The sequence below is a fragment of the Amphiura filiformis genome, chromosome 13, assembly GCF_039555335.1.
Source record: "Amphiura filiformis chromosome 13, Afil_fr2py, whole genome shotgun sequence".
Classification (NCBI taxonomy): Eukaryota; Metazoa; Echinodermata; class Ophiuroidea; order Amphilepidida; family Amphiuridae; genus Amphiura; species Amphiura filiformis.
Window position 1 is genome coordinate 55500205 of NC_092640.1, and position 124081 is coordinate 55624285.

Below are 124081 nucleotides of genomic sequence, written 5' to 3' on the forward strand. Positions count from 1 at the left end.
AGTTGCAAGACTACCCATGACTCAAGGTAAAATTTACTCTTCTACCATTTTCCTGGGAAACAGTAAATTGCAATATGTTGCTTTAAGTAGCCCTACCCCAGGGGCTTTTTACAAAACACTATACTCCACGACACGCTATACTCCGAGAACTGTTAAAACCCAGTGACCGATCCAACCCAGAAAAAAGACGATTTGTTGCCAGGGAGAGAGGGAGCACTGGCTTAGCATTCTCTGGATATTATAACACATTTTTTTTGGATTATTACCAAAGACAAAAGGCCCTATAGTAGTCCGATTCGGACACCACATCGTGGCCGCAATGAAATCTGGGCTAGGTTTTTACGAGCTCGGCGGTGAAAATTCTCATCACGAAGTGAAATTATCAACGATAACAGTTAAATTTTGTTCAACTTTTTCACTCTCCTGCGATGTCGCGGCCATGCACGCTTGTGATTGGCTGCTGGAATATCAAGGTCGGCATTCGCTATGGAAGAATGAAAACAGGACAGCAACACTTTCACCGCGATATAAAGTTGCACGATACTGTGGTGTTAGAAGCATGGCAGCATCGCAAGCAACGTGGCGATGTGATGTGGAGTCTGAAGTGGACTTTATTAACCCCATGAGAACTACCTGCCAATTGGCCAAAAAGAAGTTTTCATTATCAATTGGACCAATCAGCAACATTGTTAGAATAATTTTACCACGCCAAAAAATTGGGGTGAATTATTTGCAAAGCTCCATTCTGATTGGTGATTTAAGTGAAGATATCATGTTATTGACCAATCAGAGGCAATGTTAGATCAGCAGGTAGTGCTCAGTTGGTTAAAGTACTACATCAATCCAGACAGATTATAGCCAGTAGCCTGTCTGCTGATTTGGACCCTTGGGAATAGTAGCATACCTGACCCCTGATACAATATAGGTCAGGGCCAGCCTGCCAGCCACTTAGCCAGGCCAGCACTTATCATACTTTCAGCAAGCTAGCATTGGTATTTTTATCACACTGACTTCTTGGTTCCATAACCAAAATATTTTAATCGCTGATCAGTGGTGTGCAATTACTACAGTTGCACTTTGCATGGTATCCCACTATGGGCGACAATGACCTCATCCCAATAGCATCGTTCAATGATCCCTTAAATAAGCAAAGCTCAAATTTTAACCTCAAGTTGGCGAGTATGAGTTTTTGTACCCAACTCATGAAGAGGTCATTCATTGAGTGTATAAGCCTATTGGGGTTAATGAACTGTGCCCTAGAGATTGTCATGTTTTGAGCTGGCTGGCAAAGTTTGTAAACTGTGTAATGCATCACTTATTTCTCTCACCAAAATTGAAACCAATGCCCAGTGGCACAGTTCAATGACTTTCATTAAACGATCATAGCTCAAACTCTGACCTCAAGTATGAGTTTTTGTACCCAACACATCCAAAGTTCATTGTATGAAGGTATCAAATATTAGGCTTAGAGAACTGTGTCTCACAGATGAGCATGTTTGAGCCGTTTATTCTTTGTTATGGAAAATTGTATGGAAACCACAAGTCTGTAGATAGTAGTAAATAATGCTGGCTGGGAAAAAAAATTTCCCAAGAGAAATTTTGTCATTCTTGGGTGTGGTATCCTAGGATTGCATACACTTTCAATATTCACTTTTAGCTTATTAGCTATAGCAAATTGTATGCAATCAGTACGGTCTGCCCACTTGTCAGAGTTGGTCCAGTTGGATTAGTCAAAATCTCCCCACTTGTTAGAGTTGGTCTAATAGCCTGCCAGGAGGGGTTCACGAGCACCTCCCTTATAACTAAATTCTAACATGAGTTTTAGCACCTGTAGGACATCACAATTAGGAATTTTGATGTTACCAGTGAAAAAAAATGTCCCACAGGGGTCAAATGGGGGTCAAATTTCAAAATTGCTCAGATTTTGTTAAAATGCACATCAAATTATTCCTCTGGTCATAACGATTCAGAAAAAGTATATTTTAATCTATCTGCGACATTCCGTTCTTGAGTTATAGGCCAAAACGTGAAACCAAGGGACGGTCACTATTTTTTTTGCTCCATTGGGGTCAAAAATTAAAAATGCTCCGATTTTGACGAAAGTGGTCTCAAAATTGCTCGTCATGCAATAAAAAGCCAAATCAGAAATTGTTTGCAGTGTCTAGAATGCTTTGTTACCCCAGTAAAATTGGAAAATATGTCACCGTTAATACTTCACAATAGGATTCAATGGGGATCAACCTTTATTGCCAGATTTTGGTACTAAACTATTTCTAATTTGGCTTTATATTGCATGACGAGCAATTTGAGAAAATTTGAGAAAATTTTCATCAAAATCTGAGCATTTTTAATTTTGGCTCCTATGGAGACAAAAAAGTAGTGACCATCCCTTGCTTTCACGTTTTGGCCTATAACTCAAGAACGGTATGTCGCAGATAGGTTAAACTATACTTCTTCTGAATCGTTATGACCAGAGGAATAATTTGATGTGCATTTTACCAAAATCTGAGCAATTTTGAATTTTGACCCCCTTACTTTAAACATCTCCCCACTTGTCAGAGTTGGTCTGGTCAGTTGCACTAGACACTCCCCACTTGTCAGAGTTGGTCCAGTTGGATTAGTCAGAATCTCCCCACTTGTCAGAGTTGGTCCAGTTGGACTAGTCAGAATCTCCCCACTTGTCAGAGTTGGTCCAGTTGGACTAGTCAGAATCTCCCCACTTGTCAGACTTGTCCAGTTAGACTCGTCAGAATCTCCCCACTTGTCAGAGTTGGTCCAGTTGCACTAGTCAGTCTCCCCACTTGTCAGACTCGTCCAGTTAGACTCGTCAGAATCTCCCCACTTGTTAGAGTTGGTCTAGTCAGTTGCACTAGTCACAGTCTCCGCACTTGTTATCAGACTTGGTCTCGTCAGTTGGACTCGGCAGTGGAAAGTCTACCCACTTGTCAAAGTTGGGTCTAGTCAGTTGGACAGGACTAGTCAGGGAAAGTCTCCCCACTTGCCAGAGTTGGTCTAGTCAGTTGGACTCGTCAGGGCAAAAGTTTTAGAGAGGGAATTAAAGACTTATAGTAGGGATGCCCACTCTCAATACAGTTTCCACTAGAACGATTTTTCATTTACTGTGTGCGTGCACTCACACACGTATTGTCTATGGAGAAACTGATCGATACAAGAAATCCCAGGCATGTTAAATGGCGTACATACTTGTTTTGATCCAAATGTAGGCCTATATCAGGGTGTTTCAAGAAATTCCTGATTCCACCAGAAAACATTCACCAAACTTTTTCCTGTTTGGTCAGTAAATAGAAAGGACCTTCCTGCATGAAGAGATCAACTTTTTTAATGAAAAATTTAATGAGATGAGAACTACAACAGGTTGAAGTGACACCATTCCGTGCATCAGGTGTTCAAACGCAATTATCTCCGAATTTGGAGTGAATCAGACAAGCAAACTTACATACTCATAAAATTTAATTATTTATGAAGACAAAATGTGTAGGATGTTAAGAAATTTAAGAATGTTTAAGCCTACATGCTGCCCATCTCAAATCATGCACTTCCCGTGCACTTCTCACTACCATGTCCATTTCATAGGGAGTATAAAAACCGGGGACCATCATGGCTTCCATGCACACAGTGTATTGCTCAATGTAGTAAAGATAACCTTTGAGTTGGAGCAAATTTCTCAAAATTGGTAGTGATTAATGTTACCAAACTTATGCCATGATGAAATATAATAATTTTTGAAGATAAAATGTGCTGACCTTAAAAGATTGAACAATGTTTAAGACTACCGCTTTTCATTTGAAATAATGCACTTATTGTTCATCTCCTCTATGGAGATATTTTCCATGGCGGCCATCTATGATCATGCTTGAGGTTTCAACAAACAAACCATGGGTCTTATAGTTTTTGTTGTATGTCAACAAAATCGATTAAATTTTCAGGATGATCTTATTTTCATGTTGTTATAAGCAAATATAATGTTCCAGATAAGATAGTTAATAAATACATTAAGAAAAAGTACCTTAAAGTTGCACTTTCTGTTAGTATTCCTTTTGGACTTTAACTTTTTAACATGTTCTAGCAGCCCTATATAAAACCGTGACACTCGAAAGGCCATATCTCTGGAATGAAACGTCCGATTAAGATTATTTAAACGCCAAAATGTTTCTTTCATCAATTCCCATCCAATAAGTTAGGTCTGAATCAATTTAAAAGTACTTCAATTTTTAGTGGACATGCCTACTTATAGCCACATGAGGAGAAAGTCAGGGGGGGGGGGGGAGGAGTAGCCAGGGCTTTTCTGGTCAAATGACCCACTTTGCAGAATTTTTCAAACACCAAATGAACCACTTTTGTCTACAGTTTATACCCAATTAGACTCCAATTACCCCCTTTTTCTAAACAACATGTAGGAGATAGGCCCTACTTCCTGTACCTGTAAAAGTCACGTGCTCCTCCCCGGTGAGGATAATAGTACTACCTACCTGAAGTGCCTGAGCATGTATATCTACAACATGCAGCCATTTCTTGAGATTTGGAAACTGTTGGACTTCTTCACTGCATATACTCTTCTCAGATGTGTCACATCTTTGTTTGATGGCTAACTGACGACCAAATAGCTGAATCAGTTTACCCTGTAATAGATAGAGAAATAAAATCAATTTTAAAATTGTACAAAAATAAATAAAATCAATGTTAAAATTGTACAAAAATATCAGGCAACAGATAAAAATATTTTTTATAAAATTTAATTTTTATAAAATAATTTTTATCAGAATAAGGCCTAAAATGTTTCCAAAATTGTTATGGTGCTCCTCTCAAAAAGGAATTGCATCAAAATGGCTGTCCACGGGGAGTGCGAGTCAAAGCGCAATATTTTCTGTGTCAGTGCTCGGATAATGCATTGGTAAAGTCATTTTAAATGTGTTGCGAAGAAACTATCTGAATGATGAGATTGGTAATGTGGGATACGATGCTAAAAACAATGTTTTTCCAGATACGGCAGGAGATAAACTATTTTAGTCCCCATGGTAGACAATTCAATATAGCAGATATTCCATAGCATGAGAAATTACAAATCAGTTCATTTTACACAATTTTACTTTCAAAACAAAATATGTTGTGTTAGGTAATAGAAACAAATTAACCAAGAAAATTTTAAAACTTTCAACGGAAATTAGTTTGATCTTTCGATCGACCGTCGATGCTTGGTTGATCCGTATTATTTATGAAATGAATTAATTTACTATTGTTAATTGTAATAAAATAGTAATTTGTGCCTGTAGTGATATTGACCAATATAAATTTAGCATTAATTATGATAAATTAGTTAATAGTTCTATTAAGTATTGAAGCAGCATCGATGGTCAATCCAAAGATCGAGCAAATTTGTTTCCGGTGCCTAAATAAGTATGATGTTCTGATGACTCAAAGGGAGTGATATTATCATGTGCTCTATTATTACGTATGTGACAACAGATGAACACTCACTATGGACCACAATGGCCTCATCCCAATGGCATAGTTCAATAACCTCAATTAAACAATCATAGTGCAAAATTTGACCTCAAGTTGCAGAGTATGAGTTTCTGTACCCAAATTTTCAAAGGTCATTCTATGAGTGTACAAATGTATTGGGTTTAAAGAACTGTGCCCTGATATATGAGCATGTTTGAGGTCCTAGTTTTTGTAAGGGGTAGAGTGAAAGGAGGTTGTATCTGCAATAGCTGCCAGGTATAATGAAAGACAAAGATAAAAACAATTTATCGCGTCTGATGTCACTGTCCATTACGATCCTTGATTGGTTTACACAAGTTAATCAGCACGTAAAAGGAAGACCGATCTATCTGGTGCTGATCGGAGAAAAGGAATAGCAGCTTTTCTAGGCATTGTGGACATGGTGCCTTCGGTTAAGAAAGTTTCCTACTATAATGACCTAACTTTTGAGATGGTTTGCATGTCGAAGGTGCAAAATTAACAATAAGGCGCCTGGTTATAAATCCGCGTTCAGCAAATCATCATCACGACACTTGTAAACAAACCGTGCTCGAATTTGATTGACAGATGACGACAGACGCGATAAATTCTTTTTATCTGTGTCTTTAATTACAGCATATTTTTAAGCTGTGTACAATATAGAATGCAGAAAATGGTAAAATATCTATATGGCAGCTATTGCAGTTAAGACCATGCAATAGCTGCCAGGTGTCATATCTTTCGATGTGTACAATATGGTCATTTTCACGGTAAAGGGTGTAACTTTGGATTTTAAACATTTTAATCCGTAGTGTTCTAATAAAGCCACAGAATTCCATGATTTTTGGCCACATAAGTCATCTAGTTAGCAGCTACCTTGGGTAGCATAATCAACTTTGGGAGTTACTGCGTTCAGTTTTAGCAAGCTTAAATGTACTTAATATTGCCATTTTGAAAAACTATAAAAAACAGTAACATTTTTGTAAAACCCTGTGTTTTCTTCAGTTAGTTCATGGATAATTTTTCTTATCCTGAAAGTACAGTCATATGTTCAGTAAACACTGCCACATTAGATTTAATTGTGAACAGCCCTGTATTTTTGAGAACCGGACTTCGATATTTGTCGTTTCGGAGGCTTCATTTTCCGTTAACAATTAATAACAAACTTTGTGGGTGTAGCAGTGTAGCTTTGGTTCATAATTCTTGGTTATTTCTTCACTTCTTCTTGATTCATAACAGTTGTTATCTTAACTTGAAATGGGTAACAAAAATTAGTCGATTTGCAAGCTTTTAAAATTTTTATAAAATCTTGACTTCAAAGAGCCGTTTTTCCGTTAACTTTTTGAAGCCTCCGAAACAAACTGTTCAGCAAGCTTGTGCAAATATAAATAAAAGAGCTCATCCAATCTATTTATCAAAATGTAGCAAAGTAGATCCTCAAGTCACATGTTTTTAAATCGTGGAGATATATATCGCCGTTTGAAAATGGGACCCAATACAAACTTTCCGTTAACAATTGAAGCCTCCGAAACAAATGAAGCCTCCAAACAACAATAAGATTAATTATCATCTATGCATATCTAAATTGGTGTGTTTCATACTGATATCTGCATTGTAATTATTACTTGATATGTGCAGAATGTCATAAATTAAAAAAAATTTGACATTATGGTCAAAACAATATACAACTCTCAATTTTATGATTCTGAAATTGTAGTCTTTAAATTTGTTTCATATTTTGGCTTCATTCGTTTATTTTGCAAGATTTGTTTGAGTTGTATTTATACTATCATGCTAGGCCTTACTACATTTTTGTGCAATCAGTTTCCATATTGAATTATTTGTATTTGACATTAAATGAATTATTTAGTTTGTATTTGGTGCAATCGATTGTTTTGAATAATATTATAATTATTATTGTTTTATAGCTATGTTGGTTCATAGGTTGATTTTTGTAGTGTTTTATCTTTTAAGGGAAGGGGTATGAACGTTTGGACAGTATTTATTTTGGGACATTTGAGCACATCAGACAAATCAATTGCATTCTGAATACGAAGAATGTCATTCTGATATCAAATAATTTTGATTTTTTAAATTCGCAATTTAGTACACATTTTATGGCAAATCATTAAAAATGGATATTTTTGATATTTAACAGTACTTGAAGTAAACTTTATAAATGTGATGATTTATACTTAAAGTGAATGTAGGTGGGATGAAAAGAAGACGATAAATTGAAACTTTTAACCATTCGTATTGAAGATATGGATTTTTTTTTCAAAAAAAAAAAAAAAAAATTAGGTCTTTTGGGGAAAAAATCCATATCTTCAATATGAAAGGTCAAAATGTTCAATTGACCGTCGGCTTTTCCTCCCTGCTACATACACTTTAAGAATATATCATTAGATTTATATAATTTACTTCGAGGACTGTTATATATCAAAAATTTGACAAATATCAAATTTTTATAATTTGTCATAAAATTTGTATTATATTGTGATTTTCAAAAATGAAAATTATTTGATATCAGAAAGACATGCTTCAGATTCAGAATGCAATTCGATAGGTCTGAGGTGCTCTCATGTCCCACAAAAAATACTGTCGAAAAGCAATAAACGCTCATTTTAGATCCCTTAAGTAGTTTTAATGTTTATATTTGATCCTTTATTCTATATGCTTTGCCTATGTATGTAATATTAATAGTATTTTAAATATGTTGTAAAGTTACATTGTAATTTGATTTATTTTATAAGCATTGTATTTATCAAAATTTGCAATATTATCGTGTATTTGAATGTATGTAGTATTTTTAAAACCTTAATAATTATGTTATGTAAATGTTGTATTGCTCCCTGGGCCTCAAGGAAGAACAGGTGATTAATTGTGTTTTCAACTGATTGAGTGTCCCAGGTTAAAGAAGAAATAAAACAAACAAACAAACAAACAATGTTTGAAAAATATACTGATACCCAAAAAAGCCTGTTTCGGAGGCTTCACATGCAAAAAACACCATACTTAACAAATGGGTGAAAAATTAACATGTGATAAATCTACAATATCTGCCGCATAGAATCATTGATTCAATACACACAAGAAAATAACAGCTTAGATGATCCCAACACTGTTGTTTTCCAAAAACCTACTTCTGCAATGTTTAACAATTGTTAACATGAAGCCTCCGAAACAAAAATAATGACTTGCTGTGATAATTTAATTTTTGTCACAACTGAAATTCAATACTTAGAAGCAAAGCATTAAAATTGGTAATTGTGATATTTTTTACCTATTTTTTTTATGTCAACTTGTTAGCCAAATATTTTACTTTTAAGATCACCAGTGTTGTTAACTGAAGCCTCCGAAAAACAAATCGCTTGAATTAAAAAAAAAAAAAAATAACTCCAATTTCTGTGAAACTTGGCTGGGAGGTTCCTTTCATCAAGTAGTATTTGTACATGAAGTTAGACATTCAAATTATTTTAGGAGCCCAATTAAAACTTAACAAATATGTTTAAGGTTTGGAAATTTCCATTGTAAATGACACTTGATGTTAAAAAATTTCAAAACTGCAATTACAAACATAGCAAAACATGGTATAAAATTTAACTTATATCTGTTGATTTACTTTGGAATGGGATTTCACATGTATTCCAGCTTTCATGTCATAATTTTCCGAGGTTATGTAAAATACATTTTTCTTAGATTTTAACCAAAATGTTATGGAAATGTCAAATTTTTATTAGAAATCAAAAGGTTTAAGCCTTGAAACATTATTTTACTGGAATTTAAGTTGCTTCTATGCATGATTTCAGTAAACAGAAACATATTTAAGTGGTTTGAAATTTTGACCCTAAAAATCAAAAGTTACACCCTTTACTGTGAAAATGACCATATAGAATGCTGGAACTGTCAAATGTTCATATGGCAGCTATTGCAGATAGGGTTTTCTTACACTTAATCCTCGACTTGTTGGACTATTTGTGCTCGTATACTGTGCTATTTTCAGTACACACATGTTAAATGTGGTTGCCTCTTGAGTGTCTTTGATTTCAGCATTATTTTGTTGCACCATGTTTTATGCACTATTCACTTGCGTAGTGTATGCTTTCTTTGTTACAAACCACTGATCGAAATGATCACAACTCAAAGCCTATGGCCTATCAAAATTTGGAATAGGTATGAGCCTGGTATGACCTGTTGTTTCCATTATTTTCTTAAAATTTTTTAATTTTTCTAATTTTTCAAAAAAATTGTCAAATTTTGATGAATTTTTGAAAATTTTGTATCAACTGTAAGATTTTCCCCAGTCTCACAGAAAGACCCCCTTTTGGGAGGCCTTCTCACTAAAAGACCCCCTTTTTCGGTGTCTAGGCTCTCACCGAAAGACCCCTAGTTTTGAACTGCAGTCCGCTAATCCCCGTCACTTCCAATGTCGAGTGCCCCCGGATTGCCCCTTCCTCTGATCGCAAAATATTTAGTGATCACTTCGAGCGTAGGGCCTATGCCATATTAGTCCAGTCTAGTGACTAGGGACCAAACCATCCAAAGTTGAAATTTAGAAATTTGTCCAATAATAATGGTGTGTCTATAAAATGATGGTTACAAAAGTTGCACAAACGCCACAAAAATTACAATTTGTGGCCAAAAAAATGCATAATTGTAATTTTGTCCAAGGTCTTTAATCTGTTGACAAAAGTGTAGTATTTGTCTTCAAATTCCTTGGAAATAGGGAATTCACTTTCCACTACAAATACTAAACATGGGGTGACAAAAGATCAATTCTTTTCTGCATGACTCATGTTGGTGGGGCTGCCTAAATTCCAGGCCTGTTGGGTGAACTTTCATCTGATTCAGGGCGGAATTGTTTTCAATTGTTTACATTTGACACTCTTGTCACAATAATTTGAAATTTATAAAGTTTTCACTCTCTAGATATATCAGTTTACCAAAATGACAATTTTGGCAAAATTAATAATTTTCCATTGAAAGTGACCTACCGTAAAAACTTGATAGTTAGCATATGTGCTTACTATCGAACACTTTTAAAAACATGAAATTGTACCAAAGTGCGGCGCTTTACCAACAGAGCTAATGGGGTTGAGATGCTGGTTTACTTGTTTGTATATTACTATGTGTATCGATGACTTGCTCAAAACCCTTTACACTTTTGTGGATTGGGACTCTTCATGTTTGCTTGATTTAAAAGCGCTTGATATTAAGCACATATGCTAACTATCAAGTTTTTACTGTATTTTAGGCCATATAAAATTAATTCTCATCCACAGGATTTTAATAAATTGGTGAGAGAGGGAAGTTTTTTCTGGTTTTTTTCTCCCTCAATGTAAAATCAGCATTGTTAGTAGTTTTTGGTCTTTTCCAACAGTGCTCGAGGAAAGGAAGAGGCCCTTTTCTTTTTTCAAATGTGAGATTCGGAGGGATAAACCCGAATACCACAAGTGATTCTTGTTCTGTAATAAACTTATTTGTGTATAAAGTTTTCTTAAAGCCTTCAAAAATCTTATATTTTTTTTAATCTGACAAATTCCAGAAATTGTGGCGGGAGGGGACAAGAACCAAAATGTTCAAGCCATAACATTTGCTGAGGAGGACGCCCTCAATATTTTGTCAAAATTCCATTTTTTTACACAATTGTAGTATACTTTATTAAAACTAACAGTCTAACATGCCCTACAAAAATCAAGACTTTAGGTGCTGTAGTTTTGTCAAAATTCGTGATTTTGAATAAAACATAGGAAATCATCATTTTATTATTATGATGGAAATATTAGTCAAATGCGGTACATGATGTTCACATTAGAGACTGACCGATCAGATCGGTAGCTTCCGTATCGGGCCGATTATTAGCTTATCGGTAGTGATCTGCATAGGCCGATTTTTCCTTCATCCGCCGATGTAATGCACCGATCACCCAATGGGCCAATATCATGAAAGTAATTGTTGAAGCTTAACAAGTATTCATTTATTGGTATATTTCTTTGAATTAGACTAGTTAAATCAAGCGAAATTTAGCAAAAGAACAAGCTTTGTAGGCGATAAACATATAAAATCATACCGTGATTCAGGCATGCAGCTGAGATAATCAGGTAATTCCCCGCATGCACATTACAATTGTAGTTCTTACTTCCGGGTTACACACGCGTGCGTGCGGGCCGTGTGCAAAACTCAACACTTCCGGGTTACACACGTGCGTGTCAGATAGAGAGCTACGGGCGCAAGCAAAACTCAACACTTCCGGGTTACACACGTGCGTGTCAGCTACGGGCCGTGTGCAAAACTCACACTGACTTGAACGTAAACACAATATTAAAATGGGGTGATCGAATGATTCGATGGACTGGGACATCAGGGGGAAAAGGTAAATTGAGCTTATAATAATCATGGTCAAATTCAGTATTTTAAATGCATGGGAGTGTGTTTTTTTGTGCTCAGAGCATACATAATTATGGTAATACTTTGCGTACAAGTACCCTTTCAACATACGGGTGAAATTTACTCACGGTGATGGCAGCCATTTGTTTACAATTGGGGAACTGGTAATCGGCGATCGGCGATCGAATCGGCAGATCAAAGAGATAATTGATCGGCCAATCGGCCGATTCAGATAAGGACCTGATCGGTCAGTCTCTAGTTCACATCACAGTACGTACACGGCGTGCAGGATGGTACACACACATCAAAGGTCTGTGCAGTAGCACAACCGAAGGAGTGATACATGTATGCATTGGTGACATCTGCGCTGGTAGTAAATTTCAGTTTTCTTTGCTTTACCTCAGTTGTCCAGCTCAAAATTAGGCAAAAAAAAAATATTGTTGTGTTGCCCTCAAGTGGAAAAATGGGAAATTTGTGTAGGACGGTCGGATTATTATTACTTTTTTTAATTTTTTTTAAACCTTCAGTTTTTAAAAATACCTTCAAATATTAAATAATGCTTGTTCAATTAAGGGACATTTGTCAATTTTGACTTCTGGATACCTGTTAGACAACAATTAAAGACTAGTCTTACAATAAAATATTAATTTTAAGTGAAAAACATTGAGTTTTTGAACAAATCTGTAAAATCATCATTCAAAAAAAAAAAAAAATTGCTACCCTGATTTTTCAGGATTTAGGGTAGGACGGTTGAGGGCAACACAACAATATTTTTTTTTGGCCTTAAAAGGGGTCATATCTGACAGTAAAGGTAACATTTTATGATGGAAAAGAACTAGAAATACTTATCTTTTTTATGGAAATATTATAACAGACAAAGAAACTTGCGATCAGACAACAACAGACAGACTCAAATTCAACAAAAGCAGACAACATCAAAGTCACTTGCAGAAGTTGACGGAAACAAGAATTCTAAGAAAAGTTTTTCTCTCTCAAATTTCAAATGTTGAGAATCAGGTTTACTCTATCCAATTACAATGTGTCTTTGCCATCACTATACTCTGTGAATACCTTCCCATAATGCATTGTTCATTTGTCTTTATAAACCAGCACATAATACAAAATGTTGGAAAAATTAAGACAATTCATTGACTGAGGTTTGCAATACCAGTTGCAATAATGCACTTGACCTTATCTGTAAATCCCATAAGCCTTTGCGAGTACACCTGAGATGTTGTCATTTGACATCACGCTAACTGCGCAGTAACGATGTTCGATAAACAATGTGCGCATCGGTGAAGATCAGTGTGACGTCAAATGACGACATCTCAGGTGTATCTCGGAGCGCATTAAGTGTAAAATTTGGCATAAAAGATTGTGCGCACATTTTGATTCTACATGTAAGTTAAAGAATAAAGAATAAAGAAGTTAAATAAAATTTTGAGTCACCAACCCTTAATAATTCTATAACCCCCTATTTTGGGTGTTAAAAATTATAATCCCCCTATTTTTGGTCTAAAAATTTTATGACCCCGCAGTATATTCATGACCCACCCCCTTCCGAAGAAAATGACAGCCCCCTAAGCACAATGTCACCAATATGCATCATGGGAAGACGTTATTGTTTCTGATTCTGTGAATCCAAGACAATATTGATTCATCAGTTGAATGCAATACGGTTGACTGTAAGTGTTTAGCAATAACAAAGTACATACAACTTTCTTACATCCAAGCGCTAACTTGTCACTTAAATCTCGCTATACAAATCCCCAGGTAAGCACTCCCCAAAGAAGATATATTACCCTTCCCAGAATACTTGGCAACATGATGCATCGCCTCATTTCAACAAATGACACTCGGAAAACTTTGCACAGGATCTATTAGTTTTCAAGTTGAGACTAGACTGGCTAAACATGGGTCTACACTCATGAAATAAAGTTTGCAAGATCTGGATGTGCTCTGTTCATTGAGGTACCTTTTGTCATTATCGGCCCATGTTGAACTAGATAGCAAATCAGTACAGACATTGAAATGGAAGCAATGCATTATGGGAAGTGTAAGATATGTTCTCTATCATATGCACTCCCAAGCAGATCTCAAGAGTCACAGATAGCAATTGACCAGTAGGATTACGCACAATGTACATATCGCTCTTTTTTCCAGTGAAACTTTTCCCATTGACCGTATGCACAATCTGATCAAATTAGACCAAAGTCGCCAACAATGAAATTGAGATACATGCAAAAAACACTGAGCAAAAAACAACAAAAACATAAGAAAATGGATGTTATAAGAGTTAATAACTTTGCAACCAAGTAAGTTACGTATGTGGAAATTTCAACACAAGTAAGCTTACTTCGCTGGACGAGTCGATTTAATGATACTAACTAAATTTTCAAAATCGACGACTAGCCTGATTGGATTAGATTGCGTCACATGACCACTGGAGATCAATTTGATCATATTGCTGTAAAAGTGGAAATATTCGTGGTACATTAATTTTCGTGCTTTTCGCACACAACACAGGTACCGCGAAAATAAAAACACGCGAATATGTTCTTTTGATGTATAGTTCTATGTAAGAAAACTCAAAATCGCAAAATTAAAAACAAGCAATGTAGTTTAAAATCGGTAAAGCACAAAAAATAAGATGTGAGAAAATTACCACTTTTACAGTAACCGGTTCGCTGTCAAGTGTTCACAGGAAACTGCTCATTCTAACAAGCACATGGGATACCAGGTACATACGTGAGAGGGATTTCCCCGAGATTGGTTTATAGAAACAAAGCTTTACTCTGAATAAATGGATCATCATAAAATGAGCGTTTCTTTGTAATTGATCACAAAACATATATATTTTTACAGTATATTGAGTGATCTGTTTGTCATCCACTTTCACAACAATGGGAAGAAGCTAGAACTGGATGATAAGCTAAAAGTTTCTTTGTAGTAATTCAAAAATGATGTATTTTCCCAGTATCAAGTGATCTGTTTTTCTAGTTTTGCAACAAAGAGAACAACCTGGTACAAATGGATGCTACTTAAAGTTTCTTTGTATTACGATAATTCCAAAAATTATCCAGTATCTTTCGGTTTTTGTACTTTTGTAACAAAGAGAAACTTTCCCAAAAACAAAGTGAAAAATTTAAACTAATTTGAAATAAAAAAAACTGGAAAAACAAAGTTCTTATTCCATATTTCAACACAAACCTCCCACGACAACACACAGAGACGTTCGTTATCACTATGCCGAAAAGTAGACCCAAAGTGTCTGGTCTCTATTGTGTGTGTTATAAAAAAGACAATGTATCGGACTTGAATAAACAATTTGTGATGCTTCAAGAAAGATGTCACATGACAAAATTAATTTGCGATGTTATAAGGCCCGCCAATTACGAGCTGATCAAAGTCGAACTATATCCATCTCCTGAAAATCGATCTGGCCCTTGGCTAGTCTGTGCTATCACAGGCCTTCTTACAGTGGTATAGAACATGTAACTATATTATCCATAGGGATAGAAACTACTGGGAACCACACTCTCACAGAAACTAGAGTGGATTGAGGCGAGCTCTTGTCCCCCTGTCAATCATAACTTGCCGCTCACCTCCCCTCCATCTGAAACAAAGACTAGCCCTTGACCAGACGGCCGAGTGCTTGCATGTGGTATCCGACATTAATGAGAGCTCATCCGCTGAATAGGCTGTGCATCCCGCAAGTCTCATCTAGGGTCCATTTCACTCAACTTTCCGAAGCTTCGTAAGTCTTACGCAAGTCTTTGTAACTTACTGTGAGTCGTAAGTCCCATTTCCCTAAACTTACTTAAGAACGAACTGTGCCCTTCGTAAGTAATAAGGATTTACTACAGTGACCCTTCGAAAAGTTATGTCTAGTATTGGGTATTCGCACACAAGCATGACCAGAGATTTTCAAAACGTTCTCTAAACAGGATTTTCCCTTTTCAGCTAAAAACACCCTTAGGCCAAAAAAAAAATTGTTTGTTTGTCCTCCACAGCTTTGAAAGAGGACGTGCGGGTAGGATTTTTTTTTTTTTTTTTTGGATTTGTCGTATTTCTGGACCTTGCTAGAGCTAAATGCTACAATCATTCATGGTGACTTAAAAAAATATGCAGTTAAAGTTATAATTTGTGTTCATGTCATAGTCTTTTAATGATTTGGTGGACTTTTTTATTTTCAACCATGAAAGTGGTCCAGAGATACTCCAAATCTGGAAAAAAAAAATTGAATTTTACTTATTTTTATTTTTTTTAAAAAAAAAAAAAAAAAAAAAATATTGGTCAGGCCTTCATTTGAGGAGCGGGCGGTGGAGGACAAACAAACAACTTTTTTTTTGGCCTTACACAGGAATTAAGCACAATTTTGCAACAAATTTGACCCCATGATGATGCTTTAATTATTTTCCTGATACAAATCAGAAAAATGCAAAGCTTTAAAAAACACTCAGGTACACTTAAATGAATCCTAATTATAACAACCGTTTTCTAGAAAACCGTTCATTCTCTGAAAAGGCCCCTTTTTTTTCTTTTCTTCGCGGATGTGTACACTAATAGCGTGTTTCTATTGAGTCCCCTGCATTTTACCGGTAAAACTGTTCGCCGTCAAATAGCGGCGAAAGGCGGATAACGGTCAGTTTCCATTGCACGTTGTTTACCGGTAAATACTCGATGAACAGCGTCAATTGACACACCTTTAAAGTTTGCCGGCGAAAGGTCGTGCACTGGGGTCAATCCCGGGTCAATCGCAAAAGCATTGTGGATTTTAATATTATAGTATTTTCTTAATTGTTTGGCTAAAAATGAGGTAGCAAACATGAGAAAAGAAGACTGAAGAATAATGTTTTTTTATTTTTGTTTTCATTCGTTCTCGTACATCAAATTACGCCATTGGAGCTCATTGGGAAATCCCCTCATTTATATCGACGTGAGTACTCAGTATTGTTGCGCGCAAAAAAAATAGGTCTTAGAATTTAATCTTTCATAGTTTAATTTCAGTTAATTCTTTTTAGCGAATAGTAATTTAACATCAACAACATAATATTAAATTCATGAAATATTTCTAATTTTATGAAGCACACACCGCCGCGGGTCCGAGTTGATTTCTATTTTTTTTCCGCATGCACAGCTGGATTCATCCGCTGATGTTGTTGTTGTTGTTTTATTTCATGGCTTTTACTAGGGTCATAAATCATAACTCATGTTAAATATTTAACATAATATGTATAATGCAGGGATAATGCATTATGAATATTTCTTCCATTTACTTTATTTATAGCAAGTGAGTCAAATATTTGTATGTGATTAGGCCTGAGAATTTTTGCGAACGGAATGGTATAATCATGGTATACAAGCTAGCTCATTGATGATGCAGAGGTCAATTTCGCGACTCAACTTCCGCTTTTCTTCCCTGTATGCGCATTCAATCGGAACGGAGTGAGTTTCTATTGACGTTTATCGGTAAGCGTCCTCGCTATTTTCCTTCCTCAAGAAGGAAAACGTTACCGGTAAAAACTTCGCCCCTGTTTACCGGTAAATAGCGGGGAAGGTCAGTTTCTATTGAGCAGAAATAATCCCTTTACCGTCTTTTTACCGGTAAACGGTCCCAATAGAAACACGCCATAAGAAACTTATAGCGTGTTTCTATTGAGTCCCCTGCATTTTACCGGTAAAACTATTCGCCGTCAAATAGCGGCGAAAGGCGGATAACGGTCAGTTTCCATTGCACGTTGTTTACCGGTAAACACTCGATGAACAGCGTCAATTGACACACCTTTAAAGTTTGCCGGCGAAAGGTCTTGCACTGGGGTCAATCCCCGGGTCAATCGCAAAGCATTGTGGATTTTAATATTGTAGTATTTTCTTAATTGTTTGGCTAAAATGAGGTAGCAAACATGAGGAAAGAAGACTGAAGAATAATGGTTTTTTATTACCGTTTTCATTCGTTCTCGTACATCAAATTACGCCATTGGGAAATCCCCCTCAGTGATATCGACGTGAGTACTCAGTATTGTTGCGTGCAAAAAAAATAGGTCTTAGAATTTAATCTTTCAAAGTTTAATTTCAGTTAATTCTTTTTAGCGAATAGTAATTTAACATCAACAACATAATATTAAATTCATGAAATCTTTCTAATTTTCTGAAGCACACACCGCCGCGGATCCGAGTTGATTTCTATTTTTTTTTCGCATGCAAGCTGGATTCATCCGCTGAATGTTGTTGTTTTATTTCATGGCTTTTACTAGGGTCATAAATCATAACTCATGTTTTAATATTTAGCATAATATGTATAATGCAGGGATAATGCATTATGAATATTTCTTCCATTTACTTTATTTATAGCAAGTGAGTCAAATATTTGTATGTGATTAGGCCTAAGAATTGTTGCGAATGGAATGGTATAATCATGGTATGATACATAAACAAGCTAGCTCATTGATGATGCAGAGGTCAATTTACGACTCAACTTCCGCTTTTCTTCCCTGTATGCGCATTCAATCGGAACGGAGTGAGTTTCTATTGACGCTTATCGGTAGCGTCCCGCTATTTTCCTTCCTCAAGAAGGAAAACGTTACCGTAAAAACTTCGCCCATGTTTACCGGTAAATAGCGGGAAGGTCAGTTTCTATTGAGCAGAAATAATCCCTTTACCGTCTTTTTACCGGTAAACGTTCCCAATAGAAACACGCCTTTAAAGTTAAATGTAACACTACCTCCCGGGCACTACCTCTCAAAATAAGCCTGTAGGAAAGTCCTGTGATGGGAGTACATCCTAGATATTAGTTAACTATGTAAAGAGTCTAGCTAGCCCTGAGCTTCTGAGAAATTAGCCACATAAGAACTGCATTTGTTATCTCCACTAGAACTAGTTCTAGTTCGTGGGGGGGGGGGGGGGGGGGGCGCGAGAAGCACGCAAAGCCGTGAAGCGGCCATTTTGTAATGTCAGAGAGGGGTTGTCATGTTCCCATACAGGCACTGAACAAGTGCTACTCCACTATAATAGATGTTGTGTTTGTTTCAAAGCAATTCCTTTGGCAAGATTGTCTTGCTCACAATGCTCAGGCCAGGGGATGGGGGTGGGGGCACCCCAATCCCAAAATGACCAAAAGTCCCCTTTTGGACCCAAGCGTGTAGATCAATTTGATCATATTACTATAAAAGTGGAAATATTCGCGGTACATTAATTTTCATTAATCATTTAATTAATCATTTATTTCCAATCCTTGCCTTACTACAAATGTAGGGTGAATCATATTATGCACAAATCAATTGCAGTCCCGGCCCCCCAGGGGCCGGGGATAGCGGAGACCTACCCGGGGACTTGGCTGGAGATGTAACAGCTCAATGTGTCCCCGCAGTGCGGGGATGTAGCGGGGACGGGATGTAATGCCTCTCAAACAGGCCGGGATCTACCCCGGGAGTGTACCCGGGACCCGGGCCCGGGACGTAATAGAAGAGTACTCACAACTGTGGCTGTGCCGGGTCCTATGCAGGGGAAACACTAGCCTGTTGTAGCGATTTACCCGGGGAATGCACGTTTCTCGATAATTTTGTTTTGAGCTCGTAAAATACAGGCGATCGCCATTTGGTTCATTTCCTATCAAAATAGGAGCACCGATTCACGTGGTTTTGTTTTTCAGACAGTGGCAGACAAGCAGACAACACAGCCAGGGTTGCCATAGTACTAGCCTCACGATTTTTCCGTGATTTCGTGCGGAAATGGTCAAGAAAAGCGGAGTACGGATTAAGGCTGGCATTTTCGGGCGGGTAAACGGGTACCCGCCCGAGATTACATTACCCGGGCAGGAAATACCCTGCCCGGGTACCCGAAATTAAAAAAAAAAAGTTTTTTATTTTTTCGGTTTTGTAGTGTCCCCGGACCTAGACCTAAATGCTAGGATCAATCATGGTTGACCTAAAAAAAAAAAAAAAAAAAATTCAAGATGTTTTGTATTTTAATATGAAAATTGATAATTTGTATTCATGTCATACTCTATTAATTTCAAAATGCATTCAAATTCAATTTTTTTTTGCAATTTGGTACCGTTACCCACCAAAAATGCGCCGGTACCGGGTACAAAATTACCCGAAAATGACAGGCCTAGTACGGATAATGGATTTTTGTCCTAAAGTATGTTTTTCAAAAAGTTATTAACAAAAAAAATATTAAAGGCTATTCAGAGATTTTTACTGCTCGTATTTGGCGTTGAAATACAGACCTGCACTTTACCACTGTCCCGCATTCCATGCAAAGTTTTTAAAAAACGGGACATGCCATATTTCCGTCATTAATGAAAAATATTAATGTGCATGCGCGATCCGAAAACAATGTCGGAAACCGATCTTATAGGCCTAATCTTTTGCACAAATAGAGCTATAATGCATGTTATAATGAAAAATATTAATGTGCATGCACAATCCGAAAGTCAGGGAAAAATATGTCGGAAACTGACCATCTTGTAGGCCTATTAAATAATTTGTTTTATTTGTATTTTATGTGTATTTTTTGCTGAACCATGAAATGGTATCAGCCTACAAGAGTGAATGTTACTAGCTTACTTGCTTACTTACTAGCTTACTGACTGACTAACCATTTGGTCTGAAATGGACATATCTATAAATGCCACGAAGGTATGACCCCATGAGTGGTGTCATATGAAAGAGAAAAACATAAAGAATATAATAAAAATATTTCCAAACGTGGGAGGTCATCCAGGGGTCACAGGGGTCAAAAAAGGTCATTTTAACTGAAAATGCTCCGATTGAGTTTAAATTTAAATGCAATGATCCTTGTGACATTCTAAACATGTTTAAAACATTAAAAAATTTATTTAAGGTCATTAAGGGGTCAAAGGTCAAGGTTCTCAAAATGCTCCAATTGAGCTGAAATTTAAATGCAATGATCCTTATGACATTCTAAACATTTAAAAAATATTTTAAGATTCATTTAAGGTCATTAAGGGGTCAAAGGTCAAGTTTTCCAAAATGCTCCGATTGAGCTGAAATTTAAACACAATGATCCTTATGACATTCTAAACATGTTGAAAATATTTTGAAATTCATTTAAGGTCATTAAGGGGCAATAAAGGGGTCAAAGGTCAAGTTTTCAAAATGCTTCAAGTGAGCTGAAATTTAAATGCAATGATCCTTATGACATTCTTAACATGTTTTAAATATTTTCAAATTCATTTAAGGTCATTAAGGGGGTCATACAGAGTTCAAAAGTCAAGTTTTCAAAATGCCAGCTTCTCACGGCAATTAATAAAACAGTCTTATTAAAATTAATACTATCCTGCACAGTATTGCTGCTTGATCAGATCGTCACAGTCATCCGCCTAACTTACCTCGTACCCTTGCAAAGGGCACAGTTGCTCTAGTTTATTTTATTCTTTACTTATCCTCTTTCATTAACACTCACTCATTAACACCATGAGCATTTTTGCTCATGACTTTGGCACATTGATTTTTCTTAAACCATAAATAAATAAAGAACTCCATTTCGGTTTATATAAAATTATATTAAGACAGCAAGGAGAGGAGCAAAGGTCTTGTGGTCGTCCCATGTATACGTGGAGGGACCGGGAGGACTCTCCGAGAGGGTTTCAGAGTTTTTAAAAACATGACTTTTCCACCAGTATGAAACCCCACCGCACGATCGCAACATGTTAGATCACCCGAAGACAAGCGTGACCCATTACAATCAGCAGAAGTGATCTACGAGATACCTTGTCAGAACTGCCCCAAAACTTACATCGGGGAAACAGGCCGCTTGTTAACAGAACACAAGTCAGAAAGCGAAAAAGTAAGCGCCAAGAGCTTCACCCAGGGACAGACTTAGGTTTCGGTTTTCTACTGGCCCTTCGGGCCAGTGAAACGGCAAATCTACTGGCCCTGCAATAAATTTACTGGCCCAACTTTTTCAATATGTTCTACTGCAGAAAGTGCAAATAAAGAAGCATGTTCTCATGCCCGTTACCCGGGGCAGGTGGTGACTCCCCCCCCTGCCAAATGACCCATTCACGAAAAAATAGAGGTTTTCAGTCCTTGTCGGTCAAAAAGGACCAAATTTTGAACAAAAGTCCACTTTAAAAAATCCTTGTTATGGGCCTGCAGTGCACGTTCCCAATGCGACTTTTAAAGTTAGAGACTACCAATTAAGCCTACCAAACTTGACACATGTTACTTGTGTTGTGTGTTAACATTATTTTATTCTGAGCCACCATGGACCCAAAAAATCTTTTTCCAGGATCTATGGTGCCACTTTAATTCAAGCAAACCTGAACATTTTTAATTGTTTTGTATAGAGCATACGCAATATAGAGACTACATGTAGTCACTAACTAACCCTAATCTATAGTTCCAAAAGTTCACAAAAGAAAAGGTTCAAGTATGCGGTATTTGCGATATCGCTATCATTCAAAAGTCAAGTTTTCAAAATGCCAGCTTCTCACGGCAATTAATAAAACAGTCTTATTAAAATTAATACTATCCTGCACAGTATTGCTGCTTGATCAGATCGTCACAGTCATCCGCCTAACTTACCTCGTACCCTTGCAAAGGGCACAGTTGCTCTAGTTTATTTTATTCTTTACTTATCCTCTTTCATTAACACCACTCGGGCGGTCATACCTATGTAGCATTTCGAGATTATGTCCATTACAGACTCCGTGTGACAGTGGTATAGGCCTACCACAATATACTGCTGAAGCCACATGGTTCAGCTATGGTGCGGTTATCGCTCTAGTTTTATTAATCATCTAACTGCTACATATTAATGCTATGTCTTCTGAAGGTATTTAGTCCGAACTATTTAGCTCTACTGGTGCAAAAGAATGGGCCTATACAAGATGATTTCTGTTATTATTTTTCATTAACCATCTTAATGCTACGATAGGCTGTGTCTTCTAAAGGTATTTAGTTAACTATGTAGCTATATGGTGAAAAGAAAAAAGCCTATAAGTTGGTTTCAGAAGTCATTTTTGCTCATGACTTTGGCACATTGATTTTTCTTAAACCATAAATAAATAAAGAACTCCATTTCGGTTTATATAAAATTATATTAAGACAGCAAGGAGAGGAGCAAAGGTCTTGTGGTCGTCCCATGTATACGTGGAGGGACCCGGGAGGGACTCTCCGAGAGGGTTTCCAGAGTTTTTAAAAAACATGACTTTTCCACCAGTATGAAACCCCACCGCACGATACGCAACATGTTAGATCACCCGAAAGACAAGCGTGACCCATTACAATCAGCAGAAGTGATCTACGAGATACCTTGTCAGAACTGCCCCAAAACTTACATCGGGGAAACAGGCCGCTTGTTAACAGAACACAAGTCAGAAAGCGAAAAAGTAAGCGCCAAGAGCTTCACCCAGGGACAGACTTAGGTTTCGGTTTTCTACTGGCCCTTCGGGCCAGTGAAACGGCAAATCTACTGGCCCTGCAATAAATTTACTGGCCCAACTTTTTCAATATGTTCTACTGCAGAAAGTGCAAATAAAGAAGCATGTTCTCATGCCCGTTACCCGGGGGCAGGTGGTGACTCCCCCCCTCGCCAAATGACCCATTCACGAAAAAAATAGAGGTTTTCAGTCCTTGTCGGTCAAAAAGGACCAAATTTTGAACAAAAGTCCACTTTAAAAAATCCTTGTTATGGGCCTGCAGTGCACGTTCCAATGCGACTTTTAAAGTTAGAGACTACCAATTAAGCCTACCAAACTTGACACATGTTACTTGTGTTGTGTGTTAACATTATTTTATTCTGAGCCACCATGGACCAAAAAAATCTTTTTCCAGGATCTATGGTGCCACTTTAATTCAAGCAAACCTGAACATTTTTAATTGTTTTGTATAGAGCATACGCAATATAGAGACTACATGTAGTCACTAACTAACCCTAATCTATAGTTCCAAAAGTTCACAAAAGAAAAGGTTCAAGTATGCGGTATTTGCGATATCGCTATCATCATCAGATAGAGCATGAAAGAGCTTGGAAATAGTACGTAGGCCTACATCGCCATAAAAAGCGGCCGTATATTTGCAACTTGCTTGCAACGCAAGGATAAGAATAAATAGACAAACAAGGTGGTTCTCGAACCATGAGTCTCGCCTGCTTTCGCAACCGCCTGCTTTCGCAACCGCCTGCTTTACCCACCAAGTTTCATGTCCATCGACAGTTTTTACTAATTTGACCTCAGATGACCCCTGGTGACCTCGAAATTACCTTCCAAAAATTTGGCTTTAAATGTTGACTGGACCCACCAAGTTTCATGCACATCCAATAGTTTTTACTAATTTGACCTCAGATGACCCCTTGTGACCCCAAAATGACCTTCCAAAAATTTGGCTTTAAATGTTGACTGTACCCACCAAGTTTCATGCCCATCCGACAGTTTTTACTAATTTGACCTCAGATGACCCCTGGTGACCTTGAAATGACCTTCAAAAAATTTGGCTTGAAATGTTGACTGTACCTACCAAGTTTCATGCCCATGCGACAGTTTTTACTAATTTGACCTCAGATGACCCCTGGTGACCTTGAAATGACCTTCAAAAAATTTGGCTTGAAATGTTGACTGTACCTACCAAGTTTCATGCCCATACGACAGTTTTACTAATTTGACCTCAGATGACCTCTAGAGGTCCTCAGTGACCTTGACCCACTAACCAATACAAACCGGTTTTGTCTCGGGTCAAGATGCACCCACCCACCAAGTTTGAGAAACGTCGACTCCTAGTCTCCGAGAAAATAGGCGAAAACCAAAACTTTAATCAAATTTGTCACACACGCACACCCCCACACACCCCCCACCCCACACCCCTACATACGGAAAAGTGATTATATAGTCTCCTGCCTTATCAGGCGAGACAAAAAATCATTAAATAAAAATATAAATTACACACAGGTACAGGTGAAGTGGAGCAGAAACTGTGTCCAATTGTGTCCATCATCACTGATTATATCTTGCCTCAGTCATATGAGTTATATCAGGATCAAAAATCTAGTGGCCCGCCGGGCCAGCATTGTTGGAAGTTTACTGGCCCGAGGCAAAATCAACTGGCCCCGGGCCACCGGGCCACTGATTAAATCCGTCCCTGGCTTCACCCGGTCACAACGAAAAGCATCTGCTTCAGAAATTCATAAATCTGCCTTTGCCGAACATGTTGCCAACCAAAACCACGTAATTGGGTGGGAGGAGGCGCAGGATATTGAATCCGACAAAACTACACACTGGCTAAAGGAAGCAAACTGGATCAGGAGTAGGCCAAGAGGAAAAGATACTATGAATAAAGATGAGGGGCCATCGGCAAGTTGATGATGTTCTTGCTCGACACAATCACGAGATTGAGAACCTGTCCCGGCCCCTTAGGGCCGGGAGTATCGGGGACTTGAACATGGTGCCGGGGCTAGGGGACCAAGCCGGGACTGTACATGTTTGTAACAGTTTCCAAAATTACATCCCCGGGTAGGTCCCCGCTAACCCTGGCCCCTGGGGGGCAGGGACTGCAATTGATTTGTGCATTACTATTAGTCGCCTCTTTTCTTCATTGTTAACAAAGATAACCTGTTAGTTTAGCTGCTAAACCTGTTATTTTCTTTCTTCATTGTTTATTTTTACACAGAAACCCTGTTATTTTCTTTCTTCAATGTTTATTTTTACACAGAAACTCTTCATTTACAAAGAAACCCTGTTATTTTCTTTCTCCATTGTTTATTTTTACAAAGAAAACCTGTTTTTTTTCTTTCTTCATTTACAGTCGACACACTTTCCCCTATCACTGTTCAAAATTGCAGCTCAATACGTCAAAGCATGGCGAAATGCATAGCCTGAGCAACTTAATCCAAATTGCAAGAAAACATTTGACCTCAAATGACCTATGATGACCTTGAAATTATGTGACACAACTTAAAAACATAAAGACCTTCATACTTCACCTAAGGCCCAAGTTTTCTTGCAATAGGATTTGAACTGTTCATCTGAGAGTATTTGATCAAAACTTTAACCAAATCGTCACCCCCCCCCCAGACACGGAAAAGTGATTACATAGTCTCCTGTCTTATCAGGCGAGACAAAAACTACCCAGGCTCGCCACAATGGAAGTGTCCCCCCCCCCACCTCGGGTCAAAGTCTTATAATCCCATTAACTGAAAAAACAGCTTTTGCACTGCAAATATTGTTCTAAATCCGCTTGCATTTTTGACACAGCAAATTAGCAAATTTGAGCGTACGTATTTCTACTTGGAATTACAAAACGCTTACGTACGCAATCGACAAAAATATGCTTGCTAAATTATGTACAGTGCTTAATATGTAAGCACTCCTGATCAGCCACTCTGGGATGACGACATCATTAGCATTCACAGACCAGCCTGGGAATATCTTAGATTTGTTTTGCAAGGCAGCAAAATAACCAGGGTAGTACAGTAATTGTTAACTACATGTACATGTGCTATACTCTATATTTCAAAATTATCACTATGGACCACAATGGCCTCATCCCAATGACATAGTTCAATAACCTTAATAAACCAATTATAGTGCAAATTTGACCTGAAGTTGCAGAGGATGATTTTTTCTACCCAAATATTTTGCTATTTTGAAGCTTAACTGATGAAATATGGTGCATAAATGGCATAAATGGAATAAATGCGCGCGAAGCGAACGGAAATTTGCACTTTTGTGGCTAAAATGGGCACATATGAGGTTAATTTGGTCAGAACCCCATATTCAGGGATCAACATGGGGGGGGGGGGATGATCCCTGGCAAAACATTGGGAGGGATTTATTCTCCAAAAATTAAATGCAAATACAGATTCATTCCATTAACCGCTAAGGGTGCTTTAAGTCATTTTGGGTGGGGGTTTACGTAAAATTGGCCAAAAATATACACGCATCATCATCAGTGGGCCATAATGTTTCAGACCATAATCTAGATTTGCATGGGCAGTTTATAATATTACAGTTTGCTTGTTGTAAAGTCACTGGGTGGGCGCTTATAGGGGCATGGGCGGTTAATGGGACGAATATGGCAACTTACAATTAGTATTTGTACAAGTCTTTAGGCTTGATTATCACAGCATACAAAAAAACAACCTAAAAGTGTATGTTTTGGCCCTTATTTCCCCAAAATTGACAAATTTTGACAAAATTTGACTTTTATTGCCAGTCAGAACTTACTATCGGATTGGGATTTAGCTAGATGTTTTATTTGGCAAAACAGGATAATATTTTTAAATCCAAAAATGAGTGCTGCAAATTTCTGAATATGGAGTAGAGCACCACTCAGCAAGGTAAAAAACCTGATGTTGCACGTTTTTTGTCAGTAACACTAACAGTCACAAAATTCAAAGGCTTGGTAAAAAGTCTATTAATGTAGGCATAGGATTGGGTACAGAATTTTGGACCCATCAATAGGCTATACCAAAGGTCTCAAAATGTTTCCCAAATTCTACACAAATTGTCAGAAATTTTCCCAAAATTTGATTTTCCAAAAAAACAAGATACCTGCTTGACATTGCCAAGAAATGTATAACATTTATGTTTGCTGTGCATTTATACTTGAACATGTTTATATCCCCAACGCTCTGCCTGGTCTATTGTTTCCGATTAGAGCGCTGACATATTGAAAAATGTTGCCAATCAATATTCATGAGAGTGTACATTCAACGTCCAGTTTGCGCAATTGGGTGAGTTGTGTTTGGTAGGTGTGAAATACATCTTACTGGGCGTTTTAATTACGTAAAGAATAAAGGCATTGACATCATCGAATGGCTGCCCAGTGCTCTTATGTGTTTACTTATTAGCCTATAATAGGCCTAATAATTATTATTAAATGTATTCATCATTCCTTTCTTTTCCCTTCTCTGTACTTATTCTTTCCTAGGCCTACACTTTATCATTCCCTCGCTCTCATTGTCCCCTCTCACCCTCCCTCTCTCATTCCCATCATTTTCCTTATATATATTTCTATTTATCTACTTGTCTTTATTATATCTTTTTATTTCTCCTTCCTCCAGCCCTCTCTCATTCTCCATATCCCCTCCTCCCCTCTTCCTCCCTCCTCCCCTCCCAAGACTTCTCACAGAGGTGAATCTGCCCCTCCCCAACCCCCTGGGGTACGCCACTATTTCTATACCAATCTCCTTCTTAAAATAAAATTAAATGGAAATTTCTTAAAAACAACCTTTATAGGCCTATACTTATGCTTACATGTATACGTATAGCGATTACCATTATAGTGTAATATAGATAGGCCTATATGGACTGGACATGGCAGCCTTCATACATTCTAATGTGTAATCGATCAGCGAGAGCATTCAATTTATTTAAATGAAACGCCTAACGTCAGGTGGGTGGTAAAGATGATTGCATCGACAGCTAAAGCCTCCTTATATAGGCCTACTTCAGACCCACACAAGCACACATTTGGGATACGTGAGTACAATGGTACCACTTTACACATGACTGACCTTACACATGACTGTAGTGTGGTCACTTATTGATACTCGCCTGTTGTGTAGAGCATTAATATGATGCCGGATCAGTGACCAATTTAATGGCGGAACCCTTTATTCAAACAATGGTACCACTTTTATGAATAGCCTGTCGCAACTTCTAATCGGCATCAAACGAACAAAAGATTATATAATCTATTGCGACTCTATTTCTATTTAAAAGCTCTTTGTATATCCCAATCAAGCAGTAAGTTCAGCACTACAATATATGTCACAGAATTATGCGAGCTGTCGGGGGTCACACATGGGTATGTGTGGTCAGGCTTTTTTACGCTTTTTTGGACAAAAAAGGTCACAATTTTGGGAAGAAAGTCCACTTTTCACAAAATTGCCCCCCCCCCCCTTGGAAAAAAAGTCCACCTTTTCAAAAATCAGCACCCCAAATGAAATCCTGCGTACGGGCCTGTGTGCGGTGATCAAGGGTCTTTTGTTCAGGCTCTCCGGCAGTTCCTATTAAGACCCACATTATTTTGGGAATCATAAATGTACCCTACATGTAGTTACTTCTTCACTTTGAGTAAATCTCAAAATTTAGCTCAAATACAGGCGGCATAGGAAGCGCAACACGTGACGTACGAGGCTGGCGAAGATACAGGGCTGACAGCCCCATTCAAAATACACGGTTAGCAATTACAAATGGAAAATTAACATACTTGCAGTGGGGTACTTTGTCCGAACCCCGACGGTTTTAGAGTAAGATAATTTTGCTTTGACACCACATAACAAATTTAGAATTGTTTGTGAAGATTTCATGATTATGTGTTAATCCAATAGCGACCTCAAAATTGGCGATATCGCTTCCATCACCGCCTGCTCAAATATATGGAAAAATTTGGAATCTCTTTAGCTCCAAAGCCTACAATTTGGCCCCAGGGGAGTAGCAATAACCACAGGCCAATGGACAAGGAGCAGTGTTGGGCCCTTTTAAATCAGCCCTATCCCATTGTCGCTCTTGCTCAGTGCTCTTGAACTCTCAGGCCCCTGAACTTCGTCCACCCTGTCCACTCGCTTACTACAAGTACAATGTATGCCCATGTTTGGCCCAATTTTAGTTAAATTAAAATTAAAATTAAAATTATGTTGATATTAATGAGTTCAGAACTTTAGAAGGCCTTATTTTGCCCGAAAAACAGTTGTCAGTGCTCACCCCTACTAAAATTGGGGTTAGGCTGTACACCATCCGTGATAATCAACTTTTGAAAAGCAATTTTTCGTGTTTTTGACACCCTAAACACGATACGCGCGTATCGTGCCTGCACACGAAAAACTACCCTTTTTACGCGTTTTTATTATCGCTGATGGTGTTCAGGCCACAATGGGAGTGAACCCGCCGGGACTAACATTAAAGTTGAGTGCCCCCCCCCCCCGGAAACAACGCTATGGAAAATGTAGGAAGAAGCTTGCAATAAAGGCACCTATTAAATAAGCTATTCCAGTTAACATTCATACACCCCTACATGCTATGGAAGCCATGACCTTAATCTTCCACACAGGGAGTGTGAATTTCAAATGGGGTTGGTTACCTGAATGGGTGACTCCATTTGAAATCTACACCCCCTGTGTGGGAGATTAAGGTCATGTCTATCATAGGGGTGTATGAACTTCAATTTCAAATGGGGTTACCTGAATCAAAGTATTCTTTGGCTAGTATACTTTGCCTGAATGGGTGACTCCATTTGAAATCTACACCCCCTGTGTGGGAGATTTTATGTCTTCCATAGGGTATATGGATTTCAATTGGAATAGCCTAATAGCTGATTAAATTTTGTATTATTACTTATTAGCTATTGTAGAAAAACCACCTCACAACAGCTGTTAAGGGAAACTGATTAATATTTAAATGATGTGCGTAGATAGTGTGCTATGTCTGCACACAGCCTGCTAGCATAAATACAGCCCTCATTTGCATGAAGCTTGAGGGATCCCAGGTCTGCAGAAGCAACCCTGGATGAATGAGAGGTCAATGCTTGCCATATGCATGCACACACTGCCATAGTACATGTATTGCATGATAATATTACATCACTTGCTTAAGATAGATAGTGTGGATGTCTGATGAATCACCAGTCTGCAGGTTTTCCAGACATGGTTTATAAAAATAATATTTCATAAGAATATGCATGCTATAATATTATACTATCAGATATTGCAATATCTAGGCTCATGCGATATAATTTGTTGAAAATAATTTTATGTTTCACAATTTTGGAGAAAATTTTACATGGTTCTTTCATAGCTCATGTTTAATGTGATTCGATCCTCGTTCAGTTCATACCTCCAAATTCTGCAAATTCAATACCAGCAAATTAGAAAGTACATGCATGCTAACATAGTAACATGCAATATGGGGTGGTATGGATTTTAATTGACCTCAATTACCGTGCACTGGTACCATATGTACAAAAAACATATTCTAATATAAATATTATATTGCTCATAATTTTGCAGAAATTCCCTGAAATTTATAATTTGCACACAATTTTTATCAATAATTTCTAGACAATATATGTCCTTTTGCTCTACTACAGCTCAATGCATTTCAAATTATAAGGCATGCCAATGTCCTGCATGTCATACATGCAAAGGTTTTCAAAAGTGGGGGAAGGGGGCATATGAGTCGCAAATCCCCAACTGCTAAAAAAATGGTAGCCCTATTGTACCCCTGACTGGCTGCATTTCCGTTTAATAGCTCTCCTTTGCACATGTATTCTTTTTTTACATGTATTTCTTATGGGTTTTCCCCTAATATTATGAATGATTCAAATTTTCAAGCAATAGATGAAACCGTTTGGGGTTTTTTTCATGGAAAAGTCTGGCAATTTCTCTGTATTAAACTCTTACGTGTAGGTTTAGTTTGTAATGATCATTGTATCATAAAATAGGCTTATTCCATAGAAATAATTTTGCTTTTCAGGGAACAAGCCAATTCGAGCAATTCAGAAATTTTCTGCAGTTTGTTTAAAATTACTAGAGGTACAGACGCTTTCCAGGCTAGAAAAAAGAATTTTGATAAGATAGGATAGCACAGGATAGGATAAGATAGCATAGGATAGTATAGGATAGCATAGCATATAGCATAGGATAGGATAGCATAGGATAGGATAGCATAGCATAGGATAGCATAGTTATAGGATAGGATAGGATAGCATAGGATAGCATAGGATAGGATAGCAGAGGATAGGAGAGGAGAGGATAGGATAGCATGGGATAGTATGGGATAGCATAGCATATAGCATAGGATGGGATAGCATAGGATGGGATAGCATGGGATTGCATGGATGGGATAGCATGGGATGGCATGGGATGGGATAGCATGGGATGGCATGGGATAGCATAGCATGGGATGGGATAGCATGGGATGGGATGGCATGGGATAGCATGGGATGGGATAAGATAAGATAGGATAGCATTTCTGAAAACAAGTAAGGTAACTTCGTACGGTACCCGGTATATACAATATTTTTGTGGCTTTCATTATATGACCAAACATGAGTGTAAAATGCATTGTTATTTACTTTATGTTTTGATTTTTCCACTAAAAATGCACGCATATTCATAGGTTTTTTTCCAAACATAACCAGTTTTATTGTTATTTTTGGAAAATCACATTAATGAATTCAAGTGAAAATGAAGTGAGGGCACCCCATGGGGAACTCAAATTCAACTTTCATCGGCCTAAAATTGATGACAATTGTAATCATTTTTGTATTTTTACAAGTCACCTGTTTTATTTTCTGAACTCAAGATTTTCTGGTAAATTATTATATTCCCATGTTTCTATGAATTGATTATTTATGGAAAGTGAAGCATTACAAAAATATATTTATTAAATCTGAAATGGAAAAAAAATATCATTGCAAATTCATGCAATTTTGTGGATACAAAATCAGATTTTGCCCCCAATTTATTTTTCAATCACAAATGATCCTTGCACTTTCCAAATCATAGATTTTCTCGGATTTTGAACGATCCAAGTTGCATGTGTGTTCTTTTACCTCTATGTAAATGTTTTTTGTTTGCTTTTACCAGATGTGATTGTTTCTCATGTCAGTTTAATCCCCATGTCATATTATTAGCCAAACTAGGGAGGTACCTTCCATAGTTACACTACCTTTAACCAATCATGAGCTACGGGCAGTTCTGATTGACAGGGACAACTTCAGAAGTGAAGTTGCAAGTGCAAGGATTGTTTCTCTAGAAAATCATACTGTCTCCACAAGTTTACTGAGCCATCGTTAGTTGCAACAGTTGCAAGTAGTTTGTTTCTCTAGAAAAGCAAACATCTCCGGGATTCTCCGCAAGTTTACTGAGCCATTTCTTCTCTGATAAAATTGAAGCCTATAGAGAGCTTTTATTAGGATCTATTATTCATCAATGATTACAAAAACACCCACGTTTTGTTCTAGGCATGCCAGTAGCCTTACAACACACATGACCTACCTATACAGTACACAGGTTATTGAACTTAGTCTAGAAGGAGGATGTTAAATAGCAATCATGAAGGTGAAGGACTGATCAAGTCATCAAGTGTTGGTTCCAGTAGCCTTTTAAATACACCAACCTATTCACAGTACACAGGTCAATGACCTTAGTCTTCAAGGATGATGTTAAACAGGAATCATGGCTATACAGGACTGATCAAGTCACCTCAAGTGTTGGTTAAATCATAGACTCTGAATACAGAGTCTATGGTTAAATATCTATATTATAATACGCTATTCTCTGTAGATCTGTCTGTCTGTCTGTCTGTCTGTGACTGCTAATGTGAGGCCGCCGTAGGTCGTACGGGGCTCAAACTTGCTGGGTGGGTGCAGCTTGGTATGAGTAAGAACGAGTTTATATTTTTTAAGGTCAAAGGTCAAGGACGGGGTCAAGTTCAATTGAAGTCTAATTTCAAATACTTTAAATGGCAAATCTAGCCATGCCATTGTGTTGACCTTGGATTATCAAACAAAAGTTTCCACGGTGACCTTTTCGTCAGCCCAACGGTTAAGAGGTCAAAGGTCAAGAAAGGTAAAAATTTCAAACTGCCCCTATGAAGCTCAAACTTGGTGGGTGGATGGAACTTGGAATAACAAATAAAAGTTTCCACGATGACCTTTTTGTCAGACCTACGGTTAAGAGGTCATAGGTCAAGAAAGGTAAAAATTTCAAATTGCCCCTATGGAGCTCAAACTTGGTGGGTGGGTGGACCTTGGACTAACAAACAAAAGTTTCCACGGTGACCTTTTCAGTCATACCTACGGTTAAGAGGTCATAGGTCAAGAAAGGTAACAAATTCAAATTGCTCCTATGGACCTCAAACTTGGTGGGTGGGTGGACCTTGGACAACCAAACAAAATTTCCCACGGTGCCCTTTTTGTCAGCCCTCCGGTGAAGAGGTCATAGGTCAAAAAGGTAACAATTTCAAATTGCTCCCATTGAGCTCAAACTTGGTGGGTGGGTGGACCTTGGACTAACAAACAAAAGTTTCCACGGTGATCTTTTTCATCAGACCCTACGGTTAAGAGGTCATAGGTCAAGAAATTTCAAAATTTTCAATTGTCCCTATGGATCTCAAACTTGGTAGGTGGGTGGACCTTGGACTAACAAACAAAAGTTTCCACGGTGACCTTTTTCAATCAGACCTACGGTTGAGAGGTCATAGGTCAAAAAACAAAGATTTCAAATAATTGCTCATGGAGCTCAAAAGCTCTCAAACTTGGTCGGTGGATGTAACTTTGGCCAAGGAAGCCCAGATTTGAGATCTGCAAAAGCCAATAACTATGACAGCCGAGAACCGCGAAATACGGGTAACCGCCTAGTCTATATAATAATACGCTATTCTCTGTCTGTAGATCTGTAGATCTGTCTGTCTGTCTGTGACTGCTAATGTGAGGCCGCCGTAGGTCATACGGGGCTCAAACTTGGTGGGTGGGTGCAGCTTGGTATGAGACCGAGCGAGTTTATATTTTTAAAGGTCAAAGGTCAAGGACGGGGTCAAGTTCAATTGAAGTCTAATTTCAAATACTTTAATCGGCAAATCTAGCCATGCCATTGTGTTGACCTTGGACTATCAAACAAAAGTTTCCACGGTGACCTTTTTGTCAGACCAACGGTTTAGAGGTCAAAGGTCAAGAAAGGTAAAAATTTCAAACTGCCCTATGAAGCTCAAACTTGGTCGGTGGATGGGACTTGGAATAACAAATAAAAGTTTCCACAATGACCTTTTTGTCATACCTACGGTTAAGAGGTCATAGGTCAAGAAAGGTAACAATTTCAAATTGCCCCTATGGAGCTCAAACTTGGTGGGTGGGTGGACCTTGGACTAACAAACAAAAAGTTTCCACGGTGACCTTTTCATCATACCTCACGGTTAAGAGGTCATAGGTCAAGAAAGGTAACAAATTCAAATTACTCCTATGGAGCTCAAACTTGGTGGGTGGGTGGACCTTGGACTAACAAACAAAAGTTTCCACGGTGACCTTTTAGTCATACCCACGGTTAAGAGGACATAGGTCAAGAAAGTTCACAATTTCAAATTGCTCCTATAGAGCTCAAACTTGGTGGGTGGGTGGACCTTGGACTAACAAACAAAAGTTTCCACGGTGACATTTTCGTCATACCTCACGGTTAAGAGGTCATACCTGTAGGTCAAGAAAGGTGAATTTCAAATTGCTCCCATTGAGCTCAAACTTGGTGGGTGTGTGGACCTTGGACTAACACACAAAAGTTTCCACGTTACCTTTTCACAGACCTACGGTTAAGAGGTCATAGGTCAAGAAAGGTCAAAATTTCAAATTGCCCCTCTGGAACTCAAACTTGGTGGGTGGGTGCACCTTGGACTAACAAACAAAAGATTCCACGGTGATCTTTTTTTTTACCCTACGTTTAAGAGGTCAAAGGTCAAAAAGGTAAAAATTTCAAATTGCCTATGGAGCTCATACTTGGTGGGTAGGTGGAAATTGGACTAACAAACAAAAGTTCCATTGTGACCTTTTGTCAGACCTACGGTTGAGAGGTCATAGGTCAAAAAACAAAGATTTCAAATTGCTCATGGAGCTCAAACTTGGTCGGTGGGTGTAACTTTGGCCAAGGAAGCCCAGGTTTGTGTTTGTTAGGTCATCCATGGTCAACGATTTTGAGATCTGCAAAAGCCAATAACTATGACAGCCGAGAACCGCGAAATACGGGTAACCGCCTAGTTTAGTTATATTAATATAAAGTGGCAATGACGGTATTGGAGTAGAAAACAGGAAACATACATGTAGGAAAAGTTGATTTTGCCAAATTAAGCTCAAAATATTAGTTATTTTAAATGTACGGTACATTAAGCAGAAGGACTCAACAAAACTAGGGTTGCTTGATTTAAATCATATTGATTTAAATCAAGATTTAAATTGTCACTTTATTCACAAGATTTTTTTTCATAAAAACCACTGATTTAAAGCAACTTTTTCATTTTATACCATTTTTTTATATGCAAGTTAATTTCTTTCTTTTATTGACTGTTTTACTGCATTCCTAAATCCTAATGCTTCAACAACATTTAGATATAATTAAAATACCTCTACGATGTAATTTTATGTAAATTGACAAAAAATTCATCTTCAAGGTGCAGAATTAAAGTTAAACAGGTTTTTTTGCATGATTTTACAAAAACAATTCTTGAAACTACCCCAACCCCCTTTTCATTTTGGGCTGTATGTATTATGTCCTTGATGATGAAACCCCAACTTTAAAATCTTCATGACTGCACCATGTGCACTGTAGGCCTACATGATACAGATATAAAGTGTCATCCCCTGAAAATACTATAATAACAAAGGTTTACACTATGGGTTGGGTTCAGACGGAGTTGTTTGCTAGATTCAGCTTACAGGTCTACCCTTTTGACCTCTGACCCCCTTGGGATAAGTTGGTATGTTGCTATAACAACACAAACATGAGACAAACATGATGATAACAATCACATCAGGAATGCTATATGGCAATTATGTACATAGTGTTGCCCAAAAATTCAGCCCAAATCATGAGTCAAATAATCGAAAAAGTCACCCAATTTTTCTCCAAACCATTGGTTTCTATGGGACAGGAAATTACCGGAGGTTGCATGAGCCAATGTCGTAAAGTAGACAATTTTTATTTTAATATCATTGGTTTCTAACTAAGGGACTAAAAGATGGGCAAAAGTCACAGGGAAAATCTTCAAAATTCGCCCAACTGGGCTACCGATACAGCGGATTTGGCAACCCTGTGTACACACAGTAGTTACTTCAACAAGTCATAATGATAAACAATTGGGAGTTAGTCAGTCACATGATAAACATGAAATGCATGGGAATTCATGTTATCTCATTATTTATTGTATGTGCCATTCATTCCATATTCAACAAGCGGAATTGTAACATAAATGGGTCAATCTTACACCAGCGAAGTACTACAACAATGTAGGCCCTATATTAATTCTTGCAATTCACAATATGATACAATGCCATCGGTTGCTCTTGCGAGTCCAATTTTTGACCTCCAGGGTCGACATCGCCATTCCAGCCAACATTGCATTTCCACTCATAGACGCTGTTCACATCAGGAAATTTTCTAGACGAACCTCCAACGAAGATTGAAAATCGTTTTTTCCTAATATGTACGCACTTTTCTTCCTTCGACAAAGATTAAAATTGCTTCATTCAACAAAGCTAAAAAGGTTGTTTCGACGAAGGAATACTTTGTTTGACAAAGCTAATTTTGTAATGTGTACGCTCGGTTCGTTCAACGAAGGAAAGTGATCATGTGACTAGTGACCTTCGCCGGTTTTAATAATAGCCGGGCGTTAATAGCTTCGTTCGAGCTTTCTTAATTTTCATGAAATGTGTACAGTGCAATGTCTTCATTCGGTGTTCGTTCAGCGTAATGTGTACGCATGCTGAATTAGTTTTAAAATCAAGATTAACTTATCTTCGTCAAATGAAGAAATTTTCTAATGTGAACAGGGTCTATGCTCCACTACATGTACTGCAACAGAGCCCAAAAATACTGCTACAGATTTGGAACCACACAGTGTGCTAGTGGTGAGAAATGAACATGAACTGGTACAGTAACCAAAGATTGACCTTCTGAACTTCTTACTGAGAAGTCAAATGGTTTCTATGGGACAGGAAATTACCGGAGGTTGCATGAGCCAATGTCGTAAAGTAGACAATTTTTATTTTAATATCATTGGTTTCTAACTAAGGGACTAAAAGATGGGCAAAAGTCGCAGGGAAAATCTTCAAAATTCGCCCAACTGGGCTACCGATACAGCGGATTTGGCAACCCTGTGTACACACAGTAGTTACTTCAACAAGTCATAATGATAAACAATTGGGAGTTAGTCAGTCACATGATAAACATGAAATGCATGGGAATTCATGTTATCTCATTATTTATTGTATGTGCCATTCATTCCATATTCAACAAGCGGAATTGTAACATAAATGGGTCAATCTTACACCAGCGAAGTACTACAACAATGTAGGCCCTATATTAATTCTTGCAATTCACAATATGATACAATGCCATCGGTTGCTCTTGCGAGTCCAATTTTTGACCTCCAGGGTCGACATCGCCATTCCAGCCAACATTGCATTTCCACTCATAGACGCTGTTCACATCAGGAAATTTTCTAGACGAACCTCCAACGAAGATTGAAAATCGTTTTTCCTAATATGTACGCACTTTTCTTCCTTCGACAAAGATTAAAATTGCTTCATTCAACAAAGCTAAAAAGGTTGTTTCGACGAAGGAATACTTTGTTTGACAAAGCTAATTTTGTAATGTGTACGCTCGGTTCGTTCAACGAAGGAAAGTGATCATGTGACTAGTGACCTTCGCCGGTTTTAATAATAGCGGGCGTTAATAGCTTCGTTCGAGCTTTCTTAATTTTCATGAAATGTGTACAGTGCAATCATACTGCAATGTCTTCGTACTGTTGTCGTTCAGCATAATGTGTACGCATGCTGAATTAGTTTTAAAATCAAGATTAACTTATCTTCGTCAAATGAAGAAATTTTCTAATGTGAACAGGGTCTATGCTCCACTACATGTACTGCAACAGAGCCCAAAAATACTGCTACAGATTTGGAACCACACAGTGTGCTAGTGGTGAGAAATGAACATGAACTGGTACAGTAACCAAAGATTGACCTTCTGAACTTCTTACTGAGAAGTCAAATTCAACCACACCATGAGTGTCATAACAATAAGGCCACTTATAGTACAAGGTCGTTTTAATAATCAAAATAAAACCAGCAATTTCTCTCATTTCAAATCAAATACAATGATTTTTAAAATGTCATTGTTTACATCCTAAGAATTCTCTGCTGCCACAAATCAAGGTATTGCAGGCATATGGTCCTAGTTTCTGCAATAGCTGCCTTATAGACATTTGGCAATTTCTGCATTGTATATTGTACACTAAAAAATATGATATCTGGCAGCTATTGTAGATAGGACCTTCTTGCCCTCAGCCCCCGGCCTCAGCCCCTCTATAGATACATTTTAACAGTTAATTTATTGTATACCTTGATCAGGAAACTAAAAGATGTACACCCTTGGTTGTAAAGGTCAGTCTCCGCACAGGTATTATAGCTTTCTGCAACCTTTTCATACGTAGGCCTACCTATTGGCCTACCGTTAAAAGCTTATAAACATGTAATACATAGGACCCGCTATTATAGTGTATTATTGAAATCGGTCCAGGCCACATTGAGGCTTGGCCTGGCACCAGATTCCCAGAATCGGCTATTCCTGTTGAAATCCATACACCCAGTTACAGAGACATGACCTTACTCTTCTTATACACAGGAGTGTAGCTCTGGAGTGTAAATTTCAAATGGGGTTACCTGAATGGGTGACTCCATTTGAAATCTACTCCCTCCCCCGGGCTACTCCCCTCCCCGTGAGATTTTTAAATGTCATGTATTCCATAGGGGGTGTTGTGAATTTCAAGTTGAGTAACACAATACAATCTACATTGTACAGGGTCCTTGCCAAGAAAATCATGCACTTCTGACTTGTGTAACATTCATTATGCGACATTGGCACGCTATACCCCTGTATACCCCATTTCAAAATATTGCACATACATGTACTTAAATGCTTTGCATGCTAGCGATATAAATAAAAGTATCCCAAGTTTTGAGATATTTTCTATCAAGTGCTATCTTAAGATCACTGGGCCAATACTAGGCTTGTTTGTACTCATTTTAATGCATTTTACATGCTGATTCCAACTACAGGACTTCATGAACATTTACAATTTTGATATTTTTGAAAAAAAATTTAAACTAGTCGTCTGCAGTCGACATCCGCTTCAAAAGGGTTAATTATAAGCAAACCAAGTCAACATTAGTTTTGCTTGAACTGCATGCATAATGTTCATGTGCACTATCAACAAAGTCCTTGAGTTTTTTGTTTGCTTACTGATATCAAACCATATTTTCCATAGAGGAAAAGAATTTTATCAGAAGATTAAATAAATGATGTGCTAAAATAGTATGTAGTAATCTTATCCATTGCACAGGTTGCCGAATTCGAGTACACTAGTCAGTTACAGCCGGGGTGGTACTTAATTTTGATTTTGGTAGGAACTTGCCACTGAGAATTTGAAAGTGGACCCATTTTTTAAGAAATTTGGACCCATTGATATACGTCAAAATTTTCGGCCAAATTGAACCCAAATTGGCTTAGTTTTTACAAATTTTCTCAATTTCTCTTGGAAAATTTCAAGATTTTGGCTAGTTTGAGGCAAAATTGGGTTATTTTTAAAAAAAATTGATAAAACCTTGAAAAAAGGACCCATTCATATACCAAAATTGGCTTAGAAAAAGGGGTCATTGATATACCAAAAGGCCAAAAATGCTACCCATATTAGTGGCACGTCCCCGTATGGTCATTTGTATGAAGTACCCCCCAGGGGTCAGCCTACTGTATGTCGAAAGTTTGCTACATACAATGCAAGTCAAATTTGAAATAAGGTTCACTCCATGTCAAATCTAACCCTAACTCTACCACTACCTCTAACACTAGCAAACCTGATTCTATATTCGAATAGACTGCTCAGTGCCACTTAAGTGGGTAAGTGCAATAGCTGCTGTGTATCGGCCATACAGATGCATGAGTATATACACTATGTAAATTGCCAAATGCTCACAGGGCAGCTATTGCACTTACCCACTTCTGGCACTAAGCAGTCGATATGCAAACTCATTTTCCTTGCATTTCAGTATAAACCTTTGATATGGCCGGCTGACACATCTCAATTTGAGTCTTGAGAGTAACTAACGCCATGTTGGATTTCACGAGCGCGCGACAAATCCTCTGATACGCTAAACTTATTTTTTATTTTGAAGTTGGCAACATTGAAAATCACATTGTGTGTACATCCATAGGGAGAAACTACTGGGTACCAAACATTCATGCCAATTCAAGCAGGGTCAGAAATTCGGCGAGAATCCGAGAATCCATTCTCGCAAAGATTCTCGTCAACAAAATTGCAAGAATCTAAATGGATTCTCGTAAATATTTCAATTTATCATACAAAGTTATATGGCGAGAATCCATGGATTCTCGCAAAATTCCACTGGGAGAATCCAAAAGGATTCTCGTACTTTGTTGCGAATTTCTGACCCTATCAAGCCACTCTGTTACTGCTTCTGCACCATGCTCAGTACATGTATGGATTGCGGAGGACCCTAACCCTAACCAACCCATGGTTTTTTACTATCGGAAGGAAAGAAGAAATGAAAAGGAGAGAAGATGAACAAAGAAGTCACTTGGTACCCACGCGATTCGAACCTCGTACCCATCGCATGCCACGCAGAAGATCACCGACCAGTAGCCACGGGGGTTAAGCTGACCAGTTCAACGATTCACTGGGTATAGGACTCAGGCTGATCGCATCATCACATCACATGGATGCATGTATGCGCAGTGGTTTTCATAGTGAGCTTTATTTTAGCGAGTTTCAGGCCAGGGTTATATGGAAAAGAGTCCTGAAAAGAGTACAAATCTAACTTTCATTTAAAATCAAATACACTATGTATGATTGCACACAAATTATTTGAAGGAAATGGTTTTACATTTCATGGGACCTGTTCAATAAATAGTTATTATTTTATGTATTACTAATTTGTGCTGGGTCCCTTGTTGTGCTAAGGAATCAAGGCCATGGGTGGCATGGTATGGGAAAACAAGGTACTCAAACTTTTTGTGTTGCTTTTGGTTTTGATTTTTTTGACCTGGGAAAACTACAAGTTCTTGTATTTTCGGATATATGGAGGGTATGTGCTTATACCAATGTAAGTACATGTTATTATATCATATGTTTACAAACTTGAACCGATTTCTTTTCAATGACCATGGTGTTGAATTGGAAAACAAGTTGCTGATTTCCCAGCGTGGAGCAAAATTTGCTATCAAATTAAATTCTGTTTTGAATTTTGTCTGATTTGATTCGATGCTGAATTTGTATTTAATAGGAAGGTCAAATTTGTTTGCCTGTTGATAGCTGATACACCATCTACGGTCAGGATCCGGCAAACCGGAAGTGGTGAGGATCTACCATCATCATTCTGAAGATGTCTATCGCCCATGATAGACGAAACCGTCAATCGTGAGTAAATTTCTGGTTTTGTGCAAACGAAATTTATTTAATCTAAACAACATGTTCATTTACATAAATAGCAAAAAAGTTCTTAGAATTCACTTCTGATGCATTGGAAGTCATTACTTTTGAATTATGATGGATTGTGGCTGTAATTGATTTAATACGACTTTTACCCAGTGTGTAGGGGATACTGGCTGGAAATACGAGTCAATGAGTATAAGGCAGACACCGGGGGCAGACACCATTCAATTTTGATTCACTAGTCTATGATCAGCGTTCCAATCAAGATTCAAGAAGACAATTTTTTTTATCTATTCCAGTTGGAATGAACATGACCTTAATCTTCGACACAGAAAGTGTGAATCTCAGATAATTAGCCCCACTATAGGGCCTTTCAAACATGCAATACTCCACACTTCCCAGCATGGAGAATCGCTAAACCCAATGACCGCTCCACCTGCAAAATAAAAAGGGGGAGCGGTCACTGTGTTTCAGGTTAAAAGGTCCAATCTAGTACTTATTTCACTTGGGGATACCTGAATGGGAATTTGAAATCTACATCTCCTGTGTCTTTCAGAGTGTGTAAGGATTTCAACTGGAACAGCCCACTGTGGTTGTCCACCAGACGTGCGAGTCATGATCATAGCACCATACTTGTATGTACACCTAGCACAAAAATAACTTAAGTACTCAGTTTTATTATCCGCCATTGTTCCCAAGTCGTTCAATAAACACACATCCAAAATACATTTTGTTAAAATGGCATATCCACAGTCTCCCCCCCCCCCCCCCACTTTTTTACAATAAAAAGATTTTTATACCACTGGAAACCGCTGGCTACATCAAGTTTATTTGCAGATTAATTCATATAGCAAAAATATCGTCAAATTTGAATTAAAGTTCTGGTGTACCAAAACGACATTACAATCAGCGGCCTGGATGGAGCAGAACTTACACATGCATATAAACGCTCACATACTAAATCAGAATCAACAGAAGTTTTGGGAATAAGCTTTTTTTGTGGATATCTACAAATACTTGTTAGGGAATATGTTTTCTTAAAATTTGACAGCTTTAACTAAGTTTTGTTCACTGAACATTGAGAAAAATGGAAGTATGTTACATTTTCGTATTGATCCAAATCAAATGTGACACTTAGATTGCCAACGGGCATCATACAGGAATGGATAGCCATAGGCCCTGCCATAGGCCAATAGCCAGGATTTATTTTGAGGGTGTGGGTATTAGCCTATAGAGGGTGCGAGGAACTCAAAAAGTGAACCTATATGTGTGAATTTTTCCTTTATTTTTTAAGAAAAGTCTAATTTCAACATATTTCCTGAAAAAAAGCGACCAATAATACATGGTGTATGGTAGCCTTAATTCATTAGCTTAGTAACTAAGCATCTGAATTAGCTTGAATTTGTAAGCTCTGTTTCCCTCAAAGTCAAAATTCCCCCCAATATTTTTCCAGGAAAAAGTGACTGAAATGCATGTATTGCAACACACACTATTTTGTAAGACAAATGTATGTTCCTCAACTGGGGTGGTAGCTACATTGTAAACCAAATAATTTGAATTGTCATTGTCACATGATGATGATGTATGAGTACATGAGAAAAGGTCAATAGCATGACATCGAGCTTGGCAACCTGCTCAGTGAAGTTTTGCTTGATGTACATGTGTGTTCCTTCCTACATACATACGATTCTGGAAGAAAAAAGGTGGCACACTTACAATGAACAAACTAATTGAAATGTGTGCCAAATCAAAACTGGAAAGGCCCGTGCACAGTCTATGAAACATGCATGCAATATTATGCCAATATAATAATAATAATATACGGCGCTTACTATAGCGCAATACCAAACATGTTCATTGCGCTTTACAAAATAAGAACTTATACACTACATGGTCTTATGCAACAAGCAATATTAAAATCTACACACAAAAAACAACATTAATACAAATGTGTCTTGAGCGAGCGTTTGAAAATGTCAACAGATGGAGAAGATCTTATTGAGAGATGTATGTTATTCCAGAGGCGTGAGCCGAAGACACTGAAGGAGCCATCACCGATACATTTCTGAGATCTTGGAATGGTAAGGCAGCTCTGGTCTTTTGATGAGCGTAGACCGTCCTGTGACGGTTTGTGGGTTTGTACGCATTCCTCAAGGTAGATTGGTGATAGACCATTCAATGTCTTGTAGATATGAAGAAGAACTTTGAATTGGATACGTTTGTCAACTGGAAGCCAGTGTAAAGAGTTGAGCAACGGTGATGATGAGTGACGGTGATGATGAATGACGACGGGGAACCTGGAAAATGATACGGGCAGCTCTGTTCTGAAGGCGTTGAAGCCTGGTGGTATCCTTTCCTCTACAACAACTTAGAAGCGCATTTGCGTAATCTAGCACAGGGGGGGTGAAGCACACCCCCTGTATCTCACCCCAATACCCCCCAAAAGAAACATTCTGATGCTGCTACTGCATGTACTGGTAGTACATGTAGGCCAATGTATAGGCTATGTACCTGCAATTTTTAAAAAATGTGAATCTCACCAGCAAAGGTAAGTCATTCAAATTGTCAAATGACGATTTGAAAGACGTGTAAAACTAAAAATAAAAATACCAAATGTTTGGTATTTTTGAAATGAAAAATTCGGCAAAAAACAAAGAAAATAGCAGTACTGACTACAGACTACTGACGAAGTTGAAGCCCCATTCATATAGGCCTACACGTAGAGCTAATTTTACTGTCAGCATATAAATTATATAAATGCCTTATTTTGTCTTAAAATACTGTACACAGCTTTCGGCTGAACCACTAGCAGCCTAGGTTAGCACATCTATGTATGTATGACGATGACAAAGGTACCAAAATCTGGATTTTGTTGATTTTTATGATCATCTGAATGGGCATAGACTGCTCCGCATTCCGTTTTTGATAAACAATTCATACCATTCCATGCATAAAACACAACACATCCCTGGTGACTGCCCTGCCCAGAGAAAAAGCATTTTTCCCATGGACAGCTAGCTGTTGGATCAGAACAGGTCATTGGTAGATTTTCCATGATCAGAAGGATTAGAGGGATGATCTTTTAAAATGGTCTACTACAGTAGACTAGAATGGGCCTTAATGATGCTCCTATTGACAACCCTGGTATCACTTTTCATACCAAGGTGAAGGTCACAATATGCACTCAACCACCCAACCCAATCATGATCATTTATCTAGTTCAGGTCAAGGTTTTAGAGGGTGACCTACAATGTACACAAATATTCAAGGTTAGAAAAAAATCATACAATGTATGTTTCTAACCTTGGGGTGTTTTCACTTGAACATTGTCCGAAGTTTCCAGGAACTACATGTAAATGTGGTGCCAGGAATATTATGATGAGTCACTTTAGGCCGAGTAAAAATAAAAATATGTTTCTCGTCCGGGTTTTTGAAAATTAGGAGGATGAGGGGCTTTTTATTTTCTATTTTTTATTGGAAAACGACGCTAAATATAGGCCCTACCTGTATTTGGAACCATATTTTGGGTAGCTTTTTCAAATTTCTTTTTATTTTGTAAACTTTCAGTTATAACTTGTTGAAAAAGATGTTTCAGAAGTTGAAACTTATTTTATGGCTTTGTAAATGCTACAATACATCATTTAAGAAGAGTTTTGTGATCACTAGAGGGGCCTACCTCTCAAAACAATAAAATAAAAAGGGCCTCCTCCTTTTTCTCAGATATCAATCTGTATGTCGAGGAGAGCGCGGACGAGAAACATGTATTTTTTTTTACTTGGCCTTATCATTGAACAGCAGAGGCTCTGGAAGATGTAGCCTTCTATTAGCGTGTTTCTATTGAGTCCCCTGCATTTTACCGGTAAAACTGTTCGCCGTCAAATAGCGGTGAAAGGCGGATAACGGTCAGTTTCCATTGCACGTTGTTTACCGGTAAACACTTTCGATGAACAGCGTCAATTGACACACCTTTAAAGTTTGCCGGCGAAAGGTCGTGCACTGGGGTCAATCCCCGAGTCAATCGCAAAGCATTGTGGATTTTAATATTGTAGTAGGCCTATTTTCTTAATTGTTTGGCTAAAAATGAGGTAGCAAACATCATGAACATGAGAAAAGAAGACTGAAGAATAATGTTTTTTTATTAGCGTTTTCATTCGTTCTCGTACATCAAATTACGCCATTGGGAAATCCCCCTCAGTGATATCGACGTGAGTACTCAGTATTGTTGCGCGCAAAAAAAATAGGTCTTGGAATTTCATCTTTCACAGTTTAATTTCAGTTAATTCTTTTAAGCGAATAGTAATTTAACATCGACAACATAATATTAAATTCATGAAATCTTTCTAATTTTCTGAAGCACACACCGCTGCGGATCCGAGTTGATTTCTATTTTTTTTTTCGCATGCACAGCTGGATTCATCCGCTGATGTTGTTGTTGTTGTTGTTTTATTTCATGGCTTTTACTAGGGTCATAAATCATAACTCATGTTAAATATTTAGCATAATATGTATAATGCAGGGATAATGCATTATGAATATTTCTTCCATTTACTTTATTTATAGCAAGTGAGTCAAATATTTGTATGTGATTTAGGCCTAAGAATTTTTATGAACGGAATTGTATAAAGCTAGCTCATGATGCAGAGGTCAATTTCGCGACTCAACGTCCGTTTTCTTCCCTGTATGCGCATTCAATCGGAACGGAGTGAGTTTCTATTGACGCTTACGGTAAGCGTCCCGCTTTTTCCTTCCTCAAGAAGGAAAACGTTACCGGTAAAAACTCGCCCCTGTCTACCGGTAAATAGCGGGGAAGGTCAGTTTCTATTGAGCAGAAATAATCCCTTTACCGTCTTTTTACCGGTAAACGGTCCCAATAGAAACACGCCTTATGAGGTGCAAAAATCGCGAAATACAGAGTGGGGGTGTCTGAAGCGTGAAAGTTTTTGAAATGTATGTAATATGCATTTTTACATGAATTACATGTATGTGTGTATTTGAAAATACTTTAAAATAATGAATTTTAGGTGTACCTAGAAAATTATGAATTTTACCTTTTACCCAACTTCTGAATTTCATCCTCAAATTATGAATTTTACCCTCAAATTATTGGGGCCTTAGGGTATTTGGGCCCCACCAAAGGGGGGTTAGGGTTTGAATAACCAGAAACCAGGCCAGAAAAAACTAGAAACGAGCTAGAATCTTCCAAGTGTACGAGACAGTGATGGTTTTTTGTGTACGCATGATGGTTCCAATTAGGGGCACTTTTCAAGAAATGTCCGCGGAATTTTCGAGGACAAAATTGTTCGCGATTGTCCAAATTAGGGGTGTTTTGGAGCAAAATTGTCCTTGAAATGAAAAATAGGGTGTATTTCTAGGACTTTCGTCCGCGTTTTACCGCTACAGTTTTTGTTTTTTGTATTTTTTCTGGCCGTTTTTTTAGTTGTTCCACACAAAAATTGATAGGGTATTTTTTCCGATAAAAATTGTCCTCATTTCCCCATAAAATAGGGGAAAAAATTCAAAAGCGTTCTTGAAATGGTAAAAATAGGGGCATTTATTTCGGGAAAATGTCCTCGATAAAAAATAGGGGAGGTATTTGGGGGGAAAATTGTCCTTGATAGGGGGTAAAATTGATTCCCAGTGAAATTGGGGTAATTTTCAAATCCTGGAACGGTCATACATGTACGTCCTACCTTTAAATAAAAACCGAACCCACCGGTTATTTCTCTCTAGTCCTATAAATGGCTGTATTATTGGGGGTGCCAGCCCCCCAGCTTGTTTAGGATTAAGGCTTAGGTTAGGGTTAGGGTGAAGTTATAAGGTAAGGGTGTTGGGTTTTTGAACTAATTATGACTCTTCTGACTATGGACATACATTGTACACTGTAGTACCAACACCTGTTTCTGATTTGTCTTTTCACAAAATTTCTGATGAATTTTGGTGAACAAAAAATTGCATCAAATCAAAAGGCTATTTTTTCATATCAATTTGAATTTAAACAACCAAATTCTCTATGTGTGTGTGCATAATGTTGGGGTGTGTGTTGTAGTTGTATATTGTCAGGAGGTGTAGAAAATCAAATTTTGCAAGGGGCTATGGAAGGCCGATGAGGAAGGCGACGTCCACCAACATCTTGGACTAAATAATGATGTGAAGCTGGTTTCTAACCAAGGAATGCAAGTATAAATTGTGTGTTCTCATGTAGTTAGAGGATACAATTACGCAAAAGGCATTATAGCGCGTATTATTTCCATACCACGTCACACGCAGATGTCAATCATGTTTGGCGGACTAGCCGGACTTCCACACCACGGTTGTTTACTAATGGCGACCTACACAACACATACATGTATAACATTGTTATGTTCTGTAATTCATGTATAACGCAAATGAAAAGTTGATCGGGAAAACTATTATTGTAGACCTTGTATACAATGTGTAAAACTATGTGTACTGCTATATGCACACTATATCCAGGATACTGGATACGGTACTAGATTTCTTGATCAAATAAAAACATTGCTCATGGAACTTTGTCACAAATTGTTCCATGTACAAATAATTTGGTCTTGACTTGGCTAGCCTAGGTACATCATGTTAGTATGTTAACGCGGCTGTGTACTCTAGCCATTGTTTCTTTCTCAAAATTGAGTTTTTATGATATGTTTGTACCTTGTTATGTTTTTTATAAATACAAGGAATGAAAATCCAGATTTGTAAACTCCAACTGCAATATTTTAAGGATTTTATTTCACTATTCCACTCGTGTTTGAAATTGAAAAGGAAAGAAAATCTTTGTTGAACCAGCAAGGTACACGCCACAAGAACAACTCATCGCGTTGCGTGTCGCGCAATTTGTTAACGCACAAATCTGCTGACGATACGCCGACGCTTATCTGCATACGCTGGCGCATATTATGGAAACACCACGGAAGCACTGATTTCACAAAAACCTAGTGGTCAAATGGCTCCGCTTTTAGCTGATAAAATGTGGGTTTTTTCAAGTTCTTTCCCCGATTTAAATATCAAGTTATGAATGGATTTCGCTCAAACTTCTCAAGGGGCTGTGGATTTACCCGATGTTCACGTAATATAAGTTACAAAAACGAAAACTGTCGCATTCTCCTGTGAAATTCGATGAAAGTGCAAAATGTGACCACTTTAAACTGCAACGGCCATTATTTCAATGTTCATTTTCTCGGTAAAATGACGACTTAGGTACACGATAACTCAATAAATACAGCATCTATAGGTAAGCAAATATGATCATCGTAAAAAGCATGATCGACTCAAGAAACGGTTTTCTCATTTTTTTATATTTTTGGTCTATTTCCGATTTTGGGCATCATTTTGTGCAAATAGTCGTTTTTGAATTTTAAAAAGTTCATTTTGATGCCTTATATGGTCAATATCTCAAAAAATAAGGCCAATATCAAAAAAATAAAAAAACCGCTTTTTGGAATGGAGCCTCAAGATTGAGCTAAAAACAAAATAAAATATTTTGGAAAGAGTGTTTTTTGTTATGATGTACCTAACAAATATTGCCAAAAACTCACTTTTTGTGATTTTCTTCAAAATTGTTGTTTTTACCCCAAATCTGTATTTATATTAAGATTTATTGATGTCTTGCCTTCATAAAAATGTATACTTTTATATGTTTTATGCTGAATAATTACAAAGTTATTGCACTTTTACTACATGCATGTCTGAGAGTACACAGCCACCTTAAAGGGGGTAACCCTATTGGTTTTGGATATGGATTGTCTTTAAAATTACATAATAATATCAAATATCGCCTTCCTTTATGCTGCTTTGTGAAAAAAGCGAGAGCATTTTCAGCGTAAATGTGAATAAATAGCCAAATTTGCAATCCAATACCTTGGTATACGTGAATTGCATTCTGGGCAGGCAATGACGAATGCTGACATGCTGTACAATGCCCGGCCCGTATTGAACGGAAAATGTTTTTATTTTCGTACCGTTTCAGAAAAAAAGGAAACAAAATATATTTCCCCTTGCAATATGTACATTTCAAATGAATATAAAAAAAGTTTGGGTAAAATGGAGAGGAAAAAAAACCTTCCGAGACCGGGTTTTGAACCGGTACCTCTCGGTAAAAAACAAACGCTAGTCAATTGAGCTATTCAGCACACCACGCTTGCTCTTGCCGTTTAATAACTATATCGGCAAACCGCTCCTCAGCAGTTAGTGTGGTTCGCTTTTTCACAGAATGTGTATGACGCGAAACCAAAGTAGCTGTTGCGGTGACTGATATTTCGCTCAGAATTCCTCCCAGAATTCCAAAGTATTTACCATTGTTTACAAACTGGTATACCTGTAAAAACCGCTGTGATTCATGATTTCTCCGGAAATACATCGACTTGGAGCGTCAAATTTCAGGATAGTAATGAGAAAAATAGTATCTATTCAGTACGACAGCAACTTCGTGACCTCTTTTGTTCGACAGAAAATTTATACGGGTTGGTGAACACGGGTTACGTAACACAATGTTGAAATTTTAGCCATCAAACGCTTTTTATCAAAATAGCTCCAGAAATGGAAGACACGAGTCGTATATTGCTCCATTCATGTACCCTGACCACAGATAAGACATCAAACATTTGTGTAAAGCAACAAATAACGTGTAAAAGTTGAATTAAATGGGAAAAAGAAGCTTAAACATGTCCAAAGTAGCTCGGAAAATGAGAAAAATTGCATGTCACGAACACAAAAATGTTCATATCATCAAGCAAGAAAAAGCGCCGAATCAAAAATGGGTGTCATGTTATAGAATAACTTAAGTTAGCTTGCCTGAAAATTTCGTGAATTTTGGTTGGGGTATATTGTCAGTCGATATTGAACATGTTGAAATGTTTATCTTTGTGCGTGACTACTGTCACGCCATATATTGTACTCTGACCGCTGTTTTTCCTGCAAAGAAACTTTCATTGTCAATTGTCCATTGTTGGTTATTTAACTTGAAAATAATACTCCCAACGTTCAAACAATTTTAAAAGTCAGCATAAAGGTTTCTGTTACATTATTTGGACGGTGTTAATTCATTCCAGAAATAGAATGCACGAGTGAGCCACTGATTGGGAATAACATTGCTATTATTGTCACCGAATTAATCATATCTCTGGTATGGCTTAGTGGTAAATACATGTATTTGGAAGTTCGATCTTGGTTCGAACCCATAAGTACCTCTCTTTGATTTTTGATTTGATTTTAACTCATATTTTTAAATCCTAGTTTTCATATTTTTTATTAAAGCCATAATATACGATTTCGGGCAAATTTGAAGTTTTGTTATTCCAAAATTATAACAATATTTATAATATTAGTAAATAACTGTCAGGAAGGTTTTCACGTTACATTTGAAGCAGAAGTAGCGAAATAAAAATGAAAGAAAACACTTAATATCTTGACCGCTTTACTGTGGTGTTCTATGGGGAATTAGTCTTAATAAGACATCAAAGTTATAGTTGCTCTATCTAGACAACGAACTTGGCTGATTCAATTAGGTGTACTCCGAGGTGTATGTTGGACATTGTGTAAAAATTACAAATATGCCAAAATATTAGGTTTGAAATTCGTGCATCTCATGATTTGATATGTAGGCCTATGCATAAAAGCTCATAAAATATGTTGCCGATAGGGGAGGGTCTAAAAAAATTAAAAAATCGTGAAAATCTGTGTTGGCGTTCCTTTATTTGATAGGCCTATATATATTCTTGAACTTTTAAAAATTAAGTTTGACATGCTTTATTTGATTATTTCATATTGAAAGCTACTGAACTTAAATGCATTTTTTTTAAAGATATGAACTCGAATGTATGATTAGGCTTAAACATGAACAAGAAATAAATCATGAAAAAAGTGGGCCTTCAAGCTGACATTCATTAGGCCTAATTATTAAAGACAAAAGGGAGAGGAAAAAAGAAAAGAAAAACGAACTGAAAAATTCCACATAATCGATTAGATAACATGGGAATCGAACTCTCAACCTTCCGCACTGCATACCTTCGCTCTGTCCACTAAGCCATCGCAACTTGTTCGGGCGAAGGGTATTCTTTTGCTATGTTATTTCTCGTTCAACATGTTCAAGGATCTCACTCAACAACAATCTTTTCAAAACTGCTTGTACTTCAGTTAAATGAGATGATACTACCTACTACAATATTTTGTTACACAATAGAGTATTTTGTATTTATAAAATATATAACAATAGACATTTTTAATTGCTATATTAATCAACATAACATGTATAATAGACAGCGCCGGCTGGCATCCATTTCGTGAAGCATCGTGACACTTGCAACGCGTCGCTCACGACACGAGGAATCAAAGAACGCAACTTTTCAACCTACGACTAGGTTGTTCCACCACGCATTTTCGCTGAAATTTTAATACAAGCTGTGATTAATTAATGTTTATCACAACAGAAAAGCATTAGACCGGCGTTTCCTCAAAGCTGTAGATATAACCATTTTAGTGATCGTGACATGCATTTTCTCTCATTTTTTAGACTACTTGGCGCACCAAAAGCATTAATTTTTTCCACAATAATTCAACTTTTACACGTTATTTTTTGCCTTATACTCATGTTTCATATCTTATCTATGGGCTCAATATGGAAATGAAGGGAGAAAGCGACTCGTGTATTCCATTTTTTGATGTTTTCTGAAAAACCGTATTTGCCACCTGATTTTCAATATTGCGTTCACGTAACAGCAGAGGTCACGCCGGTAAAATTACGGAAGTGAGCTAAGTTGCTGTCGTACTGTATTATGTGATACCAAAACCTCATCAACAATGAAAAAAATCGGGGGGATGATGCTGTCGATCGGGTTACGGACCTTTAATGTTTAATATGACTGACCACAGCTGCATAGAACAAAGTAGCAACTTGCTTTGTACTTGTAGGCCTTGTTGGAACTTGGTATGTACACAGAGCGTACCATGGTACATGTACAAGAAACAGGAAGTTGTTCTCATTGGTACCAGCAGTGTAATAAATAGTACACTCACTGCCATGTCTGCAGTGGCTGCACACTCACTGCATGCAGTAAAAACATGACATAACAATGTTGCAGTACAAAATGCACTTACCTCCACAGTTTTCTTCTCGTATTGTTGTAATTCACTTGTAGAAAGCTTTCTCATGCCATCGAGATATTCAATTTTACCATCAATCACTGATTGTATAGCTCGCAGGTTTTCCAACACCTTCTCAGACGTTAAATATTCCTCCGTCATTATGCCGTTTCTCCTGCCTGATCGCAGCCGGCTATTTTGATCAGTCAGCTGCCCAGGAGAAAAGGGTCAGCCGTCTTAAACGGCTAGACAGTTGTGCAGTTTCACAAAATAACAATCAAAACACGGATTTTCGTGCATTTTCGGCAGTGTCGCAATGGTACAATTGAGACAACACTACGTGACATTTTTAACTACTACAGGATCGTCGTACAGCTTGTAGTATACGATGTTTTGTACGTAGGACGTTTACATTATTTAATAGGGGTGTTTTAGGCTTTAATTGATTGGACGGACAGGTGGCGCACTTGAAAGAAAATAAACAGTCATCAGTCAGGTAGGCTTGAACTTTGGGAAGCAACAGGTTTCCAACCAAACAAAAAACTCCTTTGTTTTTTCATTTGGATTTTTGGCTAATCACTGCTACTATTTATCAGAAAATACAGAAAGCTACAGAACTACATTGTTTTACAATATTATTCTGTTTTGCCTGATGAAGTTCACATAGATCAAACAATTTTTGACAAGCCAAGGGGGAAGCAAGTTTTGGTGCATTTTAAATAAAATGCTCTAAAAAGGCTTAGAAAAACACTGAAATATTCCTGTTTGCTGCGCTTGAAGTTTGCAAATTGGAATCTCAAAAATTTGGCATGTGCAAAGGGCAAGGGGGCAAAGATTTATTTTGCAGGCCCGGTGGGGGGGGCAAGCATTTTTGGCATGCCCTATAAAAGGCATGCAGCATGCGGTAGCCAGGACATTTTTCATTTTTTTTGTGGGGGGGGGCAACTTTCGGTTTATCCTTAATGTAAGAGAGCATGAAATACTAATAGGATTAGAGTTAGGGTTAGGGTTATGGTTAGGGTAAAAGTTATGGTTAGGGTAGGATTAGGGTTAGGGTTAGGAATAGAGTTGGGATTTGCTTGGTAAGTTCTCTTCATGAAGGATACACTCACTTTAGGGGGGCAATAGACAAAATCATCACAACTAAATGGGCTAAAGAGTAAAAAAAGTATAAATATAAGAGTTTGGACAACTCAGCTCAAAAGGCCCCTGTGGTCTTACTCCAAAGGAAAGCTCAGAATATGGAACTTTTTTTATTCCCAAATAGTTTAAACTAAAGGATTTGTAAGATGAGCTATGCTACAATTAATACTTGAAAATCAAGTTGTATTTTCCTGAGTAGTAATGCTCCGCAACCAGCATGAAGCGGAAAACCTCTACGGTATTTTAAGTGTTCAATGGGGTGGTTCCTATCCCATGCCTCCATGCCCCCCCCCCCCCCCCCCCGTAGCCGTAGCGCCGCCACTGCTCATTATTGTAAAGCAATACATGCCCCAAACTGCACATTGTGGTGCAACTATTTGCAATTTATTCTTGGGGTCTTTGGGTGGCAAAATTGTGACGTTATGTGAGAATTTGGAAAATTAGGGTCTTTTATGATGAAAGATGGGGTCTTGGAACAAACAAAACTAGAGGGTCTTGGATGACAGGGGCCTTTTGAGGAACCAATTTCATATTATAAAATCGTATAGTGAGATAGTGAGTGTTCAGGTATAAACCCTAAATGTGAGGTCTTCTCAAAAGCACCCCTTTTGAAAAAGATTGCAATACAGCTGACACTATCATGAATATGGCACTCTTTTTACGAGACATTTCTTGCCTGCGGGAGCGTAGCAAGTCACTTTAATAGTCAGCAATCCCCAGGAATTCTAAACATTGGGATATTCCAGTTGAAATCCATACACCCCCTGTGGAAGACATGACCTTAATCTTCTATTTGGGCTACTTAGGGGGTTCACATGGGATATTATTTGGTACGCATGCTCACCACAAAAAAACGTCGAAAAGGGGTCAAATTTTGATCTGCTGGTCAAAATGGACGTCTTTAGGAAAAGGGTAATAGTCAATGTTTGGGGTTGTAATTTCAACCTGTCTTCGACATTAAGGGTCACGAGTGTTTGTCATCGGGTCTGGAGATGGTTCTCGAGATGGTTCGCAAGTAATAAACCAATTGATGGACCCAGATCGCACTGTGCATGGTAACTACTAGCCCGACACATGGCTCTAGCTGGTCCTTCCTCACATGCATAGGGCCATTACCTCTGTGGTATTGCAAAAAGCGGGGCACAAAGAGGCAGCCTCACTGAACTCATGTCGCAGGTTCACCCTGCATTCATAAAGTACTCAGTTTTGTGATATAATCCTTAAAAATAACACTATGAAGACTTCCTGCATCTCTTTTCTTCTTTAAATCTGCATTTCACAGCCAAAAAATACAATTTCTTCGACACCATGGCCACCATGTTTATATCTCTATGAGACATTCTGGTTATGGTGACGATCGATACGGTCACAAATTTGGTCATTTTAGGCCTACACCTTCAAATGTACTCAAAATGTACACACATGCACTAAATATGTTTTGTTTAAATCTTCATGTGAGGAATGGTAATAAGTGATATTTTGTTAATAAAATTGGATACTGATAGGCCTAGGCATCTCAGACCTTTGTTACGGAGACGTCAGTGGAAATCATAGAGACGGAGGTGTGAGTACCTTGGACTGAATCGTAGTGACGGAGGTGTGAGTACCTCGGGCTAGGGATTTACTAGATGTATAAAACAAACTTCAACACAAATAATTTTGTCTTAATATTATTATTTATTTTAATGGTCAAAGCCACACATTATTTACAATTCTGGAAAACAAAATAGTAAAATAAGCATGCTTTTTTGTTTAAATATTATAAAATATAGTTCATATAGCTTCTTAAGCTATTTATTAGTTTGAAGCAAAGTCATAAGTTGAATCCACCTATATACATACTGCACCAATTGTTACACATCAGCATGATATTAGTACAAGCTCTCTACTGCAATACACAACTATTCAGTCCACAAGTTCCCCCTAATACTTTTTAAATTAAGTCGAAAAATATTTTACGAAATATAACAATTTAAAAGGATATGTATAGATTATTATAGAATATGTATATTTGTTTTACCCCTGTGGACCAATTTATAGCGTCACACATCATTGCGTTCAGTCACGCTGGTTAATTGTGTAAGAAAAAGGCCTTTTTTAAAAGTTGCACCTGAGACCATAGCAGTCAGGTTTTCTTTAACAAACGCATGAATTGACCTGGCCTACTGTGATGTTTGAGATGTGACTCCTATGGACTCAGATGCCACTGTTAACATTGTTTAAAACAGTCGCTTTTTTTACATAATGAACCATTGTAACTGAACGCAATTAAGTGTGACGCTATAATTTGGTCCATCACTCCATATGTGTAAAACAAATACAGCTACCCATACCTTTTTACACGTTTGCATTTTGTTAAATATTTTTTGATTTATTTCAAAAAGTATTTAGAGGGGAACTTGTGGACCCTATATTTATCATAGGCGTACAAAGACATACAAAGCAAAAACTGGCTTTACTATATTATGATAAGGATAATGTTTGCTGCCCTCACTAGGATTTCAAACATGCTCAGGCCAAAAAAAAAAGGTTCGCCTCAAAGCTCACGAGAAATTCAAAAGCAAATGCGAAATGCGATTTATTTTTTTTATTTTTTTTTATTCCCGACTTTTTTCATGGTATTTTGAGAAAAAGTCTGATTTTCGCCGATTTTTCTGGAAAAACTTAAAATATTTTTTTTTTTTTTGAAATAAAAAATTTCCGCATTTGTTTTTTGTCAAATCGTGGGATTTTACAAACGCGCGCGCAAGCTTTGAGACGAACCTTTTTTTTTTGGCCTCATCATCTTCTACAGTCTGTCCACATAGAAGTACAAAGTAAAGAGACCTCGGAAACCGGAAGTATGAGACACACCGACATCGCCTGGCTAATAATTATTTGGTGCAGCAGAAACATTAAAACGAATACACGGGATCGATACACGTGAATTGCTATGCACGATTTTGATATCAGACGAAAATCTTCGGATACTGGGTTCGAAAATGATGAATATCTACGTAAATGAATTTTTCTCAAGAAACCAGATGTGGTCTCATACACTTGAAAATATGTGTTGAACAGATATTATAGTCGTTAGCGTGCGCTTTGAAAATTGGCCGTGCGCTTTGAACTCGAAATTTCACCAAAACTATCAATTTTATATTGCGTTGGTCCTGTATATGGACTACAGCGCGCAGCAGGCCGGCTATAGCGGCACTCACGATGACTCAAGTGGAGAGAGTATAACCATTGACCGCAATGTCGTATACAAGCTTGCTCACAGAGCGAAAAATCAATTACCCCGTCTTTTGTCAGTAGCCTTAGTCAGGTCACTTCGCTAATAATATGCATCTCATAAGGTCCGCATAAAATGACCTTTCGTGGCTGTGGATTCAACCTACCATGGCGATTTCTACTATGAAGATATCGGGGCGATGTCACTGTGTGAGACTAAACATTTCAGTGCAATGCGTGTGTAAATCCTATGGCGTGCCAACTGCTGCGCGATTTGTACTTGCCGAGCGCACCACGCTCTTTACGCGTCACATTTTTTTAACACACAGTTCGTGTGACACAAAGCATCGACCCCCGATGCCACAGATTTGGTTTGTACTTCTATGTGGACAGACTGTAGTACAGAGTTCTCCAACTCCAATAGGTGTGCGTACTCCTAGAATGAACAAAAACTCATACCCCACAATTATAGAGTCTAATTAATAAATAAATAAATTTGAGGTCAAATTTTAAGCTATGGTTGTTGACTGGAGGTTATTGAACTATGCCTAGGAAGTGAGACCATTTTGGCTCATACTGCCTAAGAGCTTTCATTCTGATCTTAAATTTGGCTTTTCCAGTTGAAATCCATACACCCCCTGTGCAAAACATGACCTTGATCTCCCACATAGGGGGTGTCGATTCAAATGGAGTCAACCATTCAGTATTGAAATTCATACTCCCTGTGTGGGAGATTAAAATCATGTCTTCCATAGGGGGTGTATGGATTTAAACTGGGGTAGCCTATTTTTGAGCAGATGACTCGAACTGGGTAGCTCCATTTGAAATTCACATTCCCTGTGTGGAAGATTAAGGTCACATCTTCCATAGGGGTGCCGGTGTATGTATTTCAAATGGAATAGCATATTTTTGAGCAGACGACTCTAACTGTGACACACAGGGAATGTGAATTTCAAATGGGGTTACCTGAATGGGTGACTCTATTCGAAATCTATACCCCCTGTGTAGGAGATTAAGGTCATATCTTCCATAGGGGGTGTATGGATTTTAACTGGAATATTATTTTACCACTGTACCAAGAAAGTAGGTAAATTTAGAAATTTATTTTAACAAAATTGATATGTGTACATCATCCATCTCAAAAGGATGCGCTTGTTGGCTGCTACATAATAGCTAGGAATAAATATCAGAATCATCTCAAGTGGAGGTCACTTCTACTTATCCCCAAGTCACATGGTTTAGGAATGTTCTCTGTATTCCCAAACAAAGTGACTTTGGGATGATTTGAAGTGACCTCCACTTGAGATATAAGTCTGGTATTTATTCCTAGCTATTATTTAATAAGAGACACATGTAGTAGCCGACAAGCGCATCATTTTGATATGGATGCACACACATGTCGTCAGCCTGTTACGATAATTGCCTAAGCCATTTTTTGTCATTTTGAGAACAAAGTTCAAAATATGGGAAATTTTACTTCCCCACACACATAAGAAATACATATGAAATTAATAGGATCTTGGAGGGAGATATGGTGTATTTTCCACAGGAAAAAAAATCCAGCCCTGGTAATTTTCACACATCAACCAAGCTGTTTGACATGAGTACAATATAAGATATCTTTGGAACAATGATATACAGATTACAGATAAAGATAATTACATACATGCCATGGTAATTACACACTCTTACTAATGAACACAATAGCGGTCACTTTTTTTAAAATAGTTTTAACAGCCAAATTGTAAGATTTTTCCAGAAACAAAACAACTAAAAAAATAAAAAATTCTCAGAACATAAAACAAGCACATGATTTCAAGAGTTACACACATGGTTGTTTGAGACCAACCCATTTTTGCCTTACAATGAGTTTAATGGACTTATGATACAGTAAAACCTCATTATAACGAAATCGGATACAAGAAAAACCCTGTTATAAAGAAGTATTTTTTCAGAACCAAGATACAAAATTCTTTTTTGTTATTTATTGTTTTACAACCCTGATATAACGAAATTTGGATATAAAGAACTAATTTTTCTGTCCCTGACAACTTCGTTATAATGAGTTTCCACTGTACATCAAAAAGTGAGGGAAATGCACTCTATATACTGGCTTTCAGGAAACTCTTTCTCTGATCGAAGAGAGCACCCTGTTAATAAGCAACATACACATGGCTTCATAATCACCACTCGACGCCGACCAAAGACTTTGATGATTTTTATTTAAACTTTTGATCCAAACACAAAGAATTAATTCCTACCTCTGAATTTTCACATGGTACTCCATCTTTCATCAGCGAGTGAGTGACTGTATCAGATCGTGATCTGATTGGGCAATTACACATCAAAGACTTTGATGTATAATTGGCCAATCAGACTAGCTGTTGTTATGATTGATTATGATAAATTTGATTTGATTTGATTTGAGACCATTGAACAGCTGAAATCTAGGAGATAACGCTCACGAAACTTCGCCAGGCACAAATGATCTGGTGAAGGGGGTCATCGTAGATAGCTGGTCGGGGCATTTTTACAGGACAGGCAAGTGTAGCCAACAATGGGGCTTATTACCCTATGAACTACAGGGAGAATGGATTTGAACCCTTGACTTCTTGCACCAAAGGCAAACAGTGGCGTAGCATCAAAGGTGCACAAAGGGGGCCCCAATCAATCTGAAATGTTTTTAAATTACATAGGAAAATTGCCAAAAATGGCTTGTGCCCCCCCAATCAGATTCGGTGCCCCCTATGTGATGACTCACGCTCGCCACTGAAGGCATACACCTTAACCAGTGTGCCACGCTGCTCCCTATTTGTCTTCTTAATCTTATCATACTTGAAGTGCAAAATGGCTCCGAAGACATACAAATAAAGTTAATTTAGCATTATAAAAGTTGTTCCCTTATTTTGCAAGTTCACATATAATAACTGTATAAACAACAAAACTTGAGTCAAAAGGTAATGCATACTATATAGTGGGCTATTTCATCAGTATGAATTGTTAGCGATTTTCTTGGTATTATTTTTTGTAATTTGAACTGCTCTGAACTATTTTGTTTATTCGCTATTTCAAACAGTAACACATTAAAGCCTATGTGTCAACAATATTTGTGCGGGGTTTTAAGGTGGTACTACACACCTTGATATATTTGTGGCTAATTTTGCATTTTTCTCAAAAAATGATAGCACACTGGTAACAAAAGTTATGTATATCATAGGGGCAAAGAATCCAGTTACTACACTGGATACTCAAGACAAGTGGTACATTATTTATGATAAGAAAAGAGGTACCGCTAGAATGTACCTCATTTCTTAACATATATAATGAACCACTTGTCTTGAATCACTGAAATTTCAGTGAAATGATTAGATTCCTTGCCCTATAATATACATAACTTTTGTTACCAGCGTAGTTATTTTTTTTTAGAAAAATGCAAAATTAGTCACAAAATTTATCAGGGTGTAGTACCACCTTAAGGGCTTGGATAGCGACATTTTCAATTTTTTTTTGTGGGACCTGGGAGCACATCAGACATATCGAATTGTACTTTGAATATGAGGAATGACCTTCTAATATCAAATAATTTTGATTTGATTTTTAAATTCTCGATATAATATAGATTTTATGGCAACTGAGAAAAAATTACTATTTTTGAAATTAAAGTCCTTGAAGTAAATTTTATAAATCCAATAATATGTACTTAAAGTGTATGTAGCTGGGATAAAAAGCCATCCATCATATCACAATTTTGACCTTTAGTATTGAAGATATATATTTCCCCCCTAAAACACCAAAAAAATGTAGGTCTTTTGGGGGAAAAAAATGTATATCTCCAATATGAAAGGTAAATATTTTCAATTAATGGTCCGCTTTTCATCCCAACTACATACACTTTAAGTACATATCATTAGATTTATAAAGTTTACTTCAAGGCCTGCAAAAAATAAAAAATATAAATTTTTAATCATTTGCCATAAAATGTGTATTATATTGCAAATTTCAAAAAATCAAAATTATTTGATATCAGAAGGACATTTTTCGTATTCATAATGCAATTTGATATTCCGATGTGCTCTCAGGTCCCACAAAAATACTGTGCAAACATTCCTATCAGATTCCTTAAATTTTCAAATCTGAGAATAACTGTGTAAATAAAAATAAAAAATCCCATTATACAGACTACACTAATACTTGAATACCCTGTAAAATATAAATAACTCAAAAATATGAACGCATCAACCTAACCCTATGACCTTTGCCCTATGACCCTTCATTATAATTTTACTGCACCTTAAATTTAAGCATTTAATTGGGAAGACGCCTGTACAGTACTTCTTAATACAAATATGAAAATTGAGTTATTCCAGTTGAAATCCATACACCCCCTATAGAAGACATACCTTAATCTTCTACACAGGGAGTGTGAATTACAAATGGGGTTACTTGAATGGGTGACTCCATTTGAAATCTACACCCCCTGTGTGGGAGATTAAGGCCATGTCTTCCATAGGGGATGTATGGATTTCAACTGGAATATCCCCATTACAGTTACTTACCATACAAAATCATAACTTACGATACCATTTTAGACAACATTGCGTTATTCCAGTTTAAATCCATACACCCCTGAGTAATCTCCCACACAGGGGGTGTAGATTTCAAATGGAGTCACCCATTCAGGTACTGGTAACCCCATTTGAAATTCACGCTCCCTGTGTGGAAGATATATACCGACATGGAAAATAAGATCAACGCTTTTGGTACATCATGTTACAGGGTAATGCTGAGCATTAAGCGCACTGACCATGTCAGTAATGAAAGTGTCTATACCATCACCAACACTGTGTCTCTTATCAACTCTGTCAAATCACAACTATGATTCTTGGGACATATCCTGAGGATGCAGGAAGATAAACCATGCAGCAGATATGCTCTCTACACCCCATTACATTACAAGAAGACCTGGAAGGCAAAGAACATCCTACTTGTCTTATGTGCAAAAGCTGTTGGGGGACTTTGACAACTTTTTACTGCCAGATGTCATTACCACTGTGGCTTCAAATCATAGTACATGGAGAAATTTTGAAGTCGTCTGCTTCGCTGCCGAATGAAATGAAATGAATGAATGTGGAAGATTAAAGTCATGTCTTCCATGTCTGTATGGATTTTAACTGGAAAGACCCATTTGACTACTTATAAGTATTAGTACTCTTCTGTTTAACAAAATTCAACAATTTTGCATTTTGGTAAAATATATTTTTATGTACACATTGACAAAACTTCAATAAACACTTTTGGTAAAAATCTGGTAAACAAGATTATAGCATCAGAGTCCACCTATTTAGGAATGCACTCCTTTGTTTCACCATATTTTCACTAATACACCAAGATAACAGCGAAGATACCTTACACTTCCCACAATGCATTTCTTCCATTTCAATTTTCTGTACTGATTTGCTATCTAGTGCAACATGGGTTGATAGTGACAAAAAGTACCTTAATGAACAGATCACATCCACATCTTGCAATATGTTTATTTCTTGACTGTCAACCCACGATTAGCCAGTTAAGTCTCAACATGAAAACAAAGGGAACCTGTACAATGTAATAGGAGTGTCATTTGATGCAAGGTGATGTGTCATGTTGCAAAGGATTCTGGGAAGGGTAAAATATCTTCTCTGTCAAGACGATATGTTAACATATTACAAATAAGCAAAGATGGTAAAAAATATATTTAAGATCACATACACTCATACTAAAACATAAAGTACTTCTGCTTCTGTTTTGACATAAAACATGGTAACTTGATGCTGCAGTTAGTTACTCGTATATTTCATTTTGCACAGCAATTTAAAGATACCTATACATACTGCTATACAAAGACATAAATTTGTGTCGAAATATATTACTGAATTTATGAATAGTTATAATAGTGCCCTGTTTGCGAGATACATCATGGGAATTTCAAAGATACATTCAAACAATCTTTTAACCCCATGAGAACTACCTGCCGATTGGCCAAAAAGAAGTTTTCATTTTCAATTGGCCCAATCAGCAACATTGTTAGAATAATTTTACCACACAAAAAAATTGGGGTGAATTATTTGCAAAGTGAAGATATCATGTAATTGACCAATCAGAGGTAATGTTAGATCGGCAGGTATTGCTCAGGGGGTTAACACAGTAAAGAATACTAAGCTCATAGTATTTTTACTGTCAGCAAGTCATTGGGCATTTATTTGAAGACAGCTTCAATCATGAGCGTTTGCTCAAAGTCCGTTTTTGAGATGCCGCCTAGATGGGTGTGCGAAACAGCTGCCTGAACGTGTTAATGTCACCGACTTGCTGAAAGGGTGAATCCATTTGAAATCTACACCCCCTGTGTGGGAGATTAAGGTCATGTCTTCCATAGGGGTGTATGGATTTCAACTGGAATAGCCCAAAGGAAGATTATACAGAGCAATTACCAAATAAGGTGCAACGCTACTAGTCTTATGACAAGACTACCCTACCCCAACCCTAAACTCCATAAATGAGGACTGAACTCAAGTCTAGCAAGTTGCACCCTATTCGGTAACTGTACCGATTAAGCTAGTGCCCTGGTCCTTGCCACATACCTTGCATTGGGTACTTACCCGTTTAGTCAGATAATTGAATCTACAGATTCCCCAGTTGCTATCTATCACTGCATTATAATGCATATAATATACTAGGCTATTCTAGTTGAAATCCATACTCCTAAATGGAAGGCATGACCTTAATCTTATCTCCCACACAGGGGGTGTAGATTTCAAATGGAGTTACCCATTTTGGTAATCCCATTTAAAATTCACACTCCGTGTGGAAGATCAAGATCATGCCTTCCATAAGGGATATGGGATTCAACTATAATAGCCTAATACTATGGTCAATTAAATGTGTTTTATTTAGGGAACGACCCAAAAGTTCAATGATGTCCTATAAACGAAAGTGCTTTCGTTTGGAGACTAACCTCCTCCCTCCCTCCTTGTAATGTAATTGTGAAATATTGAAAATTCCATACAAACATAATTTGACTTTTTATTCTCTTGCCCCTAATGAAAGGACTTCCCGTTTAGGACTCATCATTGGTCCCTTATACATATTGTGGGTTGATAGCCAGAAAGCCTCAACTCACAATCACCTGCTCACACAAAATGAGCATAAAGTCGACAGTGCACTATAGAAGATACAGTCTATTAATCATGACAAAATTCAATAGAAAACAAAAGACATTGTGGGGGGAAATATTGATTTTTGAAGACCAAAGCAAGGAGCCAACTTTATGCTCATTTTGTGAGAGCTGGACGTAGTGAGTTACGGCTTTCTAGTTCTGCTTCTGAACTCTCAATATTACTTATACACACAGTAGTACCAGCCTACTGTTTCTGATATCATCTGATAACTAAGTTTCAGTTCTAAGTATAATACTTTTTGTGTTTGGTACATGAATAGTAACTGTGTACATTGTATTCTATAGACATATTTCAATCAATGTTATACATTGCAATAAGTACTTTAAACAGTCAGTACTGACCATATCACAAAAAAAACTCCTCACTTATGTAACATATCATAAATCTAAACCTCCTCATGCTATGGCAATTTGCTTGACAGTCGTGTACAGCATATATTGTTATTACACGTCATAAATATTCATGAGTAAATCATGCCACTTAATTGTTCAATCGCAAACAGCATGACCTATTTCACCGTGAGATAGTTTTTCCTACCACCATGATAACCTCATCCCCATTGTCAAAGGTCGGTGTAATAAAACAAATACTACATTGTGTATATCGTGGAAATACTCGGTACTGGCTATGGGCCTATCACCCCTCAACCATGCGGAAGACATGACCCTTCGGGTTTGGGGTGATATCCCCATAGCCAGTACCTGGGGAAAATAGTTTGCCCTATTTCCCCTCTAACCATGTCGTATTTGTATACTATCAATCTTTGTTAATTTAGAGCTTTTGGTAGCAAATGTGGTATCAAATTGGAGCTAACAAGATTCTGCACATGACCGTGTCAATTAAATTGTCATAACATGAGCAGGGTTAGATTTATGTCAGGTTATGTAAGTGAGGAGTTTCTTTTTGTGTTGTGTTAAGTAAATGGCCCTGATACTCAAATTCCTGTAAAGTGTGCTGAGGCCTGTGAGTTTATGCCTGTGCGTAACGCACTATAAATGTTTGCGCTTTTCCCACCTTTTTTTTGGATAAACACTACAATACAGTAAGCCAAAAAATTACGGTACCAGTTATGTTCACCTCCAGTATATCCTAAACAAAGACAGATATGTCATAATTGGAACCAGCCAATAGCTGCATCTTTTAGCTCGAATTTAAGACCTCATTCGTTGAAATTGTTCAAGAAATAAAGACACGACGATCCCAAAACCCTAGGAAGATACCAATGTAAAAGTTGCAGTTTGCTGTATTAAATGCCCTATTGATTTGTACACAAAGCATTCGTGAACAAGAGAACTAACGCTGCGCTTCCATTGATTAGCACGTTAAAACTAGCGTCGTGCTTTCATTGATTAGTACACAAAAGTTTCTTCATTAGGTTTTAGATCACTGTTTCTTTAATTCTCAATCAATTTCAACAAGTTTAAGAGTACATGTATTGGCTGCTTGTTTTAATTTTGACATATTTGTCTTTATTTAGGATATGCAGGGGTGAACACAACTGGTACCTTAATTTTATGGCTTACTGTATGGTACACAACCAAGCACCCAAGATAATTAAAGTTCAGAAATTGTCATAATAGTTGAATTATCAACCAAAGCTTATTTATACCGGTATAGTTCGCATAAATAACATAACACAAAGAGTGCTGTATAATTAAATAAATCACACTTCCAGTATGCAAAGTTGAAATCCATACACCCATACGGAAGATATGACCTTAATCTCCCACATAGGGGATGATGATTTCAAATGGCAGTCACCCATTCAGGTAAACCTCATTTGAAATTTACACTCCCTGTGAGGAAGATTAAGGTCATGTCTTCCATTGGGGTGTGGATTACAACTTGAATAGCCCAATACACGCATTTTGGTCCCCATACATGACAATACAACATGGCAGATTTCCCATCAATATATAGTCTCGTACTACAGACTTCATACAGTATATCTCTGATTGGTTAAAGCCATAATGTATGATTTGCAAAAAGAATAGATTCCTATTTAAATCTTAGTTTTCACTGACATTGTCCCCTTTTACTTTCGAGCCAAACAAATGAGGTAAAACAAAGAAAATTGCTATTTCATTTGGCACCTACAATGTGATATGCATACATTTTATACATCACCGATTCAATACTACATGTGCATGTGATGTGTTTAGCCACCACTCGATCAGTGAACTCTGAATAAAACCGGTATAATTTTACTGTAATTAAAGCACTTCAGGTTTAGTCTTTCACATGGTATTTTAGTACACCATTGGGCATTATAATCATATAAAAAGTAGAAATTCAACAAAAATTGAGGGTGTCCCTGTGGAGGAAATCACACATTATGGCTTTAATTACATGATATAATCATTTGAGTAACCAATTAAGATATACCTCCAATTTTCAGCCCTATCAACTATTCTTATCATATCTCTGATAGGCTCAATACATGGCATAGTCCTCTTTGTAACCAATCAAAATAGTTCTTAGTTATCAGGTAGTGTCCTTGGGGTTAAATATCATATCTTCATGTCAGTGTTATATTTTTGTACACCCACTGAACATCACCAATAATAATGTTTTAAAGTGTGATGGTCCACAATGATCTATAATTGTATAAAAAGACTAGTTTGCATCTGACGTCACTGTCAATCAAACTCCCCATGACCCTTGATTGGTTAGTAGTGGTAGGAAGGAAGATTCATCTGGTATCTTCATCACAGAAAATGGTGAAAAATTATGGTACTTTTACAGAGCAAAAAGCAACTTTTCTAGGTATTTCCGAAATGGTGCCTTTAAGAAAAAGTTTCCTATTACTGAGACGTAACTTTTGAGACAGTTTGTAAATTTGAAGGTGCAAAATTATCCATAAAGCATGCTGTTTTATCGCCACATTCAGAAACTCAACCATCACAACACTCGTAAACAAACCGTGATCGAGTTGACGTCAGATGCAAAGTAGTCTATCCCACAATTATAGATCATTTTCCATCATTTTTCTCTATTCATTTCTACATAGCAATTAACCCCTGAGAACCACCGCCTTTCTAATAACATTTATGATTGGTTCATTCCAATATATATTCATAAAGTGACCAATTAAAATTCAGCCCTTACCATAATTCTACCATGTTGCTGATTGGCTCAATCAATAATAATAGTGTCCTTGTAACCAATCAGCAGGTAGTACTCATAGGATGCCTCTTCGGTTCTACCACCATTCTTACCATGTTGCTGATTGGCTCAATAAATCATATTGTTCTTGTAACCAATGAGCAGGTTGTACTCATAGGGTATACACCTCTTTAGCCCTACCACCATTCTTACCATGTTGCTGATTGGCTCAATAAATCATAATAGTGTTCTTTGAACCAATCAACAGGTATGGTGTGAAGTCCTGTTGTCATCCAAACATGTCACTGCCATGATAGTATTGTCCATTTGATATATTAACCATCTTGTAACTGATTGAGTTGTTGCCATAATGATGACTATATGAGCTGTACAAAATAAACAGATATATAACAGAAATGATAAACAGTATTGCTATACATGCAGAACACCTCCTTCACATAATTCTGCACATATTTCCAATTCAACCTCTTCTATCTTGGACCAAGCATTGGTCGGATAAATGCCCGGGGATAAATGAAAAAGTTAATTATGTGTCATTCTGCATTGAATATCCAAAGTGCTCAAATCAGGACAACAAAATATTACACAATATGGGGTAATATCACTGAAAGATGGTAAAGTCTGTATACCTTCCTCGAGTCAGTAAAATAAAATAAAATTTTGAGATTTCCTCCAAAACTGTTAATTTTTGCAGGAAACTGTAATGCTAGTTGGATTCCTTGCATCATTTCCTTTCTGCAAATGTATACTTTTATATACTTCTCATCATTACATTTAGAGATACAATAAAAAGATAACATCATTTCGGTCCCCGGGAATTTTGAATATTGTGTGTTGATAGACGGCTGTTTTTATTCGTTTTTTATGGTCATTATGAGTTTGTTTTAAATAAAACCATGTGATTCATGCTTCATAATTATTTTTCAAACATATAAGGCATAATGTTGTGATTGCTGGCATGTTCCTTTAAACAACCTGTTTATTGCAAAACATTTAATTATGTTTTGTTTTGAAAATACTGCATGATATTAAAAGGCAAAGCTTATGTATGTAAGATGATTCTCGATTTCTTTGTTCAGAAAATGTTCACATATTCACTGTTTGTCCGGCACGCTTTCTAAATCATGGGTATTTGGAATTCCGAAAATTGGTAAAAAGGTAAAAAGGGCGGGGGTTAAAATTTTGGTGGGTTTCTAAAAAGCTTAGGAGTGATATATAAAGCATTTGAGTAAAGCCACTAATTGAAAAAAATTATAATAAAGTAATTTGATGATATTAATATTTTCTTCGTAAATTTCGAATGAAAATTTCAGAATTTAATTTGCTGATGTCTTCAACTCTGTACAACATCACTCATAGTAGAATTGATGTTCCATGAACAGCTGCTTTGGCCCGCTTGCTCCACATGCTAGAAGTGAAGTGAGCAGAACCATAGCGGCTGTGTAGAGACTGATGATTATTTCACAAATAAAGGACATTCTGTTCACATACTTTAATGATAGTAGTGCAATCAATTCAAGATGTCAGCCCACTGTATATTGTCGCGCCCATTTGTCAAAACGTTCACTCCATATACTTCACGATACACAATCCAATGGTGAAGATCATATACTTTGTAAGATGATTGCAGTGATACAGTAATTGTGCCAATAATTTCAAAAATGTTTCAGATGAAGAAGAAAATCATGAGTATTTGTTAATAGACGAGGATAAGGCCAAAAAAAAATTGTTTGTTTGTCCATAGAGGCTTATGAAACAGTTGGGTCGGTAGGTCGGATTTTTTTGTCGGATTTTTTTATATTTTTTTTTTCCAGACATTGCACTTGAAACTGACAATTTGAAGTCTGGTAAATAAGTCAACACATAGCACTTTACTGGTTTAACTCTTGAGATGGTTCTGCATGTTATACTGTTCATTTTCTTTGCATTTTCTTTCTTTAAATTTATACTAACCACTGTTTTATACGGTGTCCCATCGATGCCAAAAAAAAAAAAAAAAAAAACACGGTCGGGACCAGGGTACACGGTCAGTCGGACGTGGACAAACAAACAATTTTTTTTTGGCCTAAATGCTGCATCGATTCGGACTCTGAAATGGACAAAGATGGAACAGATAGTGATAAATGCACCAGGAAGTGACTATGAAAGTTGTAATAGAGACGATGTTCAGTCTTCCGAATTTTATAATTACAATGTTGTAAGCTTGGTCAAAAATATAAAAAAGGGTGGGGGTTCAATTCCTGATAAAAAGTGTGTCTGGCTAAAAAGTGTGGGGGGGGGAATAAAAAGGGTGGGGGTTTGATGCCCTGACAAACAGTGATATTGCACAACATAAAGAATTTAAGCTGGCTAAAAAGTCAAAATTTTCATATGTTATAGTCAGAACACCTGTGTACCTTTAAATGTGATGCGATCAAGCACAATCAGTCAGAACTCGGAAATATTGATTTTGAGGTATAGCCAAACAAAGGAAATATTTCCTTTTGTTTCCTGTTGTTTTGGAAACTCTTTAATTGCTCATATCTTTTGAACTAGTTGTTCAATTTCAATGGGGCTTTCTGCAAAATCAAATGTTGTAAATGCTTTTTACAATCCTATAAGAAACTAAAAATTTAATATTTCCGAGTTCCGACTGATTTTGCTTGATCGCGTCACAAATCAGTTTCTCTGCAGGTAACCGCTATGGCTATAAATCAAGGAGTTTGAAGCCACCTGATATTTAATATTCTCCAATCGGTATAATTAAATGCATGTTATGATTATATACAGCTATAAATCAAGGCTTTTGAAGTCTTGATATTGTTGACTTCCTAGCGGTGTAAATTGAGCGCATGAAATGATTATATTACAGTGTTAATTTTCTTATAATTCAACCACTGTGCATTAATCTGAAGGCAAATCTTAAGTTATATTCACAGTGAAAGCGTAACTAATAAAACACCATAAAGGACTAAATTTAATGAGAAACACAAACTTTAGGAAGGGAGTAAATGAGTATAAAAAAGGCCTGTTGATCAAACTTGGAAGGAACTGCATTGATGCACGCATTATGTAATCAATCATTTCTTTGCAACCAGTCAACCGAATCAAATGAAATTTGCATATATAATGCAAAAATGAAATGAGCTGCGTGCAATTCTTTATTTATTATTTTAATTTTATTATTTTAATTAACTAATTTATTATTTTAATTCTTTATTTTTTATTTTTTATTCCAATGCTTATTTTTTTTCCAAATTAAAACACCCAGTATAATTTTTTTTGGACACACTGTATAATATCTTTGGGATTGCCAAAATAGGAACTATTTTTTACCTCCAAAAACTCATAATAAATGAGGTAACCCCTGCATGGAGGATTAAAGCAATAATAAGTGATTTGCATAAAGAATAGATTCCTATTTAAATGTTAGTTTTCACTGATCATATTGTCCCCTTTTAATTTCTAGCGAAACAAATGAGGTAATACAAAGAAAATTACTATTTCATTCCAGTGCCTACTATGCATGTATTAGCTCGCTGATCGTATTACTTCAGCTGAGATTCATGCAGCTGGGATGTATAAATAAGACGTATAAAGACGAAAAGTGATATGCACACAGTGTATACGTCACCGATTCAGTGATACATGTACACATGAGCTCACACGCATGAGATGTTTTAGCCATCCTTCGATTGGTGAACTCGGAATAAAACTGGAGATCTCCGGATTTAATATAAAAACTTAAATTTTACTGTAATTAAAGCACTTCAGGCTTAGTCTTTCACATAGTACTGTAGAATTCCAACTACAAGCATATATACCTCTAAGCAAGGTTTTTTTTTTTTTTTACAAAAGGCAGACACCCTCCCCAAAACCTTACAATAGGTTGGTCTTAAGGGATGGGGTATGAACATTTGGACAGTATTTTGTGTGGGACATTAGAGCACATCAGACAATATCGAATTGCATTCTGAATACGAAGAATGTCCTGATGATATCAAATAATTTATAATTTTTTGAAATTCGCAATGTAATACACATTTTATGGCAAATGATCAAAAATTGATATTTTTGATATTTAACAGTACTTTCGAAGTAAACTTTTAAATCTGATGATTTATACTTAAAGTGTATGTAGGTGGGATGAAAAACCGACGATCAATTGAAAATTTGGCCTTTCGTTTTGAAGATATGGATTTTTTCCCCAAAACACCATAAAAAAATTAGGTCTTTTGAGGAAAAATCCATATCTTTAATATGAAAGGTCAAAATTTTCAATTGATCGTCAGCTTTTCCTCCCAGCCCATTTACGTACTATCATTAGATTTATAATATTTACTTCGAGGACTGTTTTATCAAAAATGTGAAAAATATCAAATTTTTATAATTTGTCATAAAATTTGTATTATATCGTGAATTTCAAAAAATGAAAATTATTTGATATCAGAAAGACATTCTTCATATTCAGAATGCAATTCGATATGTCTGATGTGCTCTCATGTCCCACAAAAAAATACTCTCGAAAAGCTCAAAACGCTCATTCGAGATCCCTTAATATTACTACATGTTCGCCTGTATCTGTAATATAACTCAAACTCCAAATAATGTTTTTATGGAGGGTGTCTGCCTTTCGTCTCTTGCAGATGGAAACGGTAGTTTAGTAAACAATTGGGCATTATAATCATGCAAATTTCCTAGCAATGCCCCAGAAGGCTTTTGCAAAGCGTGCACAGTAATTAAAGCATGCCTTTGACAGGTCTACGCACACACAGCACACACTTTGCGGGTAGAACCTCATTTTGAGATGACCGGTGAATAGCCTTTTTTTTGCACACAAATCAATCACTTACATTTGATTCTGAGTATATATTCTCCTCTACTCTGGGTCTCCTTGCCAACAGTGTACGGTCATCTTCTTCTTCCGATTCAATTAAGTTGAGTGTTGACGGTGCTGATGCTCCTTCGAGACTGAGGTCAAACGTTAAGGTTGATAGCAAAACTCAGATTAAACAGGTACAGATACACAGATATAAATACTGTATTTCGTCAAATAAACGCCCCCGGGGGCGTTACATTTTTTCCCAAGAGGGGCGTTTATTCAAGCTTAATTTTAGAACAATAATTCCCGTTAAAATCATTAGGTAAACTTAAAATTCATGCTAAAATGACCAACTATGAACTAGAAACACTGACTTCTGCTTCACTTCCTGGTTTCCAATCGAGATTTTCACCAAAAAGTGACGCTATTCAGTATCGAAGTTACGTAATGTTACTATGTCAACGGGATCACGCGCTAGAGTAATGAACCACGATCGAAATGATCACCACATATTTATGGCACTCGAAGGCATACCAAAGTAGCGTGATCCGGTAACCAAGAGAATTACGTAACCACTTCGATGCTGAATTATCGACCATGTGAGCAACTTGGTAAGCTTACTACACAAGATAGCATGGAAATATCGGCATTTTTTAAACATCTTGGTTGAAAAAAGTGGTGGGGGCGTTTATTTGAGGGGGGCGACTATTTGATGAAATACGGTAAATAAATAAATAAATAAATAATAAAAAAAGTGTGCGCTGGCAGAAAATTAGGTACCGGTACTAAAAAGTATCTTGTGTACCTAGGGGAAGTACCTATATCAATGACCGCTTTTGGATCCGATAACTGGTTATTTTAGGTACAAATAGGTAAACATAGTTCCAAAACTGGTCAAATTCAGTACCTACTTTGACAGTTAAATACAAACTGTACTTACATTGTACTTTTCAGTTCTCCTAAACAGGTCGAATTAGGGGCTATGCAACAATTACGAGCCATGGGGGGTAAACTGCTAAACAATGTGTCAAAAATTGCTTCCACCCCCTCTCAGCCTGCCAAAAAAATTGCTTCCCCTGGCCTCAGCCTACCATAAAATCCTTGCATCCCCCTTTGTACATTATGATAATGCAAGGGTAACAAGTAGAACATTTCTGTAATGTTTTCCTAAGCCTTTTTTGAGTGTTTTATTTAAAAGGTGCCCCAGAATGTGTACCAAAATCGCTTTCCCCTCCCCCTTTCGACCTGGCAACAAAATCTTTCCCGCCTACCAAGTCTACCTTTCCACAGGGTTCATAACTATTGCATATAGAATAGGTACATGCATATTATGATGGAATTTTTTTGGGTCAAATTTGGATGGAGATTTTTGCTTTTATAGATCTGTAAAAATCGTCATTCAAAAAAAAAATGCGACCCTGATTTTTCAGGATTTAGGGCCGGTCGCTGAGGGCAACACAACAATTTTTTGGCCTTATACCAGAAAACCAAAATTGATACTTTAATTCTATGATGTACTCATCCGTTAATATAACCGTACATACTTGGTAAATTATAATTTATACAGGAATCAGTTACATAAGGACTTGTTGATGTTGTTGAACAAGGTAATAGTGATGATACAAGTAGATTATGTTTTGAAAAAGCAGATGTTTATCATGAAAGTACTTCTGTAAATTACAATTGTTCCCACAATATTCCTAGTAATAACAATGTTCATGTAAATAATATAACAAATGATATAAATATTGTAAATAATACGAGTGATGACACTAACCATGTTAATGCTACTGTAAAGAAATCTGTACATATAACTAGTGCTATTACATGTAGTAATAATGATGTTTCAATCAGTACTTCTGCTATGGGAAATGAAAATTCTCATGATGTTTATACATGTACAGACAAGGGAAATCTTGATGATGATGAAATTACTAATACTAGTGTCACAGCATGTGACAACAATGAGTGTACAAACAAGTGTTGTAAGGTAAAAGATAAAAACAGTGCCGGTAAAAAAAGAACTGAAACTTTAAAAACTGTAAAGAATGTCAAAATTTGTAAGAAAACTGAAAATGATTTTTGTGCTGAGTGTGTAAGAAAAATCTTAAAAAATTATCTTTTTGTAACTTGTAATAACTGTACACTTGATTTTCACTTTAGATGTGTTGATGATAATGATGTTAAGCTAAATAATTATTGGTATTGTAAGAATTGTTTTCACAAATTTGCTAATGATGAACTTCCTCTTAATGAGGGCTTCATTGATTGAAAGTGTAAGATTAGGAAGGGCCTTAAAATAGCTCATTTAAATATCCAGGGTTTAATCCACAAAGTTGATGAGGTTAATTTCCTTTTGAATGACAATGCTATTGATGTGTTATGTATTAATGAGACTTGGTTAGATAAGGATGTTGACGACTCAGAAGTAGAAATAGATGGTTATAATACTTGTAGACTTGATAGACAAAATGGTAAAATACGGGGTGGAGTTTTATGTTATGTTAAAAATAGTATTTTGTCAAAACAAAATGAGGATTTATATGATAATGATATTGAAGGTATTTTGATTGAACTTAATTTAACCAACACAAAGCCTATTTTAGTTGGCAGTATTTATCGCCCACCAGACTGTACTGTTGATTTTCTTGATAATCTTGATGATATATTTAAAAAATGTAACAATTTATATGATGATGTATATATTTTAGGAGACTTTAATTTAGATCAGGTTAAAATTGGTAATTTAAGAAAAGTGACAAGGTTGGCAAACAATTCTAATATGAAACAAATTATAACAGATTATACAAGAATAACTGAAACTAGTAAAACAAAAATTGACTTAATATTTGTATCGAAACCAGAACTTGTTATCTCATCTGGTGTTCATAGTTTAGGTCTTAGTGATCATTCATTAATATATGCTGTAAGAAAATGTAATAAGTTGAAACTTCCACCAAAAATTGTAAGATCCAGATGTTTCAAAAACTTTAATGAAGTAGATTATATTGATACAATCAAAAATATTGATGTAGAATATGTAATATAAATGATGTCAATGAAGCACTTAATGAATGGCAGTCTTCATTCAATGCTGCCTGTGACAAGCATGCACCATTTAAGGAAAAGAAAGTTAAAGGTTGTTTACCTGAATGGGTAAATAGTGAATTTTTGAGACTAAGTAAAGATAGGGACTACTATTTTTCAAAAGCACATAAAACAAATAATGCTGAAGATTGGAGTAAAGCAAAATCTCTTAGAAATAAAGTAACCAATATGAAATATTCACTGAAAAAGAGTTATTATAACGAGGCTATAAGTAACAACATAAATAATAGTAAAAATCTTTGGAAAACAATTAAGAAAATTATACCAAACAAAACATCAAGTATACCTTCAGCAGTTGATAAAAAGAATGGTAATTACTCAGGTAACAAAAAGGATATGGCAAATGAGTCCTACATTACTCATATATTCATATAATTACTCATAATTACTCAATGAGTTCTTCACTTCAATAGGTAATGAACTTGGGAGTAAATTTAATAATAACAATGATAATTATGTATGCACTTGTAATACTGTATGTTCTCATCAAAATCATAGTGTAAACAAATTTAGTTTTAGAGCAATATCTAATGAATTTGTTCTTAAACAAATAAATAAAATGCAAAATTGTAAATCATCAGGATTAGATCCATTCAATGTAAGGTTCTTTTCCTGATGCATGGAAGAAGGCTAAAGTAACTCCAAATCTCCAATATTTAACTCGGGTGATAAAACTAATGTTAGTAACTATAGACCTATCTCTGTATTACCAATTGTATCAAAGATCATTGAAAGAGCTGTTCATGATCAATTATATGAATATATGAGTAATGTAGGACTGTTATCAAATGCTCAATCAGGATTTCGTCCGAATCATTCCACAACAACAACCCTTCTAGATGTTCAAGATTACATTTTAAAGAATATGGATACAGGTTATGCTACAGGCGTTTTATTTATAGACTTAAAGAAAGCATTTGATACTGTAAATCATGATATTCTGATTAGTAAACTTAAACAATATGGGGTATATGGGGATGAATTATTATGGTTTAAATCATACTTAAACAACAGAGAACAAACTGTTAATGTTAACTCAACTTTTTCTGACTTTAGGCCAATTGATATTGGTATTCCTCAGGGCTCAATTTTAGGTCCTTTACTGTTTATCATTTTTGTTAACTGTTTACCTAATGCTGTGTCTGAATGTAAAACTGTAATGTATGCAGATGATACCTCTTTAATGTGTAAAGCTAAAAATGAATCTGATCTTAAAATTCAAATGGAGTCATGTCTAAGTAAGGTAGCTGAATGGTTCAAAGTAAACAAACTCACTTTAAATGTTGAAAAGACTAAGTTTATGATCTTTGGTACAAACAAAATGCTTGAAAAGTTCAACAATATACATTTATTATATAACAACAATGACATTGAAAGAGTAGATGAGTTTAAATATCTAGGTGTAAAATTTGATAGCAAGCTGTCTTGGTCAGCTCATGTTGATAATGTTAGTAAAACAATTTCCAAAAGAACTGGAATAATAAAACGTATAAAGTATTTCCTTCCATACAAAACCACTGTAATGTTATCCAATGCTCTTGTTATTCCCCACTTTGATTATGGAAGCATGGTCTGGTCAAATTTTGGTGTAGAGTACCATAATAGGCTTCAGGTACTTCATAATAACTTAGCTAGAATAATTCTCTCAGCAGATATAAGGACACCAACTAATGATTTAATGAATACATTGCAGTGGGTTAAACTTGATCAAAGATGGCATAATACTCTATTAATGACTGTTTTCAAATGTTTAAAGAATGAATATCCATCATACTTATCTTCTCAATTTGATTTTGTTCATGATAACCATAATCATATAACTAGAAATCATACTTCTAATACATTGATTGTACCAAAATTTAAATCAAATTCTGGTCTTATAGTGGTCAACATACTTTTCACGTCAGGGCAGCCTATGCATGGAATTCTTTGCCACCGACAGTAAGAGCTCAGATGGAAAATATGACTTTAGGCCAATTTCAGTCAAAAATTTAAGAAATTTAGGCCTGTCTTTATCTACATTTTGTTCATTTGCTTGCTTGATTTTTGTATATAAATATAATTATTGTATTTCTGTATTTTGAATCATGTTTTTTTATAATTATCTTGTAGTTGATGATACCATTATACTTGTAATACTAGTATATTGTAAATACATTGTTAATACTGTATGCTATTTTTGTAAATATTGTGTATCGTAATATATTTTGTTGCTATAACATGTATACAATGAGGGCCTGCTTGAAAAGCAGTGTTTGTCACTGAAGCAGTATTACCCTCAATAAAGAATGAATAAATAAATAAATTATATTTCATACTAATTCTAAAATTGCATGCCTGAATTTAATCATCAGAAAAATATGCGACTTTATACACTTTCCACACCACAATGCATTTTTTCCATTTCAATTTTCTGTACTGATTTGCTATATAGTGCAACATAGGTCAATAGTGATAAAAAGTATCTCGATAAACACAGTACATCCACATCAGAAAATATGTTTATTCTTTAATTATCGAGCCATGCTTAGCCACAGGGGGTGGGGGGCATAAGGGGGAAAATTCCCCCAGTCAGAACTCTTGCCCCCAGTAAAAACCCAAAATTATGAAAATTTCACCTTTTTGCAGTAATTTTTTGCTTTTAAAAATTGGTTGATTTTGCCCTCCCCCTGAAATTTGCTTTCCCCTCAATGCCCCCTCCGGCGCTGCCACTGCAGTCTATTCTCAACATGAAAACAAAGGGTACCTGTACAAAGTAATAGCAATGTCATTCCACAAAGGATTCTGGGAAGGGTATTAAAGTAGGTATGTATTAAATGTGTTCACCTGCTTCAATGATACCAATATCTGTTTCAATAAGCTTTATATAGTTTGAGTGCAACCACGAAACATCAATGATGTCACCACCGAACTGGAGATGAACCAAAGAATAATCAAATGTCTTTGTGCCAATTTAAAGCTAAAGTCATGATTTTATCCTCTCATGATTATGTAACATTATTAGTCATTTTGATGTTGCAAACTGGTCAACATTTCTATTTCATTTTCCATTGAATTTATATGTATAACGTTTCCTAAGAGTTAATGAGTTACTATTGTAAAACATGTATGACTTTGTATGAGGGCCTGCTTTATAGAAAGCAGTGCTAATCGCTGAATGCAGTTTTACCCTCAATACAGATATATTAAATAAAATCCCACCTAAATCTCACTATTGGACTATTGCATTTGAGATCTACCATACCCCTGTGGAAGATGTAAGAAATGTCTTCCACAGAGGGAGTATGTTCTTTAAATGGAATTGTCCAGGGTTAATTATTTTGAAACCCATCCCTTGAATATAGTTTTACCTATATCTACTACAACTGGAGTGAGTATTTCAAATATGTGACCATCCACCACGAAGTGGTAGTAAAGTCGGCTCTAGATCATTTTCTGTTTATTGCAGATTTTGAATGAATTCACTTTCAGCTTTAAAATGACACCTCAACCAGCTTCATCTGACATCTGGAAGTGAAGTTATGGTTCATCAAAGGTCAAATTCCTACTATATTTTACATAGAAATCCATATACTGTTTTTGATTGTATCTCAAAATGGAAAATGCCGACTTTACGACCAGTTTGTGGTGGATGGGCACATATAAGTTATCAAATTGTGTATTCTATTTGAAACCCATTCTCCCTCTGTAGAAGACTTCAGCTTAATCTTAAACAGGGGGATTGTTGATTTCAGATACAATAGCCCATTACGTTAATTGCCCATCCATAATGTTACATTAGCCAGGCTTCGGCAGTTTCTCATGCGTGGGTGTGAGGGGGTGTCCAATTCCTAGTAATTATGCCTACGTATGTTCCTCTTAAATTTCATTTTAGTCTCAGCTATATTATAACAAAAACTGTCTGATTTGACATTTATAATCGAGTTCAAAGTGTATTATACTGCACACAAAAAGTATCTGAACACTTAAAACAAAAGTCATTTCTTAAAGATAATCAAACTAAATTACAAAATAAAGTGGTTGATAGATGGAGAAGTTTGTTCTGCATAATTTGATACCTCATTCAGGACAATACAACTTTATTTCACCAACTTGAAACGATTTGAATAAAAAAGAAAGCTTTTCAAAAGTGACAAAAATTTACACTGACTTTTCCCTCAAAGCATGCAGATATTGAACACAGTGGAGTTTGCATTCATCTGTTTAGCTGAAATAAACCTGTAACAATAGGCAGCGTAGCAGCAGAAATCGCCTTGAAGGAGGAAATATTCAAATTTGTCACTTCTGAAACTCCTACCTTTTGTCATGCAAATGCGTATAGCTTAGTGGAATGGGCTATTCCAGTTGAAATCCACACTCCCCCTGTGGAAGATTTTGGGAATACCGTCCACAGTGGGAGTAAGTTTTTCAAATATAATTGGTCATAGTTATTCATTTTGAAACTCATACCCCCTGTATTATGGCTTTACCTATATCTTCCACAACTGGAGTGAGTATTTCAAATGGAAGTTACCCAATTTTCTATTCTATTCGAAACTTATACTCCCTCTGTGGCAGACTTTAGCTAAATATCCCACAGAAGTAGTGTGGATTTTAAATGGAATAGCTCAATGAAGTTTGATCTTGTCTAATGAGGTATCAAAGTATGCAGAACAAAGTTCTCCATCACTTTATTTTGTAATTTAGAATTAATGTTTTTAATATATGTCTTTTGTTTTCAGTGTTTGGATACTTTTTGTGTGCAGTAAACATTATCACACATATTCAACCCACACCCAATTAACAAATTGAAAATATATTATATTCGTAAATGATGCTTTCCTCTGATTAAAATTGGTTAACTATCCCCTGGATTAGATGTTCAATTTCTACAAAGTATCAACCATAAATCACTCTCTCTGTAAATTTACTCCAGGTCTACGTAAATTGGTATTTTGATCAGGGATGTGGAAAGTGATTTTTCCTCATACAGGAGGAACATTTTTATATTATATATTTCTTCCTGTTTCTCTTCTCTCCCACATGCATTATTTTCTCAATTTAAGAAATAAAAAGTAATGCTGAATCCTTTACACCCGTATAATGTGTCCGAGGCAGTAAAAATTATGGGTTCGGCTGCACCTCACCCCTTATTTAAATGTTTTTACTGCCGAGGTCACATTATTTGGGTGTAAATGATAAGGCAGTAACCTTTATTTCCATTTTTTAAGGGTACTACACCTCTCGATAAATTTGTGTCTATTTTTTGCATTTTTCTCAAAAACTAATATTAATAACACAGTGGTAACAAAAGTTATGTATAATATAGGGGCAAGGAATCCAATTACTACACAGGAATTTCAGTGACCCAAGACAAGCGGTTTGTTATTTATGATAAGAAATAAGGTACAGCTAGGATGTACCTCGCTTCCTATCATATATACTGAACCGCTTGTCTTGAGTCACTGAAATTTCAGTGTAGTAACTGGATTCCTTGCCCCAATAATATACATAACTTTTGTTACCAGTGTATTATTATTTTTTGAGAAAAATGCAAAAATTGTCACAAATTTACCACAGGGGTGTAGTACCCCCTTAATGCAAAAAATAGTGGGATTTAAAAAAAAAATCACTTTTCCCCAACATATCTAAAGTTGTTTACATCAAGGTAAAGCGTATGCATATCCTCTGCGCAAGTGACAGTGCATATCGTAGAAATATTGTACACGCAACCAAGCGTAATGCTATGCATAGGTGTTACTGCTTGACCCATTATTGCAGAATAAGGGCTCTCACATGATGTGTGCTTTTACAAATCATAGAGCGCAATGTTGAATAATAGATTGTGAGGGTAATAGAATTTGGAATTGAGGAAATGATGGAACTACCTTCCCAGAATCCTTTGCAACATGATACAACACCTCATTTCATCATATCACACTCCTATTTCTTTGTACACATTCCACTTGTTTTCAAGTTGAGAATAGACTGGCTAAACGTGGATTGATAGTCATGGAATAAGCATAAGTTGCAAGATCTGGATGTGCTCTGTTCATTGAGGTAACTTTTGTCACTATTGACCCATGTTGCACTACATAGCAAATCAGTACAGAAAATTGAAATGGGAGAAATGCATTGTCGGAAGTGTAAGATACCTTCTCTCATGGAATAGAATGTCAACCATAATGCAACATGCATTGTTGTTCCCATTTCAATCAGAATGTATAATGGCATGTTTTGAGGAGTAATTTGTACATGGATTAAATAGTGTATTCGTAAAATGTTGATATGTCATGATTTTTATGTCAGGTGGCGGCCATTTTGAATTAGCCAGCCTTTTGATAATATACTTATTGTTTTATTAATTTTACAAACACACACTATTTTCTAGTTGTCTGATAGTGCCACAAAAGGCTATTCCAGTTGAAATTCATACACCTGCTATGGAGGACATGACTTTAATCTCCCATGCAGGGGGTGTAGATTTCAAAAAGAGTCACCCATTAAGGCGATATAATACCCCGATTTTCATCAGTACCCCTCTTCTTTTTTTTCTTGCAAATTTATTAAGTACATATATGTTTATCACCTCATGTCCTGAACTTATAAAATATATCTACATATAAAGTGAATTTCAACAATTTTAGTAAGTCAATTTAGCCCTATATATTTTTTGTTTACTGTAACCTAGTAACTCAGATCTGTGTTTCATAACAAACCATAATTTATTCTTTTGAAAATGTTCAAGTAGGGTACATGAATAGAATACATTAAATCCTTTGTTATACTCTCTATAGAAAATCTATAGTGGTGCATGCAAAATACCTACCATGATATAACACTGAATAAATTAAATAAACACTTATACAATGGATGCATAGTCATTAGTTGTTAGGAGAAGAAAAGGCTATTAGGTCACCGTATGTCAGGTTATAGGTCAATTGGTTCAGGTCAAATTTAAGCATCAATTTTGAATACACATGTGAGAGTCTGTGATATCATATGAGGCATAATTTTGATATTCTGTCTTTAACTGGATATATATCGAGAAGTGCATGGTGGATATACTAATATACCTTGGGATGTAAATGGTGAGTACAATTTAGAATGCCTAGTTGAGACGGATTTCACAAATAAATATAAAATAGTTACCAAAATCACAAAACTTAAGCTTACGGAAAACTACCCAATATGGTTGTATAGGTGACAAGAAATACAATTTTTTTCATCATTGCTGTAGTATGGTTGTTGTAACCTGTTACCTATGGCTTAATTAAGTTTCAGTGCAATAATGTCGCAAGTTAAAAATGCAAAATATAGCTCAACATTGAAAATAGAAGCATTTTAACCAGTTCCTTTTTGATAGTTGTGGAGCACCAAGTTCATGAAGTCATAAAAGAAATCAGGAACCACTTATTCCCATTTTACATATCAACTTTATTTCCCTAATGTGTTAGCAACACATATCCAAAATTTTAACGAAATCCGTTGATAGTAAGGTTTCCAAAATGAAGTGAATTTAAATCATCAGTGATGTACCTCCTTTTGGCTTCTATCTGTAAAAGCATGTAAGCTACATTGATACCGATACCACCAATAAAACGAGAAGATTTGCCCCTTCATTTTGCATACCACTTTGTCCAATTTTTTTGTAATTTCTTCACAAAATGCAAAAAAATGCAAAAAAAAATCAATGGGTGTAGTACCCCCTTAAGGTAACTCCATTTGAAATTCACACTCTCTATGTGGAAGAATAAGGACACATCTTCCATGGGGGTATGGATTTCAAATGGAATAGCCCAATGCTTCACAAGACATCTTATTGTTGTAAATCAAAGGATACCCAGCTCGAGAGCTCTTCTTTTTCTTCTTTGAGTTGAATTTTCTGGCCATTTGTGCGAACTTTACTTTAGTTGCTGAAACAAACAAAAAAGCAATTATTATTATTCATAAAATATCTACTTTGTGCAACATCAACATGATCAACACTGACATATTTTCAACATGTCCCATCTCCTACCACACCCTACCCAAACCTGCCCTCCCATAATCTAACCCTACACCCACCCATCTCACCCTACCAACTACCCACACCACTCCTTCACTCCTGCTAACCTCACCCTACCCCAACCATATTGACCATAACCCCCATACCTAACCCACCCTTACACCACTACACCATACCCTACCCCAACCCATCCTTAACTCTAACCTCACCCTATCCATCCCTCATATAACCTCACCCTACCCCAACCTAACCTTAACCTCACCTCTACCCTTACCCATCCTCTTCCACCACACTCTACCCTACCCCACCCTATCCTACCCCATCAATAACCTAACCCAACCCAACCCAACCCTCACCCCATCCCACCCTCCCCTCCCAAAAGTTTCCTCACTGTAAGCCATATACATCTTCAGATAATCTGTTCACAAGGTTATTTTTCATGTATGCAAAAATTATGTTAATTAGCCACTTAATTAGCATTTTTGCACTGATCAGGATGAGAGCCTCTGGCTATGGTATCCCACCACCAAGTTACACCAAGGTTATTTGGCGAGATATGAATAAATTATGTAAATTAGCTACTTAATTAGAATAATTTGCACTGAAAATCAAATCAGGTTGAAAATCTCTGGCTTTATTACCCCATCAAGTTACATCACTGGAACTCGTACGGATTTTCAGCTAGTCTGCTCACAAGGTTATTTGGCTTGATACGCATAAATTATGCAAATTAGATACTCATGTAACATATTTTGTGCTGTAAAATCTAATCAGGCCGAAAACCTCTGGTCATGCTACCCTAACCAAGTTTTGTCATCATAGCCCTTACAGTCCTGAAGAATACTAGATCACAAGCTTTTAGTAAATACACCAGACACACAGGCAATCAAACATACAGATGGACACAGATAAACCATTATAGGGATCACTAAGTCTCCCACTGAATATATTTCAGGTGAGGCAATTACATCAAAAGACTACAATCTATGTATGAAGAAGATACTTAAATAGCAACTTACATTTTCCCATATGTTTTAGTTTATTCCTAAAAACAACATCCTCTGCAGCTACGCTTCCCCCTACAGCGCCCCCAACGGCCCCATCGGTCATGTCGTTTTCACTTAGGACATTCCGTTGAATGGGTATCTGTATGGGTTGTATAATGGCACTAGGATGCGTCTGGTGTGACAAAGACAGCCTGTGGTTACGTAAACTAGCCTCCCTGGTCGCTTCTGATACATCTGTCAGAGTAATTGGTATATTTTTGTGTTATTGTTTAGCTTGTCTCATCATTAAAATTGAGCTCGAATTAGTATTGTACAAAATATTTTACTGTACTTGATATTGCTATGACAACATGCACTTAATACCTACATGTACACAACAATCAATTGATTTAGGGATTCAATCATATGTTTCACCATTGTTCATCACAATGGCAGCAACCATGTCGTCACGGAAGACGCTTGTCGAGTGTGAGTATGTAGTGCATTTTAGAGCATAATACATAGTATGCCCAACTAAAATGGTAGAGGTTTCGTGAGAGTGATGAACAATGGCAAAACATGATTGAATGCTTTTCAACAATAAAAACAAGCTAAAGAAGTCTAATTCACATGACTATTCAGTATCGAAGTTACGTAATGTTACTATGTCAACGGGATCACGCGCTAGAGTAATGAACTACGATCGAAATGATCACCACATAAAGTATATGGCACTCGAAGGCATACCAAAGTAGCGTGATCCGGTAACCAAGAGAATTACGTAACCACTTCGATGCTGAATTTCATGAGGAATGTCAGTTAATCATTGTCATTCAGCCTTACAAGCAGATTGGCGATTTCTCTGTTGATATCGGCAATAAAACTACAGAATAAAATGGCAATGTTTAGCCGCTACCTCCAAAACACTGAATTCAACTGTAAGCGTGTATACACACACAGGTTCCAGGCATGACGTTTCTTACAACGTTTCTTTTAAATCATCAGTTTTTCAGAAGAAAAATATATGCAAGTTTTGGGGAAATTGCAAAAAAAACTTTTTCAAAAAAAAAAAGTTCTACGGTCGGGACTGCCGAGACGGTCGGTCGGACGAGGGCAAGCAAACAACTTTTTTTTTTTTTCCTTAACCTGCGTTCGCATATACGCTACTCCAATTAACAACGGTTGGCTCCTGTAATAAGGTACAGGAAGAGTTGTTGAAAAATCTATCAATAACTATCCCCACATATTATTCAATCAATAAATAAATTGTTCGATCACTCTCAATACTATAGACCATTTTGAAAAATTCTGAAACAGGGACTGTCTTTTGGAATTAATAGGAGAGCATTAAATAGCTCTCCTGGAGCCATCAAGGAGAGCTGTTTAGAGCATTTTGTAAGGGAAAAATAGTCAACTAAGGAGAATTAAAAATCACTCTCCTATATCAGATTTAAGAATAGCAGTAGATAGCAACTGCTCTCACTCTCCTCAAAATGCAGTCCCTGCTGAAAGGAATCAGTGCTTATGCGCACATCGGCTACTGCACAAATCACCATGCACAGTTCGGTTAAATCACACAGGTTTTTGGGACTTTGGGAAATTGTCTATTGCTGTCAATTAATCAACCCCATAATATTCAAGAATTCTTCACTAACTTAAAGCCATATTATAACATTTGCTGAGGAAGACGCCCTCACTGAATTTTTAAAATTCCTTTTTTACACGATTAAATTGTACTTTATTAAACCAATATACCCTGCAAAAATCAAGACTCTAGGTGCTGTAGTTTGGTCAAAATCCGAGATTTTGAATAAAACGCCGGAATCAGCGCTTTATTATTACGATGGAATTATTAGTCGAACGCATACACGATGTTCATAACACACAGTACGTATGGCGTGCGGGACGTTGATATACACAACAAAGGGTCGTACCACAACATGACCGAAGGAATGGTACGTATTGGCGACATGTGCGCTGGTAGTAAATTCCAATTTTCTTTGCTTTGCCATAGTTGTTCAGCTCCAAATTAAAAGGGGATATATCTGACAGTAAAAGCTAACATTTTATGGCAAAGAAATGCTAATCTATTTTGTTTGAAAATGTTATAATATGGCTTTAATCATTATATTAATCATCATATTCGTTCCATTAACCGCCCATGCCCCTATAAGCCCCCACCCAGTGACTTTACAACAAGCAAACTAACTGATATTAGTTTATTAACTGCCCATGCAAATCTGTATCATGGTCTGAAACATATGACACACTGACGATGATAGATGAATATTTTGGGCCTTTTTTACACTGACGATGATAGATGAATATTTTGGGCCTTTTTTACACCTCGTCGGCCTAAACAATGTAAAAAATAAGCGCCCACCCAAAATGATTTTGTTAAAAGCCCTGGGCAGTTAATGGAACGAATATGGTAATTACTTGCTCACTCGCCTATCTAATAATTCACTCACTCACTCACTAAATCACAAACCCCTCAATAATTCAATCTTATCAAATAAACATCTCTTTTCAACAGCAATCTGGATTTTCCCTAAAACTCAACTCATTCATTTGTAATGCAGCACATCAAAAGGGGGGACTTTCAGCATAGTGCTTTTGAGGATATGGCCGTGTGCCCTGAACTCGCCACCCTTAGCGTTACATGACAAATATTATGAATTTTTACACCAACCGGGTTTCTAATTAGATTATCTCGACAATCATCAACCCTAAACTAGCAAAAGTATACATTTTTGGAAAGCTGAAGGCATAAGCAATTCAAATATATACATTTCAACTCATTATACAGGGTGACCTGCAAGTTATACAGGGTGGAATAAAAAATATTTTGATAAAAAATGGGTCACTCAATGCATTGCTTATTACCAACTTAAAGTAATAAACTGGAAGTAAACATCATTCATTTGGTTAGCGGATATGGAGAGCCAACTGACTTTGGAAGAAACCGAAATCACAGCTGTTCGGTAATCTCGGAATATAGGGTGTCCCAAAGTATGTTAGATTTTTTACAATTCAACATATTTTGAACCTAAACATTTTTCCCTAACCCATACAGAAAAAAATATGTCCATATTTAGATTCCTCGTCAAATTTCCTTCAGAAAATCTATACTTTGACTATGATAGGATAAGTAATTAAAATTTTACAGTAACTTTTAGATTTTGAACACATCTGCATTACTTACTACAGTGTTTAATATGACAACGGGTAGTTTTGTATGTAAAAGTTTGTATTTTCTAGACTAAACCAATCATAAATGATTAAAAACAATTAGTAGAATTGTTTAGCTGTAAGGCCATGAGTCTTTTAGATGCTAAATAGAGTCCAAATGCAATTTACAGCCTTTACAGAAGCAGATTACGCACTAAAAATACCAATCCCATAGCGTTTGTGTGTACCACATCCCCCTCCACCACAACCCCCACCACCGCCACCCTGCCCATTCTGAATTCTATGAAGCACAGTGTTAGTATTAATAAAGTTCAAGTATTTCTTTTTACAGGGTTGAAAGTGCATTTTATTTAGCAATAAAATGATACCACAAGCATGACAATAACCTCTTGCTTGACAGAGATATCATCATTTGTTTTGAGTCGACTTTGGCAAAATGTAACGTCGCCACCTTTTTTTGGTGGCGAGCTCAAGACACACGACCATATAGATTAAAATAGACAGAAAGAAATAAGGAAATAACAAGAATTTGGGATGCTTTTTCACTTATAAAATATGATGCTTTGAATAATTATAGCAAATGAGATGTCATTAAGGAGGCTGTGTACTCTCAGACATGCATGTAGTAAAAGTGCAAGACATATAAAAGTATACATTTTATGAAGGCAAGACATCAATAAATCATAAAAAAAATACAGATTTGGGGTAAAAACATCAATTCAGAAAAAAAAAAAAAAAAAGCGAGTTTTTGGCAATATTTGTTAGGTACATCATAACAAAAAACACTCTTTCCAAAATATTTTATTTTGTTTTTAGCTCAATCTTGAGGCTCCATTCCAAAAACGTTTTTTTTATTTTTTTTTATATTGGCCTTAATTTTTGAGACATTGACCATATAAGGCATCAAATTGATCTTTTTAAAATTCACAAACGCCTATTTGCACAAAATGATGCCTAAAATCACAAATAGACCAAAATATAAAAAAAAGAAAACTGTTTCTTGAGTCGATCATGCTTTTTACGATGATCATATTTGCTTACCTATAGATGCTGTATTTATTGAGTTATCGTACCTAAATCGTCATTTTACCGAGAAAATGAACATTGAAATAATGGCCGTTGAAGTTCAAAGTGGTCACATTTTGCACTTTCATCGAATATCGCAGGAGAATGCGGCAGTTTTTATTTTTCTACCTTACATTACATAAACATCGGGTAAATCCACGGCCCTTTGAGAAGTTTGAGCGAAATCCATTCATAACTTGATATTTAAATCGGGGAAAGAACTTGAAAAAAGCGTGGCGTATTTGTGCGTTAACAAATTGCGCGATACGCACGCGATGCGTTGTTATGCCAAGCTGCGTGTACCCTGCTGGTACAACAAAGATTTTCTTTCCTTTTCAATTTCAAACACGAGTGGAATAGTGAAATAAAATCCATAAAATATTGCAGTTGGAGTTTGCAAATCTCGATTTTCATTCCTTGTATTTATAAAAAACATAACAAAGTACAAACATATCAAAAAAACTCAATTTTGCGAAAGAAACAATGTCTAGAGTACACAGCTGCCTTAAGAGCTTGCATAATGCTTTCAAAGCAGAAATACTGAACTCATAATTGACTTCATTCACCTGCAAAGTCACCCATTTTGCTGTGCTGTACTCACAATCACATGCAGTACGGTTGTTTGATGTGATCATTTATTAGTTTTTAAACCAAACATCTTGTACAAACCAATTTTTAGGCTTAAACAGCTTAAAGCGGTCAATATTAATGTATACAGATGCTTTTTAGTCATTTTCAACTTTAATTTCCCCTTATTTACAACATTATTCACTTTTACAGCATTTTTTAAAGCTTTTTCGGATATATAATGTATCTATATGTGACAAGATTGGTGGTACAATTTAGATACTGGAAATTACTTTGTCAGGCTTTTAATAATAATAATTCCATTTATTTTTTGATGAAATATGTTAACAAAATTTCTTTCTTGCTTGTTTCACCTATTCCACCTGTTTAAATGGCAGTATTGATTACCTACCCCTTGAAAATTAAGAAATATGATTTATGATAAATAGCGCCATCTATAGTTTGCATTTTCTTAATAATGAAGCCAATTCTATATACATCAAACAACCGTGAGACAGCAATCAAACTCACTCACTCAATCAATCAATCAAATGATCAATCAATTGATCAATCAATCAATCAATCAATATCATTCAAATACCTGACAGAATGTTGGATTGACTTCTTGGGTACCTATGCCACCCTTACTAACATGCACATAATCAATCAAGCAATCAATAATCACTCACCTAATTCTAAAGCCTCTGAGAATTCTGGGTTGTGTTGTAACTCCCTCATAAACTCCTCGTTCTGCATGAACAGCGCCACCCTCTCGTCGTTAAGCATCTGCTGCATTTCAACATCGTCTTTATCCACGCTACTTCTTTGCTGCACATTCCGCCTCTAAGTCTTAGCTCTAGATGAGAACTCACCATTGCCTGCAAGGAAACAAATGGGCTATTCCATTTAAAATCCACACTACCTCTGTAAAAGATTTAGCTAAAGTCTTCCACAGAGGGAGTGTGAGTTTTGAATAGAATAGACAGTTGGGTAACTTCCAATTGAAATACTCACTCCAGTTGTGGAAGATACAGGTAAAGCCATAATACAGGGGGAATATGGGTTTCAAAATGATTAACCATGACCAATTACATACTCCCCCTGTGGAAGATATTTCCAAAATTTTCCACAAGGGTGGTCCATGGATTTCCCATGCATGTGTCCCTCACGGACCAACCTGGTTTAACAAACAACAAACATGCGTCCATCTCACAGAGCTCACAAGAACATATCACAAGTCCCGGAAAATCCAAGTAGTGGAACAGTGCCTAATTTTCATAAATCCAAAATGGCTGCTTACGCAGGATGTGAAATTTCAAAGTTGGTCAAATCTTGTCAAAACCATACCAATGTATTCCTCTCATCATAAGAATTCAGATGTTCAGTTCTTGAGTTATAGGGGAAAAGCTAAAATATCAAAATTTGGATTCCACAGGGGGACAAAAATTTAAAAATTCTCTGATTTTGGTAAAAATGGTCTTGGATTGCTCCGCTTGCAAAAGCATTTTAAACAAAGAATAGTTTGCCATATCTCAGGTGGTTTGTTACCTTGGTAACATGACAAAATAGATCAAAATCCATTGAGCCGTGTTGACCTTGACCTGTAGTTGATGATGTTACCTAATGTAACAAACATCCAAAACAATGCAACTTTTCTCATTTTGATTTAATTTTGCAATTTGACTGGGCTTTAACCCCCCACCCTACCCCTCTTACATACCCCACCAACACCATAGTGACCTCTAAACATAGTTCAGGCGAGACAAAAACTTTAACCTCAACATATATTACAGGGGTGTGGTTATTCAGGCAACACAAATTATTACAGGTTTGGGAATAACATAGAACCAAGAACTATCCTGATTAAGGAGCATGGACTTGAGGGAATTTTCTGAGGTCAAAGGTAAATACAGGGTGTATCAACTCGTTTCAGCTTTTTTTTTTTTTAATCAAAATGATTGGTACCCATCAGATTTGTTTTGTTGTCCAATGAAACACCTGTTTCTTCAATGTTCAACATTAGATCCTCTTGAAAAGACTACTATTTATTGTTTTGTGACCTTTTACAACAAAAATCTACAAATAAGGTGGGTGTTATACTGCATTTTGATGTGACATTCTTGGCCATTGGATATTGATGGGTACCAATCATTTTGATACACCCTGTAAGAGACCTGTTCGTGGACAAAATGAGAGGGAAGTTGCAAATCTGTACTTTTGATTTATTGCACCAGATACATAATCTCTAGATTACAAGCTTTTAAATGATATAGCTTGCCACGATATTGCTCCCTCACTTGGTTTTCAAAAGTCAACATTTTAAAGAAGAATTCTTTTGTTTTCCATTGTTTTCTAGCATGTTCAAATGAACCATATCTTTCTTTCACTGGTGACTTTCCACTCACTTTGTGAGAACAGGTGTCATATGTTTAGTCAAGGCCAGTCAGAGGGACTTTAGCACCCTAGGAAAAACAAATTTATGGTACACCCCTAAATTCGGGAGCCTTTAAAACCCCAAACCTTAAGGGGGTACTACATCCTTGCCCAATTTTGTGCCCATTTTTGCATTTTTCTAAAAAATTATAGAGCATTGGTGACAAGTAATCAAGTTAGCTCAAACGATCAGGCGTTCGACTATGGTAGGTATGCTCATAAAATTTTGAAGTTCAATATTTTTAGCTGAAAGTTCTTTCATTTGAAAGACAATCAAATTACCTAAACAATAAGGGGTCAATCATGTTTCTAGTGCATATACTTTTGAAGTTACAGACAAAAATAGTGTCACCAAATTGCCCAAAATTTTGTGTGTGAGATTGTGACAGCAGGCACATGTACAATGTACACTACTGTATGTGACCCCAGATGACCTCCTATTCTTTTACTGTAAGAAAGCTGTTTTGGATGGTCTTGATTTACACACAAATTGCTTTTGCGCTTTAACGAGTGTCCACTTGGTGGAACATAGATTACACTATGTGATAGCTTATGAATCCATTATTATGCTAGTACCAACATAAGTCAACATCACTTAGGTTTTGGTTGTCAAAATTAATTTTTAGTAATTTTTTCCATTGAGCCCCACAGTAAAGCCATTTTTGGACAGTACAGGCACATTCCACTTCCCTATGGACGAATAGCGCCACCTACAGTGTGTGATGTGAGCCTGGCTAACTATGGTGCGAGAGGTTGCGGGTTCGAACCCTGGCGGTGCCTAGTACGCTCTCGTGAACAAAAAAAATTGAGTTAGCTTGAACAAGGAACTAACTGCTAATTGTCTCATTGTAACCCGTACGAAACTCAGGGAGCTGATCCTGGTTGCGATGGTTATTTGTGGATAGTCTAGGGTGTGCGCTCTTGAAGCAGCGAAGCCCCTGATTTGTTGTTAAATGGTTTATGGAATGATGTGGGCTGTAGTGGTCAGCAACAACCTGTAAAGTGTGCTGAGGTTTGTGGATCAACGTCTAGGCGTTAGTAATAAATATTATGTATATTATGTATATTATAGGGGCAAGGACTACAACTACTGTACTGGAAATTTCATTTCAGCACAGACAACAGTTGTGGAGTTACAGTCAAAAATGAGGGAAACCAATATTTGATCGATAAATCAATAACTGCTTGCCTTGAGTTGCTGAATTTTCAGTGCAGTAGTTGTAGTCCTTGCCCCTAGAATATACATATCTTACTTGTCACCAATGCGCTATAATTTTTGAGAAAAATGCAAAAATAGGCACAAAATTGGGCAGGGGTGTAGTACCCCCTTAAATCAATACAAACTTGAAGGGTGTCCAGCTTCATTCTGACTCACGAAACACATTGAAAGCAACTTCATTGTGCACAACGATCAGTAGCGACAGAAGCATTTAAATTTAGGAGGTCGAGCATGCATGAGTTTGTGTCATTTCTACGGGGACAATTGCAGACCATTTTTGCCCCAATCAAAGGTGAATTTTGGTGCCAGTCAAACTTTCCGCTCTATGTACCAATATTGTTTCCTTAAACAGTGAAAAAATAAGAAGTGAAAACAGTTCTCAGTTGACAGAGTAACTTCCTTTGTTAATTTTTTTCTTTCTTTAATTTACTTTTTTCTTAAGTGCCAAGTTATTTTAGTTAATTTTGTGTTTCTTCACATTTTTGGTGCCCTCATACTGGCCTGGCGCCTTGGCCCGGCCCTGTGTTTGATTTACAACAATTAAGAATCACACTATATCTGACAGTCCCCAGAACAACATTGTTGCAGGGGGCAAAAGCAATCACAAGAAAACCATCAAGTTTCATTCACTTGTTTTATTAACTGTATTACTGAGAAGTTTATTTACATAATACAATAGAGTAGATGTTTATAAGAACATTCATTCATATATCATCATTGTAGCAAAAAAACAGGCTATAGTACACCACTGCTGACAAATCCTTGTAACACTTGTCAGATTCCTATTGATGCCACCCCATAGGTACACTGTTGCCCAGCTACTTTGTGGCTACTCACAGAGTACCCACAACACACACAAGTCAAATACCAGTGTGTATATTGTAGGTGTGTACATTGTACCGGGAAAGTTGAACAAATTACATTTTTTTAAAGTTTCATTTACTCCTTTCCTCTGTTGTGAAAACAAATTTGCTGGGTATCAGTGTAATTATATGATGCATATAATATAACAGAGTTTGAGATCTTGCCACCATTTGCTTGCCAAATTAGATTGAAATCAAAGCTGAATAATATTGAATGTTTATGAGTACAATCGAACAGTTCATATTTCACCAAATAAAAATATTCTTTCCATTGTATGAATAAAAACATTCAATACTCATATAAAAATTCTTTTTCTTCCACTTAGATTTATATATCACCAGGAAAACAAAATTAATTAAACAAATATTACAACTGTATTTATTTTAGAAGCGATACCCACACCTAAAATTGGCGAGTCGAGGTGGTCACCATGCGCGCTATATGCTCGCATCTGTCAGCGTTGCTATGGTAGCTGTGCGTGAGTGCAATAGAAAAAGACTATTGCACTCACACGTAGTGCAATATTCTTTTTCTATAAATAGCAAAAATAACCAATAGTAATTGACCAATCAAATGATAAGAATCTTTGTATGAGTTTTATAAAACCTTTTATTCTACTCACAAATATGTCAATATCATTGATTCACTTCTTATTCAATTGGTACTATATTAATTAGCTATTGTCCCCTGATTTCCCAGTGGAATATGTTCTTGCTGGTTCTTCCGCTTCCTACATAACTTACTGCTTGAAATGAATGATGCCAAAGTATACAGAAATGGATTAATGGAGGAATTGATTGGTAAGACAATTGTTGCTATCCACGCATAGGCAACTGGGTCAACCTCTACCGCCCCAGCCTGGACTAGAATGGACAGAATGCATACTGGCATCCAGCAACAAAGATCTGTAAACACCAGGAGAAAGACTTTCACAGCCATTCTGGTTTCCTCTTTTGAGCTGACAGAACGGCCAGCGTTCCTAGCTGTTTGCCTGGCGGAGACCAAAATAGCCAGATAACAATAACCTACAACAATAAAGCATGCCAGATTAAGGACTGTAAATATGGCAATTGAAAAGTACATAGCTGCCTTGCTTCCTGTACGTATAACATTTGAATCTGTTATTTTAACTCTAGCTCCATCTACCTTTTCATATATTGTAGTTTCATTGATATCATAATAAATTTGCCTTGAAATGGGTAACCCCACACAAATTTCTGATACTGCATAGATATCAGGATTGCCATAAGATAATGCAAAAGATGTAATGCTTATACCTAATGCTAGAAACCACAACAGGGCAACCAAAACACATGCAACTTTAGTACCAATTTGACGCCTACTGAATGTGTACTTCACCCCCAGAAACCTGTCAATAATGATCATTGTTATGAAGAAAGCTGATGCCTCACTGGAGAATACAGATAAGGCACCAGCTATTCTACACAACACACTGGATCGCCAAGATTCAGAAAAGGATGGAAAATAATGTGTGTAATGCAAGTCTGCTGAAACTAAAATGATTAGATATATACCCATACAGAAATCAGATATTGACAAGTTTGTGATTAATAAATATTGTACTTTGTTACTTTGCTGTTTTTGCTTGTATTTAACATAACATGCCAAGACATTTCCAAGTATAGCAAGAGCACCTACAAACCATATAACTATACGAAGACCATAATATGGCAACAAACGTTTGCGCTTTGTCATATTCGCAATTTGTCAATGTAAAACAACAGGTGGACGGGTCACTTACAATTAAATCTGCTGTTTCATTCAACCCTGCAAATGCATTTGGTTCAATCCACAAAATTGGATTGTCACGCAAGTCAAGTCTTTCCAAATGGACACAATGCAAGAACAGGTCAGCAGGAATGTGAACCAAGTTATTTCCTGACAACCACAGAACTTGCAATTGGTTCAGGTTGTGAAAAATATCTTGTGGAAGGAACCGCAACTGGTTGTTACTAATATCAAGATGTGTGAGTGCAGTTTGATTTTGAAATGTGTCAGTATGTAATATGGAAATGTTGTTGTTCACCAATAACAGAGCTATTACAATTTCCAATGCAGAGGAAGAATTATTAGACAATTCACTGAATAATCCATTGAAGGTGCCAGGTATTATCTTAGTAAGATGGTTACTGTCAAGGATTAAAACTGTCAAGCTTGTCAATTCACTGAATACACCAGGTGCCAAGTCAGTAAGATGATTGTCAGAAAGGTATGACCATTCCAAGCTTGTCAATTCACTGAATACACCAGGTGCCAAGTCAGTAAGATGATTGTCAGAAAGGTATAACCATTCCAAGCTTGTCAATTCACTGAATACACCAGGTGCCAAGTCAGTAAGGTTATTATTAAAAAGGTCTAAATCCACCATGCTTGTCAATTCACTGAATACACCAGGTGCCAAGTCAGTAAGGTTATTATTAAAAAGGTCTAAATCCAACAAGCTTGTCAATTCACTGAATACATCAGGTGCCAAGTTAGTAATGTCATTATCCTGTATGAGCAGATGCCTCAGAGATGTTAATTCATTGTTGAAAACTCCTGGCCGAATACACTGAAGGCTGACATTGTTTAGATGCAATCCTTTTAACACATTACCAAACATTAAGAATGCATCTGGTTTGATTGTGTGCAATGTACTATCAGCCCAACTCAGATAGCTCACATTAGTAGATGGGTATGGGATTGTAGTCTCAGCTATGTCTCCATTATTACAGTTGGTGGTTACTGTGGTGTTACCCAGGACACAGGTGCAGTCTATGGGACAATGGGTCTTACATCTTGTAACAATACCCATTATCCCATAGTAATCATTATAATCAACCCACCAATCAGTGATATTTTCCTGTTCACATGTAATAATTCTGTACTCTTGATTCTCCTCTGCTATGGTTTTGTTACCAAGCACCAAAACAATTACGAGCATCACCATCCATGCAGAGATTCCACAGTAACCATGCCAAGCCATGATGAGATGGAGAGAGTCAGGCAAAGTAGAGGATAATTATCAATAATAATAATATGTGACCGCCCACGGCGAATGAGCCGTAATTCCTCCCCCGGTCAATTTTGTTTTATTTCGTGTTTAAAAAATAAACATCATAAACTTAAAAATGGTATATCATTTGACTTCAAACGATATCCAGAAGCGGAGTTATGGTTAGTTAAACTTTGCTCCTTCAACAAAATTTTAGCTTTTTTCGTTTCTATGTGTGTCTCTTTTTCCACATTGCTGGCAATAAATATCAAACAGTCATAATGAGGTTCACTCATTGTTAATTGTTGGTTATGCATACCTATACAAATAACCCACCACTTGAAAAGGATTTAGCAAAAGCAAACAAAGACCAGAGCTATTAAAAGTTCTATAGCCATCTTAGGTAGAAGCTTATTATCCACTTCAATAATAGGATTATTGATTGGTGTTGTGACTATCAAAATAAGACAGATGTCGCGCCAGCTTAAGTGACCGATGAATACGACCTTCGTACACATTTTACACCATAACTCAGAATACAATTTAGGGAATTTACGGCTCGTTTGTGCTGCCGGGTCACATATGTACTTATATTGCCTCTTACAAACAAAACAGTTTCTGGCAAGATTATTTACAACACAAAAATATTATAATATAGAAAAAAATGAAATTTACTAGCTTAAATACAAAAAAAACCAAATCTGAAAATCACAACAACCACCAAGTGTGCTTTTGCAGTGTTGTACAGGAAGGACAAGACTACACAACACAAACGCCGCACCACGAAACACCCGGACACACCAGAAAACACATCTAGTAGTTGTAGGAATTATACAATGATACAATATATTCTATAAATCAAAACAAAAATGCAATTAAAATCAACAATATCTGTCGTGGGTAGAGAAACCGGTGCTGCACCCGTCCAAGGCAGGATGAAACAATGCAAAAGGCAGAAACGACACAACAACAAAAGCTCTAACCACTACAGATAAGCAAAAGAAACAAATTAACTACAAATTGCAGGCTGATTAATCGGTAATTAATACAAAAACAATATAATGACAGCCTGAATGGTCCCTAAGATCGATTATTCAAGCTCTATAATATTCAAGATCTTGAATATTATTGCACTTCCGTCCAGTATTTAGTACTGCACTTCTGTTCAGTATTTACATTACAGCGCTGAATGTGAAATTTTCACGGAACATTAATTTTCTTTCTTTGCGGCCTTATCAACAGCTACCATGAAAAATAAAAACAAGCAAATATGTTCTTTGTTCTTTTGTGTACAAGTCTATGTAAGATCACGAATTAAAAAACTAGGCAAATAGTTCAAAATCGGCAAAGCAAAGAAAAATACACTAACGAAAATAGCGACTTTTGCAGTAGATTTCACAACACAACAAGTCTCAATTCTTCATCCACCTCCCGTCTGTATCGATATCGATCCTCTCGCAATAATGTCTGAATTTGACACACCGGTGTGTGCATTTATAAGTCAAAGTAGATTACAACATCCAGAATATTAAATCAACTTCACCTCTCCTATATGACACTGCTCCGCTCATGAAAATGGCTGAATGCGATACAAGGGTGCAACCGCATGACTGGTCAAAGTATAAATCACAACACAAATCTCAATTCTTCAGCAACCTCCCGTGTGTATCGATATCGATCCTCTCGCAATAATGTCTGAATTTGACACACCGGTGTGTGCATTTATAAGTCAAAGTAGATTACAACATCCAGAATATTAAATCAACTTCACCTCTCCTATATGACACTGCTCCGCTCATGAAAATGGCTGAATGCGATACAAGGGTGCAACCGCATGACTGGTCAAAGTATAAATCACAACACAAATCTCAATTCTTCATCCACCTCCCGTCTGTATCGATATCGATCCTCTCGCAATAATGTCTGAATTTGACACACCGGTGTGTGCATTTATAAGTCAAAGTAGATTACAACATCCAGAATATTAAACCAACTTCACCTCTCCTATACGACACTGCTCCGCTCACAAAAATGGCTGAATGCGATACAGGGGTCAAAGTAGATATCGCAAAACTACAAGGCTTAATTCTTCATCCGCCTCCTGCGTGTATCGACACTAATCCTCTCACGTTTGACTTTGACACCACAACAATAAAAACGAGCGAATATGTTCTTTTGCGTATAAGTCTATGTAAGAAAACTTAAAATCACAAATTTTAAAAATAGCGAATTAGTTCAATATCGGCAAAGATCTGTTCTCACCAAACTACTTTTACAGTTGATCTCAAAAAACAACTTTTACAGTAGATCTCACAACCTACAAGTCTCAATTCTTCATCCACCTCCCGTGTGTATTGTCACCGATCCTCTCACAATAATGTTTGAATTCAACACACTGGTGTGTGCATTTATTTGTCAAAGTAGATCTCACAATATCTAGAATGTTAAGTCAACTTCACCTCTCCTACACAACGACACTGCTCCGCTCATGAAAATGGCTGAATGTGATACAGGTGTTGGTAGTCAGAACATTAGCCAAAGTAGATATCACGACATCCACAATACTACGTCTTCACTCTTCTCTTGTTTGTAGCAACACTGCTCATCTCACGATACCAGCTGAATGTGAAACACAGGCGTGGCAGTCAGCGCTTGCATCTAGTAATTAATTAGTATACTCTGTCCCTGCTTGATGTATGAAGTAGGCTACTTCGACACATGCAACATACTCTGGTTTGATCATGTCACATTCATCGAATCACTGTAACCAGCTTCTCTTACTGAGCATGTGCAATATTACTATTACTGTAATTTACAGAGGTGACAGAGATGCCAACATTAACATCCAGAAAATAGGGAGGATTCAAATAAAAAATACAGAGGTTTTCAAAATTACATGCAACTTCAATGGGACAAAACTTGCAAGCAATAGGGAGGTTGCCAAATTTGGGTGTCAAAATGGACAATACAAATACAGGGAGCCTCCCTCTGAAATAGGGAGGGTTGGTATCTACGAGGTGACCTTTTAAGAACTGCCACTCATTTAATAACAGTTTATTTTATTACATACATCAGATGGGACAGATTATAGCAATGTCATTATATTACCATTAAATATTAGTTTACAGGATGTAAAGAAATAAGAGATAAATTTAAATCATATTAATTACTAATTAGAGTGGATATGGCTAAGAAATTGATCCTTTTGTTTTTGCCACATAATTAATTTGATGACATTATAAAGTCATCAATATAAAAGCTGAAATTGTACACTAGTCCTGTCAAGAGAAGTAATTTGGTAATAATTGATTGTCTACTGCCAATTTGTGTGGAATCAGATCCTATTTTCACAGACCATGGGTACTTTTTACATTTGATAGCTAGGCCAAACAAAAGACATAAGACATTAATACAAACATCCATTATGCTTATGATAATTGACAAAAATCAAACTTGATTTACAATATGCCACATGAATTAAACAAAACTCGTTTTGGAAAGTTTTAACTTGTGGCTATACACAGGTTCAAACATCTTAAAAGATGTTTGAACCTGTGTATAGCCACAAGTTCTTTTTTGGAAAAAAAACAAACAAAACACACACAAACAAAATACCATAGCAATTTATAGTGCTCTATGCTTAATCAGGGGTAGCGCTAGAACTAAACACTCCAGTGTCCGCAGGGGCCCCCGAACTAAAAAGTAGGGGGTCCGGAGTAGAGTTTGGTGAGTCCGAGTTGCACAAATGCAGCATAAATAGTATGTCTGCAATAGCGCTAGATTGAAAAACTGGGGGTCTCCAGGGACCCCTGAATCCCTGAAAATTTAAAAACAGGGGGTCCGAACTCTATTTTGGTGGGTCCGGGACCCCAAAAAGCAACTTGGCGCTACCCTTGTCAGCTTAATACACAAGGCCTCTGTACTCCTAACAGATTATTGCTGACCACTGGGGCCTCAGTCATTCTATAAACCATGTACAAACTTGAGGACTTGCAACTAAGAAGCACACACCCGATAAAATACTCCATTATAGTTGCATGACATTAAAATATACAGCACAAGAGGTGATCACACTCTATCACCATACCAATTTAGAAATCTATTGGAATTTCAGGCAAAATATGCAAATAAGCTCATTAAATATGCAAATTATTTGACACAAAACTATACAGCATAAGAAGTTGCAGCTGCCCAACCATCTACGCCATAACACAAGCCCCACACGCCACATTGTTGTGGGGCCAAAATACACCCTATTTTTATATTTTGCCGATCTTTTCTCGTCATTTGCTTCAATTTCTTCCTTCCTACTATACCATTTTCCACCTGGAAGTGGCAGTGACGTCAGTGCGGATTTCACTGGGCTCTGCTACAAATCGCTTGTGTTGCTTAAGGCGATGCTTAAAAACGCTGCATAGATGCGCATGCAAAACAGGTTGACGTCATTGCCACATCAGGGTGAAAATGGTTTATTCTTTGTATTCACCCAAAAACACTTGTGTTAAGGGTTAACAAATACATATAAATATGTCATAACAAATAAAATGATTTACCGGTGTTTGTGATATAGTTGGTATTCTCAAGAAGTGATCAGGGAGCTCTCCCACTAAGGGCGGATTCCATCGCCTACGGTGAACGCTAGCGGGCGCTGCTGTTGATAAGGTTGTAGTAAACGCTGGCGATTGGATGGATGAAGGAGGAGACGCTTGTAACGTGGACATGAATTCTTGAAATACGGAATCATCTTCTGCAGACGTGTTCAAATTCTTGGGTACTGGTCTGTTCATCTGGTGATAGAAAACAAGAAGAGTCTGTCATTGGGCTGTTCCAGTTAAAACCCACCCCCTATGGAAGACATGACCTTACTCTTCCACACAGGGTGTGTGAATTTCAAATAGGGTTAAATGAATGGGCGACTCCATTTGAAATAAACACCCCCTGTGTGGGAGATTCAGGTCATGCCTTCCATAGGGGGTGTATGGATTTCAACTGGAATAGCCTTAGATTTAGAAGTGAATCAAGATTGCATTAAGATGATAAAGCAATCTCTCAAGTTTATGACAGCATAGACTGCTTTGCATTCCCTTTTAGATAAACAATTTATACCAGCTATGCCATTCCATAAAATGCAACACATCCCCAGTCGTGAGTGACCGCTCTGCCTAGAGATCTCGGGGCATCACAGTTGTTGGATGGGAGCAGTTCCCGTTCTGACTGCTTTGCATTCCTTTTTGATAAACAATTCACACCAGTTATGCCATTCCATAAAATACAATACATCCCCAGTGACCGCTCTACCCGTTTTTTTGGATGGGAGCAGTTCCCGTTCTGACTGCTTTGCATTTCCTTTTTGATAAACAATTTGCACCAGTTATACCATTCTATAAAACACAACACATCCCCACCGCTCTGCCCAGAGATCTCGGGGTGTCACAGTTTTTGGATGGGAGCAGTTCCCATTCTGACTGCTTTGCATTCCCTTTTTGATAAATAATTTACCCCAGTTTATGCGGTTCTAACACAAGACATCCCCAGTGACCGCTCTGCCTAGAGATCTCGGGGAAATCCACGGTTTTTGGATGGGAGCAGTTCCCGTTCTGACTGGTTTGCATTCCCTTTTTGATAAACAATTTACACCAGCTATGCCATTCCATAAAACACAACACATCCCCAGTGACCACTCTACCCAGTGACCGCTCTACCCAAAGATCTCGGGAGTATCACGGTTTTCGGATGGGAGCGGTCCCCGTTCTGAACTTGCAATCATTGTTATGACTTTCTGAAAGGGGCTATGAAGGGGCTATGAAGTAGAATAATGACAGCATGAATCTGGGATTGAATCTGGGATGGAATTACAGTACTGATCAAATGGCAACAGTCACTCCAAGATTTTGACAAGAAATATTCTATTTTTTTATCAGGAGAATAATGGTTTTCCATTTGCCAATCATATAGCTTCCCTGACGTAATATGATACTTATTATTTCCTTCCCAGAGTAACTAGCAAATTCTAAAGATTTAAATGCAAAGTTCAAAAATAAAACAAAATAACTGTGACTAAATTCCACTTAGACCAGGTCTATCTTTAGATCCGGTCTAACTCTTTTGTGCATACGGACCAAAAAGTTTACCAAGTGTTGCAAGGTAACACAAACTGGAGGTACATAAACTATGTGCCTCTCCCTGAACTACACACATATTAACGAGTCCCGACTCCTCTAGCTCTAATCTCTTTGATGAATGACACCTTAACATGGAGGAGTCCAGACCAGCATTGGCCATAGCCAGTATCGCGAAGTAAAATTTTGATCACTTTGCTACACAATTTTGGAAATGTGTAGCAATTTTATGCCATAGACTTATAGAGTGAAAGTGTGTACATGTAAATGTAAAAAAATCAAGTAGTGCAAGCTGATAATGCTACGCATAAAAATGTCTTACGTCCAACGCTGGTCCAGACTCCCCTAGCTCTAACCTCTATGAATAATGTGCAATATTACATGGCTCAAAACTAGACTAACATCCTCATTCGTCAATATCCTGGGCTGACAACTGAGAAACTTATGTGTTAAGAAAGTGCCAGACCTGCTACCTGAGTCTGAAGGTGTGAGTCTGGCAGTTGTGTCAAACCTCTTGTGTACGCATATTTTTAGAACAGGTGGACACAGGCGCCAATCAGTAGACTTGCTACATGTATGGCACAATCCAAAATCATGTGGGAATATATGAATGCAAAGTTTTTCAGTTGTCACTTCAAGCATAACACTAATACATGCACTGTGTTGACAACCAAGGATTCAGTCTAAAGACTGCACAAAAAGTAACACAGCTGTTATAATAGCATCAGAACTAATAATTGTGTTCACATTATTTCAACATAGACAGAATGATGATTTATTTACGCGCATTTTGATACCCCATTTGGCCAGTTTCGTTCAATATTAACAACACAGCAGTGTGATTAAAGAAAAATACCCAAATTTAAAAGTTGCAGCTATTTATATTGATTTGAAGTCAGCGCAAAGATAAATGGAGAGTTTTACGGGCCACAATGCTTGCGTAATAACATTGATCGCTGTAAACTGCAACTATTAAATTTGGGTATTTTTCTTTAAAAGGACTGCTGTGTTGACATGGGGTATCAAAATGCATGTAAATAAATCATCCTTCTTTCTATGTAGAAATATTGTGGAAACAGTTATTAGTAGGCATGTCCACTAAAAATTGAAGTACTTTTAAATTGATTCAGACCTAACTTTTTGGCTGGGAATTGATGAAAGAAACATTTTGGCGTTTAAAGAATTTTAAGCGGACGTTTCATTCCAGAGATATGGCCTTTCGAGTGTCATGGTTTTATATACCGTATTGTTTGTAATAAACGCCCCCTCTATCGATCAGTTTCTTCATAGACAATACGCATGTGAGTGCACTCACACAGTAAATGGAAAATCGTTCTAGTGGCAACTGTATTGATAGTGGGCATCCCTATTATTAGTTCTGAAGCTATAGACATATTCATAACAGCTGCGTTACATTTTGTGCAGACTTTAGATCAACATGTCATTCTTAACTTACAATCATAGTCAAGGACTATGTTCATGCTTTACCTGTGAGAATGGGCTTGTTGGTGATGGGGGTGAGTATGGTGGTGGTTGCTCCTCTCCTATTGGTCCTCGATACATCTTGAAAATGAATAAATGTGGAGCAATGATGATATGAGCATGGTGAAAGCTTTTAAACAATTTATACTAAAAGCATGTGTACCAAACTAGAAAGGCGTAACTCACAATAACCTGCTCCCACAAAATGAGCATAAAGTCGCCAGGGCACTATAGAAGATGCAGTCCATTCATTAAATATGACAAAATTCATTATGTTTGGTATGATTTTAAAGGATATCAAACCAGGAATATCTCAGAAAGTTACTTTGTCTACTTTATGCACATTTTGTGAGAGCAGGTCATTTTGAGTTCAGGCTTTCTGGTTCTTAACCCTCGATGTGCAGCTATGTGCTAAATAAACACCCACACAAAAACAAACCCCTACATCGTCGTCGGGCAGGAAAAACCTCCTATGTGCTTGTGGCCCCTGAACATGTTTAATACAAAACTGCCAACTGTTGGCAGTTTTGTTTTAAACATGTTCAGGGGCCACAAGTTTTTCCTGCTCAACGACAACTTGTACTTAACTATCCAACCCTGGACATGTTTTTTCTTATTTTCCGAACCTAACCGGGACGTTGACCCGTTTTACACAAATTACACACCATGTGGATTTTAACCTATCAACCAGGGACTGATTTTTATATTAACAATAGAGGACATACTCTCAAATGCATTATTAGGCTGTTTGCAGTCAATCACACATCTAACTAAACGGGGACAGTCCCCGGTTACATTAACATCCATGGTTGGAATGTAAAGTTTCATAACATGTCTGTGTTTGCTGCAGGTAAACATATACGCACATAGAGCTATATACTTGTGTGTACATTATAGGATGTACATTCCATATGAACAAAGGGACATTGTGTGTGTTTATATTGGTTTCAAACAACATCGTGTTTTCAGTACCCACATACTGGCATTAAATTCATGTGTATATACTAAATGATAAATTTGCTATCCCCTGGTTGTTAAATGTGATACATACAGATATGACTGGTTTGAGATCGTATCCGGGATCGTATAAGATTTGGCCACTTCAAATCAGTGATATCTTTTCATATTACATGAACAAACAGGGGATAACTTAACTAATAATGCAAGCAGATGGTGTGTATTATATTGGGATATTGAAATCCATTCACCCCTATGGAAGACATGACCTTATTCTTCCACACAGGGGTATAGATTTCAAATGGAGTCATCCATGCAGGTAACTCCATTTTAAATTGTATGGATTTCAACTGGAATAGCACATTTCACTCCCAGGGCGCATAGGTAAATGAGGAGGCACTTTTCCATGCCAAAGAACGTTGCAATTCAATATAAAGGAGTAGGCACTGTAGAATAAATGCTGTATAATGAAAGAGAGATAAAAAGACTAAATCGTGTCTGACGTCAGGGCAAAGGCGCACCGTGATTGGTTGACGAACTGCGCAATACGGCATTTTCTGTTTAGTTGTCAGAATTTCAGACGTGAACTAGTCTTTTTATCTCTGTCTTTCATTATAGTCAATCACACTTGATGCCTATTCGCTGGTCCGCCTCAAGTACAGTTGTGACATATATGTGTATTTCTCTGCTCGCAGTATACAAGGAGGGTTTGTTGGTACGCTTGCGGCGTAACCATGACAAAGCATTGACGTCACTACTGAGCTTGAAATGAACCAATGTATGAGTTGTTTTTCTGTGATTGCCCCAATATGTAAATAGGATGATGCTTCAGTGTAGGTTATTGCTGATTTTACCTTATTAATGAGAATTATGTAATCCACAGGATACACCAATATGTAAATAGTATGAAGAGTCAGTGTAGGTTACTGCTGATTATACCGTATTAATGCGGATTATATATTCCATGCAGACTGCCCCAATGTGTAAATAGCATGAAGAGTCAGTGCAAGGTATGACATGATTAGGGATAAACTACATTAATGCTGATTAGGTATTGAAAATAGCATGAAATTCAGCTTAGGTTATGGCTGATTAGATCATATTAGTGCAGATTATGTATTCCATGTAGATTACCCGAATATGTAAATAGCATGAAGCTTCAGTGTAGGTTATGGCTGTTTAGATTGCATATGTAATCCATGTGGACTGCCCAAAATGTAATAGTACAATGTATGAAGCTTCAGTGTAGGTTATGGCTGTTTAAACCGCATTAATGCAGATTATATAATCCATGTGGACTGCCCAATATGTAATAGCATGAAACTTCAGCGCATGTTATGACATGATTAGGGATTTGAAAGTGATGGGTGACAGTGACATTTGGTTTTAAGGTGAAAATATACTGCATATTCCTCAAATAAAGTATAGAAATGTTTTAAAGGTCCAATCTGTGAGTGCCAAGCAGCAGGACCAAGATGTGTTAAATTATAAGCAGAGGCATTAAGTTGCACTGTATCTGAATCCACCGTAGCTACTATTTTTAACAAACCTTTTAAAATTTAACAAAACTTACCGGTGGTGGTGAGTGACTAGTAAACGTAGGGACAAGCTGTAAGTAAAGGTGTAAATAAGGAAATCTCAACCAGGAGCTACTTTACCCCAGTGGCTCCTGGTTCACAGGGATTTCATGTGAACTAGGAGCCACTTCATGCCCACAAGGACTCAAGGAGCCAGTCCAGTTCAAACTTCTATTATTTGCTACTAAAGTGGCACACATACCGCATACTTAGATGAATCAAAACTGATCAAATTTAACTTAATTATAGAGAGGGGGCCGCCTATTTGCTGTGTCCTAGCAGGACATCAGTTAATTTGAGACATTTAATACTAAATGTGAGGATCACAAAGATACATGCCTGAGAAATACAATGAAGTGACACTCAGGCAAACTGGCACTATAATAAAGGAGAGAACAAATCAAAACCATTTGGATTTGAACCAGCGCACATTCACGGTTTCATCTCCTTTAGTTCACCACCACACGCCACAACAGCTCATGGCGGATCTGCCATAGTGTCATTGAATTAAACATGTAATGATTTTATTCTCTCACTTACTTATCAAAGGGGAAGCTTCCTTCCAAATTGGCACTTTTTAATAATTTCACAAGGTGTTGGAACTTGTGGGTGATAGACTAGCTATGGTGGTCAACAGCCAGGGGCCATTATTCTGCCACACAGTGTATCCTGGTTCAAGCTGGTTTTAACAGAAACCAGGAGCTGCTTTACATGTAGATTTCACGGAGTCAAATGGCTCCTGTCTTCCGCTTTATGTCACGCTAGACTGTGAGTGCTGAGCAGCAGGGCCAAGTTGTGTGGAATTTTGGGCATTAACACCAACTTGTATTGTATCCGAACCCATCATATATGTACTATGTCTAACCTCTAGAAATTGGACACAACTTACCGGTGGCGGCGAATGACCGGTAAACGTAGGGCCAAGCTGTGAGTGCTGAGTAGCCGGACCAAGTTGCGCTGACTGCTGAATGGCCACATCAAGTTGAAATGCACCTGCGCCCGCCATAGGATCAGCAGTATTAGGAGTTTCCTCTGTTAACGTGAGTAGCTGGTCAATGGTGGCATCTACTGCTCCGTTGTTGGCCCGTAGTACTGTCTCTATCGTTGCCCATTCCATTTTTGGGAACATTACCTTAGATTTGAATGATAATCATAAAAAAGAGAAATCAAGTGAGATTTTAAATAAATCCAAGCAAACATATTTTAACCCCCATCATTTATTTATATTTATTTATAACATTCGGCCAAAGCCAAGTAAAGGCCAATAGTGCTCAGAGGCTACTAAATTAAAGGGACGCCAACTGAATATGATGGGACAGGGATATGGGAAGAGGTCAAATTTTAAAAGCAGGAGGAAAGCCGGAGCACCCGCAGAAAAACATGCGAGAACAAGCATGGATCAGCAACCAAACTCACATGTGGCAACACAGGGAATTGAACCCAGGCCACAGTGGTGAGAGGCAAGTGAGAAGACCACTTCAATAAACCTATCATTGGTTGATTGCCATATATCATTTTTACCATCAGCCGCGATAGTTTTTTCCATCACAGGAGCGTGCGCCAGTCTGTGCGCCGATTTAAGGTAGTATGAACGGCTAATCAAGCTTGCAGCAAAATAGCCACAATAGCAAATTGGAATTGTGTATTAATTTAAAACTTAGAACAAACTAAAGATAAGTCTTCACTCCACCTATTTTTAGAGTTTCATAAAAATTCTATGATTTCTTATGTATTTCTTTATTTTTTGAAAATTACCTAAATTTTTCCACATAATAATTTTTTTTGCCTACATGGAGTATGCTATGGTTTCCAAACTTTCAGGGATGGTGTATAAGCTTAATATCTAAATTCTCTCGCCAGCTTTTTTGGATAAAGTGTTTAATTTTTAGAAAATTAATTTTTAAATTTTGGATTTTAGGAATTTTAGAAACACCTATTACTTAAAATAGAAACACTTAATTAAAAAAGCTGGCGAGAGAATTTTCTAAATTTGATTACCTTTCATATGACACCTTGTTTGTTGAAATTGGACCTGTAGTTAGCTCTAAAAAAATTCTAGAATTTAGGTAATTTAGTGTTTCTAGAAAAAGTCAAGAAAATTGAAAAAAGTACTAACATTACCATTTTATATCTCCTATGTTAAGGCCAATATCTTGGAAAAAATTGCTGTCCTTTATTAAGTAGCATTTTTGCAATAAAATAAATTAAAAAACAGATTTGTGCATTGGGTATAAAGGAGAGAAAATCACATTTAAACAAATTACTTGTTTTCAAAAATTAAGCTGATTTGAAGAACTTGGCAACATGCCAAAAACATGCCGTGTGCAAAGTCTATGGAGTTCTCCAATCACAAAAAATTACATAAGTCAAAAACGCTCTTTTGGAAAAAATTAAAAAAATTGGCAGGTGAGTTTTTCTCACCAATCTCCACATTCTGTATCATTTTCAAGCAAATCTGAGCATGACACCGTAGCCGTTCATACTACCTTAATTATGAGGTGGACATCAAAATGTTAAGTGTGTCATGGCAAAACATGTTGCGAAGTTCATGACATGTACGAGGGGGTATCAAAAAGTTTTCGAAATCACCCAGAAGTGAAAGAGTTATATCAATGAAATTTTGTCAGTGCAATCACTGGTCCTCATGTACACTATGGTTTAAAAATGGTCTCATAAGTATGTTTACTTTTTTTAACAGGTGGCACTAGATGCCAATAACCTGCTGCCCCAGTTACTGCGCATAAACTGCAAGATTGAGAAAATTGAGGCAAGCAGCGTTATTAAGATCCTGCTTTTGAAGGGTTGCAGTGCCTAGAAAATCGATGATGAAATGAAAGTTATCTTCGTGGTGATTGTGATATGTCACTGTTGCTTTATTGGGAAAGGAATTTGTATTTCATCACAGATTTTCTGGGCACTGTAACCCTTAAAATGGAACTTAATCACGCTAAATGCCTCAATTTTCTCCATTTTCTGGTTATGCGGTTACATAGGCAGGTACTGACATCTAGCGCCTGTAAAAAAAATAAACATACTTATAATTATGAGACCATTTTTGCACCATAGTGTACATAAGGACCAGTGATGTATGTATGTTGATGTATTTCCTAACTGAAATAATATTTTTAAGTACCAGCATGGTAATAGAATTTTTGTACGAGTGATATAAAATAAATGTTAAATGTTAAACTTGTGTAATGGTCCAAATATAATCACTCTGTCTTTCTCCAATCAACTTGCTGTTCCGGCTTGTGGAATGGAACAATCCATATTTCACCTGACTGTATTTCAATTAGTGCACTCATACATAGTGTCTGACCGATCAGGTCCCTATCTGAATCGGCCGATTGGCCGATCAATTCCCTCTTTGATCTGCCGATTCGATCACCGATTACCAATTCCCCAATTGTAAACAATGGCTGCCATCGCCATGAGTAAATTTCACCTGTATGTTGAAAGGGTACTTGTACGCACAAGTATTACCATAATTATGTATGCTCTGAGCACAAAAATACACTCCCGTGCTCATTTACAATACTTAATTTGACCATGATTATTCTAAGTTCAATTTACCTTTTCCCCCTGATATCCGAGTCTGTCGAATCATTCGATTTTAATATTGTGTTTACGTTCAAGTCAGTATTGAGTTTTGCACACGGCCCGTAGCTCTCTCCAATCTGACATGCATGTGTGAAACCCGGAAGTGTTGAGTTTTGCACGCGGCCCGTAGCTCTCTCCAATCTGACACGCACGTGTGTAACCCGGAAGTGTTGAGTTTTGCACACGGCCCGTAGCTCTCTCCAATCTGACACGCACGTGTGTAACCCGGAAGTAAGAACTACAATTGTACATGTGCATGCGGGGAATTACCTGATTATCTCCGCTGCGTGCCTGAATCACAGTATGATTTTATATATGTTTATCGCCTACAAAGCTTGTTCTTTTGCTAAATTTCGCTTGATTTAACTAGTCTAATTCAAAGAAATATACCAATAAATGAATACTTGTTAAGCTTCAACAATTACTTTCATGATATTGGGTGATTGGTGCATTACATCGGCGGATGAAGGAAAAATCGGCCGATGCAGATCACTACCGATAAGCTAATAATCGGCCCGATAAGGAAGCTACCGATCTGATCGGTCAGTCTCTACTCATACATACCTCCCCAAGTTCAAGGACTGTCTTTGGAATTAGCAGGAGAGCATTAAATAGCTCTTCTGGAGCCTTCAAGCTGGAGAGCTGTTTAGAGCATTTACAATAGAATGTAAGGAGAATGGTCAACTAAAAATCACTCTCCTACGTCAGATTTAAGGAGAGCAGTAGAGAGCGATTGCTCTCACTCTCCTCAAAAGGTAGTCCCTGCAAGTTGAGTGGCGGTTAATTTTACTATCAAATAAGAGCGCTGGATTGGGGCACAATCTGTTTAACAAAAGCAAGGGATCAGGGAATAAGCTAGGGATATCACCCCGAAAAATATTTTCTTTTTATGATGAAAAATCTTTTGTTAAAAAAAAATTTAATGAAAAAAAAAAATCCCCTTTTTTGAGCGCCGCGTATGAGCATAGCCACATCCCTGCACACATAGAAAGTTATTAATATTTGTATATTGTACATGTCACTGTTTTACTTTTAATTTTTATTTCCGTAAACAATGAGAAGGGCTCTGTACAAGATAGTTTCTGCTATTTCACTTCCTCATTTATTGTTATGATGCATAATAAGTGCTGGTTGGTTTCCTTCATAAATAAACTTCTAACATTAATTTTATTATAGTATTTTAATGCAAAATATACATTATACCACATCATATCAGGGTTCGCAGGTTTTTGCCGAGGTGAAAAAAACGGTTTTAACCACGGTTTTAACCGCTTAAAAAACAGTTTTTGCCAGTTTTTGCCGCAAAAATGGCAAAAACTAAAAAAGTGATTTAAAGTTCAGATTTTTGATCTCAAAATGAATTATTAAATTAAAAAATTATTTTCCGGAGTGTAACAAGGCCAGATTTTGTAATTAAAAATAACATATTAAGAAATTAAAGGCATGCATTTTCATTGCTCACTTACATGTACATGTAGTGCATTTCAGGGTCATTCCATATGAAATCAAGGAGGCGCCCCACCTGACCCCCTAAGATTTGCTTTATATTTGAGTCATATGTTGTACCTGTAATAATATTAACAACCTGCAAATTTGAGGTCTGTAGCTCTTACGGATTTTCTGTGGCAGCCATTTAAAGTTGGAGTAGGTGGGTCTAAATTTGGACCCAAAAGTTGCCCTTTAAATAAATTTCATCTTTGGGAGTCTGTGCCTTCTGTATAAAAAGAAAAAGGTCTGAAACTTATACACACTAACTGCGTGCCCAATTTGTCCAAAAATAAAAAATAAAAATATTCTGTAGTTGCGCGTTGTGTCACGGGGTCATTAAATATGCAAGAAAAAATGTAACGCTTTGTAAACTGGCAAGTTTAGCCCCCTAAATTCACATTTTTGTCAGATTAATTATTTTTTGTTATCACTGATGCTATATATAGGATAAATACAATGCATATCCAAAAAATTGAGGTCACAACTCATTTACATTTCGAACAGCGCCCTCGCGAAGATGAAAATTAATGCAAATTCACCATTTTCAGGGTGCCCAAAGTTGATGTGGTCAACCTTCAAAATTTATAAAACATCACTTTTATAAGACTACTAGTCTTAAATTACAACTTTGCTCAATCCCAGTAATTTTATAGGTTGACTTCATATAAAACGACAAGCCCAAAATTGACCATTTTCTTATGATTGCATGTACTGCAAATATGCCGAATTCGGAAGGTTTAAAAGTCATAATGGCCACAATATTGAAAATAAATGACTAGATGGGTAGTTATTGGCCCTATTTACTTTTATTTCCATTTTATTTTCAATATTGGGGCCAATTTGACTTTAAGCCTTCCAAATTCGACACATTTGCAGGACATGCAATCGTAAGAAAATGGTCAACTTTGGGCTTGACGCTTTATATGAAGTCAACCTATATACAATTACTGGGACTTAGCAAAGTTGTAATTTAAGACTAGTAGTTATATAAAAGTGATGTTTTATAAATTTTGAAGGTGGACCACATCGACTTTGGGCCCCCTGAAATTGTTGAATTTGCAATAAATTTCATCTTTGTGAGGGCGCTGTTCGAAATGAATAAATGTGTAATACAGGGTGTCTCAATAAAAATGCAACCTTTTAACAAAACTTTTTGCCTTCTTTTTCTCTATATTATAGGTTTATTTGGTAAAAAAACCCACATAATTATTTGCATTACATGGTTGGGGTGACAATTACATGGACGTGACCATCTCCAATCGTCTATTACTGGGGGGTCCGCATCCCTGAGATCTATGCCTATGAATGACTATTTCTTGCTTTGTGCTGATTTGAAAGTTTCACTCTTGTGTTAGTAATCATATCCACTCTTTAGAATTCCACTCAAGTCAATGGTCATAATTATTACCCATTTTAAACAGCATTCTTTTGTATAATTGACTAGCTAGTCAGGGCCTCAGCTTCGACACAAATCACTGAATCGATTCTTGTAATGATTCTCGTAACATTTGTTGCGAGAATCAATTACTTTCATTGAATCATGCAGTGAGTGAAGCGACTCAGATAGTTTTTGATTCCTGCAAACTGGCACAAAATCTAAGCCCTGCTAGTCTGTACCTTAAAATCTCGCATATAGCCTGGTTAAACTCCAAATGTCTAGTTACAGGCTGAGCTGCACATGCATTGTTTGATGTTGGTACTACAGTGTTCTCCATGTTACCAGGACATCTTTTTGTTGGGCCGATAGGTGATCATGTTTTGATCATGCTCAGTCTTGTTTGTCTGTGGGCCACCATTATTCTGTCAGAATTCATCCAGACAAGTCATGTTGAAAATTTTTTGTCCCACCCACCACTCCCAATTTTAATTGACTAACTAGTCCTTACCTAAAAAATCTCGCATGGCCTGGTTAAATTCCAAATGTCTCGTTACAGTCTGGGCTGCATATATGCGTTGTTTGATTTTTCTCCCACCCACCACTCCCAATTTTAATTGACTAACTAGTCCTTACCTTAAAATCTCGCATGGCCTGGTTAAACTCCAAATGTCTCGTCACAGGCTGGGCTGCACATGCGTTGTTTGATGTCGGTACTACAGTGTTCTCCATGTTAGCAGACTCTCTATTCTTCTTACTCTTCTTACTCTTACTTGGTGGGAATGGGGCGGTTGTCTCTGGTGCTGACGCCATGTTGACAGATGCAAGGGTTCTATCTAGGGTTTCTTGGGTGGCTAAACTGTTTGAAAAAATCATGGAACCGCCGCTTTCTTGCCAACGGCTGAGTTGTCTGTGTTACTGTTGGTTGCCACACTTACGATATACCAATATTTATGTGATAGTTTTATGTATGTTTTCCAGTAATAAAGGTAGTTACCAATCCATGTTGGCATCAGAGATGCATCTGATAGACATCTGAAATAAACCAATCAACACTACCTCTGTCAAAGATTGAGCTATTTTAGAGGGAATATGAGTTTACAATAGAAAATTGGGTAACTTTGATTTGAAATACTCACTCCAGTTGTGGAAGGTGTAGATGAAGCCATTTTACAGGAGGAGTATCATGGGTATGGCCCGGCAAAAAACGCGATCTCGCTTTTCACGCCGTGATTCTCGCTATTAACCAATTATCTCGCTTTTTAAAACAGTTTCCACGCAGTGCACTTACTATAAAAATGTTGCTTTATGCCATAAAAGTTCGCCAAATTCCATTAAAATGCAGTTCCAACTTCGCCAAAGTGCAGAATTCAACAGCATTGCAAGCACAAGGTCGAGTGAAAAAGCCATCCTTTACTCAATAAAAACTGACATTTCATTTCAAATGAGTTCAAGTTTAGGCCAAATATCATTTATTGAATTACTGGAATATTTTGATTATAAAACATAATTCAAGGTCAAATTTTTGTCACTTTTTTCTTCGACACCGGCCGGACGTCGGCAGGTTTGTTATTTTAACATTGTTCTGACAATAGAGGGCAGCAAATTTTTGGATTTTTTTTTCTTTTTCGCATTTTCGGGCGTTTTGAAAGCTTCTTGTGCCGTTTTTCGGGGAAAATCTCGCTTTTCTCGCTTTTCAAAATACTTCAAAGCTTAAAGTTTTTTTGCCGAGGCCTAAGTATGGGTTTCAAATTGAGTTTTGAAAATACCAGGTGTGTTACAAAAAGTACAAATCACACTTCTGGAAATGTTCACCTCAAATGATTCTTGGAAGAAAATATTACAATAACTTCCCCAGTTTTCCCCTCACTTTTGAGGAAAAACACCAAAATCACATAAATTTCCACTTTTTGCTGCAATTTTGCGCAAAATTTCCCCCCTGAAATTCACTTTGCCCCACCATGCCCCTCGAAAAAATTGCTGGTGCTGCCACTGTCTGTGCATGCAACTTACTGCTGCCTGCCTGTACACGAGCATGTACAATTTTAGCGCCAGTCATTGACATGACAAATTCTTAAACACTTGAGAACGTTCCTGCAATCTTATTGGTTGTTACCCAGCTTTACCTGTGTGATATGACACGATATCACACGGGACAGCGCGTGTGCGTCGACACGATACGTGTACTCGCTATTTGAACCAATCGGAGGCGCACAGCAACAACGGGACTGATCGATTTTAAGCCCTAGGTAATTCCTTGCAAATTGTAGGATTTAATTTGATTAAAATATGTATGATATTTTTATTTGAATTGAAGTGTTTAAGAATGAGAATAAAGGTATTGTTAGCTGCTGTCGTGCATCTATCGTCTCATATAACACGGGCAACATCATTATTATGATGTCTCCCGTGTTCTCCCGTGTTATATGAAACGATAGATGCACTCCAGGGGCTAAAAACAATACCTTTATTCTCTAATTATAAATATGAATGTAATTGTAAACAAGCAGACAGTCGCGAGTTGGAAAACCCATACTATTTTTTAGTGCAAAGTAAGTTGTAGAAACTGTGAGAGCATCATTTTGATACGGATGTCCCGGTTCCGCACTCTGTGTATACTGCTGGTACATTGTACTCATGCTCGTCGGTGAACTTCAAAAACTTAGGATTAGCGCCCAAAGCTCCTGGATGTTAGCTTTTGAGACCCTTAAAAATGCTTTTCCAAGGCTACTCAACCTTTGTTTTTGCAAAAGGACAGGACAGTGGGTGTATAATTGATTTTGTTTTGATTTTTTGGCCAGATGGCTGTAAATGCAGAAGATTTAGCCAGATGGCTGCAAATGCAGATGTTTTGCAGAAGATAGAAGATTGTCAGCAAATGAGAAAGTCTTCTGCAGGATCAACAAGGGTTGGCAGCTCTGTATCTGCCATGAAATAACTGGGTCAATCTTCTATTTCATTCGTAACTGGTGCAGGTTATCTTTCCATCATAAATTCCAATATACCGATGATGCCTAAGGCCAAAAAAAATAAAGATTAATTGTTTGCTTGTCCTCCACCGACCGACCCTAATCTGGAAAAAAGTTTTTTGTTTTTGTTTTACTGTACAAATGAATACCGACCCTAATTTTGGAAATTCCAGAAAAAGGTTTTTTTCTTTCAACATTTTTGACATCCTGAATTTTTTTTAGTTTATGCACACTTCTAAACTGAAATAAAAACATGAATGAAATGGTACAGTGGAAAAATATCCCAATTCACAATTATTTGGGATATTTATAAAGCTAATTTGAGGCATACAGTCATGTCTTGGCTATGACCTTAAAAAAAAATTCTGACCGACCGACAGGCTTCCCGTTAGTGTGCTTCATTGCGTCCAGACGCGTATTTTACAAATTTGGACGCAAGTTCACATGGCTAATCAAGTATTTTGCATGCATGTCACATGCATGTGGATGCAGACAAAACTTTTTAAAACGAAATTTTATCATTAATTGATGATAAAAATAAGAAATATATAAGATTATATATTAAGATAATAAAAGCCCCAAAATTTTGACCCACCTGCTGAGAATTGAGGTAAATTCTGCAATATTTGTAAATGCAATGTCAGGAAATCGTGCACTTTTTGCATGCTTTCCGAACGATCGCTGGCCTGGGGAAGTCCCGATTGATTTGTTTACAAGAAAGCACGTGCCGCTAACGTGCGGTTAATGTTTATTTAATTATTTATCACAACCTGACAATATTCAATTTTTAATATTTTAAGTTTATTTTCTCATAAATAATCTAGGTTTCCTTTATTAGTATTATTGTTACGATGAATAAAAGCAACTTTAAGGGTACTTGCCCATGAGTTTCATTCAGGGGCGTGTTTGAAAAACGGCACAGCGCATTAGTAAAAAGAATAAAAAATACTAAAATTTTCACCGGGGTTCGAACCACTGCCAATTGCACTATGAATGCTAAAGATGCCTATACTGTGCCACGGTGACTGTGGTTAACATTCGGCGATTTTCAAAGATATACATATCAACACGCTTTCTAGTGTATTGAAAATCAGAGTTTGGTAGGAATACGGTCATAGAAAGACATATGACTCTACTTGTCTGTTTGTTTTTCATTTAATACAAATTAATTTTGATGAATTGAACTGGTACGACTCTTAGCACTTCGTGATAAACGACGATTAATTTAGTAATAATAAAATGAAAACGCTGGGTCATTCACGACGTCATTTGTAATTTATGTCAAAACCTGGGAGGACCACACACATCCGTGCTGCATGTATACGTCTAATCGATACTCAATGATCCAGACAATAGCATTTGAATATACCGCCCTGCTTGACACATCTTGTCACTTGCGGGAAGATATACTATAGGCCTACCCTAATAGCTTACAATAGATACCCCACCGTAAATAGCTCTGTTCATTACCTCGCTGTGCTAGTTTATACACGTACGGCATACACACTTTGAACCATATTTTGTTCAAAAATGATAGGAAGGGACTGTTTTCAGCTAAAATGTTGGTTATCAGCAGATGCTTAATGATACCGGGTAGTGTTGCAGAAAGGTAAGCGTACTCTTTATTTATTCAAAATATCACATATCAATGAATTTAAATTTGAAATCCAAAAAGGAAATGTCAGGTCAAAATTCTCACCTTAGAATTATTGTGAAATAAAATCAAACCAAATTTAGGCTCCATAAACAACGTCCAATTATTCCCATTGGTGTTTGCTACACGTGCATATAATAAATTATGATTTGGGGCTAATTTGAGAAGAGTTAATGCCTCGAAGTTTCAAAATACACCGAGTGATGTTTTTTGATCAAAAACATAGACAATTCAAGACTCTGTAAAAACAAATCAAGAATTTTCTGGGATAATTGCAACTAAGTATAATGAAAGTTATGATCTAAGCTACCAGATGCATCATTAATTTCCTGACTATGATATTTAGTTGTGGGAAAAGATTACTTTAATGTTTTATGGGATTATTTCCGCCAAAAATTTCAACCAAAAAGAGCATGTAGCCTTAAAGACAAAATCCAAATGATAACCCTTTTTCAGTATATTTGTGGCAGCGCGGTTTTAGTTTTGTAGCATCAACAACGCGTTAATTTAAAAATAGAAATGCGGAAGTGAAAGTACGAACGAAAATTGCTCAAGATTGACAGACTTTGCTCATGTTTTTGCACCTGTTTTTGACCACGTTTCGGACCAAAACTGACACAGAAATGAGAAAAATTATCATAGCGAATGGAGATGGAATATCACGGCGAAAATGCACTTTTATTTTTTTTAACAATCAACATTTGATGAGGTGTAGACCCGGGGTACGTGTGTATCGTCATAATCGTGAATTTCAGATGGACGCACAAAAATCTGTCTGGACGCAAGTTTTTGCAACCTCGTCAGCAAACTTGCGTCATTACGGACGCACATTTTTAAAACCTTAACAGGAACCCTGCCGACCGACCCAATTCTGAAAAAGTTGTTGATTTTTGGTCTAATTGCGTATAAAGAATGTGTGTACATCCATATCAAAACGATGTACTTGTCTGCTGCTACATAAGGCCGTATAAAATTAATGTTTTGGTTCTCGTCCAGAGGATTTTCATGAATTGATGAGGGAGGGAGGGAGGTTTTTTTTTTTTTTTTTTTTTTTTCAATGTAAAATTAGCTTTGTCGGTAGTTTTCGGTTTTCTTTAACAGTGCTCGAGGAAGCGATGAGGCCCTTTTTTTTTTTTTTCCAAATGTGAGATTCTGAGGGATAAACCCCCTAAAATAAAAAAAAAAGACTTGGAAGTGATGCTTGTTCTCTAATAAACTTATTTATATGTATGAAGATTTCATAAATCATTCCAAAGTCTATCGGAATTGAAAAATCTATAAAAATTCTGACAAATCCCAGAAATTGAGGAGGGAGGGGACGAGAACCAAAATATTAATTTTACACGGCCTAATACTAGCTAGGTAAAAATACTAGACTGGCCCGTGAAAAAATAAATAAATAAATTTAAGCTTACTGAAAACCGGGACTGAAAATACAAAAAATCTTTCAAGACAATGTCCATACTACGCTAATTCATAATTAATGGTGATCCATTTTAAATCCTTTTTTTTCCAAGAAATGTGTTTATTTAGCCATGCTAAATTTATTTGGGCCTGCAAAAGTTTGTGAGGGCCCCAAAAGATTACAAAACAATGGCCCAAATGGCCCGTGGACATTTTTGCTTATTTACCACACTGATCCTTCTGATATGGATGTACACATGTATGTACAGGGCTGTCAACTCTCACGCATTGGCCACGAGTCTCACGCATTGGGGCACTTTCTCACGGTCTCACGCCAAGGTAGTATATAATCTTACGCCTAGGTAGTAAATCTCACGCAAAATGAGTAAAATCTCACACATCGTCATGAATAATTTGTTACTCCTAACCCCCCCACCCCCCGCTTTTCACTGTCTCGGCGCCGTGGCTCAAATAATCATGGTACAAAATGAACATTGAGTCGGCAAATCCCGCACGCCTCTGTCTCACGCCAAGCAATTCCAAAAAGTTGACAGCCCTGCATGTATATGGAGTACCAGTAGGCCTATACATGGTAATATTTTGAAGAAAAAATGATGCAACGTGGTCATTGAACTTTATGTACGGTATTGCTTTTTGAATTTTTGATGATTGTCGACAATTTAAAATCTACTCAACTATAGCCCTATGTACTTTCTGATGGAAACTCATAAATTAATGCACGACACCCGGGGTTTATATGCATCATATAATTTATGTGATGTTACCGGTTTGCAATGTGCGCCAAACGGAATAATGAAACTGGGATCCGGATCCGCACATATGTAAATAAACTGAATGATGAAACTACAATGATTTATGTTCATGAAGAGCTCACTTTTTTCAATTTCACAAACAAGTGGTATAAAAAAGACCCCTTTTATTGCGTTTCTCGAACCATGTTTCTTTATCTGAAAATACCCGCAAATTTCGCGAAATTTCTGATGAGCCTGAATACCTGCGGACGGAGTGCTGGAACCGGGATTGATGTAAATAAATAATATTACAAATGAAATCACTAAAATGTCCAATTCCATCATCATGTTCTTCTTCCTTGTAAAGCATGAATATGAATCATACATCATGTTTATTCATTTCAAGTGTCATGATTGTCATGAGCAAAAAAAAACAAAACAAAAAAAACATGTTCCAACATGAAGATTTCTAATTTCTTCACCTGAATATCTCAGCTCAATACAAATGCTTATCTCAGTGTAATACAATCAATAAAGAAGACAATTTAACATCATTACAAATAATAGATGATAAAATTCCAGAATGAATTGAATGTTCAATCACGTCATGACATTTCAATGTGAATGTAAATAATTCAGTAAGCTTACCGTACCCGTATTTACCGGTGTGTAACACGCGCGACTAAACCGCTTGCCGTACTCCACTCATTTCCACATCAGATGAAATTCACGATTGTATAATAGCAGTTTGAACACACTAAGTGTAGGAATAAGTCGTAAATTGGTGAAAATGTCAAGAAATCATGTTTGAATGCGTCAAAATCTAAAACCGGAAGCGCACCAAATATATACCGGAAGTATTAAATTAGGGGCGATGTGCGAAATCGATCGCCCGGAAAAAAGTTAACCTCAATCATAGAGGGCGCACTTTTACTGTCTATTTTAACTAGTAACAAACGCACGGCGCATGCGCGAGCCGGGAAATTCAGTTTTGGTTTTGAAACGTAAACAAAGCCGAATATCAAAACAACTCCATGCAGAAAATCACTTTTTTTTATAAAACTAAGCAACATTACAACAATTACTTCAGGGAATATAAACACCAAAGTCATATCTACCACATATGTCAAACAGAAGTTGAAAATTCATCAGATAAGCGAGAAAGGGTCGAATTTTCGGTCAAAAAATTTTTCGAAAATTTGGCCTAAAACTTGGCCATAACAAAATTCCCGTACACCACCAATTTCATGATTTTTGTCCTCAAAAATTAACTGAGTAATCCTCATAGTGTTTTCAAGTCAATTCCCCGGGAGACGGAAAAACGGACATATAGAAAAAAGATATTTAATTTTATTTAATTTTATCCACAAATTGACACCTGAGTTAGGGCGTTGCAAACGTGCCATATATGTGTAGGGACCGAGTCTACAGCAAGCTTGAACTTCCCGGCTCGCGCATGCGCCGTGCGTTTGTTACTAGTTAATCTATTACTCAGGGCTCAGGTCAGGGCTATTACTGTCTTGAAAGACCTCTAGTTCTTTGGAATAAAATCTCATTAGTTTTGGAATAAAATCTAAGATATTAATTGGGTTAATTGCAGAGTGAGACCCCGGGAGTGAGACCCTGAGATATTGGTCTTAATTGGAAGTTCTTTGACTGTCTTGGGTTTGATGTCCTGTTTGGTCTGGTCTTTGAGTCTTTTTAGGCCTATTATCCTTTATAGTCCCCCTTCTCTTTTCTTCACTTCCCTTTCCTGCTCGCTCCTCTCTCTACGGTTCTCTTTTCATTTGGAAGTTTTGTAATTTTCTTTCTAAAAATCTTTCCTGTACATGTAGGCCTATAAGGCTAATGAAAGTCGATTCCTTGTTTCCCGTTACCCTACTCCGCTCAAACCCATTTGCTGGCCAAATATTTCACTATTTTGAATAACATGTTGATTTCTAACAAACTTTAACATACCGTAGGCCTAATTGTGGTTTTAAATATATCATAAATCTGTTACTGTTGATTTTCAGTGGTTTTCTTTATAGAGCATGGTATATGGTGAATAATGAATTAATAATAAATACCTACTCACTTCCCTGTCCCACACTTTTTGATCTGCTCTCTGATCTCATCCCGTAAAAAATATTGTGAAACTTTTGATACTCGGTATAGGCCTATAGTTCAGTGTATCACCTTCATGTGATAAACTACAAACTGTGATTTATCATGTAGGCCTATACGTACATGTGTAGTTTTTGGCTGCGACGAATATAGGCCTAGCTAAAGGTATATTCGTCTCAGGTTTTTAGTTTAGGCCTACACCTGTAACAGATGCAATAATGAAATGGTATGACATCATAATGAAAAATGAAATGGTCATCTACACAGTCATGAAAAAAAATGTGTAACAGGAAACAAGGAATTGACTTTCATCGGCCTAAGGAAACTAAAAGCTGTGAGCTTGTTCACAAATTGCTCCCTCTCGACACACACACAGTAGGCTACATGCACTGGGCCTGCCAGCCTAAATGCGAGCCGCGGGCGGGGTGCGCAATGAGAGGGGCAGATTTACCGAGTCATTTTCTTCCGTCGGAAGCCAGTGGGGGGAAAAATTTACAAAAAGTCGGCGTCAATAAAATTACGCCCCCCTTATTTCGACAACAAAAAAATCAGTCTTTTGAATAAAATCAACACACTATCTGTGCATCTTGTGACTCCCTATTTTTCTTTCCAAAAATTTATGACCTCCAGTAGGCTATATTTGGGATCCCCTTCCGAAGAACAATACCCCTTAATTGGGACAATATGCGAGTATGCCCATGATGTAGTCGGAATAGTCTGATGTAAATTGTTACTATCTACTGAAGATAGCTCGAACTTGGTACCCGCCCCAGGTGCTATATATAGGCCTATACATAATAGGCTATCTTCTACTTCAAGTAGGCCTATATAGGCAGTGGCGTAGCCAGCACTTTTTCAGAGGGGGGGGGGCAAGGTAACTTTCAAGGGGGGGATTTGACGAAAATTGTCAAAAATGGGCTAAAAAGTACAAAAAAGGCCTAAAATCTTAAATATCAGGGCGGCCAACATCCCAAGGTGGGGGGGGGGGGACTTCTTACAATGCAACTTTCCGCAACTTCGTTAAATGTGCAGGCATTTTTACGCACGTTTTGTCGTTTTGGGCTAACTTTTAACATTTCCCCCTGGTGACTGTTATTTTCAGATCTGTGGGGTCGTGTTTTTGACATATCATAAACACGAACAATTTATGGTCATGTTATTATCTTTAAAGTCCTAGTGTTTGCTCATTCCGAAAATTGTAAAAATCGTCCAAATTCAGGTTGTTGATTTTTTGCACCTTTGTTTTAGATGTGCTGACAATAAGGGAACAACCCAAAAGTTCGATGAAGCACTCAAAAACGAAAGTCCTTTCGTTAGAAGGCTAACCCCCTCCCTCCCCTCTAACGTAAGTGACAAATATCGAAAATTCCAACTCATATTCATATAGGATACAGGGGCCGTCGTTATGGAGCATGGGGTTGTGGAGGGGGTGCTGCAATGCTAGGATATTGATCAAGTTTTAATATGGAACTTAGAAACGAATATTGCATTCTATTTAAAAATATTTTCTTCATTATCTTTTTGGCACGGAAAATAGGACTTGCTGGATTT

General features: G+C 36.9%; 2 protein-coding genes across 2 annotated transcripts in view; both read right to left on the reverse strand.

Moving 5' to 3' along the window:
- The window catches only part of LOC140167772 (kinase suppressor of Ras 2-like), a gene marked incomplete in the record, with an annotated part of 102907 nt that extends 49384 nt beyond the window's left edge, over nucleotides 1-53523 (reverse strand). Inside the window, 2 exon segments of the mRNA XM_072191064.1 lie at nucleotides 4491-4640; nucleotides 53150-53523. Coding sequence (XP_072047165.1) covers nucleotides 4491-4640; nucleotides 53150-53296 — 297 coding nt within the window.
- A 13579-nt stretch (nucleotides 53524-67102) lies between these two features.
- Nucleotides 67103-121264, reverse strand: LOC140167773 (uncharacterized). Its single transcript, XM_072191065.1, has 12 exons — nucleotides 121078-121264; nucleotides 114282-114680; nucleotides 108072-108314; nucleotides 107179-107214; nucleotides 104655-104729; nucleotides 101601-101834; nucleotides 95815-96915; nucleotides 90226-90379; nucleotides 84746-84967; nucleotides 83562-83634; nucleotides 72663-72780; nucleotides 67103-68195 (listed from the first exon to the last, which is right to left on the reverse strand). Exons 2-12 carry the CDS (start codon nucleotides 114519-114521, stop codon nucleotides 68187-68189), a joined length of 2505 nt encoding a protein of 834 aa, XP_072047166.1. The 5' UTR covers nucleotides 114522-114680; nucleotides 121078-121264; the 3' UTR covers nucleotides 67103-68186.
- Nucleotides 121265-124081: the final 2817 nt, after the last annotated feature.

What these genes read in the sequence shown, in the direction of transcription:
- LOC140167773 (XM_072191065.1), bottom strand. Translation starts at nt 114,521, where the DNA reads ATGATTTTTTCAAACAGTTTAGCCACCCAAGAAACCCTAGATAGAACC. An exon ending in CTAGTCACTCACCACCACCG is followed by an intron (nt 104,730 to 107,178) that starts GTAAGTTTTGTT and finishes TTCATTTTCAAG; the next exon opens with ATGTATCGAGGACCAATAGG. An exon ending in CAACTATATCACAAACACCG is followed by an intron (nt 96,916 to 101,600) that starts GTAAATCATTTT and finishes ACATGTGAACAG; the next exon opens with GAAAATATCACTGATTGGTG.